General features: G+C 38.8%; 7 protein-coding genes, 1 long non-coding RNA gene and 1 pseudogene across 23 annotated transcripts in view; 4 read left to right on the forward strand and 5 right to left on the reverse strand.

Moving 5' to 3' along the window:
* Positions 1 to 19,558: 19,558 nt before the first annotated feature.
* LOC131784449 (sialin) lies at positions 19,559 to 53,264 on the forward strand. 3 transcript variants are annotated; one of them, XR_010717629.1, is made up of 11 exons: positions 19,559 to 19,818; positions 24,073 to 24,106; positions 25,512 to 25,711; positions 26,743 to 26,830; positions 27,601 to 27,696; positions 38,373 to 38,509; positions 39,080 to 39,229; positions 46,966 to 47,098; positions 47,602 to 47,846; positions 47,989 to 48,189; positions 52,693 to 52,826. XR_010717629.1 is itself a non-coding variant. In XM_066167585.1 (10 exons), exons 1-10 carry the CDS (start codon positions 19,573 to 19,575, stop codon positions 52,930 to 52,932), a joined length of 1,569 nt encoding a protein of 522 aa, XP_066023682.1. In that variant the 5' UTR covers positions 19,559 to 19,572; the 3' UTR covers positions 52,933 to 53,264. The 3 variants fall into 3 exon arrangements, 2 of the variants coding, with proteins under 2 accessions (XP_066023682.1, XP_058957235.2); XM_066167585.1 differs by lacking the exon at positions 47,989 to 48,189 and having other exon boundaries at positions 52,693 to 53,264; XM_059101252.2 differs by lacking the exon at positions 47,989 to 48,189 and having other exon boundaries at positions 47,617 to 47,846; positions 52,693 to 53,264.
* LOC136281253 (uncharacterized) lies at positions 20,317 to 22,554 on the reverse strand. The gene is made up of 2 exons (XR_010717630.1): positions 22,447 to 22,554; positions 20,317 to 21,645 (listed from the first exon to the last, which is right to left on the reverse strand). It is a non-coding gene; the product is annotated as an uncharacterized lncRNA (long non-coding RNA).
* On the reverse strand, positions 39,992 to 41,575 carry LOC136281252 (52 kDa repressor of the inhibitor of the protein kinase-like; annotated as a pseudogene).
* Positions 53,265 to 57,233: 3,969 nt separating the features above from the next.
* On the reverse strand, positions 57,234 to 69,169 carry LOC131784511 (uncharacterized). Its single transcript, XM_059101322.2, has 9 exons — positions 69,012 to 69,169; positions 68,007 to 68,053; positions 64,881 to 67,682; positions 64,381 to 64,614; positions 62,263 to 64,046; positions 61,853 to 62,035; positions 59,909 to 61,373; positions 58,881 to 59,216; positions 57,234 to 58,500 (listed from the first exon to the last, which is right to left on the reverse strand). Exons 1-9 carry the CDS (start codon positions 69,026 to 69,028, stop codon positions 58,223 to 58,225), a joined length of 7,146 nt encoding a protein of 2,381 aa, XP_058957305.2. The 5' UTR covers positions 69,029 to 69,169; the 3' UTR covers positions 57,234 to 58,222.
* A 226-nt stretch (positions 69,170 to 69,395) lies between these two features.
* Positions 69,396 to 84,301, forward strand: LOC131784478 (uncharacterized). 6 transcript variants are annotated; one of them, XM_066167853.1, is made up of 14 exons: positions 69,396 to 69,734; positions 70,082 to 70,348; positions 70,973 to 71,063; positions 73,005 to 73,072; positions 73,704 to 73,877; positions 74,160 to 74,276; positions 74,355 to 74,447; positions 75,403 to 75,618; positions 75,918 to 76,187; positions 76,485 to 78,172; positions 78,500 to 78,739; positions 79,095 to 80,562; positions 81,374 to 81,706; positions 83,321 to 84,301. In XM_066167853.1, the coding sequence occupies exons 4-14, from the start codon at positions 73,066 to 73,068 to the stop codon at positions 83,623 to 83,625; spliced, it is 4,911 nt and encodes a 1,636-aa protein (XP_066023950.1). In that variant the 5' UTR covers positions 69,396 to 69,734; positions 70,082 to 70,348; positions 70,973 to 71,063; positions 73,005 to 73,065; the 3' UTR covers positions 83,626 to 84,301. The 6 variants fall into 6 exon arrangements, with proteins under 6 accessions (XP_066023950.1, XP_066023951.1, XP_066023946.1 ...); XM_066167854.1 differs by lacking the exon at positions 70,973 to 71,063 and adding an exon at positions 71,099 to 71,181; XM_066167849.1 differs by lacking the exon at positions 70,973 to 71,063.
* A 2,219-nt stretch (positions 84,302 to 86,520) lies between these two features.
* On the forward strand, positions 86,521 to 102,221 carry LOC131784464 (protein Wnt-7b-like). Of its 5 annotated transcripts, none has more exons than XM_066167695.1 (5): positions 86,521 to 86,764; positions 87,777 to 87,819; positions 88,336 to 88,483; positions 88,726 to 88,985; positions 101,437 to 102,042. In XM_066167695.1, the coding sequence occupies exons 1-5, from the start codon at positions 86,634 to 86,636 to the stop codon at positions 101,908 to 101,910; spliced, it is 1,056 nt and encodes a 351-aa protein (XP_066023792.1). In that variant the 5' UTR covers positions 86,521 to 86,633; the 3' UTR covers positions 101,911 to 102,042. The 5 variants fall into 5 exon arrangements, with proteins under 5 accessions (XP_066023792.1, XP_058957254.2, XP_066023794.1 ...); XM_059101271.2 differs by lacking the exon at positions 101,437 to 102,042 and adding an exon at positions 90,705 to 91,308 and having other exon boundaries at positions 86,542 to 86,764; XM_066167697.1 differs by lacking the exons at positions 86,521 to 86,764; positions 87,777 to 87,819; positions 88,336 to 88,483; positions 88,726 to 88,985 and adding exons at positions 97,647 to 97,824; positions 99,465 to 99,612; positions 99,844 to 100,103 and having other exon boundaries at positions 101,437 to 102,221.
* Positions 102,222 to 106,221: 4,000 nt separating this feature from the next.
* On the forward strand, positions 106,222 to 116,799 carry LOC131784516 (protein Wnt-2-like). 3 transcript variants are annotated; one of them, XM_059101327.2, is made up of 6 exons: positions 106,222 to 106,378; positions 110,073 to 110,233; positions 111,301 to 111,343; positions 112,977 to 113,133; positions 114,140 to 114,405; positions 115,038 to 116,799. In XM_059101327.2, exons 2-6 carry the CDS (start codon positions 110,154 to 110,156, stop codon positions 115,509 to 115,511), a joined length of 1,020 nt encoding a protein of 339 aa, XP_058957310.2. In that variant the 5' UTR covers positions 106,222 to 106,378; positions 110,073 to 110,153; the 3' UTR covers positions 115,512 to 116,799. The 3 variants fall into 3 exon arrangements, with proteins under 3 accessions (XP_058957310.2, XP_066023928.1, XP_058957311.2); XM_066167831.1 differs by lacking the exon at positions 106,222 to 106,378 and adding an exon at positions 109,248 to 109,383; XM_059101328.2 differs by lacking the exon at positions 106,222 to 106,378 and adding an exon at positions 109,893 to 109,955.
* Positions 116,800 to 118,703: 1,904 nt separating this feature from the next.
* On the reverse strand, positions 118,704 to 140,574 carry LOC131784453 (probable E3 ubiquitin-protein ligase HERC4). Of its 2 annotated transcripts, XM_059101256.2 has the most exons (31): positions 140,221 to 140,574; positions 138,757 to 138,919; positions 137,661 to 137,743; positions 136,866 to 137,055; positions 136,752 to 136,783; positions 136,182 to 136,273; positions 134,964 to 135,047; positions 134,578 to 134,624; positions 134,222 to 134,432; positions 133,853 to 133,986; positions 132,910 to 132,966; positions 132,173 to 132,281; positions 131,354 to 131,543; positions 130,931 to 130,980; positions 130,658 to 130,720; positions 130,015 to 130,074; positions 129,486 to 129,593; positions 128,687 to 128,731; positions 127,727 to 127,816; positions 126,553 to 126,723; positions 125,321 to 125,368; positions 125,000 to 125,095; positions 124,527 to 124,645; positions 123,794 to 123,841; positions 123,088 to 123,160; positions 122,528 to 122,610; positions 121,825 to 121,933; positions 121,147 to 121,221; positions 120,750 to 120,852; positions 120,158 to 120,210; positions 118,704 to 119,882 (listed from the first exon to the last, which is right to left on the reverse strand). In XM_059101256.2, exons 1-31 carry the CDS (start codon positions 140,450 to 140,452, stop codon positions 119,721 to 119,723), a joined length of 3,180 nt encoding a protein of 1,059 aa, XP_058957239.1. In that variant the 5' UTR covers positions 140,453 to 140,574; the 3' UTR covers positions 118,704 to 119,720. The 2 variants fall into 2 exon arrangements, with proteins under 2 accessions (XP_058957239.1, XP_058957240.1); XM_059101257.2 differs by lacking the exon at positions 128,687 to 128,731.
* An 842-nt stretch (positions 140,575 to 141,416) lies between these two features.
* LOC131784452 (protein scribble homolog) overlaps positions 141,417 to 143,631 on the reverse strand; it is a 38,035-nt gene continuing 35,820 nt past the window's right edge. For both annotated transcript variants that reach the window (XM_059101255.2, XM_059101254.2), the window contains exon 37: positions 141,417 to 143,498. In XM_059101255.2, coding sequence (XP_058957238.2) covers positions 143,128 to 143,498 — 371 coding nt within the window. In that variant the 3' untranslated portion in view covers positions 141,417 to 143,127. The remainder of the gene's footprint in view (positions 143,499 to 143,631) is intronic.

Raw genomic sequence — 143,631 nt, forward strand, 5'->3', positions numbered from 1 at the left:
GAAATGAAAGCGAAATATTATGTCGCAACAGTTCAATAAAATTTAGCCATCAAGTGGCCAGGATTTTAATTTCGGTAATTATCCGAAGGCATCTACAGTATCTGTTCCACACGTGCGTTGACAGACTATTGCACAACTTCCACCGGTGAGAAAATGAGTACGAAGAAATGCTAAATCATCGTCATAAAAGTCAACAATCATTCACGGTTGTCAAGATTTCGCGACTATTTAATAAAGCGTTTTTCTTAGTCTAAAAATGATCACATTTTTTTCTTTAACCTCGGCCCGAAAGGTTTTTAACAGTTTACATGGGTTTGGAAGAAAAGACAAGGCGCTGTGAAAAACATGCGCGTGTGGACCGGATCTGTTTCGTTTGCACTCTTTTTCCTTTTTTTTTTGAAAAACAAAGAAAGCAGCCCAAAATTATGAAAGCTTGAGTCTCCAGAAATCTTTAATTTACCAAAATCAAGTTCCAAGAATGACACGAAGGTAGAAACATAAAACAGTTGATGTCTGGGGAGTAAATTATTATACGAAGGTAAATAAAGATCTATAGAGTAAAAAATACATTTGAAATAATGAAAAAGATAGCGAGTTTTCAGGATTCATTACACATAAAATAAAACACAAGGGAGAATTTCCGAACATACTTGGAAAACACCGGGCTCTGGGGTCTGTGGTTAACATAAAAAGAAAACTTAATAAATGTCGTTTTGACAGCCTCTTTATAAAATACTCCAGTCGCAAGTGCCGGAAATCTCATTTGGAAAAAAAAAATCATCTTTTTTGTTTTGCGGAAAGTTTTTCAATATTTCAATAATCGCGCTATGTAATAGCTTTGTAAAATCTCTCTTTATGATGTCGGTAGTTTCGTCTTTTTTTAGTACAACCCATGTTTGAGCAAAAGTCTGGCAACCTTCCTATTGCCTGTCTGGCCCACCCATTCTCAGTGGTAACCGTGGAAACAAGACATTGCCTGCATGGACCAAAGGCGGTAAGGATACTATTGACACGGTTTGCTACGACATTTTCAAAAACGTGGCATAGAGTGCTTAGAACCTTATCATTACTTTCTATTTCTCTATGAAAATATAGGATTCTCGAGGTGGAAAGAAACAGAAACCTCAAAATACCTCCGGACACGATTACTTAGCCAGCTCCGGAGGTTACATCAAAGTTCAAGGATCAAGAAAACTCGACTGCCCAGCAAGTCTGCAAGTGCGAGCTATACGGCTGTACACTGATTATACTTTAGAACCTGAAGAGTGCTCGTCAAAGAAAGGTCTACGGAAGGCAAAAGCCGGGATTCTCAAGAGTTTAAAGGATGACAAGCAGACGGGAAAGCGCCCAAGAACGACGACAAGATTCTATTTCAGGCTTCCCCTTAGTACAGCACACAAGGTACATCCTGTCGGTGAGGCCGCCACAATAGGTCACTCCATCCATCCGAAAATCGCAAGCAAGATCCGCGAGCTGGTTAGTGAAAATATAACTAGTCCAGATGTGGTACGGAAATGCTTGGAGCAGTACGTCGACAAAGAAATGTTTGGAAGTCATGAAGGTCATCAGAAACCCCGAAAGTCGAACCGACGATATTACCCCAGTCGCCAGGATTTGCGAAGTCATATCGCTCGAGCAATCAGCCCCAGCAAATACTGCGGTGATGATCAAGAGTCACTAAAGCGCAAAATTGAGCAATGGAGGCGTGACTCCCCATCATCCAAGTTCTACTTCAGGACAAGGGACGAGGTCAAGGATGGCGACGAGACAAAGTTTTTGTTCGTACACCAAGAAGAATGGCAGCGGAGGCTTCGCCTCAGGTATGGCAGTGACCTTGTACTTATGGATGCCACCTACAAAACGACTAAGTATGCGATCCCTTTGTTTTTCGTGTGTGTCCACACCAATGTGAGTTATAAGGTTGTAGCCGAATTTCTCTGCCAGAACGAGGACAATGAATGCATCGCGGAAGCCCTTAATATCATCAAAAGCTGGAATCCTACGTGGAAACCAAAGTATTTTATGGTAGATTATTCGATGGCGGAAATAAATGCTATCGAAAGCGAATTCCCAGATGTTGCGGTATACATATGCGATTTTCACCGCGAGCAGGCGTGGCAGAGATGGGTCAAAGCCGGCAAAAATGGACTGACCGTAGGGGAACAAAAGATGTTTCTAGAACTGATGCAAGCAATTGCTCGTGCTCGTTCGGAGACGTCCTACAAGAAGGCCGTGGAAAGCCTGAGAAAGTCGACGTTGTACTTAGGAAATCCCAAAGTACAAGAATACTGCGGGAAGGTGTGGTTGGACTGTTCCGATCGTTGGGCTCATGCATTTCGTGTTCAACAGGCCGTCAACATCGTGAATACCAACAATGGAATTGAAGCGCAGAATAAGTTGTTCAAATACAGGTATTTGCCTGGATCACTCGACAAATCAGTTTTTGGAATAGTGGTGATGATCGTAGAGTCGTTTATCCCTGATTCCTACCAACACTACCTGGACACCAACCTTCAGCTGAGTGGTTCTTATCGTGAATTCAAGCGCGATATACCTGACTATCTTCACAACCGTCCTCCTCATTTCGTCAAACACTGCCTCAGGAGTAACTTTGGGGCTGCTGAGTTTGCCGAACATGACGTGAAATGTGTCAATTTAGAAAAGGGTGAATTTCTCGTCAAAAGCAGTTCGAACAGTACGAAGCTGTTTGCTGTCAAGCTGTTGGAGCCAAGCTGCAAATGTGAAAGCTGGCGTAAAACGCATTTCCCTTGTAAACACCTTTTTGCTGTTTTCAACTTCTTTGACGAGTGGAGCTTTAACAGCTTACCGCATTCTTACAAAAATAGCGTCTTCATAACTCTGGACACCGTGCATTTTGATCAAGCCGATCCTGACGAACAACCAACCTCGGAACCGAGTTCAACGGACGAGGGAAATGACTATTACAGTCAACTAAGTATGCGGTGCAGAAACAACAGTCCCCACCTCATCTTCCGATGAATATGATGCACCTGCTCAATCCAGTGGCACTTCTTCCCGGCAAAAAATCAACGACAACGAGCAACCTTTAATAACTGAAAAGCTCAGAAAGCGCCTTCAGGAAAGAGTCGATGAATTAAGATCAGCAACATTCGTGGTCGATGATTCAGGTATCCTTGAGAATACTATCACGACTGTGGAATCTCTGCTAAAGGATCTCCGTCAAAGTTCCTCTCTTGAAAATGGCCTTCCTCTTCGACAGAGTCCTGCAAAAAAGAAGCTCAAAGTTACAAAGGTAGACTACCACAAGGTTAAACATAAGACACTTCCCAAACGCAGACGACACAGCAAGAGAAGGAAGGACAGGGGCGTGGTTGTAGACTTGACAAGGGATGAGGGCAATTCCAAAGACAGTGCTGTGGAATTAGAAGAGGTTGGTATAATTCGTTGTTTTCTCACAACGATTGAAAGAACTGTTTATGTCAACGTGTAAAATGTTTATCTTGTATGTGCCAATGTTTTATTTGCAGGTTGACTCGATATGTGATGTGTCTCTTGATGACGATAATGAACTTGAACTGTGTAATGATGCGGATAACGACATGGATAATGATGAGCTAACCGGCACAATTCACGAGAGTTCTGCTCGTATCTCACCAAGGTATAATTCTATCGAATGTAGTAATACAGAACAGTGATCATAACTCTTCGAATATTCTATCAGTTAAGTAGGGAACGATTTATCAACCTTTTAGACTATTCTTTTGATCTACTGTTGTGGTGTATATACAGGCCTTCTCAGCTAGGAGAGTCAGAAGTACAGTTGTGTGACGCAGAGACGAGAGTTAAGACCTTGCAAGTCAACACTGGTATACGCGATTCCGTACTGGAAGTAGGGCCATTCAAAGTAACCCTTTCTGACTTGCTAGCCACTCTTCCTCCTGGCACTTTATCTGCAAAAGAAACACAGAAAATTAAAGAGGAAATCCCTAGTTTTGTAGATGGATGGTTAACGGATACGGTGAGCAGTAATGTTTTCCAGTAACTATTTGAAAGATTAATTTTGTATATCTTCAGTTGTTAAAGTCGTTGTGCTTCTCTTTGTAGATCGTTGATGCTACACTGTGGAAACTAACAAAACTCGACCAAAAAATCTTTGCTGCTGACAGTACCCTTTGTCAGTTGGTGAAACATGGGGCAAGTACCCGTAGATTGTGGATGGGCGAGAGGTTCCATGGAATTGAAAAAATTGTTATTCCAATGAATATCACTGGACATCACTGGACATTACTGGTAAGTTGAGGATGCTATTCATACTGTACATTTTTTTTTATAAAATAGTCATCTCTAAAATTTGTATTATATTCTTTAGATAAATTGAACATTGTACACATGACTCAGGACTTCGTTTTGACGACATAAAATAAATGCGTTCAAAGATTTTAGATAACAAGGAATCTATCCGTGTCTACATTGATCCTATTCATGGAAACAAACATCCAAATGAAATAACAGCAGCTTCCAATCCCAGCCTGTACAGACTAATAAATATCATAAGGTGAGTTTCTGTATTCCCAGCAAGACCCTGTGTTTCATTGTTGTGAGAGTTATGAATGGCCATTGTACTAGCCACATTGTTTTTATGATTTTTCAGCTATATATATATATATATATGAGTAATTAAGTGACTTCATGTAACATAAACTTAACTAAACCTAACTTAATTGATTCCATCAATCACCAGGAATTAGTATTGAGACAATGTTCATAACTCATTTTTGTAGCTATATCCAGTAGCATTTATGAAAATGGTTGCAATCTTTCTGTAGTGAGGCTGCTGACATTAAAACAGGCTGGAAAAGTAAAGAGTGGGCATGCCTCGAGCCACCCCATTTTCAGCAAACTGATGGATTCAACTGTGGAGTACTTATTTGTAAGGTAATCTTTAGAGTAGTATAAAGCATTAGATAAGTGAGCTCATAGGTACCAATTCCATCAATATCTTTGACATTAAACAGTCAAAACATTATGATGTCATTCCATAGCAGTTTTTAAAGAAACATTATCAGAATATTTACATTTTTACATCAACCAATCTTACATCATATATAATATAACTGCAAGATCTATTGTTAGTTTGCCAGGAACTTGTGTGATAACAGACCGATCACAAAGGTCAATGTTTCTATCGAGAGAATGAAGCTTCTATCCAACCTGTTTGGCAGCTGTTACAATGACATTTTGAGGTACAATAATTATGCCTTTCTTATCATTACAATCACCACTGTGTATTGTGTTTAATCCCAAAAAACAAATTGAGAATTAAGTAATCATTTTGAACTTTTACTTCTCTTTTTGGCAGAGGAAGGGATGTTCTTGTTTGCAAGGTGTGTCAGATGGATGACAATGAAGACTGGCTTGGCTGCGATAGATGTGGACAGTTCTTCCATGCTAGTTGTTTAGGAGTGAACTTTGCCACAGCATTGCAAAATCCTTTCTTTTATTGTCCATGATCATACACTTAAAATACACACAAATAACAACCTATCTGGGAGTCTTCTTTTCATTTTTAAAGTATGTGATGGAGTTGTGGCTCAGCTTGTTGAAATTTACATTCAAGGGGAAAAAATTGTGAGAAAGTGTATTTTCTAAAGCAAGCTATATAATTTAAATCATTTTTTTCCAAAGAATATGCAGTAAAAGGGCCCAAGATGTGTACTGTTAAGAGACCAATCATTTAAGTCAGTTAAAATTTGACCGACTGAATGTGATCAGTAATACTTCTTTGTTACAGTCACAGCAAATGTTCCTTGATTTAGGCACTCATTTGCTGAGAAACTGATGAAATAGATATGTCATGTTCATTACACCGTGATTAAGACAAGATTAGGACAAGAACCATGGAACCAATATTTTCAGAAACTGTAATTGTAAAGAAAACAAGAAAGAACCAAAAGGCACACAAACAAGCAAAAGATAAAATACTAAACAAGAACTTACTGAAGAGAAAATTGAAGACATTCTTCCAGAAGCTGGTGATAAAATGCCCTTTTTTACCCTGTATGTTCCAATCTGATTGATAAACCATTTACCAACCATTTACAAGACTAATGGCTGAAGCATTAACCTGTGAAAAATATTATCAAATTGGAGTTGATGATAAAATTAAGAAGGTCCGGTTCTAAATAATTCATATCCTTGTACTGTTAACAACAAAAACAACAAAAAAAACCACTGCATTTCGGGTACAACACGTTTGTCACTGGTTTGTGTATAAACACTTTCTTTCCTAATTCCAAAAGCAATTCCCAGTATCTAAGAGTTATTTGGTGGGGGACAGGGGGATGGGAACCCATGAGAATAGGGAATGGAGGTGTACTGGAGGCAAGAGGGGCAGGAACTGGGTAAAATTTTTAGCAAAATTGCATAAACTTTTGAAATGAAAATAAAACAGAGGCAAGAGCCATTTAATAAGGTTATGGGAATCAGGATGTTCAGACCCCTCTGTCCAACTCCCCCCTCCCTGCAGTAATTTGAAATCCAAGTTTTCCCAGCTCATGCGAACACACTTGAGTCCCCCCTTCACCCACTCAAACTGTTATTGTGAAGGACCTGCTCTTCACCATGACTAATTATTAATATGAAACCATTACATTTCCTTCTGCAATAAGCCAAGAATACCTTACTGGCCAGCTTCTAAAAGCTGCATATTTTTTACGATAATAATGCTTACTTGTTCTTAATTTTAACTGATGTCAACTACTAAGTTTTCAATGGGCCAGTAGACTATCAAACACACGAACCTATTCCTGATCTTAACGGCAAAGTATATATGGCCACCTTGGAAGCTCAGCTTTTTTACTGTATTAAAAATTATACACGGAAAAGTTCTGCAGTTTTCTAATAAAGCATTCCTTTTTACCCATGTACTTACCTCCTCTTTGAATCTGTCATTCAATTCGCCTTTTCTTAACGTAAATTCTAACAAAATCCTGCAAGGTTTCAACTTCGGAACCCAACTGATCAGAGTAGAGTAATCAATTGTGATACCGCTGGTTGACTGCAGGCAGATCCTTGTTTAGTATTACTAAAGTGAGACGACCGCTGACACGATAAAATCATACTGCAGAAGGGGGTCACAGAGTCTACGTGGGAATTCGCGACCCGTTTATTATTACTAAAGTGAGACGACCGCTGACACGATAAAATCATACTGCGGAAGGGGGTCACAGAGTCTACGTGGGAATTCGCGACCCGCCTGGGTAAGGCCTACACATCTGTTAGTTATACACTTTATTATAGTTTTGTTCTGGTTCGTTTTTGTCAATAAGTCTTTCTTTAATTAATGATTATTACAGTAAGTTTGTTATCTCCGATCAATGTGCACGTGTAAATATTCTATTTCAATCGTCGCTACTAGTTATCTCTGCTAAATCGTCGCTGCTAGATAATCGCTACAAGCTATTTGCTACCGTTCGCTCCAAGCTATTTACTATCGTTAGGAGCTAGAACAAAGTGAGTTTTTATTTCTTTTACATTTACGTTGTTTACCTTTTGTATGTATTATTGGTATAGTTTTCGTATTCTGTTTTCCGTGCAATCGCTTCATTTTTAGTTAGGTTTATGTGACATTTCGCAACGCATTTTTCTTAGATTAGTTTCTGTTGTATTTTGTTTTAGTTCGAACCACACGCACGCAACCTCAACCGCTACTCTCATCAAGCAAATATCGTCTTAGCGCTATCATCTAAAAATAATAAAGATCACTGTGTGCGTTGGAATTTTCCGCTCATTCTCTCAGGTACAACATCATCTACAACCACCACAGGAGTATGTCACAGTTGACTTAAGGCCAGTTTACATGGCCGTGGTTGAAAAATAAAACGCGTTTACATAAAATCTTACAACCGCGGGTAGTAGGTGAGGTTTCTTGAGGTTGTTGTTGCGCTTGCAATTAAGGAATCTGAGCAGAAGAGTTCCAAGCTCACATTTCGAGAAAGACGAAAGATTAATTCTCGGGAGTTACTACATCACGGGCGACGAGCTGGGAAAGAAGAAAAGAGCGAAATACGAGTGGTCAGCGGGGAAACAAATTTAATACCTCATGTAGAGACATATCAGTTGTAGTTGCATAAAACAATAGTGTTGAAAAGCCGAAATGTTAACAGTATACTTCGCTAAATAAAATTTTAAGCAATTTTTCAAAAGTGTTGATGGCACATATGTCTTTTACTGCCGTAATAAACAATGGAGGCATCAGAAAAGGCATCGGTGGCATCCAGAAAGGCACCAAGAAGAATTATATTTACGTTGCTGCGTGACGTGCGAGACGAAAAAGAGATAACCAAAACCGTGGTCCCCAAATGAATTCTCCCACCTTACCCCAAAAAATTTTCAAATATTTCGCAACTTTACCTGTTCCTATTGGTAGGTCCGGCCGAGCCTTTATGGTCATTGGCCCTCGTATAACCGCTAACTATGGCTTATTAATACAGGTGTTTAGTGTTAAATTGTAAAACTCCCCGAAGAAGTCTACGACAATTAGACGAAACGCGTCGGAGAGTAAAGAAATTTTACAACTGCTGTTCGTAGAGTGCTGCTCACCAGTCTAGTTTTAAGGATTTTTTTTAAAATTTGGTGCGGGGACAGAAACACCAACATAACATTTCACCTGCCGTTCGGTTCGAAAGTTAAGTTTTCATACCGAGTTCATTTGTTAAATTAAATAGGAAAAAAAAACACTCCGAACGGAAAACAGAATTATTTTAACGTCTGGATCTTTTGAAAAAAGGTCTCCTGAACGAGTGGCCCTGATTATAAATATTTAAGCAAGGTAAACACATTAGCCTTAACTTGGCTGTTTCTCGAAGATTAGTGTTTTCCTACCTGCCTTTTAGAGTCAATATTTACATGGGGGACAGAGACACCAACACAACATTTCACCGACTGTTCGGTTCGAAAGTTAAGTTTTCATACCGGGTTCATTTGTTAAATTAAATAGGAAAAAAAAAAAACACTTCGAACGGAAAACAGAATTATTTTAACGTCTGGATCTTTTGAAAAAAGGTCTCCTGAACGAATGGCCCTGATTATAAATATTTAAGCAAGGTAAACACATTAGCCTTATGAAGGCTATGAAGTATTAAATTTATTTCCCCGCTGACCACTCGTATATCTATCTTTTCTTCTTTCCCCGCTCGTCGCCCTTGATGTTAATTCTCGGAAATATGTATTTATTCATGAAAGCGTCACGCGTTGTGTTACGCGATGTTAGGTTACGCGAGGAACCGTTGACTTAATACATTATACGGAATAATTTGGGAAACGAAACATGGTCGATTTACAACGCTAAATATTCCGAAATGTGAACATTTTACACACCTTGTGTGTCCGTTGCGGTTTCTGGTGATTTCTGCCATGAGACGGCTAGGAAATGTACAAAGTTTTTAACATATATACATGTTTCGCTTTTGAGCTTTTTGCCATGAACGCGACCCCGACTGGGCGGGTTTCTCCACCTTGAGACGTTTACATGGCAAATTGTCACCCTGGCTAACAGGGTTACCCTACTTGGCAGACCGGTCAACCCGCCTAGGCGGATCACCCCATCTTTCATGTAAACATGATCAAGATGTAATAAGAAATTACCTGGGCGGGTTACCTCACCTACCAGGATCCCTCACCTACCAGGGATCCCCCACCTTCATGTAAACAGGCCCTTAGGCTACTAACTAATTATTTCATAATGAGAACGGTGGCCAATTTACATTATCAACTCGCTTCTAACAGAGTTTTTTATAAGAAATTTGCTCTAAGTATGGCGCTTACAATCTAAATGAACAAAATCACGATTTAGCTAAGAGTTGTGTTCCTGTCAACAAACATTTTTGAAACGCCAGGCCTTACACAGCTCGTGGCTTGTTTTGAATTTTCTTGATAGGTGATCGCGATTGTGTTTTCGATGAACCTCACTCTGATGTTATCTGTTCTAAAAATCAGCACGGAAGTGATTTTGCCAGTTCCTGGAAGGAGAGAGAGAGATCGATCGAGAGAAATTTCACAACAAAGAAGGTGATCACTAGACTATGTGATTACCTACCATCATCATCACTCTATTTTTATGACGATATTTTTAAGTGCATAATTTTTGTATTCATGCAATAATATTGGATAAACTGGAAGTTTAATTAAAGCGCTTCGAATTCGAGTTAAGCCCTCGTTTTCTTTTGTCGCTGAAGAAGTTTCGAATATTTTTGTTGCTTTATCGTGGTCGGGAGCCGCTTTAGTAGTCGGTAAATTGTGAAAATGGTCAGATGAAGAAATTATGCTCACTAAAGCAAGCACATTGTATGACGTAGTCTATGGATTCGAAAGTGAGAGAAAAAGTCTTGGGTAAAACCCCAAAACAATATTTGATGCTTTAGCTGAGCGAACTTATGTACTCTTAACTTTCCATAAATCTTTTAACAAAGATATTACTTCAATACGATTACGAAAAGGTGGCTTAAATATTGGTAAGCGCCTGGTTGGAATAGCATCGTCAAAAATATTGATGCCAACTGTATTATTAGCGAGGCTTCTAACCTCATTACAATCAACCTACTGGAACTATTCTCGAGAATTTACTTTTTAGAAATAACATTTCCTTCGTTATTGTAATCAGGCTATTGTGTATCAGTGCGCAGCGCTCGTTCGATTTTGAAATCACGCGTGTGACTTCAACCCAAATTGTACTTCACTCAGTTCAAATACCAGTATTAATAAGATTCCTGCCGACAAACCTCTTGCATACTACAAGCATAGGATTGTTAATATGTGATGCTTATGCGCAATGATAAAGCAATTAAAGAAAGTAACTGATCATTTATTAAAAAAAAAATGTTGTCGAGAGGATTTAGCAAGCATGATCGACGGCAAAAATAACTCCCAAAGTTGGGAAGGAAAAGGTTATGCGGTGATTTGACACAGGCACACTCGGATTAAACAAACAAATCCAATTGCTACCAATAGGATTCGAACCCAAGACAATCCAATCAGTGTTTCGAATGCTCCATGTATCACTGAGTTAAAAGAGACTGTTTGAAAAGGTGCATCAAGGCAATTATCTTCCTGTATATTGCAACTTTAATATGATGATTATGTGTAATGTTGATGAAAATAATGTACAGCTTTTAATAGGATTCGAATCGTCGACCATCCGATCATTATTTCAGACACTCAGTAACTGAGCTATAGGACACTTAACCCTTCATCCCCTGAGAGTGACTGGTATCTAATTTCTCCTTACCGTATTACCCCTGAATCAGACATTAAGGTTGGGAGAATAAAGGAACTGATCACCAGCTAAAGAAGCTCTTGATCGTTAGAAAAATTCTCGTTGTCAGCACCTTAGGAAGTGTTTAGAGAACAGTGTAGAGAATATATAATCCAAATCGTCAGACAAATTCCATTGTGACAAACCTCTTGCATCCTACCAATAGGATTCGGACAAAGTAATTCAGACGCTCTACCTCTGAGCTGTAGGACACTCGTAACAATCTACACCAATTAACACAGTCCATGTCGAAAAACCCCCTGAATACTGCGAGCAAAGCAATGTCCACAGGTGATGCTTGTCCGCAATGACGATGTAAATGAAAATGGCAAATATTAAGACTTGTCATTTAAGCGAAGGAAGATGTTACCAGTAATCAGAGAATGACATAGGTATACTCTAACTAACTACGTCTCGTGTTTCTCCCTACACTTCTTTCGTGCTCTAGCCGCTTCCTAAGTGCTTTATAACAGAACAGAGCACAGTCAAGGCTTCTCTATTTGTTTTATAATAAAGAATCCGTTAAATTACCCAAGCATTACTTTCAATTTTCAAAACAAACTTTATTTCCAAAGCGAACAACAATGTCGTCAGCATGCTCTATACTCTCATAAAGCATGCTAAAATAAGCCAATCAGAATCCCTTTTAGAATGGTTCAAATAATCTGATTGGCTGTACAAGACTAAAGCTGTCAAAAGTGTCAAACCATCAAAGTTCAAAAACCATCAAAGTTCACATTCTACGATAGTTTACAAACTAAAATAGTACGGCAAGTCGAATTTAACACTTTTTCCTGAAGTTTTTAAGTCTCTTATACAGAATCTTGAAGTGAAATGTTCAGTGAAGTTCAGCCGAATTATGGCTCATAAAAACACGCGAGTTTTTTTCACATGACAAGGTAGAAAACAAACTGTTCAAGGCGAGTGTTTTTTGAATGAACGACAGCCGAATTCACCGGAACATGAAGATCGCTCGTGATGACAGCGCCGCAAAACTCGGCTGCAGTGACTGTGTGACTTTCCACTCAACGTATCGGAAAGGATATCAGAGCAAGCTCTTATTTTTTCACTCGAAGGGTGGCCGATGTAGTTTCTGAGGCTTGCTTTACTGTGATGACCGGAGATCGCCATGATGAGCGAGCGGCGATGAACTTCAGCATGATCATATTCGCTCAGACACCGTCATGATTAGTATGAATTTTAACAATTATGCCAGTTTGGTTAAATTTTTCATCATTTTTGTTTTGTTCTGTTTTGTTTTGAACATAGAACTGTACATACTACACGAGTGTTAGCTGTGTTTGATTTTTATTACCGTACGTAAGCTTGCAATCTAACTGAGCGTGAAAATCTTTAAAACTCGGAATGTTTATTTTGTTTTTCCTTTGAGAATTTTCGTATCTGCTCACGTTTTAATAACGTAAATTACGGCGCCTGGTATGTTTACAAACCTTTGTTTGATTCTTCTGTTGCTACTTGCCGGCTCGCTTCAGTTCCAAAATTTCACTTTCAATTATCGAAAAAGAGCTAAAAAGAAGTCCCGGAAAAGCTCGAACATAGTACAACTGGCAGGTGGCGTGACAGCTGTAGCTTAGCTCTATGCTCTATACTCTCATAGAGCACGCTCTTCCAACCAATGACAGCGCGCGTTATATCCGAACTTTATTATAAACAGATATAGAGAAATACATGTACATATATATATATATATATATAGATATTATGAGATTAAACCCCTGAAGAGTGAAGCGATTCACAAAACAGGCTTGTCGGGAAATGTAGTTGCGTCCTTTTTTCCTCTCATAATATTTATTCTGCTCTGCCTCAACGTATTGAGCACTGTTCCACGCGAAAATCGACTTGCAGACTTCCTATTTATTTAACAAATAGAGAAGCCTTGACTGTGCTCTGTTCTGTTATAAAGCACGCAGGAAGCGGCTAGAGCACGAAAGAAGTGTAGGGAGTATTGAGTATTGCATGGAAATTTCCATAAACCCGTTTTGGAGAAGAATAAAAGAGTATTACATGGATAATTCCATGTACCCATTTTGGTCTGAAATGTTCCAATTCTGTTTTTTATACGTGAATGAGTATTTCGTGGAAATTTCCATGGATCAGTTTGGCGAGGCGCCGTCATATTGAAATCGTAAAAGCATTACATGGAAATTTCCGTGTACTCGTTTAAGTTGTTCAAGAGTGATTGATACTGTTTTGTATACGTGAATGAGTATTACATGGAAATTTCCATGGATCAGTTTGGCGAGGCGCTTGAAGTATTACATGGATATTTCCATGAACCCGTTTTGATTAAGAATGTTTGATACTGTTTTGTCTACGTGAATGAGCATTACACGTACATGGAAAATTTCATGGACTGTTTTGAACTATTTTTTACCTGTAAATTAGTATTACATGGAAATTTCCATCTACCAGTTTAATTTGTCCAATAATGATTGATATTGTTTTGTATGCGTGAAAGAGAATTACGTGGAAATTCCCATGGATCTTTTTGGTGTGGCACTATCATATTGAGATCGTAAATACTGCTTCTTCTCTCAACTCATCGACATTTTAATAGCTTAGTTGACCATTAGTGAGATATATGTGCAGCTGTTTGTACAAGCTATCATGATATTAGAGTGTCGTTCACCACCCATAACTGGAAAAGTAGACGCTACCTTACTCATTTTTTTACTGTTAGGCAACAGGTTGGGCTAGTGGTATTTTGCTGTTGGTAGTATTGTTGGTATTGTTGGTATAGTGGTGTTGGTAGTATTGATGGTGTGTTGGTGTTAGTAGTATAGGTGGTATAGTGGTGTTGATAGAGTATTGGTCCGGTGGTTTTGGTAGTATAGCTGGTATATTGGTGTTGGTAGATTATCGGCACATTGGTTGTGGTAGTATTGGTGGTGTATTAGTGTTGGTAGTAAAGGTGGTATATTGGTGTTAAAAGTGCTGGTAGTTTAGTGGTGTTGGGCCGGTGATATTTTGCTGTTGGTAGTATTGTTGGTATGGTGGTGTTGGTATTATTGGTGGTATAGTGATGTTGTTAGTGTTGGTGGTATAGTGGTGTTGGTAGTATTGATGGTATATGGGTGTTGGTAATATTGGTGGCAAAGTGGTATTGGTAGATTATTGGTACAGTGGTTTTGGTAGTATTGGTGGCATATTGGTGTTGGGAGTAAAGGTGGTATATCGGTGGTGATAGTATCGTTGGTATAGTGGTGTTGGTGGTATTGGTGGTAGTGCTGGTTCTGTTGGTGTTGTTGATAATATTTGAATTGGTAGTGGTAATGTTGTTTGCGGTAAGTGTTTTAATGGCGGTGGTGGCTGGTAGTGCTGGTAGCGGTAGCAGTTGTGTTGATGGAAGTGATCCTAGTGATGGAAGTGATGTTAGTGGTGGTAGAGGTGATGGTGTTGTTGATAGTAGAGGAAGTGGTTGATTTGGTGATAACATTAGTGTTAGTGGTAGTAATAATTATGACAGTGGAAGTTATAGCAGTGGTTGAAGTAATGACAGTGGAAGTAATATGAGATGTGATCATTTATGATCGAGATATTTTATAAGATATCTGCAGTCTACAGCATGCTACTGAAGCAAAATTTTGATGCCGCTCACTTTCTAAAGTAATGCACAAATGAATCTGAAAAAACATCATGTGCTATTTCTTCATTACATGAATCGCTATGGTTCCTAGGTAACCACATGTCAGCTTTGAGGTTCTTAATCCACGGATTTAAGTATTTATATTGAGAGAAATCTTTTTCAAATGGGAAGCAAAATCCATACCACATTTAATCATAACCATTATAATTTCCGCAAATGCGATTGGTGCATTAGCTGCTTTGTTTTTCACTTATTATTCTGTAGAGTTCTAATCGGACAGTTGGCTCCAATCGGACACTTTTAATCGGACAGTTAAAGTAGCCATTCATACTAAGGCTCACAGAATTGATTACGATAACAACAGCGACAACCATTTACCCCTCAAACCTTGGGATTTCCAAATTTGAGGAATTTCTTACCTTAAACAATGCCTTTACGGAAGATATATTTTCTGAAGTAAATGCATTTTTTTCCGAAAATGGTAATGGTTATGGTTAATTAGTATAACAGGACTTCATATTGTCCAATTCTGTCTGTAATTATCCTCGTAATTAACAAATCACTCGGATGATTCCAGACCGAATTGGACTCCGTTTGGTCCTACTACCATTTTGAATTGAAATCTATTAAAAGTCGATACCTGATTGTTTGTTATGATCCCAACCAAATACGGTGCAACTATCCCAGGAATTGTGGCTGCCAAGCTGAAGATTGCCATAACATGTTCTGAATAGCTATTAGTTATGTCCAAGATATTGGCAAAAATAGAAATCGAGGAAAGAGCTGATATTCCCATAGCCAGAGAACATAAGACAACAGCAAGAGTCGGTTGGTCGCAGGTAACATAACTTGTTGACACAATAAGACTTGCAGGAATGAGGAAACCTAAAATGAATGGATGAACTTAGAAGTCAAAAACGATTTAATAAAATCCTTTAATACTTATTATTAAATTTCACGCTCGAATTTTGCACTTTTAGTGTTTTGATTGCAATCAACAGACATTTGGTCAACCCTAGGAAAAGTTATTGAATTACCAGTAGTCAGAGACTCTTTCTCGTTTGTTCTGCAGTTAATATTCCTCTGTTACGAAGGCAGTCTGCCAATTTCCCACCTCCAACGCCAACTATGGTATGCAAATCTTATGCAGTAAACATGGGAGACCGGACACGAAACCAGTCCAGAGAATAAAAATTTGAAATTCATTACTTAACGTATAAACTTGACAAAGAACTGGGCCTTTAATGAGTGCCCCATTTCAATTGAAAAGGATGCTTGTCAGGATTTTTAGGATATGGTGACTGTTTCCCGGTACCTGTATATACCACTTGGTGAAGATGTGAGAGTGAGATATCTTGCTTAGGTACACAACACACTCTCAGGATTGAACTCGAATCTTTTGGTAAAATAGGCCATCGCGTCTTCCAGTCAACTACACTGCAAGTTTTCTTTAAACTGACACACAACCACAGGATCTTTTACTTGACTCCGCACTCGATAAGTCACATTTTCTTTCATTCATAAGTCACATTTTCTTTCATTCGAAACACTTCATACACTTTAATTTTAAAACGGTTTTAAAGCGGTTTTAAAATGGTTTTCCTCTCAGAAAGCAACAGCCTGGAAGAAATTTTCTTGTAGTTATCAACAGTACCTGAGTAGGCCAAGGCGCAAAGCTTGCTTCTCTCTAGAGGGGGAGCCCAGCTACTCCACATGGCACGCATGGCTGGGAAGGTCATACCCTGTAATTAAAAAATTGATTATTTCACCAGACATGCGTACATAAATCACTAATTTGAATAGTTTAGCAAGAAAAAGGGTAGGGCTGGGTGAATGTGGACCTGTGTCTAATGATTTAGAAAAATCTTGAATGACAAACTTGCATTTCTCGTAGCCTTTTGTATGGAGATAAAAATAACATTTTGATATGAAATCATTCAGCCACTTTAACCTTGAGTAACAATTATTTTCCACACTATTGAATTTGCGAGACGGTAAACTTTTAACGCTAAAACTTCGTATTGATTATTCCTTGAGTTATCCCAGATTACCAAATGCTGTAAAGTAAAAATAAAAATCTTCTTATTCTCCAATCCTACCGAGCTGAACCAGAGATACGGAGTACTCAGAGCAGAAGATAGGGAATTGACTTTACACCAAGTCTTAATAAGACACCAGGTGAGGGAGTCGAACCTGGGTTACAGCAGCAGGAGAGAAAAGTCTTAAAGACAATCCATGAACCCGACTCTGAAAATCCTTAACCAGATTTCTGTGCTGAATTAAAACATTCTTGACATAAACTAAGAGGGAAAAAATACAAATGTTGATGAGAAAACTGACCATGACAAGTCCTTGTAGAATTCTGACCAGAATGAGCATTTCAACACTGTGATGTGCCGCAGCAGGTGTAAGTATCGTGAACACTGACGTAATGAACAGAGGGGCACCAAACAATGGCAGTTGTGTGAAAATGTAACCATAATAAGTTGAGCTCAAGATGAGTCCTGTCAAAACAAAATGTGCTTGTTTCTAAGTCAGTATTACTTAAGGATTAGTCCTTATTTATCGTCTAAGGGTGAAGGGGATCGGTGGAAAATTTTGGGGGGATCACATGGTTTTCACCCCCCTCTTATCCAGAAAAATGAAAAAATCATTTAAAATATATTTATATTTATTCCTCGAAGTCCGTTCTTGTGACTCAAAAGTATCAGAAGTAGAAGCAATACACCTAAACGATTGATAAAGTAGCATGGAGCTGAAAACATGTCTGCATGTTGAATACTCAGCCAAGTGAAATTTTGGCTCATGCAGGGTAACGTCAAAAGCCCTTAACCTGATTAAGCTTGAAATTTTTGTGTTTACTTCACGCTTCATAATGAATTAACGAGGGGTGCGGTTTGTAAACCTCTTGCTCCATGCATCTCACTTTGTTACGACTCTTCACGGATCTTTTTTTACCGCTTCTTGAAGTTCCAGATAGACCCGTGCATTTCCCTTTCATGACCTTTCGTATCTTTTTTAATTATACCCTAAGATTAATGTATTTGCATCATAACAAGACGTCTAAATTGATCACAGTATGAACTAACTCCTACCTTGCATTTCCTTATCTCAGTTAAACATTCCGCTCTACAAAAAAACATTCAATACTAATATTACTTGGGTGATGTGAAAAGATTACAAGAACCGCCAAACGTCTCGTTTCTTCTTTATTTCTTTTGTGTGTTTCGTGCCTTTCATGAGTCACCAATCGTAAGTGACAAACCATGAAGCCTCACAAATGAGTGAATAGAAAAAAAGGGATTTGGGCTAACCCAAGTTGTGCAGAGGAAAATAACCTCTTGAAAATTGTCCTCATACGAACCTTAATTCCATCCGGGATACCGCTATTTTGATTCTTCCAAAAGAAATTAACTGTATTGTTTTCAAAATGACTGCGCCCAAATCTGGGAGGGTCAACGGGGGGTCAACAGGCGGAAAAACAGGGGGGTCAACAGGAGGTCAACAGGGGTATGTAAATTCGGCTACCACCATTACTATCGTTGGAAGTGTTAGATCTGCCGATCCAGCCTCATTTTCATTCAAATCTTTGTTGCATTAAAAGACCCTTAAAACTTTCCGTGATATAAATTGACTGCAAAATGAGAGTCTACATGTATTTTCATATCTGTTTCGCCTTCTACGACATTTCGATTTTACCCTTTTTATAATCATCTCCGGTTTTTCCGGTGCTGAAAATTTACTGAAATTAACTCTAAAGAACACCAACATACCGAGTGAGCCCGACCAAATAGCGATGTGATCCACATTCCCAACTTTTAAACAAACAGAATGCGGAATTCTTCCTGAAATTAAAAATCCGCAATCCGTGAGTATTTTGTTTCCAAATCCTCCTGCATACATAAGCCTACTTCGTTACTTCTGGTTGAAAAGATATTGACAAAAACTGATCATAGTTTACGCACTTTTAATTCTTATCAAAAAAATTAACAGCGGGGCACTTAAACCTTGACAGCCTTGCAGGCTTTAGATCATAGGATGGCGGAAAAACCAAGCGAGCGAAAAGACAACACAGCGGTCAAACGCACAGCACGCGTAAATACGTCGAGCTCGGTTTTTCCGCGCAAACTTTTAAAGGAAAACATAACAAAAAACCAAAGTAATGCACAAATTGCGAAAAGAAAATGAATCATCTGTAAGAATATATAAAAATTAACAAATGTAAAGAAAAGGAAGGAACACAGTCATAAGGAACACTAAAATTTGAGGTATTGTTGACTGCTTGTTTTAAATTTCAAGCCAAATCAAAAGTCATTCTCTTTGAAGTCGCCTTGAATTACGGACTCGTGTGGGTTTTTTAAAAAATTCATCAACTTGGTAAGCAAGATGATTGAACTTGTCGGCCAAGCGCCGTTCGTCTGCAATTTCACTCGTCACCTGAAAGAAGCTAGACTGGATTAATTCATTGACAGATTTGGCATATTTACAGTTTATCCGCGTGGAGAGTTGGAGGAACATAGACAGACAGTTGCCCAACAGGGGGTTGTCTAGAGCGTTTCGTCCCAATTATTTCCCATAATCCAGGATAGGCCGCGGATTTCGAAAAAATATGTTATCATTCTGTCATTCTCATGATCAACACGAGGTAGTTTGATAATAACACATTTTTCCAATGGACGAAAGTTCACCCATTCTTGATCAAACCTCTAGCAAATCTCGCCGAAATTCAGGATGTTATTTACCCTGTCGATACGTGCTAGCAATGTTGGCTTGCGCAGGTTTTTCTGTGGTTTACCTGTTACGAGTGAACTTGAGTGTGGCTTTGGTTGCAATGGTTAATTCGACTTATGCTAATTCGAAGGCTTCTGCGAATAATCCTGAATGTCAAAGAAACACATCAAAAACATCTACAGAAAAGGTAGGTGTGCGTACCTTATGCAATCGTTAAAGGACTTAATTGATTTGGCCCAACCAGTGTTTGATTGTGTGGGATTTTTTGTGTGAAAAATACATATGTATGTGAAGGTATCAACGATAAAAAGAATTATTTTCTTCTTTGTGTCGCGATGATGATGTCTTAAAGAGCGTGTCCACGAGAGCACTGGGCAGCCGTGCTACATACCATCTCACCGATTTCAGTGAAACTTTGCCAGTTTAAAGGGTCTACCCCAAAACTCAAAAAGACAAAATGGTTTCTGTTTTGGTTTTTTCCAGGGGGAGATAGACCCCCCTCCCCGGTTTTTCTGGGTTTTCACAAAGGAAATCGACTCAAAATAGGTAAAATGTTTGAAGCTCTCACTGCGATGGTATTTAACCAATTACTCTGAGAGTTTGCGCACCTATTATTGCACCTTTAGTAAATGTCTGACGCAAATATGAGTCAATTTTTACTTCTCATGAAAGGTCACGCAGTTAATCAATCAATCAATCAATAAACTTTATTTACCCTCGAATTTACAGTGTAACTGTAGGCCATTTTACAGTTGTGTACTTAGTTGCCAAGCCTTTGATTTGGAGTGAGGCTGAAGGTGACCTTGTTGTGATAGAGACCAGTATCTAGTTTGCATGATAACAAAGTAATTTGCATTTGAAAAGCAGCAAGGTTTGTATCATAACAGGGTCACCCTTAGCCTCATTCCTGTACAAAGGCTTGGCAACCAAGCACACAACTGTAAAATGGACTATTCCAAGATATTGCTGCCAAGTAACTTAAGGAATCGATACCATTAGAAGTGGTCTGTGGTTTAGGAAAACAGAGTATATTATGTCCTCTTAAAAAATAGGTGCTAGAGCGCAAGTGAAACATATTTTTTAAATATCTTGGATAATCAGAAAAATGTAGACATTTAAAAATAGTAAGAATCATGTTTTGTAAACGCTTGTCTTTAAGGTTTACAGTTCCTGCCCTTTTAAGTAAATTATTGTATTCAGAGTAAAAATCCTTGAAAATAAATCGAAGAATACGTTTGTTTAAAAGATCCAATTTATCAGAATCTTGTTTACTAGAGAAATGCCACACCATAGAACAATAATAAAAGTGAGGAAGTATAAATGCCTTATAAAGACATAGCATGGTTTCAGTAGACATCAGTTTGCCGAACCTTGTCATAACGCTAAACTGATTGTTTACATATAGAGGACACAAGTTGCTTAAACGTAAGATCTTTATCAATTGTAACGCCAAAAAGTTCCACTGAGTCATTTAGTGAGAAATTAAACTGATGATTAGTTTTTCCTTGTATCAGCCCTTGGTGTTTGCTGGGATTTGCTATCATTCCATTGATCTCATACCAGGCATTTGCTGAGCTTACCTCACGCGAGATACGCCTTTCCAAAGATACCGGCTACGTATCGGCAGTGTAGAGTTGACCATCATCTGCATACATATTTAATTGTAAAGTTTTAATTTGTAGGAATAAATCATTTATAAAAATATTAAAAAACATTGGTCCAAGAACACTGCCTTGAGGTACTCCTCGCCTGACTTCTTGCCAACCAGAGCTTGTATCACCTACTTTCACCCGCTGCATCCTACCGCGTAAATAATCTTTAAGAAGCATACAACTTCTACTGCTGACACCATAAGCCTTCAGCTTAGGCAGCAAAAGTCCATGCGGTATGGTGTCAAAAGCCTCAGATAAATCCATTGATATCACTGCAACAATTTGTTTGTTATCCAGACTACGCTTCCAATCTTCTGTTAACTTCATTAACGAGGTTTCACAGCCATAGTGTCTCCTATACGCTGAGATGTAGTCAGACAATAGTTCAGTGTAGAACTGGTCTAGTTGAAAAGCAAGGAGTTTCTCAAAAACATTATTTAGGGCCGGTTAAACAGTAACTGGTCGATAATTTTCTCTACTCAGTTCATCATTTTTCTTAAAAAGAGGTGTTACCTGCCCCATTTTCCATCGAGAAGGATATTTACATTGTCTGATCGATTCATTCATTAACTCTGCTAGTGGACCAGATATCACAGAAGCGGATTCCCTAAAAAGCCGCAGTGTACCTCGTATAACACCTATTTACAAGATGGCGGCGATTTGCCGCAATGGATGATACCAGAAACATACACACTGGTCTCATTTGCTCGGTTTCTGAAACCGATAATACATTAAGGTCATTATATTCCCTTCCAAGAAGGCCAGGACCAAGTAGATGACAGCACAGCAATTGTGAGAGGAGAAATAAGACCGTTTCAACGGAGCCGTGACATGCACGTGTTTGCGCAATGCTAATGACATGATATTATCACGTTACAAATACTATTTCTGCGTGGAATTTCTTGATGGTGGAAAGTGGAAAAAACATTTTGTTTCGCACCACGGGGTCGGGTACTACTGGTTTTGAAGATTCACCAGGAAAATAAAGTCCTCGGGGTTTACAAATTTTTTGAACGAGTTTATTCAGCCAGTTTTCTCTTACACACGCGCTAGCTAGTCAACTGAAAGCAAAAAATACACGTGAGGATCGCCTATATCGGATATAACAAAAACAGAAGCGACAAAAAGGCTTTCTGGAATACGTACAATAGTTATATACTCACAATTCTGTAAGGCGTTATCCCGCTTAAGACGCGATATTTTCCAGTCCTTGCACAAAGGCAGAAAACACACTTTTCGAATAAAGCACAGTCCTTTCAACCTGATATCGGTTCCCAACTGCCGATTTCTTAATCTAACTCACGTATATGAACTAATCTTGACAGCCCATGATATCTTAGGTAAACAAAAAAAATGCTTTATCTTAAATAAACAAAACATGCTTGATTAAAAAACATCTGTCGGTGAAGTACAAAACACATTTTCAGTCTTATTTTCTGGAAACATGGCGCAGTTAATTAATTTTATGGGGCTATTGATATTTCCTTTCTTTTTTGAGGGGGGACAGAGTTTCCCGTCATCCGCGATCTGGAAAAGCTGAAGTTATTACTCACGGGAACTTGAACGTCGACAAGCATGCGACGTGTGACTTAAAAATCTCCTCTCCTGTTACAGTTTTCTTATTGTGAACTGTGCGATTATGATAATAAACAATCAAGTTACAGACTGATGAATATTTTGTTCTGTACAGGAGCCCTATTTACTGATTTTAGGAAATCTCCAAAGTAATAAACGACATAAGAAAGAAACGCTACGATTTTTCGCCTACATGCATCTCTCTAAACGTGAAATTTTCTATTCCTACGAAATATCTCGAAAGTTTTTCACATTTTTTTTGGCTTTCTTGATCAATCATCTTGTATAAAGAGCTAAAAAATGTAGGTTTATTGAATTAGCTGACCGGCTGGAGCCAGAATTGCGTGACAGGTGTAGTTGAGAGAAACTTGTCACAGACGCAGATTTTAAAAGGCATCCAAGACAAAAATACGGTAGTGCCCAAAGATATTTTGGATGGTTTTCAGAGATGAAATGATTGGTTATAAAGGGGAATCACGATTAGAGTTGTAGCTTTCTGGCAAGGGGAGATATTTGACCTCAAAGTTGTCAAATATTTGGAAAATATTCGAAAAATAGTAAAAATACTATATAAATATAAATACTATATAAATATAAATAGTCGAAAAGTCTAAAAACAGAGTCGTTTATTTGCCTCTGTTGATTGATAAGCCGTAGATCAAATTAACTGATACTTGCGGCTGACATTATTTAAGGATGTAAAAATATGTGTGCCAACCCTCAGAGTAATACCATCGCAGTGAGAGCTTCATACATTTTACCTTTTTTGAGGCGATTTCCTTGGTGAAAATCAAGAAAAACCAGGGGGGGTGGTCTATCTCCCCTCGGAAAAAACCAAAACAGAAACCACTTTGTCTTTTTGAGTTTTGGGGGAGACCCTTTAAACTAGCAAAGTTCATTGAAATCAGTGAGATGGTATGTAGCACAACTGCCCAGTACTCTCGCGGACACACTCTTAAATCTCGGCAATGTTCAACTTCCGTCGTAGTTATAGTTTGGTTTTGTCACGCAACGTGCGTCAGCAACATCTCGTTGCGTGACAAGACCTGCTAACAGTTGCTTTATTCTCATGAATGACAACAAATTTTAACTTCCCAGGTTATTTATTTATTTATTTAATAATTAAACGACGATTTCTTCCGGCGGTGAAGGTTTCCTTCAACATAATATTTACTGTTCTGATGGCAAATGAACTGCATGCTGTTATATTGCAGGAGGGAGAGTTTGAGTGGGATCAGGAGACACAAGGTGGGATTATGACTTGATCAGTAAATTGATTAACTCTCAAAAGTGATCAACATGAAACTTCTCCCTATAATACCCTTACATTATCCAGCAAACAGGTAATGAGAATCTTCAAACTTATCAGGTAGAAGCTGCTATCTTGATCTAACACCAAATTCTCATAGCTAATTTACAAGGAAATATGTAGCAGCCAGAGGGGAGAATTAATAATCAGATCTTGGGAGTTAAAGGGTTGATAAATCAAATCTTCCCAGTTAAAAGTTGATCCTTGAATTCCCTGGAATATTTAACATGTAACTTCTCCCGATAATATCCATGTCCTATCCAGCAAACATGTTGAGAGAATATGCAAACTTATCAGGTAGAGGTTGTTATCTTGATCTAACATCAAATTCTAATTTACAATGAAATGTATAGCAGCTACACAGAAGAATTAATAATCAGATCTTGAGAGTTTAAGGGTTAAGTAAATTAGTACATGACAACTGAAATTAACAGCATTGAAGGAAGAAAGTCATTTGTCAATGTTTGAGTGGTTGAGATGTGTTTTGTCCTCTGGAAGTGACTCATGAATCACACTTTCAAAATCATGAAAAATCCTAATTTCTGTTTGTTAGTTCAACTGAATTCTATCCTTTTTTTATTTTGTTGAATATATAGAATGGAAAAGGGATTCTTAAGAATTCCCATTGTATGATCTGATAAAAGGTGTAGCCCATATCTTAACAACTATTTGTGTACCAGCCCTGACAATTTGTGCAGTGATGTACATGCAGTTTTGTGTGATTATGTCAACATACCCTATGTATACTAATCATTCCCTCACATGTTTTGTCCCACGGCAACATAAATGTTGCTGAATTGGATTGTGAGATATTCCATAACACTCTACATCCATGTTGTTTTGGATACTCAATATTTATAGAAAACTGAATTATTCACATATTTTGATTGTTTTTTTTTTTTGGGGGGGGGGGATAATCTATTTAAGAACAGGAGTATAGATATTAACCACAATTTGCTTTTTTATTAAACAAACAGACGCCTTGTTGTGGTGGTTCTGTACAGTAATAAATCATGGAAGACTCCAAAATGTGATAAGAACATCTGTTCAATGACACACTCAGCTGTATCCTATATGCTACAACGTCATCTGTGATCTGTTACTGAACAGGCACACAGCAAAATTGAATCTCTTAATATGCACATAATATGGTACATATTACATGTAACTTGTGTTTTTTTATTTAACTTTGTGTGCACTTATAAAGCAATACCTTAGTTCCTTTTGGCACCAAGTAAATGGAGATTTTTCTCCTTAGGTGATTCATGTACGTGTAGGTCATTTTGTTATTTGCAATGCTCAAGCAGATAAGGTAAATACAACTCATTTAATTTTTGTTGGCAGGACTCATCTTGGGGTCTTTTTTTTATGGTTATGTTATCACTCAAGTGCCTGGTGGCTGGTTAGCTGCACGAGTTGGGGCCAAGTACCTATTTGGTTTTGGAGTACTTTTTACATCAATATTGACATTGTTTACCCCTGCTGCTGCAAATCACAGTGTTGGGATGTTTATTCTAGTCAGAATATTGGAGGGGTTTGGAGAGGTCAGTTTTTTGAATTTGTAAAATTGCAACTACTTTAATTAGGGTGTTAATTTCACCAAAATCAGATTCACTGATGTAAACATTTTTTATCAGCTGATTTAGAGGGTAAGGTGTATAGTGACAATTGAAGGGTTAACACATTTATTATGTGTAATTATTTGCTTCTACTTTGAGTTATTTACTATACTTCACATGTGGAACTGCTTACATTGAGCTATCAGGTCAAAGAAACTGATTTACTTTGCTTTTGAAGGAAGAACAAAAGAGACAAACAATTTAAGTGGAACTTTTGGATAAGGAAATGTTTAATGCACCCAGGAAAAAGAAATGGTAGAGACACTTTAATAGTTGTCTTTTCAGTTCTTTCTATGAATAACAAATTTTATGAAATAAATGAGATAAATATACTTAGTGCCCTGATTGCTCAAAGAAATGATTGTTCATTCCTCCACTTAACACATTATTAATTTTACTTTTTTAAGGCAAAAGGCTGCACTTCCTATCAGTTTACCTAGGTAATAACCAACAGAGGATAATTCGGGAGATCACTGAAAAAGTTTGTAAACCTTGTGATTTGCAAACTTTTCTCATGTTCTCCCAACATCCCTGTGGGTTATTACACCAGTAAACTGAGAGAAAGTGCAATCAATTGCTTAAATAATCTTTGTCAGAGGTCACTATCACAAATTGGTCATTTCTGCTGGTTTGTCACATTTTAGTTAAAATGATTCTGGAATTTCGTTCTGCAGATGAACTGCAGCCATCAGGTGATAAATTAGAAGTGATTAGTTCATCAATAGTTCATTATATTTTTAACTTTGATTTCGATTGTGAGGGAAAAACTTCAAATGGTCTGATTATAAACTTTGTTGCTAATTTTCAGTTTAGGAAAAGATGTATTGCTGTACAGTAAACTAAAATAGGAGTTTACACTGGTTTCTAAATGATCATTATGATGATAATTATAATAATTAAATCATGATTATAAATAAATATAATAATTTATTGGCCAACCATATTGATCACTACAGGGTGTGACCTTCCCAGCCATGCATACCATGTGGAGTAACTGGGCTCCACCTTTAGAGAGAAGCAAGCTTGGCACCTTGTCTTATTCAGGTAATAATTTTTTAGACAACTATTACCCTGAAAATTAAAGTTTTATATCCTAGGGTATTGATAAAGAAAAGTCGGCCTTGGACATGTAAAATTAAAATTGATAGGTTAATTTAACCTTTCTCTACAAATACACTGCTGTACTCGTATGAAAATAGCAGTATGTTAATCCCTGGATCATTGATACAACTAATAAAATTCTGTTATACTCCTATTGGGTACAGCATACTTTGTTCCCCAAGATTATAGTCCCCTTTCAACAATGTAGACATTTTTTATTGCCTTATGCATACCCTAATGTTACAATGAAGCAGTCCTGTAGACCTGTAGACAGAATAATGATTACTGTAATTCTAAAAGTGTAACACCCAGAGGTGTTTTAAACATATGGCCATAGCTGTATTGGGGTAAAGTAAATTAATGTTCCGTTCAAAATTTTTTTTTTTTACTCTCACTCTGATGTTGTGAGGGATTGAATGCAAATGTTCCAGGCTGTATATGTATATAAAGTTTTAATTGAATGTGTTCTGAATTTATACTATGCCTTAATTTTTAGCCTCATTAACACCGTGTCTAATTGCCTTTTCCCTTTTTCCCTGGGGATAATTTATAATAGAAAATGCATCATACAAGTTTCTAAGAGTTTATACATGTATTTACTGGAAAGCAGATACACCTTTTACAAATATTTAATGGAGTGAGCTTCTGTTCAAACCTTTTTGTGAATTTTAAGCACTTCATACATTTACTTTCCTGTTTTTCCACAATAACAGGCACTCGCATTGGGACAGTTATTGGTTTGCCATTGGCTGGTGTGCTCTGTGCATCTGATCTTTGGGGAGGATGGCCATCTGTATTTTACATTTATGGTATGTACATTTACACCCCTGTATGCATTTGAAACTGATAAATAATGGTAATAAGACCGAGTGGAGTCCTCTTTGGTCTTTAATCATAGGAGTGATAAACAAAATTGAACAACTGCAAAGTAGGCGTCAGATTTGTTCATCACAGGTATGATTACAGACGGGATTGGATGACACAAAGTCCTGTTATCAATTAATCATAACTATAATGACAAAATTTGAGAAAGAAAATAAACATAGATGATAGGTTTTCAGGAAAAAGGCAAAAATTTATTGTAACTCGGCAAAATGTGGGACAACAGCGTGCGCACATGACACATTCTGACCATGTTATAATTACCTGTAAACTACAAACTCAGTAAACCACAACAACTGCATTTTATGACCAAATAAGGAAACAAGTAACGTCACATGTGACGCAGGACTAACTTATCGTAACATCTCCCTTCTTTTGGAGTAAGCTAACTTCCCAAAGAAACATATAAACATAAATTTAATGTCTTCAAATTGAAAAGGAGATTACTAAAATATAATTTAAAAAAGGAACAAAACAAATGGAACTTAGTGCAAGACTAAAGGTTGAAAGTCCTTATTCAAGTTAATGTCCGATAGTCAATTTTTCTAATATGAACACTGCAAGTTCTCTTGAGCTGAAGTCAATTTTCATATGATAAACTACACAACAAAGTCACTGAACCTCGAGGATGGCTTTACAACTCTGGTGCGAGTTTTCTTCACTGGAACAGTTTGTGATGTCAATATTGGCTTTGGTTCATGATTAGCTGAATTGACATCTTGCTTTAAAGGCTAGTTTACATGCAAGCATGCATGCAGTCTTTGAAAGCTGGCTGTCACTGCTTTCAACTGGTTTGGGTTGTTCAGCTGGTTGTGCAGCTGGCTTCAGAAATTCCCGATTTCAAAGGAATGCTTGATTGTCCTGAACCGGCTTTTACTACATAGGACCTGCCTGATAGCCTCTTAATACAGGTACCCGTTTTCCAGCTTTGATTCCTCTGCAGAGGTGCCACTCTTACCTCTTGCCCAACTTGTAATTCTGATGGGGTGCGCGATATGCGATCATGGTACCACTAAGCCTTTTGCCTTTTCAATTTCAGCTTTGCATTCACATTTTCTGGAATCTTGGGGTACAGTAGGTTAGCTGTAGTAAGGTTCTAGTGCATCTAGATATCAATCTCTGTGCAGGGCTACTTTCCAGGAACTCTGTTAGTGTGTTGTGTTGGTCCAATAGGGCTAACCACAGGTCTTTGTTGTCTTTGAGAGATTTTCTGAACAAAGACTTGACAATTTTCACAGCAGACTCTGCCTTTCCGTTGGATCTGTGATAATGCAGGGAAGAAGATACGTGAGTAAACTCCCAATCGACTGAAAACTGATGGAACTCATGGCTCGTAAACTGAAGAGCGTTGTCTGGAATGCCATGTCGGCTGAATTGTTCCTTAAAGAGTTCAATTTCAGAACTGAAAGTGTTTTCCTTCAATTTTGTACTTCCATGAAATCCAAGTAGAAGTCAACAAGCACGATGTATTCTTTGCCATGAAGTCTGAACTGGTCAGCAGCGACTCGACTCCATGGGCGGTCAGGAAGTTCATGGCTTTGCATTTGGAGCTTCTGATTCTTAGCTTGAAACTCGTTGCAAATTGAACATTGTTTGATTTGGTCACTCACTTCTGTATTCATGCCAGGCCAGAATACAGTGTCTCTAGCTTTACGTAGGCAAGCCTCTACTCCTAAATGGCTGGAATGAATTCTGGATATCACTTCAGGTCTCAGTAACTGAGGGATGACTACTCTGAAGCCTTTAAAAAGAACGTGCTAGATATTGATTGAATCTTTCACAAGCAAAAACTTTTCCCAGACATTCTTTCTCTATGGTTGCATATCTTTGTTCTGTTGGTGAGAGTTCTGGACGTGAAGGTGTAGAATTTAAGGACCGGGTATTGAATAACTAAGCGCTGAATAGTGGCAAAAGCTTCATCATGCTGTTTGGCCCAGGTGAAATGGTCAGTTGTAAGCTCTCTTAAAGATGCTGACACATCTGAAAGCTTTGGTAAAAATTTAGATAGATAGTTGACAAAAACAAGCAAGGTAAGAACTTCAGGCCTCGTTGTTAGCTTAAGCGTGTTCTTGATGGCAGTAACTTTATCGTCCTCCGGTTTCAGTCCATCCCTTGAAATCACATGGCCCATGGATTTAACTTCTGCTTGTCGAAGCTTTGTTCTTGTTGAGTTTCAGATGGACTTGTTTGGCTCATTCAAGTAGGCGGACCACATTCTGATCATGATTAAGAAGGGCTTCCGAGTCGGTTTCACCATAACCAACAACAAGACAACTCTGATGACTTTCACACCAAGCAGGTCGGCGAGACATTTTTGTAGTCTGCTTTCAAAGACTTCTGGGGCTAAACTTATACCAAAGGGCATTCTTAAGTGACAGTGTCTTCCTAAGGGTGTCCAGAAAGTGGTGAGTTTACTACACTCTTGGTCAACGCCAACTTGATAGAATCCATCTTTTGCATCGAAGGAACTGAAGATTCTAGCTTTGTTGGGCTCTAGTAACAGTTCTTCAAACGTCGGCATTCGAAATTTGGGGCGTTGTATGGCGCAGTTCAGGTCTTTTTGGGTCTAAACAGATTCGAATCTTCTGAGGTTTGGCAACTATTACCATATTACTGATCCACTCTGAGGGTTCCACCGCTTCCTTAATAATGCCTTCCTCTTTCAACTCTAGAATCTTGTTCTTAACTTCTTTTTGTAGTGCAACTGGCACGCGACGAGGGGAATGTTGTACTGGTTAAAACTTGGGTCTACCACAATCTCTGCGTCTCCAATATGTCCTAAAATATAATCCAGTGAAAACTTCATGATACTTGCTCAACAGTTCTTCCTTTGACAGACATTTTTGTGGTAGAGTCTCGCTTATCTAACGTACATTCTCGGGGATGCTGACATTTAGGAGGATGAGTTGCAACTTTTCACAGGTTTCAGCCGATAGCAAGGGCTTATATTTGTGTTTTATGACTTGAAACAGACTTTATGACTTTATGACTTGCACAAGGCTAGAGGACCTAATGAAACACCTCCCTTTCGACCAATAGTATCTTCAATAGGTACCTACAATTACAATTTATCTAAATTCCTTTGTAATCTTCTCGAGCCACATGTCCCACATGAATACAACGTCCGCGACACGTTCTCTTTTGTACATGAAATCAACCAATTATCTACCTCAGGGAAATTCATGGTATCTTTCGATGTCGAGAGCTTATTCACTAGTATACCTCTCGATGAGTGCATAGATATTGCGATTAGGTATATTTATCAAGGTAACCCTGGTCTTAAGATAAACGCCGCTGACCTAAGAAGGCTTTTTGCCTTTGCGACAGCTGAAACCGGTTTTCTGTTTGCGGGAGTGTTTTACGATCAGATCGATGGAGTTGCCATGGGGTCCCCACTTGCTCCAGTACTTGCAAATCTCTTTATGGGACATCATGAAAAAACCTGGTTAGACAACTATTCATTATCTGAAGTTGTTTTCTACAGACGCTATGTCGATGACACCTTCTGTTTGTTCAATAATGAGAAGGACGCGGTATTGTTCTTTGATTATTTAAACACCAGACACCCTAGTATTCGCTTCACAATGGAAAAGGAAATTAATGAGAAATTATCGTTCTTAGACATACTGATTGACAACAGTAATCCATCCATAATTACTAGCGTCTACCGCAAGAAGACGTTTACTGGTCTTCTGACGAATTATTTTAGCTTCACTCCTATGATGTACAAATTAGGTTTAATAAGAACTTTGGTTGACAGAGTATATAAGATCAATAATTCCTGGGTTGGTTTCCACAAGGATGTACAAAAACTTATTTTCTTGCTACGGAAAAATTGTTTCCCTTCCAGCGTCATAGACAGGATTATCTCAAGACATCTGGCCAAGAGCTATAATCCTTCTCCCACGCATAACGCCACATTAAACTCCGGAAACCCTTCTTCGCATTATTTTAAACTTCCTTATGTTGGGCGGTTTTCTGACATCGCTCAAACCAAGTTAAGGCATCTACTGAAACGTTATTGTAGACCTGATTTAGATATTAAGTTAGTCTTCAATACGTTCAAGCTCAGAAACTTGTTCAGTGTGAAAGATTCAGTACCACCAGGTCTACGTTCGCGTGTCGTTTATAAATTTTCATGTGCTGGCTGTAATGCCAGTTATATTGGTGAGACCACTCGCCACATCTGTACACGGGTTCGTGAGCACCTCTTGTCTGACAAAACTTCACACATTTACAAGCACCTACAATCATCAAAGGCCTGTCTCGACTCTTGTGGTACAGAATGTTTCACCATTTTAGATTCTGCCGCTTCGAAATACAAAATTAAGATCAAAGAGGCATTGCATATTAAGTGGGACAAACCCATCCTTAATCAGCAATTGAAGCATCTAGAGTTGTCTCTTTCCTTTTGATTCTGTCATCATAATAATTTTTCTTATTATGATCATTATTTTTCTTTTCTCCTTCTTTCCCCATCTGGCGCGTGCTATGTCACGTTTTTTCGTATTTAATATTCAAATTGTAACGTAAACAATATGACGTAATTTGTAACGTAATCTCATATAAATTCAAATGTACAACCGTTAAAATCGCATTTACAACTGAAGATGACATAAGAATGTCGAAACATGTCTTGCAAACTAAAAGTTGTGGTTTCTTTATTAAGAATTATTGCCACTCTGCTGTCTTTACGTCCTTTTGGAAACTTCAGAATCTATTGTTTGCCATTGTGTCTGACATGTAAGTCGCACTCACCAACTGGCGTTAAAGTTGTACCACCACAGAGCTTCAGCTTAACTGAGGAGCTGTTCATGGGTGGGTCTCTTAACTGTGTGATAGCTGAGAGGTCGTCCAAGCCAATTACATAACATGTAGCGCCAGTGTCTATTTGACATGCTAAGGTTGTAGTGAAGTCTTCTTTAGCTGATTTGAAGAAACTGATCTCTGCAAGCCACTGTTTTGCTTTAGTTTGAACTAGAGACACAGTTTCCACTTGCAAACAGCTTTAATCAGGACTGTCATCCTCGTCTTCTTCGAATTGTTGAATATTCTTTGATGATTGGCATACAGACGCAAAATGGCCCTTTTTTTGACTGCACGTTTTCTTGAACGCGGAACACTCTGTTCTTCTTTCAGGATGTGGTTTACGACCGCAATACTTACAGGTCGGTTCCAAACAACCTTCCGATTTCTTTTTTCTGACTTCTTCTCTAAATTCGACGATCTTCCTCAATCTCTCTTCTTACTACGACTTCTATAGGGAAATTTCTTCTCGCTAAATTTCTTTACGTCTTCTGTCTTGTTGTCTCCTGCACCTACTATCGTCTTGATTTGCTGCGAGGCGATTTCACTCGTTTTGCACATCTGTATGGCTTTCTTCAAGTCCAGGGATTTTTCCCTCAAGAATCTCACCTTGTCACCTTGATTCTTTAAGCCAATGACGAGCCTGCCCCTGATAAGCTTATCTGTTAGTGCACCGTATTCGCAGGACGCGGCTAATTTTCTCAGACGTGTGATATAACTTTGGACAGATTCTTCGCTTTGCTGCACACACGTATTAAAAACATACCGTTCGTACACCAAATTTCTGCTGGGCTTGAAGTAGCTTTCCAAGGCTTCTAAACATTTGTCGAGTTTCCTCTTATCTTCCTCTGCAAGGTTTAGGTTGAGTAGAATCTGAAGACATTCTTTGCCCATCGATGAACGCAAAGTCGCTAAACGGACCGATTCTTCTCGCTTATCGAGGCCTATTGCTGTCTCATAGTCGCTCCATTGCTGCTTGAAAAAATCCTAGTTACCTGTAACGTCACCGTGACAGTTCATAGGACTTGGCAGCGGAAAATTAGGAGAAATAACTTGAGGATAATATGGGGTGGCAGGTTGAACTGAGTTAGGTGCTGCCGTTGATGGCGCGTCGATTTGCGTGCCCGACTCCAGAGTTTAACTTATGTGCGAGCCCGCGAGCCGGAGCCGTTTTTTGGGAGCCTCGAGCCTCTCCTTACGAGCCAGTGTTTTTTTTCCGTATCTTTCCATTTTCTCTCCTTTCTTTGTTCTAACAGTCTTTGGCTCCTCTCCAAAAAGCGTTTGAAGGTAAAAATCTAAAAATATTACATAAACAAACTATAGCATAGAAAGTGGTTTGTACCCTATTCACGCACTGATGCGCTCATTTACAACCTGGGAGGATTTATTGCTGCCGTGGCATCAGCGTAAGCAGTAGCAATTTTTTTCAGCATCTGAGAATCTTTGGTACATTGGATCGATGATTCGGGTGAAGAAACGGCCTACTAGAAATATTCCTATTACGACCCAGTCATCGGACAGCTCTTGGGAAAACCAAGATTTCAACCATTTAGCGACCTCCTTCTATCAATATCCAATCAGCATTTCTCTTAAAATTGATGAAACCCACATTCGGCCCGTTGTGTTGTTTCGAGGAAAAAGATCTTAACAGATAAGTTTGGCAGCTTTTTTGATTTCTTTGGTCGTTTTTACCGATCTGTTATGATGACCTGAAGTCGAGGAAGCAATTTGTGAAGGTCACGAGGCCTTCAGCGAGCATTCAGGAGCCCACAGTGCGCATTTCCGTCAATTTCTCCTTTGCTTTTCAGTCGACATGCATCCAAACAAATGCAAACAAATATCGATGACATCTTCACGGGGATCACACGCATTTACAAGTTCTAAACTATTACCGAGTCTAACGACGAGTTTCCGAAGGTGGTGTCTTTGCATTTTTGGTGATGCAATTTCGGGTAGTCCATGTAATGAAATCAGGACATTAACGGCTAATTATGTACGTGTAATTAGTGTTCATTATGTACGTCACTAATGAGATAAAAAAGTCTTGACTAACTGGAATAAACACAAGATCATACACAGTTCAGTCTGATTGATATCTCCGAAACTGGTGCCGAGACCCTTGTAAAAATGTCCAAGGAAGAACTGAAACACCACAAGGCAGTCAGAAGGGCATACAAAGGACGCTGTAACCAAGACATCAAACGCGCGGGGCGACTTCTGACTGATACCGATGCTACAAACATCACAGAACTGAAAGCAATTGCAGAGCGACTTTCAAGACGATTGGACGAAATAAAAGCCATGGATTCCGCGATCTTGAGCGCCCTAGCAAAGGACGAAGAGATTAGTGAAGAGGCAGATCACGCATTAACATTCCAAGACGGCATCCATTACTGGATCCTGAAAATTAAAGAATTTGTGACCGACGAGTACCAGCCGGTGAGTACGTTCCAAACTAAACCAGCAACTCGAGTCCACATCAACCTTCCAAAACTGCATATCCAACCATTTGACGGAAACCCACTCGAATGGCTGACGTTTTGGGATAGTTATAGTAACGCAGTACACAACAATCACGAACTGAACAACATTGACAAAATGAACTATTTGAAAGGACTGATAACTTGCAACGCAGCGCGCGCGATTTCAGGCTTGCCAATGACGTCACAAAACTACGAAAAAGCTATTGAAATGCTAAAAGAACGTTTTGGAAGGAAACAAGTTCTAATCAACGCGCATATGGAATCGCTTTCAAAAATCAGCGCGCCCTCAACTGATGTGCAGCAACTACGAAAATTTTACGATAGCTGCGAGAGCAACATTCGCGCGTTAGAAACGCTGGGAGTCCAGACAGATTCATATGGAAGTCTGTTAATTCCAATTCTGCTAAAGAAGTTACCAGAACAATTACGTTGTACAATATTCAGAACAAATTCTCAGGCAGATTGCTCCCTAAATGATTTACGAGCAGCGCTTTGTCATGAAATAGAAACAAGGGAAAAGAGTAAACTTACGCAAGAAAACGACACAAGCTCAGTCGTCGACGACGTGCTCGTACCCACAGTTGGCGCCTTACTCCCAAACACTCAACCGCGCCAAATACACAAGCCACCAAAAGGCTCCGATACGAATGGGAGGTTTGAGCTAAAACCATGCATATATTGCGACGGTAAACACCGTCACACCAATTGCTCAAAAGTAAAATCAACAAAAGAGAGAAAGACCATATTGGCGCAGAAAAATAAATGCCTTAACTGCCTCCGATCAGGCCACACAAGGTATCAATGTCGCTCAAAAGGAAGATGTCTAAATTGCGGGCTAAAACACCATACGTCGATCTGTGAACCAAGCGAGCCTAATCGAGATTCAAGCAAGAGAAACGAAAAACAAGAAGACCCACAAAACAGCAAAAACGTCACGTCCGCAATGACAACCTTAACAAGTACAACGACACATACAAATACACTAATGCAAACTGCACTGGTCACAGCAAGCGGACCAGCTACGAGTTGCCAAGCACGCATCCTTATCGATACCGGATCGCAAAAGACATTCATTACGCAATACCTCAAGAATAAGCTACATTTGAAAGCCGTTCAGAACGAGAAACTTTACCCTCTTGAAGTGTTAGCCGAGGAAGATAACCTACAAGGCTCTGAAGAGAAATTCAAGAACCATAAAGAAATTAGATCGACAGGCCAAAAACGAACACAACGAGCTGCTGCTCAACGAGCTGCAATAAAAATAAATGAGCTCTCTAAACTTAATGAACTTTAAATACTATTACTTTTTGACAGTGTAAATATCTATGATCGGCATTTTATGGCTGGCCCGGGAGGGTGTAATGAAATCAGTACATTAACGGCTAATTATGTACGTATAATTAGTGTTCATTATGTACGTCACTAATGAGATAAAAAAGTCTTGACTAACTGGAATAAACACAAGATCATACACAGTTCAGTCTGATTGATATCTCCGAAAGTCCAAACTATACTGTTAGAGTTAATATGTACTAAAAAGCGTTTGACAAAACCGTTAATTGCTGTTGTACATGTTCCAGAGAATAAATAAAGTTCCGTGACTGTTTTTCATTGTCATTTTAACAGTCATACATGTAAATAATGGTAGAACGTCGCCTCTCAATGAAAACTAGCAGTAACAGGGCCAAAAGTTCACTCATTGACTTAATAAAGTTTTCATGCGGGAACAAAACAAGCAATCCCAAGCGCGGAAGATAGCCCCATACTGCCGGCCAAGTAGTCAATCAGAAAACACGATTCCAGGTTTCGCTACCTCTTACCTGCTCGAGGAGTCAGCAATTAGTACTTAAACATCTGCGTAATTTTAATGAAAAACAAACCACTAAGTGGAACAAATTAAATGAAAACAAAACTTACCATCCAGGGGAGAAGATTCCACCATGTTTGCACTTTGCAGAACACATGTAGACCGCATGTAACTAAGACCATAAAAAGGCACTATGTCCATATTTGGATTTTTTGGCGGAAACTTTCGGGGCTCGCAAAAAAGGCTCTGGCTCGTTCAAAAAGGCTCAGGCTCGCAGGCTCGCACAAAAGCAACCTCCTCCCCCCGACTCCACGTGGTCGTTGTCTGACGGCATCTTGAGTTCTTCTCACATTTTGAGCCCAAGATTCTCTTTGAAATTACGAACGATAGAAGGGAACAGTATCGGCAAGGTACCTTCGGCGACTAATTTTCGAAAAAGGGTGCAGAATCCTCAAAAAATGTATCCCAATCCTGACACCATGTTATGACATGTAAACTACAAACTCAGTAAACCACAGCAACTGTATTTTATGAGCCAATAAGGAAACATTGATAACGTGACAAGTGACGCAGGACTAACTTATCGTAACTGTCCATTTATACAGTCATGATATATGTTAACTGTCCTATTACACTGTCCAATTACAAGCATGACACGTATCAGTGCTCAAATCAGACTGGTGACAACCAATCATGTTCGAGAATTCTGTTATAGTTTTGATTAATACGCTGATAAAAGTTACATCTTTTGATTTCTGAATTGAGCTCGTTAGTTTCAAGCACAAGTTTGTATTAATTGATATTAAACGCTTAATGACTAGAGTTGGGGAAACAAACTTGATTGTTTCCGGTGGAATCAGTTGTGATTTCTTAATATATATCACAACAAAGACATTTGAAGAAAAAATAAATTGCCATTGTATTGATGAATCATATGTAAGAGCACAAGAATTTACACCAAAATTCATAGGTAACACTGTACTGTTACCCTCTGATGTAGTAGACTTTGTCATTTGCTTGCTCAGAGACTTGGGATGGGAAACAGTTTTCTTGTTGGATATCATGGGACCCCTAAAGTAACCAACAAGAACCAGCACTGTTAGGTGAAAAATTCCAGCTTTATATAGCTGTAAAAAAACGATTTTTGTTCATGATTAATTCCGATCATACGATGGAAATACAATTGAAGTAATTTTCATTAGATAGCATGGATCAATTGCAAACAATTTAAATTGGGAACATGGAGAAGTTGTCACTGCAATGTCCAAGTTGGGGATCTCATGGGGTAAAAATTTGAATCAGCTTTAACCTTTTCTTCTTTAAATTTACTAGCAGGTCACTAGGAATAAAGGGAATGGTCACCATCTGAAAATCTAAGCTCTTGATTGTTAAACAAATTCTCTTTGTCAGCACCTCAGGAAATGCAAAGAGAACAATAAGGACAATATGCTTACTATGCTTACAGTACTTGTAAAAGGTTTAACAATTTCTTTTTCGTTGTTTATAGGAATGTTAGGTATTCTTTGGTTCATTATTTGGATGATCTTTGCTCATGAAAAACCAGCAAATCACCCCAGAATATCTAAGATCGAGAGAGATTACATTATATCAAGTATAGGTTCTGGACAGGACAACAAGAAAAGAGTATGGCAAATAAGTGTTGTTTTACTTTATTATCAAAGTGTATGCTTTGTATTCCAGACTTCAGACTTTGATTAATTTGTTTTTGTGTGTGTACCCTTAGCAGAAATGTATGTGAGTTTGAATTTTTCCATGGAACACATGGTGGCTTATAGTAGTTAGGGAGCAGGACTCCAGTTGAGAGGTCTGGGTCTGAGACTTGGCCTGGTCAATGTGTTGTGTTCTTTGGCAAAACGCTTTTCTCTCAGAGTAAATATTAACTCTCTCCACCCAGGAAAATAAATGGGTAAAGGCAAATTTTCAGGAAAGCCTAATGAATTGCAGGGGGCTAACCTTGCAATGGACTGACATCCCATCCAGGGGGGAGCAGTAAGACTCCTAGTCACCTCAGGAAATCAGGAAAAGCTAGGGCCATTTGATTTGAGCACAGACTTCAACTTTTTTTCTTTACCTGAATTGTTTCAGAGACCTTAAACTCACACGTTTCAGCTGACACAATTCAGCTGGCCACCTATTGTGGCATTTCAGTGTCCCTCACTGATTTTTAAATTATGTCCATTCTTTTCTTTACAGAATTATGGCATCCCTTGGTGTCATATATGGACATCACCAGCTGTTTGGGCCATCATTGTGGCACACTTTTGTACCAATTGGGGTTTTTATACTTTTCTTACCTGCTTGCCCTCTTACTTTAAAGAAATTCTTAATTTTTCAATTTCTAAGGTAAGTCTTTCATACCTCATAACATTTTTTATGTCAAAGCTTAAATATCAATAAGAAAATTAAACAAAATGGAAACTTTGCATTAGTCATAATTAAATGGACAAATGTAATATCATCCAGAGAGAAATCCATTTCACTTAATATGTACTTGAATATGCAGCTGCAATGATACACATTGAATACAGCAGGCACGTCAGATTTGCTTGTGTAAAGAAATAATTTTATTGCAGCAGGAAATAATTATCCATTTAACCCTGATGTAAATACCATCACTTTCGTTATTTCCTTCAACTTAAAAAATATTTACAGAAAATGTCTGGCTGATTGGCATGACATGCACATGCTAAAACTTCACAGCCCAGTTCACTTTTCTGACAATGTCAGGCCGCATTGAACCTCTTAGTCAGTATATGGGCTATGATTTGTCAAATTAGTGGGCAGTATCAGGGGCGAATCCAAGAATTTCTCAAAAGGGGGGGGGGGTTGTACACTATTGTCGTAACCTTTAACGCCAATGGTGTGGAACGCGAGTGACGGCCCCGTGCCTCTCCTTCCCCCCCCCCCTCCCCGCAAAAAAAAGCTTCCGATTTTTCCCTCTAAAGCACCATTTACAGAATTCCTGAGACTTGAGAAGCGTTGTGAAGGTATGATATAAAATCTGGAGTTTACCTTATTTCTCAGCAAGAAACCCAAAAATAAAAGTGCATGATTGAAAGGGAACAGTATCAAAAATAGTTATTTATCGTTGCTATACATACCTCGTTAATCAAACAACGTAGCCTGAAGGAGTCTCCTAGAATGAGCTTTTACAAAGGCCTCGCATATCTCGTCTGCCTCGAATCTCTCAGGGTAATGCACAGCAATAATAGCGAGATTGGAAAAGCACTCTTCACACATCGTTGATCTGGTGTACGTCTTGATCCGTTTCGTGAGCGAAAAGGACCGCTCAGCTTCCGCACTACTGATTGGTAGGGTGCACGTAATGAGAAGAAGATGTTTGGAAAAGCATCCCCGTCACACGTGCCAAGTGCTAATAGAAGATTGCTTGGAAGTTCCTTCTCTGCTGACTGCCGCATAATTTGCCATATTCGCAGCTCATTCCCAAGGGATTTGGGAAATGGAAGATCATTCTCCCAAAACATCATTCCTTCAATTGCTTTAGATAGCTCCAAGGTGTTATTAACTATGATAGAGGGTACTAAATGAAGCAAGTGACGGGCGTGGCGATCTTCGTTAGTATAAAATCGGTCTCACATTTGAATAATCAAAGAATCAAGAAGGGGAATAGCCACAGACTTTTTGTAATGATCAATTGGGCTACAACTGAGAATGTTTTAGCGATTCCTCTGTATACTTGTCTTTCTGTGACTAGCTTCAACAATTCCCAATTTCTCATTAAGGTCTAATATTTGTTTGTACCAAACTTGAAAGTCGCTGTCAATGTTTTTTCTAACGGACTTGATGTTTCCAATTACTTCGTCAACCATCATATTAGCTTCAAAAATATCTTGGTCCCGTTTCCGCAGCTTTGATGCAAGAGCTTTGACTCCATCAAGAATATTCTTGGTCGCAACAAAAACCACTACGGTCTGGAATGACAACAAAGAGGCTTTCAGTCCCTGGGCTTTTGTGATAGTATCTTTGTCCCAATTCCAGCTTCAGTAGACGATTTCGGGTTTGGGTACTCGTGGGGGGAAATAACAGCATCTAGAAAGGTGACAAGCAGCTCATACATTTCCAGGAAAAGATCTAGGCACGTGTGTCTTTTCACCCAGCGTGTTTTGCATAGACCTGGAAGCTTACCGTGGGAATTCTCAGGCAGGTATTCCTTCAGAGTCAAGTCAAACAGCTGCTGTCGCTTTGGGCTGTTAATTAAAAATAGATATGCCTCGTTAATCAGACCTATCAAATTTCGCACTTCTGACAGTTTGCATGAATTTTTGTTGCGATGGAGTGGTTCAGGCAGTGAGCATAGCAATGTATGAAAAGAGCTTACGGACTGATCTCTTTTATCTTGGCCCGCACTCCTTCCTTTCCACTTGACATAACGGAAGCTCCATCATATGCCTGACCACGGATGTTGCTAGGATCCAAAGAAATAGATGGATCAGAGAGAGATTTCAAAATCTTTCTTGAAATCATGGTGGCATTTGTTCGTTCCAAATGCATGAAATTAGTCAGGCATTCTTTGACATCGTTTGGCGAAGACTGGTCCACAAACCTCAAGCATAAAGATAAGATCTCCTGGTTTGAGTATGGATCAGTACTCTCATCAGCTATGATCGTGAAAGGAAGGTCCTTAATTTCCTTAATTTTTGACGCATACACGTTTCGCGAAATGTACATTACCTTTTCATAACTTGATAAGCAGTCGAATGGTGAAAGTTGAAAACTTTTTTAAAAAATTTTATTTATAATTGATTTAGGAAGAATAAAAACAAATAACAAGAGACAAATGCTCCTAAAAGGGGGGGTTGCAACCCCCTCAATCCCTCCCCTGGATCCGCCTCTGAGTATTCGCCTGTGTGGCCTGATGACTTCACAATTTTGTGAGAATTGAAATCTCCCCCTGTCACGATTCTGTGAACTCAAAAGGGTTGTTTATTGTGCGAACTCGACTGCCGCCACGTGTGTATTCGTTGTCTCCTAAGTCTTCTAAATATAAAGATGTTCATCGGCCCAGTGGCGTGACCGTGTAACGCAATATCACGACATCTTCCCCTTTTTACAAAGTTTATCTTCAAAAGTTAATTAATACCTAATGTTCGGTTTCGATCACTGTTCAAATCACATAAAATCGATAAAATATTGTTCTTCATTGAAATCATAAAAAGATAGAAACAGAACCCAACAACTATTTAGCGGCTCAATCATTCAATGTTCAGTTCATATGGTAATCCTGATGCCACAAAGGCGGTCGACGTCTGCGTTCTGATCGACGAGTTTCAATCCTTTGTGGCTCAAGCTCAGTTCCCATCTCATTTTCAGGTGGCATTCTCTCTGTTTTGGTCTCGCCATGGAACTCCGGTGGAGGAGGTCCTGGCTCTGTCAGATTTGGCGCCGGTTTGAGGGTAGACTCGGGCGGAGTTAGTTCTACCAGACTCATAGGTGGTGCTGTTTCCGGGGTCAGGCGCAGTTGCCGACGGTTGCGTCGGTATCGCCTGCCGCAAACTTCAACTTCATAAGACCTGTTCCCCAAGGCTTTCATGCAGGTCCCCAGACTCCATTCCTCCCTTCCGGGAAGCCGCATCCTGATGGCCTGTCCACACTTTAGTGCCTCTAAAGGGCGAAACTTTTTGTTGTATTGTTGAGCTTGTCTTTTCTTGCGCTCAGCTAATTTGGTGGCTGTTTCCTGGTGTGATGGCTGCCGCAGGAGCGTTTCATGGGTTGGTAAGAAAGTGCGTGTGCGTCGTCCCATCAGTCTCTGTACGGGTGATGTTCCTAGACCCTCTGTTGGGGTGTTGCGCCAATCAAGAAGGGCTAACAGCGGGTCTTGCCCATCCGCTTTCGCTTTCGTCATCAAGTTCTTGCAGGTCTTCACGGCATTCTCGGCGCGGCCATTTGACTGGGGGTAACGGGGGCTCGAAGTTCTATGTTCAAACTGCCATTCTCTCACGAATGCACTGAACACCGATGACGTAAACTGAGGTCCGTTGTCGGTAATAAGCACGTCTGGTATCCCATGGCGGGCGAATTGTACTTTACACGCAGCTATCACGCTAGCAGATGTGGCCACCTTAACCTCCTGGACTTCAAAGAACCCACTCCAGTAGTCGACTAGGACAAAGAAATGTTGTTGCCCAAGGTCAAAAAAATCGGCACCTAGCATCGACCAGGGACGCGACGGGATCGGATACGGTTGCAATTCCTCGCGGCACTGATCTGGCTGGTACGACTGGCAGATTGAGCATTTGGAAACAAAGTCCTTTACTTCCGAATTCATGAGGGGCCAATAGAGGACCTCCCTAGCGCGACGTAAACACCCTTCGATTCCAATATGTGATCGGTGAATTTGCTTCAACATTTCTTTTCTCAGGGAAGGGGGTACCAGCAATCGCTCCCCCAGGAATACTAGTCCCTTGTCTTCTATAAGCTCACTTCGTTTGTCATAGTAAGGCGTCAGCTCAGGGGTACAGGACTTCCTTGACACTGGCCATTCACCCTTGATTGCTCCGATTAGCTTTTGCATCACTGGGTCCCTGGCAATCTCGTTTCTGAATTCAGCGAGCCTGTATGGTGCAATCGAGAGGTTTTCTGAATGATCTATCTCGGCAAGTGTACAGATCAGACTTGTATCGTGCTTGGAGGCTTCGGTGGTGTTGCGGTATGCTCGACTCAGTGCATCTGATACCCACATAAGTTCCCCTTTTTTATACTGCACATCCAGGGAGTAATTCTGAAGGGCCATCAGCATTCTCTGGAGTCTCTTTGGTGAGTTGTGTATTGGCTTGGTAAAAACTGCCCTTAGTGGTTCGTGGTCAGACTCGATGTGTACAACTTCGCGTCCCAGTATGTATTGATTGAACTTGTCGGTTGACCACACTATGGCGAGGAGCTCTTTCTCGATTTGAGCGTAACGCGTTTCGGTGTCGGTCAGAGCTCGCGAGGCAAAGGCAACGGGCTGACCCTTTTGCATCAGTACTGCACCTAGACCCGTTATGCTGGCATCGCATTGGATTGTCACTTCTTCAGTAACATCATAGTATTTCAGTACCGGGGCCTTGGCCAAGTATTCTTTGACTGTGGTAAATGCTTTCTCATGCTGTGCAAGCCAACACCACTCGACGTCCTTGTCCTCAAGCCTTCGCAAAGGTTCTGTCATGTCGGACAGGAGTGGCAAGAATTTGGCCAGATAATTGACCATCCCCAAAAACCTCTTCAGGCCTTTCACATCAGTCGGCGGTGGCATATCCAAAATAGCTTCAACTTTGGCTGGGTCTGCCTTTAGACCATCAGGAGTCAAGAGGTGGCCCATGAAACGCACTTCGGTTTGAGATCTTTTCAGCTTGAGTTTGTTGAGCTTGAGGTTCCACTTCCGGCATTTCTTGAAGAACGCACGTTCGTTCTTTTCAAGGCTCGAGTTGACCTCTGCGTCAGTTTCGCCAAATCCAGCGATGAGGAGTCGTCAGCGATAACTTCAACTCCTTCTAAATTTTCTACGAATTCATGCATGCGTCGCTGCCAAACTTCAGGCGCACTTGAGATACCAAAAGGCATGCGGGCCCATCTATAACGCCCAAAAGGCGTATTGAACGTTGTCAGGAAACTAGAAGCATCGTCTAAGAGGATTTGGTGGAAACCATCCTTGGCGTCACAAAGAGTAAATTTCTTGGCACCTGTTAAGCGGGAGGCCACTTCATCGATAGTCGGCAACTGGTAATGCTCTCGCCGAATGGCACGATTTAAATCTCTCGGGTCAATACAGATGCGTACTTTGTTTGGCTTCACTATGGCCAACATGCTGGATACCCACTGCGTCGGTTCTGTTACTGGAATAATAACTTTACGATCAACAAGTTCGTCCAGCTTGTTTTTGATGCATGGACGCAAGGCTACTGGCACTCGCCTCGGTGCGTGGACAACTGGTTGCGCCTGTTCGTCTATGGCTATTTTGTATGTTCCCGGTAGGGCCCCTAATCCGTCGAATACGTCCTCATACTCTTCGAGCAAGGAGGCTTTGGGACACTTGACGTGTAATGCTAGGACGTCACAATTATGCAAACTCACAAAGCCAAGATTGAGGCTGGTGTTCAATGATAAAATCGGTTGATAGTCTCCGTCTAAGATGTTAAACTCCATTGACCTCCGCTGTCCACGGGACCACACAGGCAGGGTAGCTTTACCAGCAATTTTGCGGCGATCCCCTGTGTACGAGACTATTTCCTTTTGGCATGGTTTGAGGCGATGAAGGAGGGTGTCCCCAGTGATTTGCTTGTATAATTGGGCCGGGAGAATGTCGCACTGCGACCCAGTATCTATTTGAAACTGGACTTCTGTCTTGGGATCTGGCCCATAAATGTGGAGTTTGACCACTGCCAATTTTTCCTGGCCTTTGCTCTTACTAGTAGTAGCACCAATGTAGTAGGGGTCGTTTCCCATGTCGACGGCTTCGTGGACCGCCGAAACTCTACTTTTCACTCCTCGGGGATTAGCGCGACATTTACTCGCAAAATGATTCATACTCCCACAGTTAAAACATGTTCTTCCATACGCGGGACAATGACGTCCATGCACCATTCCGCAATTTCCACATTCTTTAGACGGTCTTCTAAATGCTTGTGACTTAAGTTGTCGTTCTTCTTCAGGTTTTTCTGCCGATCCCGCCTTCCGTAACGCATGAACTGCAGTGTCTCCTCCAGCCATTAGCTTTACTTGCTGTTGGGTCTGTTCTGACGACTTAATAATGTCAACTGCTTGTAGGAGAGATAAATCATTCAAACGGAGAAGTCTCTCGCGGACGCGATCATCCCGTATGCCTAGCACGAGGCGGTCACGCAAAATTTCATCTGGTGTGATTGTATCGTGAGCACAGTTTTTTGCGATCGTTCGAAGCTCCGTAAGATACGTCGAGATGTTTTCGCCTGGTTCCTGGTTTCGGTTGTTGAACCTATAGCGTTCATATATGACCTGTGTCCTAGGAATGCAGAATTCGTCGAACTTCTTCAGGACTTGTGAAATGTCGTCTGCGTTTTCGTCTTCGTTCCAAATAAAGGTATCGTGGGCTCTGACGCCATCCTCGCCTATAATGCTTAGTAATGTCGACACACGAACTATGCCCTCTTGTTTATATACACCAGTAGCGATTTCGTAGCGCTGCCACGCTGCTTTCCACGATTTCCATGCGGTGGCTAAATTGTCGTCAAAATTAAGCGCTTTCGGCGGGGGCAAATTTGACGGGGGAATAAAAACTTGAGTCGGCGCTGGTGGCACAACTATGGATGCTTCAGCTGCTTCTGTCATCTTTAGGGGTGAACAGATCCCACTCCTGACACCATGTCACGATTCTGTGAACTCAAAAGGGTTGTTTATTGTGCGAACTCGACTGCCGCCACGTGTGTATTCGTTGTCTCCTAAGTCTTCTAAATATAAAGATGTTCATCGGCCCAGTGGCGTGACCGTGTAACGCAATATCACGACACCCCCTTTTATCTGTTCAACCCAGAGCTTTAATAAATATCCATTACTGACCTTGTCTTTTCAGTCAATACTGAATACTGAAAGTTATGGAACCTTGTAACTGAATTTGGTTTATAACTTACAGCATGGACCTCAAACTGGGTTAAATGGAAGTTTTCTTTTTTTACAGTACTAGAGTTTTGAATTGTTGTATCTCTTCATTTATGTCATCATGGCTGAGAAGTACCACATGTTGAAATTCCTATGCTAGCAGTATGCACGAAGTTTGTCACCAGTGACCTAGTTAAACAGCCTAGTCTGCCACAAGTCTTGTAGCTTAGTGGTAGAGCATCTGAAGTACTAATCAGAACTTCATAGTTCAAGTCATATTGGTAGTATGCTCAGGGGTCTTATTTCCAAGCATGTCTCTATCAGAGGATACCATTGTCTGTCACTCACTTTATCTTACTAATACAGACGCACCTTATGCAATGATATTTAATCATCAAAGGTTCTTTTCACCAGCTATGACTTCTTTGTTTGTGAGAGGACTAAAAATTCTTCTTTCAAACATTTTTAATGCATCAAGCATTTAAAACTTCTTTTTATTTCTGTTACAGAATGGTTTTGTTTCTGCCATTCCCTTTTTATTATCTTATTTTGTTTTGGTTGGCGGGGGACAAGTGGCAGATTGGTTGCGTTACAACAAAATATTAACAACTGGAGAGGTTCGCAAAATATTTGGTACTGGAGGTGCGTACCTGTCATCCCACATGATGCATTCTTCATGAAAAGTTTATTATTGTGAAGTTATGATCTAATTTGTTCCATTTTTCCATTGGCATCTGGTGTCATTTACTACATTAGTGATACTTTAGCTGAAATTGTTTATGTTGTGGAACCAATGGAACTTATTCTCATAAAGACAAAGGGTGAAATCCATAAAAAAACCATTTGGAATTGCTATGCACAGCATCTTCCTCTTCCCTCTTCCATGCATCTGCATGTACATGAACTCAAAGTTTTACTTTCTTTTCAAAAAATTACAGGCTTATGTAAATGTTCAGTGCCTTGGATCTTTGTTTGTGATCAGTGTGAGCAGTATTTGCCTTGTGTTTGTACATAATGATTTTTTCATACAATTGTTTTTTCTATTCAACACACAGCATAGGTACATTAAGCCACAAGTACTGAGCTCCATGACATGAATGACCCTTTTAATTATAAATACTAATCATTATTGTATTATTGTTAAGGTTTTCTCATTTCAGCATGTCTTCTGGTATCAACAAGTTATGTTGGTTGTGATGGCACAACTCTAGCTGTTGTTTTGTTTTCACTTGCTCTTGGAGTGTTAGCACTTAACACATCTAGCTTTGAAATCAATCACTTGGATATTGCCCCAAGATATGCTGGGGTCCTCATGGGAATCACCAACACAGCAGCAACAATTCCTGGGATGGTTGGACCCTACGTGGTTGGTTATTTAACCAACAATGAGGTATCATACTTTGATTTCAATTTTTTGGTTCGTTTTTCGCAAATGAATGCATATTTCTATTCATTAACCCTTGAAACTCTAAGAGTGACATTTAATTTTCTTTTTTAATATCATTTCACTTATTTCTTACAACTGTATCTAGTAATACTGCTGAATCACTCAGGTTAAGATCATGAGAGTAAAGGAAATGATCACCAATCTAAGAAGCTTTGATTGTTAAGAGAATTCTCCTCGTCAGTACCAGAGGAATGTACGGAGAAGAGTATGAGGAATATAGATACTGATATTAGGGCCTAAAGGGTTAAGACCTGCCTTTGGAGGGGTGGATGGAGTTCAGTTCCAAGTAAGTTATGATGCAACATCAACTTCCCCTCCTGTTTAGCACAAATAAATACTAGACATTTGATAAGAGAACCTAGCAATCTATCACAATTTTGTTAAGGCTTTTTTTCCAATGCATTTTTTATTTTTCAATTCTGGTAATCCATAGTGTTTGCATGGAGGGGCTATTCTCTCCCTGCAAAGGTTTCTGTAGGCCCATATTTCTCCCATACCCTGCAGGTTTACGTAGGACTCCAGTCCTTTGATTGACTCCTTCACAGTCAAATGAAGTCCTGGTTGGTTCCCCATGTAGTTTACTCCCATTTCTCAATAGTTACTTAGATATTTCCTGCTATACATGTATTTTAGCTTCACCTACAACTGTAAATGATTGTGTGATGAAAACAATTCTGAGTATCTCATCATTGAAGCCAATGGTGTAGATGCAAGCCATGATTTATAGCAAAAATTCGAGTTTGCTTTTCAGGAGTTCATTTTTTAAATTTTAAGAGAGGATGTTATGACATGTATACTACAAACTCAGTAGACCACAAAAACTTTATTTTATGACCAAATAAGGAAATAAGTCACGTGACAAGTGACGTATGACTAACCTATCGTAACAGAGAATGTTAGCATCCATCGCACAAATTTGAAATATTGTGGCAAGTCGCCCAATGTTCGACTTCACTCCTACTTTCATAGTTTGTAGCCCAATATATCCCAATAATTTTGGTGTAGTTTTTTTGTGAAAATATATTTTAGTTTTCGAGAAATTATTTTTTTCGTTCGACCGCTCAAATATGCAAATTTTCACCGTGAGTATTACCCGAGTTGTGTGACCTCGTGTCACGAATATACTTGACCTCGGTATTTCTGTCAACATAATCCCTTGTTTTATCATCTAAACTTAATCCTCCGTAATTATTGAAACTGGCAAAGAAATATTTATTTTTTGGTGAATATTTTTGTCCGACATACTTTCTCTATGTCGAATAGTAGCATCAAAACAAAGACAATTTTAACAATGACCGATATGACACAATCTACTGAGCTTCGAGCGTTAGAAGACAAAAGGATGGTTAAAAAGTTGCTATAAAAATGTTCTTCTGTATTTGTGTTGTTCTATCTTGAGACGGCAAAATTACTTTCTAGCTATCATGAAATATGCATGGTATGCCTACTTGTCGGCACCGTTTACTGGCATAAATCACTACAATTTGTAAAAAAATCTAACATAAAACTCTTATTTTGTTTACTTATGATTTTATTAGCTGTTTCGATTATTATATAGCGCCTGGGTATTACTTTTTGACTGGAGCCCAGGTTTTGCATTGTGTTTTCCCCACCCATATTTACATCATGAGCTAGTCACGCAATAATTTATACTGACACAAATGAATCTTTACCCTGTATAGAGATTTTTGTAATATTGAATTGAAAATATTAGAATATATGCCTTTTGTGGTCACTAATCGTTGTTTCAGGGGCAGCGAAGCAGTTAAAAGCGGGTTGTTGCTTCAACGCTATTGAAATTTATAGTATTTAGACAGGAGAGCAAAGAGTGATGCTCTGGGAATATAAACTTTTAGGGGCCTTTTACATGATATCGGAATGAGTTTTGTTCAAGAACGAGTTCATACCGGTTGCCACATGATACCAGAGTAAAGTTTATTCGAAACGAGTCATTTCTGAATGAGTTTATTGGGGGTTTTCATTCCAGAACGAAACACTCATTCTTGTATCTGTATAATATAAACGCGGTACGACTCTTATATCTGTATGAATCCTCTTTAGGAGCGAGGGAAGCATAGAAAAAGACAGAAAAGGACATAAATAACTGTTTTTACAGGCTAAATTATCTTGCATCTAAACGTGGTATGAAATTCATTTCGTTCCGGAACGAAACTCATTTTGGAATTATGTAAAAGGTATCTTAGGGACAGAACATTAGATTTTTGAGGTGGGGGGCGACTGGGGCAAATCACTTTTTCTCCCCACTGGTTTTAGGTGCTGACCGGGGGAAGAAGGCGATCGGAAATGGGTAAGGATGCTTGTCGTACCTTCTAGGGGTCAAAAAACCAGAGACCTAGCTGGTACGTTTTCAGGGGTGTTTTTCGCTCAATAAAACACCTGAAATAAGCATTACTAGGACGGTTTTAATGATCTGACTTGAGCCCCTAGAGCACATCGATAAAGGAATTTTTATTTTGGGGATTTTTCGATTTTTTGTTTTTGAGTTGGTAGTTTTTAGGGGTAGACATCAATTGTTGCCACTCTCACACAAATAAGACTCAGGTACCTCTTATAATTTTATAGGGGTCGCTTTTGGAAATTCCCGGCGCGCACCCCCGCCTTCTTATGTAATTGTTCCCCTGGGGTGATGATACGTGCAGCACACTTGAAATTTAGCAAGGACAAATTTTTATGTGATTTTGGGTGAAGAGAAACAAGTTTTGTTTTTTGTTCGGAAGGGCCCTTTATCACCGTATGCATAATTATGCGTCCCGCCAAAAAAAGTGATCAGACATTAGTATAGAAAACTCCGTCTCTGTCTGGATTTTTGGTAGCCTATTGACCAGTTCCCAATCGAGACTTAAGTCTGACGGGACGCGTAATTTTGCTCATGGTGGTAAGTAGCCTGCTAACCGGAGCCAGGCTGTATGAATTTTCCAGACATCTTGAGTACTACCTGTGATAGACGCTTGCCAATTCCCCTATCGGCTTTTGGAATCGACTTAACCTTACTATTGCAATGGGCGAACACCTCTTTAGGCACTCTACATCTACTATTGGAACCAAAACTCTACCCAACATCTATGTGTGAGGTAAATTGTAAGATCATCGATATCTGTCAGCGTCTCGAAGATGCCGGCAAGCGACAAAATACGATCAACTTCATTTTCTGGATCTGAAAACTTGCAACTCCGCGAGTGACTTGAAATTTCTTTTTTACAACTATGCAAGGGAACGACTAGAGATATGCAACTTCGGTCTTCTCGATTACTAAACCCACATGTTCCACCAGCGAACGATTTTTAAATTTTTAAAAATAAAGAGCAAATCTCCGTGTTAGCATGTAAGATGAGACGCTTTCAAAACAGATAATTGCCTAAATCAGTAAGTAGCTGGTCAATCAAATTGACTTTTGTAACCATTCTTTGACTTCGGCCAGCAAAGGAATCATTGATGGATCTTTAGTTTTCTAAATGCAGTATTTCCGGAAAGGTTTTTCTAGATATCATGCAAAGAGGAAAAAAAGCCATCTCTTGGTATTTCGGAGATTGATGCATCTTTGAATTTATGTGTCACGCTCGTCATGCAACTGATATAATAAGATTGAGAGGATTTTAAAACTGGCTAGAATGTGGTAGAGCATAACGTGATCATTGAAACAGCTTATAAAATCATAAATAAACAAGGTAAGAGTGCTATGTTAGATTTTTTTACAAATTGTAGTGATTTATGCCAGTAAAAGGTGGCAACAAGTAGGCACACTTTGTATGTTTCATAGTCGTTAGAAAGTAAATTTTGCGGGACTTTGAGTTCGTCTCAAGAGAGAACAACACAAATACACATGGAAATTTTTACAGCAGCTTTTTAACCATCCTTTTGTCTTTTAAAAGCTCGAAGCTCAGTAGATTCTGTCATATCGGTCATTGTTAAAACTGTCTTTGTTTTGATGCTACTATTCGACATCGGAAAAGTATGTCGGACAAAAATATTCACCAAAAAAATTAATATTTCTTTACCAGCTTCAACATTGACAGAGGATCAAGTTTAGATGATAAAACAAGGGATTATGTTGACAGAAATACCGAGGTCAAGTATATTCGTTACATCAGGTCACACAACTCCGGTAATATTCACGGTGAAAATTTGCATATTTGAGCGGTCAAACGAAAAAAATAATTTCTCGAAAACTAAAATATATTTTCACAAAAAAACTGCACCACAATTATAAGGAAATATTGGGCTACAAAATATGAAAGTAGGAGTTAAAGCAAATTTTGGGAGACATGCTGCTGTTTGCAATTGTCTGATGCTTGCTGACATTAGCTCTTAATTTATTGCCGATACCTCTTTCCTTTTCACCTCCTAATTCCCTTCCTTTCTGTGCTCCTCTCATTCTTTCCTCCACCATTTCCTTTCTTCATGGGGCTCAAATGTCTCTAGCTCCATCTACATTTACCTGAGGTAAGAGCCTAGACTCTCCCCCAAATAAGCACCCACCCCCTAGGATAATATCATCAAACAAGCACTTCCCTGAATAAGCGTGCCCCCCTCCCCCCCCCCCCCCCCCCGCTCAGGGTACAACAAAAAGCCTGTTTCTGTTGCCACTTAAATTGCAACTTTTTAAGTTTCAACTACAATGGAATCAGCACAGGTTAACAATTCTTAAGAAGTACCTCCTTTAGCCAGAATTTTTAAATGAGCACCTCAGTGCTTATTCTAGGAATGCGGTATTCCAACTTCTGATTATGTTATGTTTTTTTGACTAAAAAATTTATTTTTATCATTTCAGCCAACAAGGGCGCAGTGGCAGAAAGTATTCTATATATCTGCTGGTATTTATGTTGTTGGCTGGATCGTTTATCTGCTTTTGGGAAGTGGCAAGCAGCAGCCATGGAACACTCCATTTGAGGATCTTTTGGTGCCCATTGATATTCCCAGGGAGCCAAGAAAACCTGTTTTGACTGATCTCCTTCCACTGAACAATCCAGAATATCAGTTTACAGATGCATCTCATTCTGGAGTGGAATAGTGATTTTTTCCGGCCTGTTCTTCACACGCTTATTAGAGGAGAATGGCTATGAACACCATCTGTGTTTTATTTGAGTTTAGGTTGGGTGCTGAGTGACTATGTACAATCTTTCCTTTGTCTTCGGGGGAAAAAGGGCAGAAACAAAAACAAATTTTTAAGGAGTGCAATGACATTACCTCGGTAAACAAATGCCAGATTTTAATTTTTTGTTTCTACTTTTTTAACTTTTTTGTCATCATTACAAAAAAATTTTTGAATTTTAAATAATTTTAATGTGGAGAACAATAATGGTTTAATAATGACAGAAAATATGATTTTATGGACATCCCAAACCCAGATCTTTTGATGGAGTTCATTTTCCTTGACTGCAAATTTCAGAGCATGATGATGATTCTTAAAATTTTAATTTTTTTGTGGTTTTTAAGAGCAATTCATTTTGACCGATGCAGGATTTGCATTTCACGAAGTGTTTCTAGGTCAGAAAATGCAATAGGTAACCTTGAGCTGTATTTCCTTTCTGGGTGAAGAAAGGGGTGAAGGCATTTGTCACTGCACGAATTGATTAACGGATAGGGTCTGAATTGATCGCGCAATCATACTGTCATGAAGATAAGGCTTTAAAAGGCCAAAAGGTGACTCAACCCCCGACACTACTTCTTCGTAGCTTGAGTGCATAGCAAAGCGTGATGAGGCAGCAGAGCGTTTAAGAACATGAGAGGGAGGGTAGAATAAGAGGAAGTGCTCATCACACCCCATGCAAAGCAGATAGCTCCACTCAAACTTTTCTTTGAGTCACCGTGCCAGGTAGGAGCTCTCCTGTATCCTGAGACCTTTGTTTTGCCAGGGCTTTTCATTAACGTGCCACTTGCATACATGTTTCACAGGGGCGATCCTGATAATATTATTTGTATGAGAAGATCATGAAACCTTGATTTTCTTCTACGCTTGCGATATTCTCAAGACAAATACGGAAAAGGCTTCAGCCCCTTGCCCACTCCTCCCTTTGCGCCACCACTCACGGTGTAAAAAAACTTGAGTCAGTTTTTAATCTGTCCGGCATCAAAGTTCGTTCCAGAGTGGGCGGTGTCCGGTGTTGTGGGCTTGCTCTGACACGGCGGATGTCTATGTCTTCGCGAGTCAGCTCACTGACGATTCCAGTCCCGCCGAAGCAAAGTTTACCTCACTCATAGAGAATCCTAAAAATCTTGTAAAGCTAGATCAAAAGCATCTTTTGGCCGTATTTCATGGATACAATCATGAAACACAACAACATGAAGACCGTGGGACAGCAGAGACTTGTAGCAATGCAGACCGATTGACCCTTTTGCCCTAAAAGTGACTAGCATCTAGTTTTTATCCTTGCATTATCACCTCTGAATGCCATGTGAACGTCATGAGTACAAAAGAAATGATCACCAACTAAAGAAGCTCTTGGTTGTTCAACAGATTCTCCTTGTTAGGTCCTGAGGAAATGTATAGAGAACAGTATGGAGAATATTTATATTGTTAGGGTGTAAAGGGTCAGCAAGGTCCATGTTGAAAATTTTCATGCATACTACGAGGATAGGTATTTCGACAGGTGATTTTTATGCGCAATGATGATGTGAATTAAGATGTTAAATTCCAAGCCTTGTGACTTCAGTGAGGAAGGATGTTCTTCAGTAACGAAGACAGGCATACCCAGAGAAAACAAAGAAAACCTTGGAGCTATCCCATTTGGATTCGCAGATTCATGCCCACAAACCTCTTGCACACTACAATTATAGGATTGTGGATATGTGATGCTTATATACGCAATGATAAAGTAATTGAAGGAAGTTACTAGTTATTTATGTAAAAAAAAACATGTTATAGAGTGGATTTGGCAAGCATGATCAAAGTCAAATAACTCCCAATGCTGCCAATACGAGTCTAATCAACGACTTTCCGATTCGTACTTCGGACGACCGACCTATAGAGGACACGTAACAGGTAGGCCGTTTAAATAGGTCATGGTGACCAACTTCCTGCGAAGATAGGAATGTCGATATGTGATGTTTATGCGCAATTATAGTGTAAATGGAGATGATAAATTTTAAGCCTAGTTATCAAAGTTGAGAAGGAAAAGGTTATGCGGTGATTGACACAGACACACTCGGATTAAACAAATAAATCCAATTGCTACCAATAAGATTCGATCCCACGACAACCCAATCAGTGCTTCGAATGCCCCATGCACCACTGAGTTAAAAGAAACTGTTTGGAAAGGTGCATCCAGGCAATTATGTGAAGGAAGATTTCTTACGTTCTTTCAATATTTTACAAAATAAACTTTACTTTCAAAAACTACTATTTGCAATAGTAGCAATACTTACAGCACTAATTTTACTTACACTACCAACACTACATGACGTACTTAAAGTAACATTATTTACAATACTAAACATCGCTTACAATGCTACCATTGCAATAACACTACAGCGCGTAGTACAACGGAGAGCAGGGGAGTAGAACGTTTAATCAAACCAGCTTATTACAAAAAGTGCAGCTCACGAATTTTCCTGGCATGATATATTATAATTTTAACCATGCTAATGGTAGAATGGTGGAAAGGGGAGTTACTTATACGGGAAAAAAAGATCTCACTTCTCGTAATGTTTTGCCAGTGCACCATTTCTTTTGGCAAGCAAAAATTATACGTAAAGAGTGGCTTTCAATTTAGCTTTAAAAACTTCTGAAGATTCTTACACCTACAGAACTGATATGGAACTTTGCAAGCAAAATGTCAAATTTATCAAGCAAAACATCAAAGAGTGAAAAACTATAACATTTTTATTGATGGCCGGCCATGATAATGTCTCTTTCCAGAAGACGTCAGTTGTCTTACAGAAAAACAATAAAATGCTCGAGGGACTATTTATTAATCTTTCAGAAGTTACAAAATGGCGAATCAGGAATCTTGAATTTAAAAAGATTATTATTTTTAAAATAATACGGTTCAGCAATTTATACTCAAATACTCTAAATTTTGTGTCCAAAGTAACATTAAGGCTAATAAATAGACTTCTTTCTAGTCAACAGAGGTTACTAATCTTTTAATTTAGCGTGAACGGTCGGAGGAGTCTATTCACGGGAACAGAACTCTCTATGCAGTATTTTGGAGGAGATTCTAGAAAGATCAAACATCTCGCCCCTTATTGGCCCTTGAAAAGAATATCAATGAAAGGATACTGTTCAACATGAACATTTTTTTTCTCTTGATGGTGGAGAATCATTCATTCGGTGTGGCGCTGACCACTCCCAGTAAGAGGAAATATTGACCTGCAGTTAGTTTTGTATTGAAGATTTTTTCACTTCCTAGAAAAATAGTATCTTTAGACACTAAATCTCCAACTTTACCTATTCCACATGTGTCGTGAAAGAAGACACGATACAAAGACTTACATAACTCAGAATGTATTTATTATTCCACACAAGTTGGTTCATCATATCTTCATGAGAACACGCTTCCTTTCCTGTGAGAGTGGGCCTTGCATCCAAGCGTCTTTGTGAAACCACAGCATAGATATGGGCAAATTATGACAATTAAAATGGCACCGCAAAATGAACTTTCCTCCTACTTTTTCCAAATAATTACTCAAGAAAATTATCCAAGGACTAGCATAATCTTTAATGTGCCTCTTCAAACACATGGTTTTTTGTGCCAGAATCATAGATTCAAAGTCATTAATCAAAACCGTTTAATCTTATCCTTTCCTCTCCAAATGAAATTAAAAAATTTTTTATTGGCTACCTGTATGAGATTATTCGAAATATGACTGAGGGAGGCTTTGGACATAACTTAAGGAATAGCACATGATTTGATAATTTGTATTCTTCCAATTAGAGTGAGCCCTCTCCATTTCCACATACTTAATGTTTTTAAATAGATTTGAGGATTGTTTCAAAATTCGCTTTTTTCTTCGACAACCAATTATAGTCAAAATGCACCCCAAAATTTGAATTAATAGCTTAACTTAGTGAGGGAACGTTTCAGACAAATCATAAATCCTTAAATGAAAGAGCTCTGCTTTTCCTTCGTTCAATTTTAAACCTGAGAAATTTTGAAAAACATTTCAAACTTGACTTAAAAAGCAGGACATGTCATCAGCAAAAAGAGAACTATTCACTTCTTTGTTCTTAACTTTGATACCTTGAATTTATCACTTTGACGAACACTACATGCCGTAACTTCTAGACTTAGAATGAACAAAAGAGGGAATAAGGGAAGGGATCCATTTGTCTCACCCCCCCCCCCTCCCTCCCCAATCCTCAGTCAACACTGAAATAGTCGCAATCAATTATCAAATCTAGTGACACACGTGACTCCCTGATAGGTTCTAATAATTCAGGAATTTACATTAAACATATATAGAAAAGCAAACTAGTTCATAAACAAACTTTTTGAAAACTCTTCGCTTTCAAGTAATGTTGTTTGTTGACGAAACGAGCGCTGTTTCGCCTGTAACTTAATATTCTAAGTGTTCACAACCAATTTAAGTTCTAAAAAAAGCGTGCGCGGGTCTCGTTAATTATCGTGAATTTTGTTCTAGACTTATCTCCTACTTAAAAAAAACGTCCTAATCACAAGGGGTCTTATTCTGAGCTGGAACGCTAACTATATTGTTCTATCTAAAAGCACTAATCACGGAAGCGTCGATCAAACTAGAAAACACTTCGCAGCTTCTTTCGGTAGATTCAGCTTACACACATGAAACCTTGACAACCATCTTTTATATATTAGCAATTCAGCAATTATGTATTAACAAATAGATCGTCGGAAATTATCAACAACCCGATATCGAATGAAATTGATCGATCTACTATAAAACAGTAAACCCCCAGTTAGTCCTAATCGACTGCTATCGTTTAGTTAACTTTTCATACGAAAAAACTTGCGCAACTATCTAACACTCTAAGGTAGGTGACGATGAATTTTGCCTCAATTTGCTTTTCGTCATATTCACCACAACCTGCAGGGGAGAAATTTACTCATGAAAGAGCGGTTTTCCTGTTAGGAGTAGACTGAGAATTGAAGTGCAGCAGAAACCAGTCGATTTCACTCACTGAACCATTTATTTACTATTAATAATTTAAACTCATCCTGTATATTTTATCGATTGTTTACATCGCGTGTCATTGGATTGTCACGTAAAGCTTAACCAGACCTGCAAAGCTGAGCCTGAAAACTGGGTCTTCTTCTCAAGATAGCAAGTGAAAACGTGTTCGGTGTTGTCCAATACTTGTATTTACAGTAACTAGTAAGTCTGAATCAGAACTTAATGAGGTATTCGGGGTAACACTGGCTGTCAGCGAAGACAACGAAAGATCCTGGATTTCGTGTGTTGTCTACAACAGAATCGTACAAAATTTCGGGCCGTAACGGATCCCTTGAGGGAGGCACAACTAACTGTGGATTTCCTTGACAATACCTTCCAACCAGGACACGCGCAAGGTACATGTATCGACTGTGATCAGTTCTCGGGGGGGTGAACCGCAGGGAGAAAGAAGCATCTCTGGCAAAATAAACACCCTTACCTAAGCGAGTTCCTGCAAGCAAAAATAGATGTACTGATCGTAACGAGAGAGCACGATTCTGTTTCCCCTGGAAAAGATAGAAGGGGCGTGGGAGCGGTTCGAGTACATTAAGAATAATGCAGCAAGTATCCCGGATAATTTTACGAATATGATTTCGACGGAATTTTTCTCCAATTTCCAAACCCTAAGAGTGAGACCTCGTTAATATTTGCAAAGTGAAAGGTACGCTTAGCAAAGGGGTAAAAGACTATATACTGGGGTAGCCTAACTGTTACATCTTGAACGTTTGGCGTTTGTCTGGAACTGTTTTCTTCAGGCTACCTAAACAAAAAGGGGGAGGTATATAAATCTGCATCCCGCGTCAGGCCGTTAAACTACGTATATTCTCTTACCATGCGCCAGCCCTGAGAAGTTCCTGTTAAACCCTTGAGAATTGATTTTCTTCACGTTATTATAGGCCGTTCCATGAAACAGTTGAAGCTCATTGTTGCCTCCATTGTCTTTGTCCATTTTCTGTTTCCTCAGCTGATACGCCTGGTAAAGCAGGGGATTTTGAATGCGCTCCACTCTCTTAACGGTTACTGAGTTCATAGTCTTTGTAAACATCTGCACAACACTCTGAAACTCGGAAGACTGAGATTGAAGTTTTACTGTATGAACGGTGATCGCATTCCCGTTTGCCTCCTTTGGCATAGCCTCCCAGTGATTTGGCAGTGATATTCCTCCAGCTTAAATAGACAAATATAAATATAATATAAAATAAATATAATATAAGAGGATAAAATTTCATAATTAAATTTTGAATTTAGGGTACATCTATGTATACCTAAATAATTTGGACTCACTTGCCATTGAATTATATACAATACTCGCATACCGTGTTTCATGAAAATTTTTGCCTCTCTAATTTTTGCGAATTTTGCGAATTGTCGTCAATCCTCAAGGAATCAATTCCCGTAAAAGAGAAAGATCTTTCAAATTAAATTAAGGGTCCAAAATTTGAAACCTCCAATCTGACAAACTGAAGTATGCAAACAAGTCGTCGGTCTATTTTTCTTCATATTCGGGTCTATCCACAATCGAATCATTTGACGTATGACTTTCCTTTGTAAAACTAACAAGGTTAGAAAATTTAGACGATAACTTTTTTTTCTGTGTGGGAATATATATTTTTTTAATATTCTGTTTCTTGCACAAACAAGTTTCAAAAATTACATGTAGTTTCCAGAAGAATTTGTTTCAACCAGAGCTGCAAAAACTGGTTTTTAGAAGACAGAAATAATCAGTTATAATCTACAAAATGAAACTTTCGAAAAGGAAGTGGCAAAAATGGCTATAACCTTTTTTGCTCATCTGCATATAAATAGTTCAAATATTTTGCAAAAGACGTCATCGGCTGAGGAAATGCTCCAACACTTACCTTCGCTTGTCCCCACAACCTTGCGGCTGATTTTTATCTTCTCTCCTGATAAGCTGCCTTTTCCTGTGCTGTCCCTAAAATGCAGTTGAAACTGATCTCCACGAAGTCCAACAGTCACATTTGGAGACTTTTTTCTAAATGCTTCCTCGATCTTTGCGTTTTTAGTCGAACTAAAACGTCTCGTCTTACCATGTAAGACGTATCTCCATTCCACGTGACCAGCCAACAATTTTGCGTACTCGTGGGTTCTCATTTTTTTGCATCTTTCATTTAGCTCGACCCAGATTTCACCGACAATTGCAGCAACATTATTGGCTTCTCCACGAACTTCAACTCGATTTCCAGCAGGTTCTATTTTCAGCTCAATGTCTCGTTTTCTGCAGCTTTGTAGCAGACGATGAACCTGCCTATCGGACAGCTGACTTACAGATTCATAGTGAATGACTTGTGTTGTGCAACCTTCAGAGAAACCTTCCTTTAAAGCTGCTAAAGCTGTTTTCACAGTCTCATAATCTGCAGCAGTCACTGAGATATGAAAGGTTGAAGTACTGGTACACGACACTGGTTGAGGTGATTTCTTCTTCGCTAAAACACTTCTCAGTGGGTTTGATTTTTTTGTTGCTGTTGTCGTTGCTGGCAAGCTAGACTGCTCAGCTGAATCAACAACCCGTTTGTGCTCTTTAACAAAGGTCTTCAACATGTCTTTTACAAAAATCACAATTTTAATTCGGGAAAAACTTGAGCAAACTACACCTACGTTTCCCAAAGCTTGAAAGGTCAGAAGTGCTGAATCTGAAGCAGTCATGTGATATGCTCCTGTTCCAATGGCAGGAATGGCTATGGAATGAAGACCTTTCGAATGAGCAAGGTGGAGACACTTTTCAAGGCAGGCTTGGAGATGCTGTTTATCTGAAGACCGTGGTACCAAGTGGATAATATTACTTACTGGCAAGTTCCCGCCACTAGTCATCACAACCGATCCACCTGGTTGGGGTCCAAGATCCATGCACTCTCGTACCACGCGCCCTCCAGCAGCTCTTGCTACTGCTTTACTAAGTGCCCCAGCTCTGGACAAGTCCATGTCTTTTCCAATGATGTTAACAATGGCATCCACTCTCTGTTCTGTAAGATTACCCTCAACGACCTCAATCTTCTTCCACCATGTTTGAGCCTCAACAGTATTTCCTGACTTAGCAACACTTCCACGGCGTAATTGCAAACTGCTCATCTCCTGTTGGAAGGCGGTAATGAGATTTTGATCCTGGTCAAAGATAACGAAGCGAACGTCCTTTACAGAAGAATGTGGGTTGTTGTCACAGAAACTGACCACTTCGTCCAACATAATCCTGGAAGCTTTGCGTTTGGGGAATAGTAAATTTCCAGTTCCAATCACAGGGAAAGCAATGGAGTTTGCACTGAGCTCATCGGATTTTCGTAGTGATTTTCGAACAATGGATCCTAATGCCTAGATGGGAAAAAATAAGACAGCCAAAATTAGCATGATAGAAGTGGTTTCCTTAATAAGAAAGACTGGGAGACGTAAAAGTTCATGAGTTACCGGGCTATAATCAGAAATGGTTCGTGTGGTTTCGGCAAACATATGTACCCCAGCAATGAATTTAAGTAGAATGAATCTAAGGGAAACTTTCCAAAGATCCTGAGGTGCTACGTCCCTGGAAGAGGAGGGGGGTGAACAAATATATACAAGACTAGCGTTCGAAACGTCTGCTTCAGAAACTTTTTACGGTGGCCAATTTACATCATCAACTTTGCTGATAAAACCAAATTATAAATGAATTGTTCGTACTCCAACTTATGCTGAATAGTCCTCGTCAGCCTAAGTAATTTGCCTTGTGCCTTTCATAGCAGGAATTCGTAATCATTTAAATCAGTCCTTAAACATCTCAAGCTGCCATTAATTTTTTCTCTGAAAATTGTACCAACCGTTTCTCCGTTTCCTCCATTCCACTCAGCACAGTACGTGTGAATCACGTGAGTACAAGGCAATTGAAATCCCGGTGAAACTTCAATCTCTCCAGGATTTGGTGTCACTAATCGCATTCTTGGACCGGCAGCACGCCTGATCGACCTAGCGCATGCTCCTTGGGAGGCCACCACTATATCGGCCTGAAAAATGAGTGCGAAAGTAAAAGTGTAAGATAATCACTGTTGTAGTGTATGATGTCCCTTGTTGGTTTTACTCTCTTAAGAGGCGGGAATTAAGTGGAAGCTATTTCATCAAGGCGGAATCTATCAGGACGTAGAGTATTCCCTGAGCAACAAAATAGAAGATCACACAAAGTGTCCATGGTGATCTTGCGTATGACTGCATGGTCACGTTAGACTCAAATTACCTTCTCTTTGACAATATCCCCAGCCCTCCATGAGATGCTGTGTCCCTGGGTCGTAACATAGAATGAAGCACTGCTCTGTTTAACCAAGCTCGAAGCAGAGTTGTCTTCTGTCACTTCGTCATCTTCGCTCTCTGTAGAATCTGATTCAAAAAGTGCTGTCTTGCTTGCAAGACTCTCTGTTCTAATTTTGGCCATCGTTTTTTCGATACAAATTACACATTTCAGGTCCTTTTCGATCTTTTCCACAAGATTGTCCGCCTTGCCATCGGAAAAGAACTTTCCAAGGCCTGCTTGGCTTAGTTCAAGTTTTTTAGTCACGAATCCTTCAATAAGGCGATCCAGCATATGGCTTGCGGGATTCAAACCGTCATCTCGCCCCGAAATGATAAACTTATCACCATCTTGTCCGTCAAGGATCGTGATGTCATATTTCGTTTGTATGGCAATGAAATTGCTTTTGCAATGCTCTCTTAAATATCTCTTGATTTGCTTTGAGGGGCATAAGAAGTTCTTTCTTGATATTTTCACGGCTCTCTTTTTGATGAACAACTGCAACTTTTTGACGGAAAACTCAACATCTCTTGAGAGACCCCCGAGCCACGTTCTGCCAGTTTCATCTCTACGAATTGCAACTGTACCATCTTTTTCGATCTCGTCGCAGGCCTGGTTCCATTCAGGCGTAGTTGTTAATACAAGATCTTGATCTTCGATTTTAAGAACGGCTTCTGCTGTAAATCTCTTAATAAGATTGTACGCCTTCTCCGCTTGTTCCGATGAAATTCCAGTTACCTTTGCGGCGACGACGCGCGAAGTTGACTCGTCCTCCTCGAGGACAAACACAGCGTCTGCCTCATTTTCTGCCATTTCGTCTTTGATTGCCTGCAATGCTGTATCAGTGTTAAGCACTTGCAAGATATAAGGAGGAAACTGTAATTTCTTGTCAGTTACCTCTGCGTCAAGCATACAATATCTTGTTATGGCATCTGTTACCTCGTCCGTCGGCCCTTTAAATAGTATTTCGTCGCTTTCGTCGTCAATCCTCACTATCAACTCTTCGAATTCTTCTTCGAGCTTGTCTTCGAAGTTAGTTTTTTTCAGCAGCTGAATTCTTTCTTTCGGGACATTTGGTATATTTTCCGTCCGATAGTTTTGTTTTTTCTCTAGCTGGTAGATGTGGGATAGTGCTTCTTGAAATATTTCTTCATGGGACTCTTTATCTGATCTGAGAGAAACCATCCTCAGATAGAAACCAGAGTCTCCCTCAGAAATTTTAACAAGTGGAGGATCATCCCCTATAAAATCGCAAACATTTGCCAAGGAACCCGAGTCTAGACTGTTCCATATTTCTTCTTCTATTGGAACATGCCACTGTACAAACTTTTCGAAAAACGCCTGCACTTCGTCAACGCATAGGGAAGGATAACAATTGCCCTCAGGGTCTCCATTGCTCTGAATAAGAGCATGCTTGCCACCAGCTTTCCAATCTAGATCACATCGTCTCTTTTCAAGTAAATCTTGTAAATCGTTAAAGTGTAATGAGTTATGGATAAACTCCATTACATCAGGGTCAACAGCCAAACATAACGTTTGCTTGGCTGTCTGAATTGGTTGTTTGGTTGCTATATATTGTTCAGATCTGTCACGAGGAGGCGAAGAATCCACGTGTCCCACTATATCTTCCTGGTCAAGATTTGGAAATAGCCCATGGAATACTGTTACTATGAGATCCTGTCCATCCAAAACATGTGGTCGTTTTATCTGTCTCGCTAACACCCGTTCCATGTCTGTAAGTTAAAGGTTCAGCTTATAAGTACTAAGCAGTATTCTAGCCTGCCCCGGGCAACCCTGATTAAGTATCATCTCATGTCAACGCTATTTTCATTTTTAAATGTTTCAAGCGACGAAGTGAATTGAAGAGTTCAAAAATTCCTAGGTAAACCTATTTCATCGTTGCGTGTCGTTTCTCTGAAAGTGATCATGACAAATGGCCTGACAAATCATGAAAGCCGATATCTCTCTTTTAAACGTTGGCACAGCAACTTAGCGTGGCTGATGAGGAGCTGATTTTAGAAAAGTGTTATCGTTATAATCATTAATATTTTTTTTAATATTAATTACCTTTTGCGTTGTTGAAAACAACAACAGCTTGACCTCTTTTTTCTGTAAAATGAACTGTATCCACTGGACCGCCTCCACTGCGAGGACTCTCGAAATACAACTTCACGAAATCGTGAGAAGCATCGAGGGATAAACCACTCACTATTACACTGGTGCAAGGAGAGGCTGGCGTTATTGTGATTTTGCTGCCATCTAACGTTCGTCCCCCACACTTCTCTTTCATCTTTGCAATGTCTGAAAATACATTCAATTATTAAAAATCTTTCTCCCTTTACAAGTTACATAGTATCAAGACAGGAGATACTCAAAATCTTAGTAAATCTTGAAATATCTGAGACAAAACATATCTAGATGACTGAGGGATGACAAAGTGTCTCGTTACCATGAGGGGGAGTAAGTCCGGTACGGATTCTATAAAATGCAAATATACCACGCGCAAAATCTAACCATTCAATAATAAATGATTCAATCGATATTTACAATATACTAACGAAACAAACCTTTAATTGGGAATTCCATGGTAACCAAAGTGGTCCCTTCATTCAATGACGTGATTTCTTTGACTTGTCCACCACTTATCACCTCAAAAAAGTTTAACAATGCATCCTTTGTTGTTCTCGTGTTTAATCCTTTGACCAAAAACGCGTCTGTATGATACGCTTCAGAGTCAGATGACAACATATGTGGTAATGACGCGTCATCAGGGTCTCCTGGGATAAATTGACTTTCTGAAAAACTTTCCTCATGCCTGGCCCTTGCGTCGATGAACAGTTCTCTCTTCAGATTCTCACTTCGTTCATCATAAACTTGCCAAGAGGGCTTGGTTAATGAAACTGATGAATGCGCATTGCTCTCAACATGATGGCTCGAATAGATGATGGAATTTCTTAAATGCGACGTGTTAGATTCGTACCCTTTGATATCCTGGCCACAAACTAATTCAGATTCATAGTCATATAAATCGTCGTACACCTCATCCCCATCATACCACCAATTTGTGAAGTCATCTTCCTCCACATACTTTTTCTCTTCTCCTTTTTCTTCCAATTCTTTTTGCACCTCTTCATAATCATCGCTATCGTCATCGTCATATTCTTCTTCTTCATCGGTTTCTTTCACTTCCTCGTCCTCTTCCTCGTCTTCTTCCTCCTCCTCGTCTTCTTCTTCCTCTTCTTGTTCTTCCTCTTCTTCTTCTTCTTCCTCCTCTTCCTCTTCTTCCTCTTCTTCCTCTCCTTCTTCCTCCTCGTACTCTGCCTCTTCTCCTTCATTATCTTCCTCATCCTCCATATCATCTTCCACAACATAGTTTACGCTAATATAATCATGATCATCAATGCCATAGTCTTTCCCTCTTATCTTTTCCTGCTCGTGCTCCATTTCATCTCCATTATCTTTGCCACCATCATCACCATCATTATCATCCTGCTGATCTTCTTTATCCTTCTTCTCCCCCTTTTCATCCGCCCTTCCCTCTCCTCGAAGCTCTTCATCGGCAAAGTTGTCTCGTTTTCGTGTGCAGCTGTTAAACCAAGACCATTCCTCCTCGTCTTCATCTCCTTCCTCTTCTTCTATGTCTTCTTCTTTTTCCTCCTGAATTTTAGCCGCCTTCGAGTTCTGTTTTGCGTAGTCTTCAAAGTAGAGGTCAGCACACCCGTCGTTATCGTCTCCTCCCTCCTGTGTTTCATCAGTCTTCGAGTTACATTTTGAATAGTCTTTATAACAGAAGTCAGCATACGTATCGTCATCGTCTGTGTCCTCCGGTATTTCATCAGTCCTTGACGTATGTTTTCCATAATCTTCAAAGCAGAAGTCTGCATACGAATCGTCAATTCCATATTCATCCTTAACTCCTTCTTCTAAAGAATAGCAGACATCACCACTCCCATAACAATCACACTTCTCTAGAGCTGGGTGAACGTTTCGCACATTTTCGTGATCAACCTCAACGTTTAGTGCTCTGCTGCTCTGGACGTCATTAAATTTGGCACAAATAGTTCCTTCATGAACAATTTCACGGCCACCGGAGCCATCATATTCAAAAGTGTTAGAACTATATTTGCCAGAGCGTAATTTTCCATCAGTAGGTACAATGCTTTCTATTCCAGTCTCAGCACTTGAGTGAAATTCTCCCCCACGGTGGCTATTGCTATTACCGCTGCTTTTTGGACTGCTGTTAGCATCCTTACCAGAGACCTGTCCAATGACACGAGCACTTAAGCCAGTGACGATAAATTCATCCTCAAAATCATTATCTCCAATGGTATTCCTGTCAATAACTGGGGTAATTTCATTGTCAGCACTGACACAAATGGCATTACGAACATTTTCAGTGCCGCTCTCGTCTTTCTCGAGGCCGCGAGTATGTGCAAACGAGCCGATGCTAACACTTTCTACCAAAGCAAATGGAACAGCATCACCATCATTTCTATCGTCATTAGTTTCGAGGCTGGCATGAGTGTTATTCTTAACAGCAGTAATATTTCCAGTGTTATCAAGACAACTGTCAACGCACTTTTGTACTTCTCTGAAATCAATATTTCCAATGTTCTTTCTATCACAAGTATCAGACGCGAAGGCATGATGGCTACCAGCGAGTTTCAAGTTCATAGTTACACTTTCATCCATAGCAGGAGAATTTGTTTCATTTAATTCAATGCCGCTCTTGCAATTTTCACCATTCTTGCATGCTTCCGTACTGCCAACGTTCTTATTGCCCCCTGTGGAACTCACGACTTGCCCACTCCTGTCGATATTGTCAGTACATGTCATGCTAACACCCCCGATGTCAACAGAATTTCTTGTATCGCTGTGTCCATTATTTCCAGCTTTGGTAACACTTTGATGTCCAATACTTGGACTGTCGCCTTTAACAGAGCCTCCATCAATTTTGTAAGCATCTATCGAGCGGACTGAGTCAAAATTTGAAACATCTACGCTCTCTTCTGTTTTGACGGGAAGGGTTACGATAACATCGTCGTTGCTGACGATTTGTTCAGCATAATTATATAATATCTTCGTAGCAGCATCAGAGACATCTCTTTTAGGGGGGGAAGGCAAAAGAACGGGTGATTTCTCGAGTGCCAACTGTACTTGTTCAGGAACAACGTCAAAAGAAAGGCTGATTTCCTGAGTGCCAGAAATTCTGTCACACGATGTAGTCCTCAAGACCTTCACGGAATTCGCCTGAACTTCCTTTCCAGGCTCAAAAACATCAGTAAAGCTTTTTCTACGAACACAGGACTCTAGCTCAGTGTTCTTTTGTGGTGAGAAAGGGTTTCTCTGTTTCTCCTGGATACTGTTATCTACAAACATATGAATTAGATAAAACAGATAGTGTGTATCAATAGGCAAGAGTATACCAAGGCTAAAACGTTAAAAACAAATCGTGTCCAATAATTTTTCGCAATTTCACTTCTCTTTCTTTATTCTGTGCTAAGGTAAATCTTGCCACCAACCTTCTGACTTATTTGAATAAGTGTGCTTCAGCCTACACCTCTACAACTATCTACTGTTACAGTTATCCTTCCTAATTTTTGTTTAATATGTGAAGAGATATTGTAGATAAATACCTTTTCACTCACTCTCTTCCCTCCCCTCCCTGCTCTACTAAAGAAAAGAACACTTACCGTCTTCAAAAGACAACTGTGCGTACTCGTTATCTTGACTTTTCTTGCTGAAAGGCATTATAACGAAGAACACAATCAGTGGTGAGCAGGCAAAGGCAGCCAGAAGCGAAAGGCAAGCTATCGTATATGTTCCATGATCGTTGGTCAAACAGCTTCAGTTGATCTTTCATTGTTAGTAAACAGCTTTAGTTGATCTTTCATTGTTAGTAAACGGCTTTATGTGATGATCGACAGAAACAGACTTCGCAACAAAGTCAGAGCAGATATTGACGAAATCAAATGAGTAGTGGATTCTTTTATGTTGTTCCCCGTGTTTATTCCATGGAGGCCGGAAATAAAGTCGTGACAGAAACAATTTCTACCTCCTAATACTTTAAAATGATGGATAAGAAAGCATTAATGTCTTTTCGCCTGTCTTCCGTCTCATAGACCCGCTTGTGGCACAACTTCTTGTCTGGTGTTCTCAAACGCTTTTGATTTGACCAAAAACTATTTGGATATTTAGCAATTTTGAGTCCTCCGTTTCGAGTTGTCTCGACGACGCTTAATGTTTTTAATGTTAAGCTGGGTTAAGAATTTTTCCTTCTGCAAGGGCTTAGGTAAAATCAAATTTATTCGCATTCAACTTTCATGTCGTAATTTTTTATGACCGTCCCATGACTAATGTGAACTGACTCGCGCTATGTAACTTAGATGACATGAAATTTTCGACTCGATGTTTACTAATGGGGTTCAACTTCAGAGCGTTTGTGTTTTTTAATACACTCGCAACTCAACTGATTATCAGAGCCAGGTATTATTACCCATCTCTCTTACTTCTAGCTTATGTAAAAGCCGGATTTGAACATTTTTATTTTACTGCAGCAAAATATTTGGTTCAAATTGTAATGTTGACGAAGCGCTTTAAAAACTGGGTCTTCGACCTAGTTTGCTTCCTGTAGGTCATGAATATTCTGATCTAGCTCGCATCTCTAGTTATGTTGAATATGAATGTTGTATAATTACCTGCTCTTGCCTCCCATGATGTTTAAGCTTGAAAGAACCGCGAGAAATAAACGAATTATTCGTCTGTGTGTACTTGACGGTAGCTATCCTCCATTAGGTATTTTCCCTTGGTTAAGCTTTCGCGACGTTACATTCGGGAAAGTTCCATGTTCATCTTCGCTCCAATGCACATGCTTATGCACATAGCATAAGTTATTGAGAAACGCTTCCGGTTTTTCCGAGAAACTTTCCCTAAATAGTAACCTGGTAGTGATTGGTTACCATCAACGTTATACCGCGCTAAATTTAGGTAAAGCCTACACGTCATCCACAACACATGAGCATGTCACAGTTGACTTAAGCTACTAACTAATGATTTCATAATGAGACTAACCTTATTCAATTTGTTTTCTTCATGTGTACTGAGCGACAAAGTGCAGTTGAAAGCCTGATAAGCCAAATAATGTTGTGAGACACTCTTTGGATAACATAATTAGGGACAATGTCACGGTTGGGTATGGGCATTGAGACACATTAATTCTAGGAATTCTGCCCATGGTCTGCCACCTTGGATTTCAAAATTCATGTAGATATATGGCTTTGAAGGCATCAAAAACCTGATTTAAATACCCTTGTTAACTGATCGAACAAATTCCCTCTCGCTGTATTTGGACATACGGGCCTCTATTTACGGATAATTTTAAGCTATAGACGCCGACTTTGAACAGACTCTATGCATAAACGGTAATAGTTCTCTCGTAACGATAATTTACCTCGTTTCGCAGCTGTTTTAAGGTAAAATGGGTAAATTTCTGTGGTGCTGCATCGGTGGGGGATAGCCCTTCGTCATCGCTCTGACGAAGCGCCTCGAAAGGGCTAACGCTCGAAACGTCAGCTTCTTACTGTGGCCAATTTACATTACCAACTCGCTTCTAACAGAGTTGTTTATAAGAACTTTGCTCTAAGCATGGCGCTTACAATCTAAATGAACAAGATCACGATTTAGCTAAAAGTTGTGTTCATGTCAACAAACATTTTTAAAACGCCAGTGCCTAACACAGCGCGTGACTTGTTTTGAATTTTTTTGATAGGTGATCGCGATTGTTTTTTCGATGAACCTCACTCTGATGTTAGCTGTTCTGAGAATCAGCACGGAAGTGATTTTGCCGATTCCTGGAAGGAGAGAGAGAGATTGATCAAGCGAAATTTCACAACTAAGAATGTGATCACTAGACTATGTGTTTACCGTCCATCGTTATCACTCGATTTTTTGGCGATATTTTCAAGTGGATAATTTTTGTATTCGTGCAATAATATTGGATATGCTGGAAGTTTAATTAAAGCGCTTCGAATTCAAGGTAAGCCCTCGTTTCTTTTTGTTGCTGGAGAAGTTTCGAATATTTTTGTTGCTTTATCGTGGTCGGGAGCCGCTTTAGTAGTCGATAAATTGTGAAAATAATCAGGTGAAGAAATTATGCTCACTAAAGCAAGCACATTGTGTGACGTAGTCCGTGGATTCGAAAGTGAAAGAAAATGTCTTGGGTAAAACCCCAAAACAATATTTGATGCTTTTGCTGGGCGAACTTATGTGCTCTTAACTTTCCATAAATCTTTTACCAAAGATATTACTTCAATACGATTACGAAAAGGTGGCTTAAATATTGGTAAGTGCCTGGTTAGAATAGCTAGCGCAGTCAAGTCTAATTACGAATTCTGTCTGAAACATACTCAAAAATATTGATGCGTACGACAATGTCAGTGGCAAACTGTATCATTAGTGAGGCTTCTAACCTCATCACAATCAGCCTACTGGACATATTCACGAGAATTGAGTTTAAAGAAATAACAATTCATTCTTTATTGTAATCAATCTATTGGACAAGTTCTCGTGAATTTACTTTAAAGAAATGACAACTTGTGATTATTATGAAGGAAGATGTGATTAGAGACTAACACGACATAAAATATTACTAAAACTGCAGTCGTGTCATGAAACAAGATACAATTCAAGATTTGGGGCTAAAAATGCTTAGCAAAAGGAAACGTAGTGGTATTTTCGAAATCGTAGTCAAGGTATGTAATGTTTTAACGTTATTTTACTATGCTAGCAAAGCATGACGACGGAAAACTATGCTCGATGTTCTCCGCGAGTTCAAATCTCAGGTTTCGTGCCACACAACCAAACCTGGAGGTATTTTCCACTAAGACCTTGTTTCTCTTTGAAATTAAAGATTGTCAGTCGCATTTAAAATACCAAAAAGTAGTATTTGAGGGAACTTGCACCTATTTCTTTCGTGAATTACTAACCGAATATCAAAGACTACTTCCGGTTCAATTTTTTCCTTCTATTTCGAAAATCGTTTAGTCTCACAATCTGGTTACGTAAGTCTGTGCTTCAGCAAGTAGAACTGAAAGGATATCTACTATGATTCGGTTTTGTGGCACTAGCACTTCACCTTCTTTAACAAACTGATAAAGAAGGAATATGTTCCTATTCACAGAATTAAATCTGATAACATTTCAATAACCCATTATGGCTACCAGGATTTAGTGAAAGACCCTCTAATTTTTCCTTTAAAGATCAACTATGTCAGGAAATACTGCAAATCTTTGGCTTTTGCATTATTTTTTGGAGTTGATACAAACTTTTTTTACCAGAATTGTATCTCTTACAAACCTCAGACTATTATTGATGATAACATTACATTTTTTCAAGCTGGGTTTCAGTAAATAAGCTTTTCTTGAATATTTTGAAGACAAATTTTGTTTGTTTTACTATCCACGAAAGTAGCAAAATTACGCTGTAATACAATGCATTTTTAACAGGCATGTTAAGCTGGAAAAACTTCTCTGAGTACCTGGATGTACATCTTTACTCACAGTGCGATTAGTAGTAACACATTTAAGAGGAAAAAATGACTAAGCTTTTTTTTTTTTGGTATCAATTATCTAACATGAGACACTATGTGAGCCAAAAGCATTTTGTTCTGTAGTTTTACTCTGAACCAGGTTTTTCAAAGCAGGGTCAAGAGAACCCAGGATTATTGTGAAGTCTGATTTTAGATCTGAAAGCTTTAAAAGAAAATTCAGGATTTTTTTTTTTTTTTGGTTAAAAATTTAGTGATTGGATGCTCTAAAAAGAATAGAGAAAATTAAGCGAAAGGCTCATGTACAAAGGAATAAGGAAACTGAGATTAAAAATTTAACCCTGGGTTAGCGCTGATCGGCCTTTGAACAACTGGATCTTTCTCCCCTCTTGACTTATAGGCTAGTCATTTGGGGGGAAACACCTAATACTCTTTTACCATCTTACATAAGAGAACAGTCAGGTTTATAACGTCCTCTGGCTACGATTCCCACTACAGTACCATTTCCCATAAACTACAAGTTTTTTCAAGTTTCCTTGGTTATTTCATATATTTGCATATTGCTTTATTTATGGACGATTATTATTCTAGTAGACTTTGAATGATTTATTACCACTTTTTAAAGATCTGTCAACATAAAATCAGGCTGGTCTGCACAAATTAATGTTTCTTACCCAACTTCTGACAATCTGCAAAACCCTAGGAGAAGGTTTTAAAACAAAGAGTTCTTCCAGTTTCAAGAATCTCCTGAGAGAACGTGTCATTTTTACCATTTGACGAGTACATTGATTTACTTGAAATTTCATTTTTTTTTAGTGGCTTTGTACGTTTAAATAGCCGTGTGTTCTGTATCCCTTTATTTTCATTTTAGCATTTTCATCATTTTGGAATCACTTTAGCTGGACTGGTATTCGCTATTTCTAAGTAGCTTCTGCTCTCTCTAAGTGAAAATGTTGGATCTATGATCAATTCGTCATAGCTTCTTTTGAATTTGCCTCTGTAATTTTGATTCTCTAAGTTACTTGCCCTGAGGAGCTAAGATAAAGATCGATTGTTATCATTAGTTACTGATCTACCGTTTTAAACCTGTCTTTTGAATTTTGATGTTTTCTTTCGCTGACTTTATCAAATTTCTCTGGTTTACCAGTTTAAGGTGAGCTGATTATTTCAACACAAGATATACCATTATACTTGAAACAAAGTTGAACATGGCAGGTGAGATTAGATTATGACCACAACTCGGGTTTATGAAGGTGAATTTGATTAAGAGCATTTATCCTCGATCACAATTTCGGGATTGAAGCACACCAGTTTAGCGCATTAGTCTGCTCTTTGGGCGACATTACCTTTATAGATCGGTTTTAATCAAATCTCAAGATTTTCTTGTCCCTGGCTCCCACATGCATTCTAAACATTGCTATATTAAAGTTTAAAGTTTAGGGGTAGCCATGAATGCATAACCTCATGAACCATATTTGAAGGTCGTATGTTATTGAGAAAGAATCGTTAATTTTCCAATTACCTAAAACTACAAAACGGTTCCAACGTCAGTTTCCCCTACGTTCATTTATTCGACATAATTTGCCGCAGAAACACTCGCATTCCTATTTCTGCTCATACAGACTGCTTTTACTTCCTAAAACCGTGAAATTTCTAACTTTTTTAAATTGAAATTTTCCCATCGGCGTGTCGGGAACGACATAACGAGTGCAGTCTTTATAGAGTCACTTAAAGTTCCTTTAAAAGACGAGTATCAAGATGAAGAGGAAAGGATGCGAATTTTAATATAATGGATCACGTATCGTACAGTAGGGCTTATTTTACTTTTTTTTTTGTATCATAAAAGCCAAGTTTCCTGAGGAAGATATTGCCGATGAGTCCTCTATAAAAGGTGAGGAAAGCGATTCCAAAAATGACGATGCACCAAGTGAAGCTAAAATTCATGATAACTTGCTGCAGCTGAGAACTGAAACTCCTTGGAAGAAGGTGGAAAAACGGCAAAAGGGGACAAGGACATACGGTAAGGAATTTAATACTTCTTAGTTTATGGCATTGTAAATTATTGCCTACTTTATTTCTGCTACACACTTGCCGGTTGTATACCGAAAGAGAAAGCGGGTTTGGGTGTTGGAAGGGTAACAAGCCATTATCGAGAAGTGGCTCATAGTGTCGGAATAATTGCTAGCATTAAACTTAAAATAAAGCTCTCTTTTTATAAGTTTAAGCGGAGTACTTTTGTCCAAGCTCGATAAACATGACTATGTGGATCAACTCCACTGCTTCCATTCTTCCACTCTTTCAGAGCCCAGCAGTGCCCCACAGACCCGGGGAGGAAGAGGTCAGCACAGCACTTCAAGAGGTGGTAGAGTACAAAGGGGACGAGGACATGATCGAGGCCCTAAGCCGACGCGAGGAAGAGGTGGAGTACTTTTGTCTAAGCTCGATAAACATGATTGTGTGGATCAACTCTACTGCTTCCATTCTTCTAATTTTTCAGAGCCCAGCAATGCCCAGCAGACCGGGGGAGGAAGAGGTGGTAGAGCCCAAAGGGGACGAGGACATGATCGGAGACCTACACGAGGAAGAGGAAGTATGAAAACTCTTTCTTTTTTTTATGGGAGGTGTCCATTTCCGATTTAGGAACAACATTTTTCAGTCTCCAAGACATGTTTTCACGTATCTCTCTCCTTCAGTTGTATTTGTCGGCATAACTTTAAATTTGATACAAAGTCTGAAGTAGCGCTATACAAAAACTTTGAAAAACAAATTGATTGCCCGTACGTTTGCAATTCTTGAAGATAAGTTTAAGATTCAAATTTAACAGGAACAAATAAATTGACAAGACAACAACCAAGAATCGACTGCAGATCCCAAAATGCAAAAATAACAACAAGTGTACGCCTGTATATTAAGATAATATTAATATAATATATATATTATATATGTTGATCAATGTATTCGCCTCGCGATCAGATACTTTTATGAACGTAATTTCGGCCTGGAAATAAGTCCATCTGACTGGGAAATCCTTTTACCCTTTGAAAGATAGGTAGACTCAATTCCGTCTTGAAAGGTGCATGTGCGCGTGTTAGTTCAGCTTCTCTTTACGGACATTACGAAGGCATTTGGTTGACTGATTACTAAAAAAGAACTTGGTGCTTGAGGTTTATGCTCTATGCTGAATTTTTCTCCTAAAAATTTCTTTTTTTTCGACGCACAGTAAACCTTATCCAATCGCGCATTCATCACCGAGATGTTCCTGTGCTTGAGGCAGGCTACGTATAATAATGTTCCATTCCTATTTACCTTCCGATTCTTCACGCGGATGACTCATGCTTTGGATCCTTACGTTTGGCTTTGATGTTGCTTTTCCCTATGGCCGTGTCAACCATTTTCATCATTTTATGATGATAACTTTATTTTTGTTTCACAACACTCAAAAGTTAAAAAAAATCCCAGCGAAGGTGGGCTTACTGTTTCTGTATATAGCGTTTAAAGGCCTATGTTTAAAGATTCACAACTAACGAAAGCTTATTTTCAATTAGATGGCGTCTTCTCCCGATCGAGTGACCGAAATGGGTACATATTGAAGGACGTTAGGTACGAGAGAAACAAACTCTACGTGTTGGGCTTACACCATAGAGTGACTAAGGAATGCTTACTACACTATATTGAAAAGATCAGCAACTATGATGTGAAGCATATCCTATGGTTTAAACCTAACGGTAGAGCCATTGTGACCCTGGATGCAGAAACTATAGGTAAATTTACATTTTGTTTTTCTAGTTTTAGCAGCAAAATTGGTCGTTACACGAGATTTTTGTCTTAATCGAAGCACACAAATCATACTTTGCATTCACAATAGGATATGAAATCGTTGAAACCGTAAAAAAAATGGATTTAATAGTATAAACCTAGAAAACTGTAGTCTTTCTTGAGGCACATCAGGGGAGGAAAGATGATCCCTTTTGATTGTCTGCACATCGCTCATTCTTATACTTCAATGAAACGATATTATAAGTGAAGCAAAATTATTGCAATATTTGCTTCTATCTTCCAGATTTTCAGAGTATTTGCCGAGAGGCCGAGAAAAGGCCACTAACCCCCAATAAGGAAAGGAAGAATGATGTCAGTGATGTACTCATTGAAAGAGCACCAGTTTGCAAGAGTATATTTGTTCGTGGAATTCCCTTGAATACGCCAGAGGAGGAAATCGAAAATCACTTTGAAAAACTTGGAATAGTGGAGAAGTTTTGCTTCAACACTAAAGAAGTGAAAGAAAGAAGAGCCAAGGAAATGAGAGCAATTGTATACTTTAAAAGTGAAAAAAGTATGTCGACCAGACATTTGAAGAATTAACAATAACAATACAGAGCGCTGTGTAGGAGTAAGATCTTGTGTTAGTCTTCATAAAATCTAACGATAAGTAGCTCTAATGATATCCAGCAATATCTCACGGCTTGCTTCAATCAACACCAGAGAGAGTTGTCTTCTTTTTTTTCTGTCAGTTAGCTTCATTCTATGCATTTTACATTTTATGTTAATAAATTTATTAGTTTAGTCACTTATATTTCTATCTTAGTTACCAACATGTTTGATCCGTGTACTTTGGCCCTATATCGTCTAGGTGTAAAGAAGATTGTCGATAATGATAACTTTCTTGATGGCACCTTACTGGCTGTGGAGAGGTACTATCCTTTCATGGGCACCGTAGAACCTGTTGACTCCAAAATTCCACAATATACCGAGAGCAAGATTCCATTATGCGAGGGTCCTTATTTCCGGATGGTTGTAGATCAGGATACCATTGAATTTGTCATGAGTAAGAGCAACCGCGGGCTTGAATTACAAGAAAAGCTCAGTGCAGAGCGAGCAAACATAAATTGGACCAATAAAGATGGATATGTGCTGGTCAAATACAATTCCAAGGGTCACAAAAGAGACAATGAATTTGACGATCAGGATTGGGAAGAACGTTGTCGCCACATCCTCAGTGATCTTCTGGATCGATTCACTTTGAAAGACATTCCAGTCGAGAAAGAAATCTGGAAACAAGTTATCAATGAGTTACCCCAGATTGAGAGTTTGTTTCCCAACTATTCAGCTCAAATAAAAAAACTTGATGATCTCGAGGAGCTAAGATTGATCTGTCTCAAAACAGATATGCCAGAGTTTGAAAAGAAACTTTTAAATCGAATTGAAGAAGTAAAACAAGCGGAGCTGGAGAAGACTCTTGAACACAAAACGTTGACAAACTTTCCTATTGTGATTCTCAAGCTTATGGAAATGGTTGGCATTCAGAGTATTTTAAAGGAAAATGTTCATCAAGATATTCAAACCAGAATAGAGCTAGCACAAAAAAGTATTTTCATCAAGACACCTCAAGGCCAGATGTCAGCTGCAGTCACGTATCTTCGAGAACGCGAAAAAGAAGTAAAGCAGAATTCAACGCAAAGCCCTCCAGAAATTATTGGTATCTTAAAGACAAAAGTTGGAAAACGTAAGTTGAATACTGAATTCAAAGAATCCAACCTCCATTGTACCTTCAATATCGATGAGAGCAACAACAAGATTCTGTTCTTGGGAAGAGCTCCTGAAGACACAGTTAGAGGCCGTAAAGTGGCTGAGGCGACGCTGATCACTGGCAGACTTCACATCAAAGATAGAGACAACGACATCCTGCAATCAGACGAATGGAAACAAATTTGCCGCAACTTTGAAAAACGTTCTAAAGTTCGTTGTCAAAGAGGGTCAGTGACAGAATTTCATGTTTTTGGATTCAAGAAAGGCGTCGATGAAGTTGTAAAAGCATTGACTAAATTTTTAAACGAGAAGAAAGCGAAGGAAGGAGAATTCAGATTCAATTCGCCGGTCCATCAAAGACTGTTCCGTGAATTTTACAAAGATGAGATAACGAAACTTGAAGAGAGCCTTTCGTTGTATTCAGTAAAGATTTCTTGGGAGGAAAATGGAGATATGCATTTCACTGGGGCTGTTGAGGGCGTGAAGGAAGTTACGAACAAATTGAATGCTATGCAGGACGATATAACAGAGGAAACTTTTAAGGTTATCTTGCCAGGGATGCGAAGTTTCCTGGCGAAAAACAAAGGGGAAGTCGTCGGAGTTGTAGAAAAAGAAAATGAGTGCGTCATCGAAATACAAGAGTGTATGGGAGAATGTCAAGGCCCGGATGACGTTGATGAAACTTCGAGCATAAGTTCTGAAGAGGAAGCCTTTGATGAAGATGATGACACCATAGTCACCCAGGAAGGCAAGAAGATTATCTGGAAAATTGGAAAAATTGAGGAAGAAGAGGTATGCAAAGAACCCTTGATTGTCTCTGGGTCATACTCAAAACGAACCTTTTCACTTATTTAGCCTTCTGAGGACAAAATATTACGTATACTTGTTATTTGGTAAAACACTTGAAAAAAGGGAAGTTATACGTGGAAACCAAAGATAATACCCCATTACAAGTGTATTCACTACAACGAATAAACCACAACCGCTATAAATCTATAAATATTTAGGAAGAAAAAGGGCGAACAAGCAATTTTTGCATAAACCAGTGACTATGAGCTACCTGAATTAAGCTTAAATTTCCCTCGAATTTTTCTCACAACGATGAAATTTTTTTAATAGGCGGAAGTATTAGTGTGTTCAGTTGGCTCAAATTTGAAGTTGTCCATCGGCGCAGTGGCGCGAGCTTTCAACGAAACTGGTGGACCAGCACTGCAACGTGCCCTGAACGAGACTGGAAAACATTATCTAGATCCTGGAGGAGTTCTTCGCGTACCCCTTAAGGCGGGAAAACTACCCTGTGATCATGTCGTTTTCTGTGTGTGTTGCCCGTGGAGTGATGGGAAGACTGCCGCTAAGCAGGTAAGAAAATCTTTACTAGCTGAAAACAGGAGGATACATTTCTCTAACCCCTTACAAATCCTTTTTTTTTTAACGTAATTTAATCTTGCATTCAGTACAATCCATTCTAAACATCAAATAAACGCATTGCAACCACTCTTCTTAGCCGAAGAATGACCACTGGCCGATGAAAAAACGCAAAATTGAGTCTACAACGCCTTTCACCTCAATAATGTTTTCAAAAAGTTACTTTTACTCAGCTGAAATAACTGTTTGCAACTAAAGAAAGGGATTCAGAACTATTTCTTAACTAGAGTAAATTTGATCCTTCAATTGTTTTTATTTAATGTTATCGTTCTTTTTGTTTGGCTAACAGACTCTCCAGGGTTTAATGAGGAACTGCTTTGATGCTACTTCCAAAGTTGGGTGTGGCTCTATTGCCCTACCTCTCATTGGTACAGGAAATCTTGGCTTTCCACTCGATGTAGCAGTCCAGGTCATGGTCGACGAAGCTCTGAGTTACAGCAAAACGTTTCCCAACTCCCCTATTGAAGAATTCAGATTTATTGTGCATCATAAGGATCAAGAAGGGATCTCAAGCTTTGAAGATAAATTCAAGCATTTCAAGGAAGACCCTCAGCGTACGTTTCCTCTTCAGAAAAAACCATTAATTGGCCAACTGAGTGGGAAGAGAAAGAAGACACCTCCTTCGTCAGAGTCAGAGTGTGCCAAAGTTCATATCGGTGATGTTTTACTGGAGGTCGTGAAAGGAGACATCACTGAACAAAGCACTGATGGAATCATCAATGTAGTTCGCCAGGATATGCAAATGACCACTGGAAAGCTTAGTGCAGCCATCCTTGAAGTATGTGGCGAGGAAGTACAAGAAGAGCTGTCAAAATATTATCCTCAGCCTCCTGGGTCCGTTGTTACAACCTCTGCAGGTAAATTGAAAGTCCATTGGATAATTCATATGGTTGTTGGATCCGGAAAAATGCAGCATCTCCTCAAATGTATCCAAGAAGCTCTGAAGGAAGCTCGCAACAAAGGTCTGAAGACGATTTCTATTCCAGCAATTGGTAGCGGTGGCTTAGGTTTAAGTCCACAGGATTCCGCCGAGGTAGTTATAGGGTCACTTCAAGAGGTAAACCTTGGCACAGTACGTTCCATAAGAATTGTTGTCGTAGAAGATTCTGTGATAAATGTCTACGAAAGGAAATTGAAACTAATGACAGCTGAACTCTGTTGCACTCCTGGTTACACTAAATTAGATGACGACGAGGAGGGGGGAGCTGATGCCACATCGATGTCCTGGTGCTATCACCATAACGTGACTGTGTACGGGCGAAGCAAGCACCTTGCGGAGGCAATACCAAGTTTGAAAGACAAAGTCATCAGAGAATGCCCGCCCACTGATATAATAGAGGACGTCATCGAACGTCTGTCAAGTCGCTGTCGAAGGCATTTGAGACGGAAGGCTCGTGAAGAGGACGTGGGTCTTGACTTCTCCAAACAAGGAACCATAACACTGACAGGCTTTTCCACAGATGTGATTAAAATGCATACCGAAGTAACGAAAGTTCTTCAGGAACAATTGAAGAACGAACACATAATGGAACGGGCAGAGATGATGTCGCGTAATGTTCAATGGTGTTTCTTAACTGCAGATGGTAAATATGAGCCATTTGAGAAGATGGCTAATTACGAAATCGAAACAGCACAACAGTCAAATGAGCCATCTGTTTACTTCACTCATAGGAAATGGCAAGCCAAAATAGTTTTCGCTCAGGAAACCGTCACCTTTAATATAACTGGGGCAGTGAGGAAGGTCTTTCGTAGGGATGGTAAGCGATTACTTTAGATGGCCATTTCGCGGGCTTTGAGCCCCACCCTTGAACCTTTGCAGAAAGCCTTACTTAAAAAGTTGAATAAGGTTGATGATAATTCTTACCAACTGAAATTGAAATAGTAGGTTTTGCAAAGTTACGGCTCTGCTATTGTTACTTGTTAAGTCGAGACGATTACAAGGACAAGTTCAGCAATGACCTGTGAGATGCAGTTTGTTCACGTTATAAGCACTGATTGATAATGATACTAAGACCGAGTGGAGTCTAATTCGGTCTGTAATCACATGAGTGATTGACGAAATCGGACGACCGCGAAGCGAGTCCGATTTGTCAATCACGAATATGATTACTGACCGAATTGGACGAGACAAAGTCCTGTTACAATTTAATCATAACCGTTACAATTTCTGAAAATAAAATTCATTTAGGACAATTATCTCTGGTAAAGACAATTTCTGAAGTAGAAATACCTCCATTTTGGAAATTCCCAGTTTTTTTTTTAGGATATGTTGTGGTTGCTATGATTATTGTGATCAATTTTGTGATTGGTGAATCAAGTTGAGCGGACTTAGTATGATTGGCTGCTTCAATTGTCCGATTACAGGTGTCCGTTTACAGCTAACTTTCCGGGTACTCTGTCCGATTACAACTACACAGAATAATCAGTGAATAATAAAGTAGCTGATGCACCAAACGCAATTAAGGAAATTTTAACGTTTACGGTTAATGCTATTTAATGATATAGGTGTATTGAAATGTATATGTTTTATGGTTCCTTACCAATATTTTCTACATCCATGTCAAATAGTGTTGCCGCTCCCAAAGAACTGGGACTGCCACCCCTTAGATGCCAAGAAGAGAGAAGTGAAGGTCCATTCAGTGCGTCTTGATGCTGATTCACCGGAGTACAAATACGTTAATGAGAAATTCATGGAATCAATTTCCGAGAATGTCTGTGTAACAAGTATTCAGAGGATCCAGAACCCATCAATGTATCGTTCCTATGCCACGAAAAAACAAAGTATGGACGAGAAAAATGGAAACCACAGAAACGAGTGGTACCTATTCCACGGTACAGCATATCGTAACGTCAAGGACATAAACGCACATGGGTTAAATCGAAGCTTCTGTGGTAGGAATGGTAAGTGTTTCACCTACGAGTTCAAATCTTGGTGAAAATCTATCGTAAGTTACCTTTATTCGTGTGAAAAAACGTGAAAGGACTCTTTAATTGCCTATTTGACCAGCAAACATTCTATGTGTCCTGATTAACAGGAAGAGTCCACCATTTTGTTGAGAAAATGCCATTAACATGAACTCACACTAATAAAAAAGCTATGATCGTGTTTTCTCGATTAGCAGGCAGGACCCTGATCAACGCAGTTCTTAGAAACAAACCTAATTCAATCCTCCGCCTTTCATTAATTGTTTATCCTTCTTCTTTTCTAATGCAGTTCATTCAAATAAACACCAGGAATGTTTTCATTGTATGTATGTATGTATGTCAATGTTCCTCCCTTTCTGTAAAATATTCATATGTCAACAAAATTTTTATAACATATCGTGGGCGCAGGTCCTACCTAATTCCTAATGGCTACTATGGTAAAAATCCTTATATACACACGGCCGTGTATCCATCACATGCATGACGTGCACAGTTTCAATTCGGCTGCGTGTTCCCGTTGAGTTTAGCCGTGAGGTTTTCAAAACTTTCAAGATTGTTTTTTTCGCTCCACCCCGATTGAGATAGACCTTTTGGAGTTCAAAGTCAAAAGTAAGTATGCTAAATAATTCTCTTTTCGAAAAAAGTTGAGCATGTAGCTCTTTCAAGCGACGAAATTAGTTTGGGAGTTAACGATACTACAATCCCAAACGTGATGCGAATTATGGCTGAAAACAAAACTAACTTTTACTTCAACTGGGGCTTTGGGGAGTCGAGGACTCTTCTTTAAACCGGTAAAGATTGTTTTAAAGCGTTAATATGTCCCAGAAGTGTTATTCTCTAGAAAATTTTGTTTTAAAATCGTACAAAATTCAAAATTTTCAACACAAAGCTACGCAATTTTCTGGTTGTAGGTTCTAGTAAACAACAAATCTGCCACACGAGTCTCGTAAATGCAAGTAATTTGTAAGTTTTTTGCTTCGTTTTTCGAACTGCAGACACTTTTTTTAAGTGTTGATATGTCCTTGGGTTTAACAGAAGATTTTGTTTCTAAAATCGAACAATTTCAGAATTTTCTAAATTTCCAATATCAAACATACGCAATTTTCTGGTTTTGAATTTCAGTAAAAAACGATTTAAGTGTGCTGAATCTACTACGCGGTCTCGTACATGCAATAACCCAGTTCACTTTTCGCTTCCGAGCAGAAAATCTTCAATTCTTTGAATAAAGATTTGACCTCGAAGTATTTCTTGGTCGTTTTGGCTTTGTCATAGTTTTTAGGTATAAAACGATTACCTGTAAACCTGACACCGTTGTAGTAAACTCTTTGTTCGTGCGTGACTTGTGTTTGCATGCTTTGTTCTAAAAGAATTGCTAATGCTTTAAGCTGTGCGTATATCGAGTTATGAACGTGCTTGAGAAGCTTGGAGAGAAGCAAGAGCTGCTCTCGGCTACGCCTCGAGTAAGTCTAACGCTTCTCACGTGCTCTCCAAACCTCCCGCGTGTATCCATAAATCTACATACGCATGAACCAATCATTCAATAAACTGAGATAGCTTTTTTAACTGGCTAACAACTAATTTTACCCGCAGGTGCGACTTATGGAGATGGTGTTTATTTCGCGACTGAGTCTTGCTACTCTTTATCTTTCTCGAAGCCACCCAACAGCAAGGGAGAGTACTGCATGTATCTTGCAAAAGTGCTAGCGGGTAAATACGCAGATGGCGAGAAAGGGATGAGGCAACCACCACCCATTGACCAAGAGAGACTTGACCTTCGATTTGATTCGGTGGTAGACAACTCAGACGATCCTTCTATATTCGTCATATTCCATGACGATCAGTGTTATCCTGAATATCTTATTACCTTTACGCGGTCAGCCGACGCTGCAACGTAAATTAAGTTTTACGTACCTCGGGAGTAACTGGCGTAAACAAACCAAAAAAAGCTTTGGATAACTTGCGTAAAAGTGACACATACAGTGTGTAAACAAAATTATTTTATTATCCAAGATGGTATTTTGTTTCATCACACTTTTAAGAACAGATTCATGCAATAGCGCTTTCCCTAGGGTGCAGGAAACTAATTCGTTAAGGTTATTGAAAGAAATTAGAGTACTGCGGTGACTCGTCACAAATTAAATGGTGGCGCTTTGTGACTTTTGTAGGCCAGATCAAGCGTTCCGTTAGAGACTTAATCTTTGTGAATATTTTTCGAAATGTAAAATGACACGATTAAAAGATACATTTTTGACGTTTGAAATGGACAGTTCGGTAAGAAGTTATGGAAAATGTTGTGGTTCATGGAGGTTTCGTAGACAAATGAACCGTTTAATCGTTTCATATATTTTTCGTAATTCTTTATAGTTTTCACCTTCTAATGTCTTTAGATTAGTGTGTTAATGACTTCTTACAACCCAAGAATGAGGTCGTTACGGGAAAACCTCAAACTGAGCACTTGCTATGTTGACTAAGCGATAACGATCCATAATCGGCCCAGGTCATTACGGGAGGAAAATGTCTACCTTTCATATAGATCAGAGTCCTTCAAAACATGCGATATATCAGACAAAAACCCAGAAAGGATTTTTAGCTTTACTGTACAGTTTCTGTCACTTTCACTGTCTATTAAAGTGTTGTTCCAACTTCATTGTCACTGTCCCTGTCACTGTTAGTGTTAATGCCACTGTCTTTGTCAGAGTCACAATCTCAGACACCGTCACTGTCGATGTCTGTCACAGTCTCTAAATCATTTACCGTTACAATCTCTGTCTCTGTCTTTGTCAATTTCAATGTCAATGTCATTGCCACTGCCACTACAACTGTCACCACCACTCTCACTGTCAATGTCTTTTTTAAGTCACTGTTACGGCCACCATCTGTTTTAGCCATTGTTACTGCAATGTGACTGTCTCTGTGACTCACACAGTTACTGTCACTGTCAGTGTCACTCTCTCTGTCATTTCAACTTCCACTGTCATTGTCCCTGTTTTTGTCACTATCAATGTGGCTGTCTTTGTTCTTGTCACTATCACCCCCACTACTATACTTGTGCAAATCTGCTAATTACATTGTTGTGCAACACACTGTAACATCATTTTGATTTTCGCTCTCATTGTCGCTGTCTCTGTAATTGGCAATAATACATGTGTGTGCGTAGATATGGAATATGGAATTTCTCTTCGAATGTTTAACTCGATAACCAACGATTGAACGCAGCGAACGGGAAAGATGTCGAGCTGAACACGAGAAGAGAAATTTCATATCTACAAGCAACCATGTATAATTTTGTCCATCACATAAACACAATAGCCTTTTTCTGACTAGAAGAGTCGACTTTATTAATGAATGAAAATAAGAGGATCGACAACCCCCAAATAAAAATTGGAAAGTGCCTTGGCGCACTCAAGAATAAAACAAGCGTTGAATCACCACAAAATAAACAATGGGCGTAATTGTCAATATTACAAATTCTTAGTTATTGACTTAGGCCTTACCGACAGAAATCTTTCAGGTACACGGCCAAAATCGGCCTGTGGCAAATCTTCCAGATGTCGATTTTTGTTCTCAGTCGCGAGAAATGCCATCACCAAAGTCACTGAATACTTTACTTTCGGTTTTTCTTTTCTTATTTTGGTTTGTAAGCGATAGGAATCTTTCAGTGTTATAGCAGAAGTTTTTCTTTCACACCCAAGTAAACAGATAAGTTTTTTTTCCGTCTACAGTATAATAATCACCAGTGGCAGAAACGGCTGCACCATTCAGCTGTTCGGCATGCGCGTATTTAGGTAGTTTCTCCCAATAAAGGTCGATGAGGTCGGAATTCGAGCCCTTGGAGGGTCATTGTGCCATGCTTTAGGCAAAATACTTTAATCTTACACTTCCTCTGTCCACCCAGGAGTATAAATGGGAATCCTTTGAGTTATCAGAGAATACTGACGAAATGCTGAAGGGATAGACTTTATCTGGACTAGATTCCAGGGGGAGTAAAATTACTCCTAGTTGTTTCAGGCCATGGAAAATAGAATAAGATACGACTATGTAGGCCACTTAGCTCGACTACAGAATTTAGCTTTTTTTTACCCCAGATAAAAACTGAGAACATCTGAGTAAACGTTTTCTTAAAGCTCCCTCTTTTTTTGTCTTCAAAAATCCGGCTTTGTGTGGACTTTAAAGAGCAGCGAAATGCAAATTTTGGACTGATTAATGTTGCAGATGTTGGACTGATTACTGTTGCAAATGTTGGACTGATTAATGTTGCAAATGTTGGACTGATTACTGTTGCAAAAGTTGGACTGATTAATGTTGCAGATGTTGGACTGATTAATGTTGCAGATGTTGGACTGATTACTGTTGCAAATGTTGGACTGATTAATGTTGCAAATGTTGGACTGATTAATACAGATTAGTGTGGGGCAGGGGGAGGGGGTAGGGGGTAGGCCTAAACGAAAGCAGTTGTGTTTTTTGTATTCATCCTTTTAGCTTCTTTAGATGTATTAAATCAGAAGCAGTGTGAACATAAAAAAGGACCCTGCACTTCTCTTTGATTGTGACTTTAATCCAAGTGCTATCTTGACGGGGTAAAAAAAGTTGATAGCAACCATTAGTAAGCTGATAAATTCTGACTTTAGACAAACATGAATTGAAACATCTGCTTCCAATTTCGCCACATACACAAAGCAAAGATGGTAGACGTGTCTTAAAAACTCTAATCATAAAATAAGAGGTCAAATAACCCAGATGGTCATCAACGTATTGTTCAATTCATGGAAGATGATACCATGATACCACAAAAGCACGTATTGTTTTACCGAGCATAATTTTGCCACTCATCAGCAGGATTAGTTAGTATATTGCCATCTTCATTTTGCTGCGATCGTCAGACTGTGATCGTTTCGTTAGGACGATGAAGCTTTTCACGTTGTTTCAAATGATTATTTTCGGTTTGTCGGTAGTGCATCTTGGAGAGTCATGTGGAAGTCGGCTGACATTACATACCAGTTCATTTCATGCAAAGCCATCCCAAACGACAACAGAGTAAGTCCACAATTTAAGATGCTTGTTTACAGTTGAGGGCGATGTAAGACAAGGAAAATTGAATATCTAGCCTTAGTAGAATACAAACGTCGATCAAATCATATTTATACCTGACATATTTACACAAGATGTAGCGTGATCATTCTGCGTGAAAAACAACAGTATTATCATCATCAATTGCTATCCTTCACCTCTTACAGGAAACAAGGTGTCCTTATATTTTTTCTTAGTCATGGAGATGCTGTTTCTAGTGCGGCATTCGTTGTAGAAAAATTTTCAGACCCATGTATCGGAGATAATCCTCCCTCGTTCTCTTGCATGTTTTTTTTTTTTTCCCAAAACTATTCTTGTGTTCATCACTGAGCGCTTATAAGCTACTTAGCGGACCAACGCCTTACTTTCTTCATCCACTTCAAAATAGCATGATGATCTATTACAAAGGAAGAAAATTATCAATAACTAGATTAGTGTTTACGCCTCTTCCAGCTGTTTTCGTTCAGAGAAACCCTCAACTGCAACTTCGTTCATCTCCTTGGATTTTCTTAAAGCATTCCTATCAAATTTGTACTAATTAAGCGTTTTTGCGCTCGAAAGTACACTTATCAGATGGAAATGAGCCTCATCGTTATCTCTCTATCTAACCCGATAAGCTCAAAATGAAATTTACATTACTTCATTCCTCATTGCAATTTTTTGTCTGAGATTTAATGGCAAATATAAACTGAATAAGAACTGTTTACAATCTCTTGCATGCTATCAATTCTACCCACTTAAAACATTTGAGCGACCCAAACCCCCTTTCCATCTCCTACTGTGCCCCCCCCCCCCCTGCCCCACAGTGGACTCAAAGGTATTATGATATAAAGTTGTCCGGAGGAGGCTCAGGATAGGGTGTTACGTGCGGTATCTGCACATTGCTCCAGGATGTGGACAAGCTGGTTTTTTTCTGATAAAGCAACTGAGGATAAACCGTCGAAATTATAAGACGAATAACTCCAGTTTTTATCTTCAGGACCGGCATAACTGAAAGTGATTTGAAGATTGTTCAACAAAAGGTGAGTTACTTTTTCGTATGTTCATTTTGTATTCACAAAACAAAACAATACCTCAAAAGAATGCAGCTCAAGTAGTGCAAAGTTATATAATAGACATCCTAAGATCGCCAAATTGATCGCCTGTAATAAAACCTTTTAGAATCCACCTGTATTTCATGTTCCTAAGTTATTAGGGCCTCGATATACCAGGCCATTCGATGTTGATTACATTCATTTTGGCTCCAACGCAAATAATGTTAACAAGCTTTTTAAATTATAAATTACATGGGAATGAAGTGGGCAAATTAAGCAATAGAAAACAAAGTGAAATAATGACTCGAAGGGGACGAGTGGGAGGACTTTGTAGACGCTTGGCTACGATTGTGTCGTTTTGGCCTCGAAACTGCTTTTCCAGTGGAGAAAAAACCTTCTCAACTTTATACTTTTCATGATCGTACCGATTCAAGACATTGACCACACTGAGATGGGGTACGCCGTGTTATTGTATTTATACTCCAACCTGATGATCTCTTCCAGGATGATCCCTTGATGTCGAATATCTCGAGAGAAGGAATTCTTCGTGGATTAAAAGAATGCCAAAGGCTATTTAGAAACGATATCTGGAACTGTCCATCGGAGATGTTTAAAATGCTATCCTTCTCTAACGAGTCGACTCATCGCTATGGTAAGACCTACTAGACTTAAGGCCGGATATCTCATTAGTTCGTTGAAAATCCAATTTTCCTCCTTAGTTGCCATTGTATAAGTGTGACGCAGCAGAAAAACACCCTTTCAGTTCTATTTCCCGCAGCACCATTGCAGTAGTGAACCGTGAACCGTCCATGCACCCGGTTTACACAGACTTTTGTTTAATCGCGGAATGAGCAGTGTTAACTAAATACTTTCCTTTATTGCTCTTTCTTACAGCCACTCGGGAGACTGCTTTTATGTATGCTATAACCGCAGCCGCTATAACCCATGAATTCACTCACCAGTGCACATTGGGAAGAATCCCCAGATGTGGATGCGGAACTTATTACGGTGATGGTGTCATAAGTGGATGTGGCGAGAATATCGCGTTCGGACAAAGGGAGGCTATGCGTCTTTTCCGAGTACCGCGGAAAAGAAGATTACGATTGGATGCTTTGACGGCTGTAAATATGCATAACTACAATCTAGGAACGAAAGTAAGTTATCATGCATAAATAAACTATTTTAAAACATCGTAAGTAACCAAGTTTTAGTTCACGCTCAGTCAGCGAAAGTTTGACGTTGGACAGCACGATCCTTTTTTTCGGTATCCCAACCCTCTACGCTTGCTACAAAACAGCAACGAAATCTGGGGAAAACTTTAGAAAATAAATAACTTTCCAAATTGTACATACCAAACAAAAGCTTTCGGCTTTAGGAGAAGTTACATCGATTTGAGACGAAAAGCTCTTAAAAGTAAAATAACAAATGCTTCCCATGACAAGCTTCCCAGGAGAAGATAACAATGAAAAAGGACGAACACATCCTCTCAGGTTAAAATGGCGAATATTCATGAAGTTTCAATATCGTTTTCTCCGTAACAGTTTCGGTTATTTCATAACTATTTTTTGTCTGTCAGTCTCCTACAGTAAACACACAGCGATTCTTTGTTAGCATACTTTTGAGGCTATTGCCTCCCGTAGGGGGTGAAGCCACACATGTTATCGAAATGAGTGAGTGAGTTCGTGAGTGAGTGATAGTAGGTACCAATAGAATGTCGAACTTAACCGATTTTGAACAAATTTCGCTTATTATTTATTTCGGAGGATCTTCGTGATCGACATTCGCGCTAGCAATTACTGGGCGTAGCATACACTTAAGAAAGAAGAATGTCTTTGAAACAAACTATTTTGTGCCCTAAGAAAACCAAGGTGTCATTTTTTTCAGTTTTTGCCGTGACATTACAGACAAAAGCGCCTCACAATCATTTCAGGATGGCGCGTAGTTAAAAACAAAATTTTCTAGCAGGAATGTCTTAATAGGTGTGATCGGGGCATCATGAAAACTAAGAGAAAAAATATCTTAAAAGAGAGAGCCTTTCATCGTTTGAATCAGCGAATTATGCCCAGTAGATGCGAAGATATAATTTTTTAAGTTCCAAAAGATGTTAAACATCTCAAATAATTTCACAAATAATTTCGGCGCGCTATTGGTAACAAAAGTTTTATTCGTGGAAATACCTAAATGGAAGGTGTGATCTTTCCAAGAGAGAGCATTTAGCGACTAACGCCCAGAGGAGGCGCGAAATTTGCAGAGCGAGCAAGTTCCAAAGTCTCACAGAGTGAACCTTTTAGACGGAATGATGGAACGGTGGAAAGGTGAAATATCCTAACACGGAATGACGGAACTTCCTAAAACGCGAAATGCCTTGTCATATGAAGCAAAAGTCTCACAAAAAAGGAATTGCAATGAGATAACAGAACAATTTATAATTAACAAGCAAAACTAAAGGAAGCATAGCTTAAGCATTATTGGAGCCAAGAGGATAGAGGAATAGTTGGATTCTGGAACTAGTTTCAATGAATTATCATCACTATTGCTATTGTTATTATTTTCATTATTATTATTATTATTATTATTATTATTATAAAATTACTATGAATATATGAAAATCATGTATGTGAACTGCGGATTGTTATTATTATTATAATTGTTATTGTTATTATTTCGAGGGGGTGGCACTTAATAGCCCATAGATAATAAACTTGTGGCCCACTATGAAATATCATCATTTTAAAAAAGCTGATGACAGAAGTTAAAAACTAAAGATCGATCCATCTACAATTCGATTATCAGGATGTTAGATCCCATATATCGTGAACTTTCCAAACATTATTTGAACTTTTTTAAAGATACCGAACTTTTCCTGTCTACAGATTGTCCGAGAAAGCTTGCAGCTGAGAGGAAGATGTGAAGGGGGCTTTTTTAACTCCGATCCTTGCCGAGTGAAAACAATGTGGACGGTATTGGCACCATTTGAAGTTGTTTCCTCAAAGCTTAAAGAAAAATACCACAGGGCCTTGCAGGTGTCCTTCATAAACAACAGACTTCAACAGTTGCGCCCACATTACCCAATCGATCAAAATCTTGTGTACCTCGACGACTCGCCAAGCTACATCATGCGAAATGACAGCTTAGGCATTAATGGAATTCTGGGACGATCATGCAGGAGGGATATGAGCGATGATAAGTGTGAACTATTCACTGCTATCTGTGATTCTATTGGACTGAACCCAACAATAGTGGAGCATTTCAAGCAGGTTAAATGTAGATGTAAATTTATTTGGTGCTGCAGAGTTGAATGTGAGACATGCACTGAGAAGTATAATGAAACAAGGTGTTCACTGTAAGCGGATACTATACTGTATGTCATGAAGAAAGAGATTTCATGGTTAACTTCCTGTAATGTCAAGTATATTAAGTGTGTGCGTGTGTTTATTGACCTAAAAGTACAAAACATCATATTTTGAAATAATCCTACCAAGTGTGTCGTTAGTGCTACAGGTTTGTTTGGAGCCCCATCCAATGCACGCCAGATACACTTGAAGACAGCGTTTCATTCAAACCACGCGACGATAGTTTTTCATTCTCGCTGAAGATAACAGATAAGATGGTTTTCCGTCTGCAGTACAATCATGACCAACGAAACAAAATATTGAATGAATAGACCCTTCAGCTGTTGAGCATGCGTAATGAAAGTGTAACTCCCCATCTTCCCCATGAATAAAGGAATAACCGAGTCAGTGTTTTCCCAAAGTTCCTTTCCAAACTTCTCTCCGTCCACACAATTCCGCTGTTTTAATTCAATCAACTTGGAGGAGCAATTTCAAAAAATTTAATGCGATCGGTGAACTAATTTATCCGTGAAGGGTAGCCCCACACGTAAAAACAAAGCTGGTAAGCTTATGTCTTATCTTCCTTACACAATACAAAAACGTTTAACTTGTTAAGAAAAGCTGGATCTTGCTCTAAGAGATAAAATAACCCAGATGGTTCATAAACGTAATGAAGGTTTAACCACAAGAGCACTTATCGCTTAACCGAGCATAGTTTTGTCCGCATTCATCAATAGGACTAAGTATGTTATCACGTTACTTCTGTTGCGATCGTAGGACTGATCGTAGGATCGATTCGTTAGGACGAGAAAACTCTTCACATTATTTCGTGTGATTAGTTTGTCCGTTGTGCATCTTGGAGAGTCGTTTGGAAGTCGACTGATGATACGTACCAGTTCGTTTCATGCGAAGTCATCCCAGAAGATGACAGAGTAAATGCGCAATTAAAAATACTTGCTAAGGGAAATTTAGGTTACTATCATATTTAGAACGAAGCGACTGAACCAATAGCCGTAGTAGACTACATTTATCGATCACATCGTATTTGCATTTCAACATTTCACATATTTACGCAAGATGTACACGTGAATTATCTAAGCCAAGCGTAAACATTTCGTGTCATTAAGAAACAACATCAATAACATCAACCAACTGCTGCAGGCAAAGCACAGCGAAGGGCCATTCATGGTGAGCAAAAAGGGTTTCAGAGCCATTCATCGGAGGTATCCCTCTCCAGGCGAAGGAACACCACCCTTCTCGTGCATTTGTTTCTTTCCTTGAAACCATTTGTCTGATTACTGGGAGCTTATTGATTACCTAAACAACTGTAGTCTTATTTACTTTATCCACCTCAAGATAATATGATATCTATTACAAAGGAGGAAAACCATCAATAATTAGATTGATGTTTACGCTCCTGACACGTGCTATTTTCCTAAAGAGATACCTTTAGTTGCATCTTCGTTAATTTCCATAGATTACCTTTAAGCTACCCTATAGAATTTGCTCTAAGTAAGCTTTTTAATCAATTTTCATCTAAGACTTTGTTGAAAACGATGTTTTATCACATGGAGATGAGCTTCATCGTTATCTCTCCTTTAATCCCGATGAGCACGGAATGAATTTCCCTCCTACGTGTTAACATAACTTCATTCTAATTGTAATTTGTTGTCGGAGATTTGACGTCCTGCCTGAGAAGGTAGTTTTTGCAGCATTGAGGAATGGAAACAAATAATTTCGTAATGAATGAAATTATATTAAATGGCATAAATTTTCCATCATCATACTACAAGAGAATGTAAACAGTTTATAATCTTTCGCATACTATCCAAGACTTCCCTCCCTTGAAATTTGGGGGTCCCTTTCCCCCCCTCCCCCCATTTCCTATTGTGCCCCCTATCCCACAATGCACTCAAAGGTCTTATGATATAAATTTCTTCCGGAGGGGCAACAGAGAATACACAATCGAAATTATGAGACGAATAATTCCAATTTTTGTCTTCAGAACCGGTATAACTGAAATTTAAAGATTGGAAAGAAGTGTGTTCCGTTTCCGTAGTTTCTTATTCACAAAACAAAACTTTAACACAACAGAATACAGGTAAATAAGTCCAAACTCGTAAAATAAGCATACTAAGATCGCCAAATTGACTGCAGTCACCGGTGCATTAAATGTGTCCAAAAGCTGCATGTAATAAACCACCGCCTAACGTCTCTTTGAACCCATATGTATTTCACTTCCCTAAGTTAGTATGGCCTTGACAAACCAAGCCATCTGATGTTTACTGCATTCATTTTGGCTCCAACACACGTAATGAGTAAGGCTTTTTCAATTACATATTAAATCGGAATGAAGTGGTCAAATTAAGCAAATATAAAACAAAGTCAGGGACGGATCAAGGGTGGGCTGTGAGTTGCAAGTACCTAGACGGGAGGGGGGAAACTTTGTAGAAGCTAGGCTACGATTGTGTTTTTTTTCGGCCTCGAAAATGCCTTTCCAATGAAAAAAACCTACTCAACATTATACTTTTCATAATCATACCGAGTGATACTGGTGCAGTGCCCTATCAACTGAACTTATCAACTGAGTGATTGAAGCGTAGGTTGCAATAAACCCGTGAAGTGGTAAATAAATGACTGTGAATATCTGAAAATCATATATATGAACTGCAGATTAATAAATGAATTTGAGAATGATAATCGCAGCGATGAACACTATTTAAACATTAATACTTATTGGAAATATTAAGGACGGCAGGCTTGCGACAACCCCCTGTAAGGAAACTATCTGTCTATCTTCGCCTATTAGCTGATCATGGCAAAGGCCACCTTAATTCCCAACTTTCAGGCGGTCATGGCAAAAGTTCCAAGCGGGACTTAAAAAATACGTGAACTTTGATCGGTTTTTGTCAAAATCTTTTCAACCAGAGGTGGCAGAGAAGGCATTCGTGTCCAAGGGAATTGGTAAACAAAAGACCAAGGAATTGCACATTTTTGCTTAAATGTTAGCGGATTCATGGATCACAAGTCGGCAGAAAATTTCAGCGAAGATCCCGGCTTTTCGTCGGGCTGGTTCGGTACGCTGATATTCTTTAGACTTCAGAAACTTTTCAGTCTCTTGGCTTAAAACCCTCGTCAGCTCAGCAATGCAGTATATCATGATTACACACCACTCTTTGAAAAAGCCAGCAAGGAGAACATATCAGTGGAGAATCTAAATATTGTAGAAGAAAAGCAAAATATACATCTCTCTGTTATTCTCATTTGCAATCGTCAACTAATACCATGGAAAGTTTTAAAAGAACACTTAAACGAAAATAAGACTAGATCCGTAGATATAACAGTTCCAACGATAGTGATGACAGGCGAACTTACATAACCTTATTCACACGCTTTCAACCGAATTAGGAACTAGTGGCGTTCTGTTCATGCATGCTGGTCACTAGGGAAGATGATCGTGGTCTCTCCTGATTGGCCATGAACACTGGAAACAACAACTTGGCATGACACCAAGCCTTCCACTGAGTCCGAAGAAATAGTCCAGGTGATTTGGGCTTAGTACTGACAATAAGAAACTCAGTAACCAAGAAAATGGTATTTCTGACGAATGAGTCTGCGAATAAGGCAGAAATAAATATTTTGTCGGCACGAGATACGACAAGGCCTGGGCCTTAGGCCCGAGCATCATGGGGAAAGTATAAGGGAAAGTATAGCACGTGGTGTCCATCTAGGCCTCAGAACCAACCGTTCACCTCTGGCTGATGACCAATTTATTTTAGTTTGAAAACATATTTTCTTTAACTGTGAAGCCTCGTAGGATGGGCTGCCAACTGCTCTGAGTTTGGGCCATGGTTCCTACCCAGATTTCCTGTCGTGTTTTTTCCCCAAAGGGGTTTTTTCTGGCAGGTTTTTTCTGGCCTCTGTATAGCCGTAGTTATGTCCTTGTAAGCGGTTTCCCATCTCTGTTAATCCAGACTTGGTGAAGTTTGCATGTTAGTAATGTATACCTTTTTTTTTTTTTAATGTGTAAGGAATTGACTGTATATCAGTTGCAAATATATGTATGTATGCATTCCCCGGACTATATATGCCTCAGGTTGGTTCTCGGAAGACTTCCCTAAATAAACTTATTTGGTGTACACTACTGTGTTATTTGTTGTGTAGTGGAGACAAAATATTGCTTTTGTGAAGGAGAGGAGCTATGACCTGTAGTGATCTTAAGAACAAGTCTCTGTAAGAATCAAACATCTTGGGAAATGAAAATTTTCAACCCCCCTTCAATTTTGCATGCAGTTAGGCACTCAGGAGGGATGCACAAAAATGCCCTTTTTAAAGGTCGCAGCACTCTTGTTGCCATGATAACAACGGCTGCTTGTTCGAGGCTCGGAGCCTCATTTTCATACAAGAAAAATCCTTCATGGAGAAATACAGCGTCATGCCATCGTGATAACGTACATGTTTATGACAATTGATCGGTGTGAGGATACTTTAGTGTAGATCAGCCGACTTCAACGTGTTTCAAATGACATAAAAGTATATCAGTGTATCTTCAGAGGACTTCGGGTTGCTCAAATTCCATGAAAGAAGGTGCAGCGCTCGGAATCTGGATGATATGCACACGGTTTGAGGTATATGTTTAAAGTTACGTCGAGTAGTCCTCCATTAAGTTTGATCAATTTTTTTTTAAAAGATGACAACCAGAGGCAAGATTTCTCTTCGGGATATTGCTCATAAGATAACATTCTTCCAAAGCCGTGTATGTTTCATTTGTTTGAAACATTTGTCGTTGAGAACATTAGATGTAAACATCGCCAAATTGTGCAATATCTGATTTTGAGCTTTTTACGCGAATTGCCCCTATAAAAAGTAGAGACAGACCCGCAGAGATTTTTACATATTTAAAAACTAGAATATTATAACCAGCTAGGTGGGTAGTTTCAGTTCCAGAATCGGTGTACTTTTGGAGAAATTCAGATAAACGTTTTCCCTGTTTTACCCGACAACAAAAATGACCGAAACTGTACCGAGATGAATAATCTATTGGTGTGTTCACATTCACTCTCACGGAAAATTGAATAAATCAAAATGAAGACGAATGATGTCACTATGTATGGTAGAAGTGCCAATTTGTAATGTTGTATTTAGCTTGAGATAGAGAAATAAACATTTCACTCTTTTTTGCGACGTTTTTGTATGAAAATGAGGCCCCAGGCCTCGAACAAGCAGTCGTTGTTACCATAGCAACAAGAGTGCTGCGACCTTTAAAAAGGGCTTTTTTTTTTGTATCCCCCCTGAGTGCCTAACTGCATGCAAAATTTGAAGGGGGTTGAAAATTTTCATTTCCCAAGATGTTTGATTCTTACAGAGACTTGTTCTTAAAAAGCATTTATAGTGAAACGATTCTAGCAAGTGTGTTATAAGATGCTACAGCTTTGTTTGACGCCCCGTCCAAAGCACGCCAAATAAATGTGAAGAAGTAGTTTCATTCAGAACACGCAACATAAGTGTTTCATTCACACCCAAGTAAACAGATAAATGTTTTCCGTCCGCACATAATCATGACCAGCGGCAGAAGCGGTTGAATGCACTCTTCAGTTTTTCAGCGTACGCGTAATTAGGTAGTTTCTCCCCAATAAATGTCCAAGAGGTCGGAATTCGAGACCTTACTAGGTCATTGTGCTGTTTTTTTAGGCAAAAGAATTTGATATTACACTTCCTCTGTCCACCCAGGAGTACGAATGGAAATCATTCTAATTATCAGAGAATACTGATGAAATTTTTGATGGACTGGATTCCCATCCAGGGGGAGTAAAATCGCTCCTAGTTGTTTCATGCCATGGAAAATGGAATAAGATACGACTACATGGGCAACTTAGCTCGACTACAGAATTTATCTTTTTTTTTTACCCCAGTAAACGTTTTCTTAAAGCTCCTTCCTTTACGTCCTCAAAAGGCCATCTTTTGAAGAGCACTTTCAAAGATAAAATGCAAATGTTGTACTGATTTATACAGATTGTGTGTGTGTGTGTGTGTGGGGGGGGGGGGGGGGCTGTTTTTGTATTCATTCTTTTTAGCCTTTTTAGATGTATGAAATCAGAAGAAGTTTGATCGTAAAAAACGACTCTACACTTCTCTTTGATTGAAACTTTAATCCAAGTGCTATCTTGACGAGGTAAAGAGTTGATAGCAATCATTAGTAAGCTTATAAATTCTGGCTGTAGAGAAAAATGAATTGAAACATCTGCTTCCAATTTACTCGCTACATACACAAAGCAAAGATGGTAGACGTTTCTTGAAAACTCGAATCTTAAAATAAGAGGTCAAATAACCCAGATGGTCATCGACGTATTGTTCAATTCATGGAAGATAATACCATGATACCACAAAAGTACGTATTGTTTTACCGAGCATAATTTTGCCACTCATCAGCAGGATTAATTAGTATATTGTCATCTTTATTTGCTGCGATCGTCAGACTGTGATCGTTTTGTCAGGAAGATGAAGCTTTTTACGTTATTTCACATAATTATTTTCGGTTTCGCGGAAGTGCATCTTGGAGAGTCGTGTGGAAGTCGGCTGACATAACATACCAGTTCATTTCATGCAAAGCCATCCCAAACGACAACTGAGTAAGTCCACAATTTAAGATGCTTGTTTACAGGTGAGAGCAATGTAGGTTACAGTCACATTCAGGACAAGGCAAATTAAATGTCTAGCCTTAGTAAACTACAAACGTCGATCAAATCATATTTATACTTAACATATTTACACAATATGTAGCGTAGTCGTTCTGTGTGAGAAACAAAAGTATTACCATCATCAATTGCAATCATTCACCTCTTAGAGGAAACAAGGTGTCCTTATATTTTTCTTTTTCTTACTGTTTCTAATGCGGCATTCGTTGTAGAAAAAATTTTCAGACTCATGTATCGGAGATAATCCTCCCTCGTTCTCGTGTATGGGTTTTTGCCCCCGAATTACTCTTGTGACCATCACTGAGCGCTTATAAGCTACTTAGCGGACCAAAGCCTTACTTTCTTCATCCATTTCAGAATAGTATGATATCTATTACAAAGGAAGAAAATTATCAATAACTAGATTAGTGTTTACGCCTCTTCCATGAGCTGTTTTCGTTCAGAAAAACCCACAACTGCAACTTCGTTCATCTTCTTGGATTTTCTTTAAGCATTCCAATCAAATTTGTACTAAGTAAGCGATTTTCCAAAAGTGCACTTATCAGATGGAAATGAGCCTCATCGTTATCTCTCTATTAAACCCGATAATCTTAAAATTAAATTTACATAACTTCATTCCTCATTGCAATTTTTTGTCTGATATTTGATGTTAAGTATAAACTGAATATGCACTGTTTATAATCTCTTGCATACTATCAAAAGTCTACCCCTTTGAAGCATTTGAGTGACACAAGCCCTCCCCCCTCCCTTCATCTCCTGCTGTGCCCCCTATCCCACAGTGGACTCAAAGGTATTATGATATAAAGGTATTATGATATAAAGTTGTCCGGTGGAGGCTTAGGAGAGGGTGCTACGGTATCTACACATTGCACCAGTATATAGAAATACTGGTTTCTTTTTGAGAAAGCAACAGAGGATAAACCGTCGAAATTATGAGACGAGTAATTCCAATTTTTATCTTCAGGACTGGTATAACTGAAAGTGATTTGAAGATTGTACAACGACAAGTGTGTTACGTTTTTTTATGTTCGCCTTTTATTCACAAAACAAAACTTTACCACATAAGAATACAACTCAAGTTGTCCAAAGTCATATAATTAACATACTAAGATCGCCAAATTGATTGCAGTTACAGTGCGGCAAATCTGTCCCAATGCTGCTTGTAAGAAACCTCCGCCTCAAAACCTTTTAGAACCCATCTGTATTTCATGTCCCTAAGTTATGAGGGCCTCGATATACCAGGCCATTCGATGTTGGTTACATTCATTTTGGCTCCGACGCAAATAATGTTAACAGGCTTTTTAAATTATAAATTACATCGGAATGAAGTGGGCAAATTAAGTAGTAGAAAAAAAGTGAAATGATGACCTTTGAGGGATGTTTGAGCGCGCACTGTGAGTTGCGGTCACTCGTAAAGGACGGCAGGGAAGGCCTTTGTAGAAGCTGAGTAACGACTGTGATTTTGTGGCCTCGAAACTGCCTTTCCAGTGAAAAAAACCTACTCAAGATTACACTTTTCATGGTCATACCGATACAAGACAGAACACACTGAGATGATATACACCGTGTTATTGTATTTATACTCCAACTTGATGATCTCTTCCAGGATGATCCCTTGATGTCGAATATTTCGAGTGACGGAGTTCTTCGTGGATTAAGAGAATGCCAAAGACTTTTTAGATACGATATCTGGAACTGTCCATCGGAGATGTTTAAAATGCTATCCTTCTCTAACGAGTCGACTTATCGCCATGGTAAGACCTACTAGACTTAAGGCCGGATATCTCATTAGTTCGTTGAAAATCCAATTTTCCCCCTTAGCTGCCATTGTATAAGTATGACGCAACAGAAAGACACCCTTTCAGTTCTATTTCCCGTAGCACCGTTGCAGTAGTGAACCGTGAACCGTCCATGCACCCGGTTTACACAGACTTTTGTTTGATCGCGGAAAGAGCAGTGGTAACAAATACTTTCCATTATTACAGCCACTCGGGAGACTGCTTTTATGTATGCTATAACCGCAGCCGCTATAACCCATGAATTCCCTCATCAATGCACATTGGGAAGAATTCCCGGATGTGGATGCGGAACTTATTACAGCGATGGTGTCAGAAGTGGGTGTGGCGAGAACATTGCGTTCGGACAAAGGGAGGCTGTGCGTCTTTTCCGAGTACCGCGGAAAAGAAGATTACGATTGAATGCTTTGACGGCTGTAAATATGCATAACTACAATCTTGGAACGAAAGTAAGTTATCATGCATAAATAAACTATTTTAAAACATCGTAAGTAACCAAGTTTTAGTTCACGCTCAGTCAGTGAAAGTTTGACGTTAGACAGCATGATCCTTTCTTTCGGTATCCTAACCCTCTACGCTTGCTGCCAAACAGCAGCGAGATCTGGGGAGAACATTAGAAAATAAATGACTTTACAAATTGTACATACCAAACAAAAGATTTTGGGCTTTAGGAGAATTTACATCGATTTGAGACGAAAAGCTCTTAAAGGTAAAATAACAAATGCTTCTTATGACAAGTTTCCCAGAAGAAGATAACAATGAAAAAGGACGAACACATCCTCTCAGGTTAAAATGGCGAATATTCATGGAGTTTCAATATCGTTTTCTTAATAACAGTTTTGGTTATTTCATAACTATTTTTTGTCTGTCAGTCTCCTATTCAACAATTCTTTGCCAGCATACTTTTGAGGCTACTGCCTCCCGTAGGAGGTGAAGCTACACATGTTATCGAAATGAGTGAGTGAATTCGTGAGTGAGTGATGGTAGGTACCAATAGAATGCCGAACTTAACCGATTTTGAACAAATTTCACTTGGCTATTGTTTTTGGAGTATCTTCGTGATCGAAATTCGCGCTAGCAATTACTGGGCGTAGCATACACTTAAGAAAGAAGAATGTCTTTGAAACAAATTATTTTGAAACAAAAGCGCCTCACAATCATTTCAGGAGGGTAGTCAAAAAAAAAATTTTCTTGCAGAAATATCTTAATAGGTGTGATCGGGGCATCATAAAAACTTAGAGAAAAACTCTCTTAAATGAGGGAGCCTTTCACCGTTTGAATCAGTGAATCATGCCCAGTAGATGCGAAGATATAGTTTTTTTAAGTTCCAAAAGATGTTAAACATCTCAAATAGTTTCACAAATAATTTCGGCGCGCTATTGGCAACAAAACTTTTCCACGTAGAAATACCTAAATGGTAGGTGTGATCTTTTGAAGAGAGAGCATTTGGCGACGAACGCCCAGAAGAGGCGTGAAATTTGCAGAGCGAGCAAGTTCCGAAGCCTCACAGGGTGAACCTTTTGGATGGAATGATGGAACGGTGGAAAGGTGGAATATCCTAAAATGGAATGACGGAATTTCCTAAAACGTGGAATACCTTGTCATATTAAACAAAAGTCTCACAAAAAGGGAATTGCAATGCGATAACAAAACTAAAGGAAGCATAGCTTAAGCATTATTGGAGCCTTGGGGATAGAGAAATATGTTGGATCCCAGATATCGTGAACTTTCCAAACATTATTTGGACTTTTTTAAAAAATACCGAACTTTTCCTGTCTACAGATTGTCCGAGAAAGCTTGCAGCTGAAAGGAAGATGTGAAGGGGGCTTTTTTAACTCCGATCCTTGCCGAGTGAAAACAATGTGGACGGTATTGGCACCATTTGAAGTTGTTTCCTCAAAGCTTAAAAAAAAATACCACAGGGCCTTCCAGGTGTCCTTCATAAACAACAGACTTCAACAGTTGCGCCCACATTACCCAATCGATCAAAATCTTGTGTATCTCGACGACTCGCCAAGCTACATCATGCGAAATGACAGCTTAGGCATTGATGGAATTCTGGGACGATCATGCAGGAGGGATATGAGCGATGATAAGTGTGAACTATTCACTGCTATCTGTGATTCTATTGGACTGAACCCAACAATAGTGGAGCATTACAAACAGGTTAAATGCAGGTGTAAGCTTACTTGGTGCTGCAGAGTTGAATGTGAAACATGCTCTGAGAAGTATAATGAAACAAGGTGTTCACTGTAAGCGGATGCTATACTGTATGTCATGAAGAAAGAGATTTCATGGTTAACTTCCTGTAATGTTAAGTGCATCTCAAGTGTATTATTGTATTGTATATCAAGTGTACTGAGTGTGTGCGTGTGTTTATTGACCTAAAAGTACAAAACATTATTTTGTGAAATAATTCTACCAAGTGTGTTGTGGGTGCTACAGGTTTGTTTGAAGCCCCATCCAGTGCACGTCAGATACACTTGAAGACAGCGTTTCATTCAAACCACGCGACGATAGTTTTTCATCCTCGCTGAAGATAACAGATGAGATGTTTTTCCTTCTGCAGTATAATCATCACCAGCGAAACAAAATATTGAATGAATAGATCTTTCAGCTGTTGAGCATGCGTAATGAGAGTGTTTACTACCAACTGCTGCAGGCAAAGTGTTTTAACGCTGCATGTAATAAACCACCACCTCAACACCTTTTTGAACCCATCTGTATTTCACAGCGAAGGGGCATTCATGGTTAAAAAAAAAAGGGTTTCTGAGCCATTCATCGGAGGTATCCCTCTCCAGGCGAAAGAACACCACCCTTCTCGTGCATTTGTTTCTTTCCTTTAAACCATTTGTCTGATTACTGGGAGCTTATTGATTACCTAAACAACTGTAGTCTTATTTACTTTATCCACCTCGAAATAACATGATATCTATTACAAATGAGGGAAACCATCAATAATTAGATTTGATGTTTACGCCCTTCACATCTGCTATTTTCCTGAAGAAATATCTTCAATTGCATCTTCGTTAATCTCCTTGGTTTCCCTTTAAGCAATCCCAGCAAATTTGTAAATAAGCGTTCTAACCAATTTTCGTTGAAGACTTTGTTGAAAATTATGTTTTATCACATGGAGATGAGCCTCATCGTTATCTCTCCTTTAATCCCGATAAGCACGGAATGTAGGTGGATCGATTTTTAAAATAACTTCATTCCTTATTGCAATGTTTTGTTGTTTTGATGTCCTGCCTAAGAAGGTAGTTTTTGCAGCATTGAGGAATAGAAATAAATAATTTCGTAAGGAATGAAATTACATGAAATGGCACAAATTTTGCTATCACCACACTATAAGAGAATGTAAAAAAAACTTATTATCTCTCGCACACAAGGGACTTGCCACCTTTGATATTTGAGGGTCCCTATTTCACCCCCATTTCCTATTGTGCCCCCTACCCCACAGTGCTCTCAAAGGTCTTATGATATAAAAGTTTCCTGAGGAGGCTAAAGAGAGAGTGTTACAGTATCCGCAAAAAATACTAGTATGAAGACATGTTGGTTTCTTTCTGAAACAAAGAATATATAATCAAAATTATGAGATGAATAAATCCAATTTTTGTCTTCAGGACTAATAGAGCTCAAAGAGATTTGGAGATTTAAAAGAAGTGTGTTACGTTTTCCTATGTTTGTCTTTTATTCACAAAACAAAACAAAACACAACAGAATACAGGCAAATTAGTCCAAAGTCGTATAATAAACATGCTAAGATCGCCAAATCGATTGCAGTCACCGATGCATTAAATGTCCTAACGCTGCATGTAATAAAAATCTTTTTCAACCCATCTGTAATTTAACTTCCCTAAGTTAGTATGGCTTTCAATATTGACTGCATTCATTTTGGCCTCGACACAAGTAATATTAACAGGCTTTATCAATTATATATTATATCGGAATGAAGTGGGCAAGTTTAGCAAATATAAAACAAAGTCAGGAATGATTAAGCGCGGGTTGTGAGTTGCAGTCACTCGGACGTGGGGGGGGAGGGAAACTTTTTAGAAGCTAGGCTACGATTGTGTTTTTTCGGCATCGAAACTGCCTTTCTAGTGAAAAAAAACCTACTCAACATTATGCTTTTCATAGTCATACCGATTCAAGACACTGAACACAGAAACGATATCTAGAACTGTCCATTGGAGATGTTTAAAATGCTAACCTTCTCTGACGAGTCGACTTATCGCTATTGTAAGACCTACTTGACTTAAGCCCGGATATCTCATTATTTCGTTGAAAATCCAATTTTCCCCACTAGCTGCTACTGTAGAGGTATGATGCAGGAGAAAAACACCCTTTCAGTTCTATTTCCCGCAGCACCGTCGTAGTGGCGAACACCGTGAACTCAGCACAGGGATTTCACAGATTCAATTAATGTTATGCAAAGAGCAGTGGTAACCAAATATTTCCCCATTATTCTTCCTTACAGCCATTCGAGGGTCTGCTTTCATGTATACTATAACTACTTCCGCTAATACCCATGAATTCACTCTTCAGTGCACATTGCGAAGAATCCCCGGATGTGGATGTGGATGTGGATGTGGAACTTACACCAGCAAAGTTAGCTTAAGTGGGTGTGGCGAAAACATCGCGTTCGGTCAAAGAGCGGCTATGCGTATGAAAAAAAATTACGATTGGATGCTTCGACGGTGGTTAATTTTCAAAACTACAATGTAGGAAGGAACAAAGGTAAGTCCCATGCATTAAAAAACTATTTTAAAACATCGTAGAGCATCTTTGAGTTAACGCTGAGTCTTACGAATATTTGAAGATGGGTGATACTTTGCTCATCTGTTCTGCTGACCAACGACCGCAAAACCCTTTTTTCTCTACCCGCAGTTGCATTACAGCAACAAGATCTAGGTAATATATGAGAGATGTACCTGTTGAAACAAGTTCTTTGCATTTTGTGCTAAATCTGGTTATCACGATGTGGGATCCCAGAGAGCGTGACCTTTCTAAATATCATTTGGACTTGAACATTCCTGTTAACAGATTGTCCAAGAAAGCTTAGAGCTGAAAGGAAGATTTGGCGGAGGATTTTCTTTTAACTCCAATACCTGCCAAGTAGAAAACATTGTGGACAATACTCAGGGCGCCATTTGAAGTTGTTTTCCTCAAGGCTAAAATAACAGGCTTTAGCAGTTGGACCCAGTTTTCCTACTCAAACAAAATCTTGTGTATGTCGACTACTCCCCCAGCTGCTTGATACGAAAAGACAGCGAAGGCTTCACTGGAATGCTGGGACGGTCATGCAGGAGGGATATGAGCGATGATAAATGTGAACTATTCACTGCCAAGTGGATGATTTCAAGCAGGTTAAATGCAGGTGTAAGTTTACTTGGTGCTGCAGATTCTAATCAGAGATATGCTCCGAGGAGTATAATTAAACAAGGTTTTCCCTGTAAGCGGCAGATTTACTGGATCTTATCACAGGGGGGTGGTGTGTTCGGAGGATTTTCGCGGGGGGGGGGGGGGTCACCGTGTTTTCAGGGGAACGGAGGGGGGTCATTCGTCATCAGCAGAGTATAAAGAGAGCTCTGAAGACAATCGACCGGTAATTAAATGCTAAAGAGGCGGGGACCGTAAGAATATTATAGAGCCTTATGGGGGGATCAGGTTGATTTGATCGTAACACAACCCCCCTTCCCCCAGGTGATGAATAATAAGTAGTCTCCTAAATCTTATAATGTCAAGTCTATGGAGTGTTTTCGGAATTTATTGGCGTAACAGTATACAAAACAAAATTGTAGACATATTTCACTAAGTCTGTGGCTTACAAGAAAGATTTCCCTCGATGATTCTCACATTCATGGCAAAAGCAAACGAGTGACATGCTTTTATAAGCTCATAAGCTCAAGATACACCAAGATATGATCCCGAAATACCCGAGAATCCCTCTGAAGAATGACGCCTCGCTACAAGAATGGTTATATTTGGAGATAGCAGCCCAAGGTTGGACCACAAGATAGAATGTTGTGAATTGACATTGAGATCATACTCCTGTTTTGAAATTTAAAAAAAGGCATCTGGGAATTCTTCTTTGTTGATGGCATGGCCCAAATGACAATTTGGGCGGAAAATGACCTCGTCATCCACTGATATAATCAAGTATAATCTTTCCGGCTTCTTCCGATAGATCAGCAAGCGATGGCTGCGTGCCCAACTTTTAAGCTGCTCCGCTTGAGCGCACTTGAGAAGTTAGGAAAGAGTTAATCGTTTCTAATTTTTGGGTGTGTCTAAACGCTACCTGTAAATGACCTTGGTGAAAACATAAGCCCGACCGAAATGAGAAATCTAACAACAGAACAGAACTTGAAGAATAAGTTGGAAAAGCCCCTCATTAATTGATTTATACAGATTGTTTATTTAAGTCCGGTTGAAAAGTACAAACAAACAAACAAACAAACAATCAACGACGAAAGTCTTCGAGACATAAAAAATCAAGTAAACTTGTTTGACGTCGGAGTAACAAGAGCTGCTTGGCAGGTGAACCCAATCCTGTTAAACCCTTTAAACCAATAACCGTCAAGAGTAGTGTTACAGATTTTAATGAATGATAACGATATAGTGTCAAGATCAGTCCCGTGTTTGCCATTTTTTAAAAACCCCGAGTACCGGTACGTTCGCTTTAATCAAGCTGAGGGTGATTCTGGTTCGTTTCCGTATGCGCAAGGTAAGAGAAATTGTCCAAAATCACTCTACTGACCTAAGCTGTACTTAAGTTGTTCATTAAAAAAGCAGTGGGAGAAATATCTCGAGAGATTCCGTTGCAAACAATCTACTGTGAAGAATACTTTAACTCATGAAAGATATTCAGAAGTGTTTTTACACGGAGGAGGTGAGTAATACTGCTAGTTCAAAGAAAACAACAGCTGATTTGCGGTGGGAAATTTCGTTTTGCAAAAGGTTTGTACATGTTATTCTGCACGTACGTCACGCAGTGTCACCTCTTGGTGTTCTTGGTGTCTATTCAAAGTTTTTCCTTTCGTCTTCCCCTTAAAACGTGGCAAAATTCACTTGAGGATTTTGTAGGACTTTAACAAGACCACCCCTGTGTTTAAATGTTTTGTCAAGCGTTTCACTGTGTGAAAGAGGGAGAACAAGAGAGAGAGAGAGAGAGTGAGAAAGAAGGTAAAGCAAAGCCAGAGTGAAATCCCGTCCGCCTTTCATCGCGGACCCGACTAGTATGTTAGAGATACGTGAATACATGTTATGCAGAAAGGTTTTGACCTGTGGTTTTGATAATAAGAAGTAATACCTTTTTCGATAGTTGTGAAATTTCTGGCTCCACAAAATGCAGTAAAAAAAACTCATGACTCGTGCAAAAGGCAAGTAAGCTCACACTTAATTACTGCTACGTAAATTGTAACGTTGAATGACTGCTTGGTGTCATAAGCGATCTTTAATTTCTGGACTGTTTTTTTAGGCTATAATGATCTTTATAGCGTAATTTATTTATCTCTGCATGTGCTTAGCCGCAAATCCGGAAACTATAGCGAGGGGAGATGTTTCATACTTTTTCTTTTCTTTCTCTGTTCATCAACCAGTCCCCACTAAGAGCACCCACGTATAATTGATTATAAGAAGTACCCTCCTCTCCCTAGGGGGCGAAAAAGTGCCAAAACAAAACGCGCCGTCTGTGAAGGAACTAATTCTCTCAACAAAATGCTATGTAACAATGATTTAACCCTTGGCTGGCTCTCTCAGACGAGTTCAAACGCGTGCGGATAAAGTTGGCTTCGACCTTTAGACGTGACGCAAGTGAGCTAAAAAAATTTGACACGCGAATAGACTACTCTCTACTTCGTGAAAATGCCCACGTACCGATGGGTTGCTCCTTCACGGGCCCGGAGTAGGGAGCTGATTTGGCAAGTGGAAGGTCGAATGCTCGTAGATAGAATCTATTTTTGCAATTGCAACGATCATTTCATTCACTGATTCCTTTTCAATAGTTTTCAAGGAAATATGCCACATTCAGATTGCGAAGTTGAACTTGAAATCATGTTAGATTTTTCACTGGCGCTATGCATGTAAAAAGACACCTTTCTTTCGCCCAATTCCAGATTAAAACAGACCCTCCGCGGTGATCAATTCTGTTTCGTGACAATTAGCAGCACTGAAATATTAATCCTTCATCTTTACAAAAGTCTATAGTCAACATGTAAGTCATAAGGGGACCAAGCTGAATTAAGAGAGACTGAAAATATACAGAACTTTTTCTTGTCATGAGGTAATCGGACAAAATCTCAAAAAAATTATTTTCTCTCACCAGGCACACTGACAAAAACATGTTTACTAGGACTGTAATGTATCTCTTCTTGCTTACTTCAATCATGACTTATAGACGTTAAGTTTCAGCCACGGTAATCCGTTCGCAGTAAAGTTCGTGAATGCCAATCTGCGTTGATCCTGCCGCCGTGCAGAGGAGAACATCACTCTCTAGATCACCGCAGCTTAGTTAAAAAAATAGTGGACAATTTCAAATTTATTCCATTTTAAAGTAAATGGCATTTTCTAACAATATGTGAAATCACTCACGAATCACGTGCATACAACAAGATTAAAATAATTTGAGTATTTTTTATTTATTTCAGTTTAAGCCGGTTATTATTTGTCTAAAAATGTTAATGACTGACAGAAAGAAAACAGAAGTTGTACTAATTATCACACAAGTGAGGTCATCAGTTGCAGTGAAAATTTAAGCCGTGTACTGAAGTATAAGACTCTTTTCCATTGTTGAATTACAAGATTTTTGGGTATAAAAAACTGTAACAAAAAAAATTAATTAATAAACACGTTGCGTAACGATGAACAGTTCACTACTTATCTACCAAACTTACGGTACATATCTTGACTTAACACAGGAACGATACTTACGCTACTCAACATGTGTACAATAATTTCATTCCTAAAGTTACAACACTCAAACGAATTTTAATACCCTTAAAGTAAAGGACACTGTTCGATTAAGTATAGTGACCGTTTTTTTAGGTACGCACGGATTATTGCCACCACAGAATATTCATTTCATCCCTTGCAAATTCCAACAATCCAAAGGCGCCAGACATGTTTACTACACCACAAGATATTAAAGTAAAAATGTTTCGTTCACACAGAGAAGAAAATAGACAAAGATATGTTAAAAAAAAAGGAACTATGTTAAGTTGTCAATGAGTCATACTTAATCAGAAAAGTTACATTTCCAAGGCCATCTCAGAAATCTTCGTTGCGGATTACTTGGAATCCTGATTGTTGACCATTTGCCATAAAGCAAGGAGATTTTTCTCCGAGTGTTTAATAGTGTTATTTGCCAAATTTAATCATATACCGGAAATCTTTCTAGTTTTAGACAACAGAAACTTTTTTCCACAAATCTGAAAGCACTCTTCAGATCAGGATATTCTCTATCTGTAGTGTTCACGTGCACAGAGCAACTGAAATCGGTCACGTTTTTTACTAATGCGGAAAGAAAATAGAATATCGCGCCGAGATTGGTTGAAATATGGATCCGGATTAGAGAAATCTTCCAACGCGGTAAACCAGATACACACGTAATTACTGATGAATAGTGACCTTGCAAGCTACTGAAAGATTTGCTGAAACTCTACCTAACACTTGGCGATTATTTAAATGCACTGGGATGCCCATTGCTAATGAGGCTCTCAAAAGAAATGCGGAGTAAGTCTAAAGTGAATTTCCCATCGAGGCTCAATTTTCAGAGCTGTGTCATCCAAATTTGGTCATTTCCGACATTCATACACAAAAGGGTCGAACGCGTTTAGCATATGTTCTATTCCATCTCGATCTTACACCACTAATAGCTTTCAAATTAATCCTTTACCACTTTACGTTCGTTTGAGTAAAATCACTGCGATTTATTACGATGAAAAAGAAACCAAATTAATCTGGCTTGTTATGCATCTATTTTAAGCAGGAAAATACGAGACGATCCTTAATGAAAGGTAGCACGTAAGTCTTTTCCAGAAGACAGATTCTAATGAGCATGCGTAACATGATCTCTTGCCCACCACGTCCATTGAAGAAATTCTCTCCTCTCAAGTGAGTGGGTATTTTCAAATTAATTGGTTTTGTGTGGACCTAAGGTTAAGTAATCTTCACAGTCCTTTCATACAGTCGATAATCCAAATACTTTGAACAATAGGTCTAACAGAAATATAAACCTCTCAATTATATTTCAGAGAGGCATATATTAAGCGTTAATGTTAGTGAGCCCTGATCGACCTGATCAGGTGAGAAAACTCTCTTGTTTTACAAATACGAGGCCAATATATCATTGACTATTCTGGTAGTCTCCGGAAACTACGTTGTGATTCAATAATGGATTAATTCTGTTTATCTCTTTAAAGCTTTGGTACGGGGAAACAACGAAGGCATTTATCCATGACCCCAAATCTTCAAGTGCTGCGCGAGTCTTATAAACAGGGATAATGGCTTCGAAACTGCTAGGTCTGTGTTCGGTGATTCTGGCTGCGATAGTGGTCAGCGCGGAGACTGAATACGGCTCACGGTAAGTTGACTTTAAAACGCACTTGTTCTTTTTTGTATGCTCTGTTGACTTAGTCTCTTTTAAGAAAGCTAGTAGCTTCTAATGGTTGCTGCAAGAGAGAACATTGTAAGCTGCGTATTACGCGCTAAACAAGTACGTGACCTTCGCCTCAGAACTCTTTTCTTGCAATTAGGTTTCCCTAAGCTAAGAACCATGGCACAAGTTTGTTAGCCTATCCAGGGCTTGCTGTGGATGAGATAAATTTGCTAACAGGCCTGCAATTTCTTCTGTTTTCTGAACTAAATCGACGATTTCATATGATGGGTAAATTCCTACTGGGAGTGATAGCTTGTCTACTAAATCAAAGACGTTCAAGGGAAATTCCCTGCCTCTCATTTTTATTGGACAAAGAAACGTTTGGTTGGAAAACACAGGACCAATGAGCTATCTGTTTCGATAAATTTGCACGAGAGAAGACTCTTTTTTCTTAACTTTTTTCCCTCAGTGTTTTTGCCTAACACATATTTGTTAAGCTCTATATCCTACATTATCCAGTCCTATAGAGTTACGGCTCAGCTAGTTTTGACGATAATTGTTGTCTTCTGTGTCAAGCTCACAGTTTGTTTTGTTATCTTTACTAAAAAAAATTGCATTCATAACAAGAAACACCCGTCCACAAACAGGATTTAAAGTTGTAAATTAGATTTTAAAATCTGTTGACACGTACGTGTTTTTGGAAGCTGAATTGCTGAAATTTGTCCCATTCCACTTAATTTGGGCGCTCACTACCCGGTGCATCATTTCCGAAAGAAAATAACTTGTCATCTACGTGAGTACAAAAATAATCCTGGCGTTAATGACACACAGGGGGCGTGTAAATCATCATAAATACACTAAAACCATCGAGCACTGACTCAGGATCCCAACACTTAAAAGCTAAACCAAATCCAATTACAAAGTTAAATTTTTGAACTGAAAAATTATTTTTATGCCTTCACTTGTTAGTCAGCCTCTTGAATCTAATGATGGTTATGTTGCAGCCTTTGATTAAACTCTGATTTATTTCTCTTTGTCTTTTTTATTCACAGATACAAAAACAGCATAGTAGAGTTGAATTTTCTTCAAGAAAAGGTGTGTGTTTTGCTTCAGGATTTTTTTACATTTTGGTAAATTTTTTCCCTCAAAATCTCAGATATTTTTTCTTTGGATATACTTCGTTCCCAAAATATGGGATATCTTTTTAGTTATATCAAATGGCCGGGTGTTATTGTAGATGTTTCTAGATTAGATTCAAGTTAATCCGATATTCTTTTTCATTAAGTTTTACTTATAGAGATAATTATCTTTCTTCATCATTACTTTTCTCCGACCTCTTCCATGGTCTTCATAGTGACTGCGCGATTTTCCCGACAGCGCAAGCAACCGTGATTTGATGAGGAGGCTGAATATATCCTAACTGACTGCTGGTCTAATCATGTGCTTTTCTAGTATAATCTTTCATAAAACTGATTAAACTTCAAACCCCCCAAAATGTATTCAAGCGGCTAAGTAAGCAACCGCCATATCATTTCTGTTTGTTACGCAACGAAAAACGTTTATATCATGTTGTTTCTCACGATCGGGATGTTTTTCTCCTTGTTATGTAAAACTGTCAAAATTCCCGTCGAATTATTCGATAAGGTCTTCAAATTAATATTCCCCGCCTTCGGAAATGAGGGTCAAGTACCTAGAAAAAAATTCTGAGTGTTGTGCCAGTGTATTCCATTGAAATGGTTTCAGCTGGTGTTACCTTTCACTATATGGTGCTCGTCTACCAGCTAAATTGACGAAACAAATCAAACGTGTTGCTTAGTCAATGAAAATCATTTGTTCGGGCAACTTTCCCTTCCGAGTTCAGCGCATCTTCAAGCCACATTAATGGGAGGTTAAAACATTAAGATCATCCGGGATTTCTTAAAGAGTTTTTTAATTCGGTTACTTTTATCTACGTCACATTTTATTGTTGGCCAGATTTAAGATATCACAGTGATAAAGTTCAGCCAACTTGTGAAGTCTAAGTTTTGACAACTTTTTAAAGGTTTCTTGACACCTTGCTTGTTTTCATAGCCCCACAGGGAACCTAGGTCCATTTTCTTTACTTTTTTCTATTTATCAGTATCATTTGAACACGCATATGGTGCGCTTAAACGTACAGGGGTCCATAAGTATCTTAAGCTGCTAATCGAGATTAAACCCACCTCGGTTAAACCGTTAATGTTTCTTAACCGCTGATTTCAGTAAAGTGATAAAGGGTAACTGTACGGAAAAGATAATAGCTGTTTCAAAACCACATCAAAGTTAAAAGGGCCGACTAATTCAGCTTTGTATCAGTTAATACTATTTTACTAAATCGACCAAAATTAGATTTTAAGAGGCGTTAACAATGCAACCAAGACTTTTATCGTAACCAGAGTTGATGTTTTCGAGTTTACTAAGCTATTTTTAGAAAAGGATCTTGTTAAAAAAAGGCGAGAGAGAATGAATTTAGAGGTTAGAAGATGCAATCGCAACTATTTCACAATAGAACTTAACCATAAAGAAAAGAGAAGATAATTAAAAATTGGTTCATGCTTGGTGTGTAACATGGACTGATCTAGTAACAGATGCACGCGGAAAATTAATGCACGAGAAAAGCGTGCTCGAGCTTGCATGCTGTTAGAACGATTCACCAGTCATTTTCGAAAGGTATCACTAATTCACTTAAAATTTTTTAATTCTTTTTTAGACCTATCCAAATCTTACAAGCATCATTAAAGCAGGAGGATATCGTGCCATGGGAGAATGTCGAAAGTTATTCAAGAACGAGATTTGGAATTGTACCATTGATAACAGACACATGATTAAGGAGTTACCCAGTTTTGTTAAACCAACCGTTCCTTATGGTAAGTGTATTCCGTGACTTAAACCTTATCTTTTGAAGCCCTTTGAAAAATTACGTCAGAAAAGTCAGTTTTACCCCAAGCCACGCTATGAAGATGCTAAGTGGTGAATTTCGAGAAGGAAGTATCCATTCCAAAAAGTTTCATTTAACTCTCTAACTCCCAAGATCTGATAAGTAATACTCCTTACTATCTGCCATACAATTCTTGTGATGTTAGCAGGGAGAATTTTATATTGGATCAACTTTTAATCCCGTAATTGATATTTTTCTTTATTCCCATCACTTGCCTGCTTGATATTGTATTGATATTGTAAGGAGAAACTCTGTCTTGGTCACTCATGGGAGTTATAAGGGTTAAAAAACATATATATGTGCCCACGTGAAAACATCACTAGCCTACGGACAGGCCCTTATATTAGCACTGCGGGTCGCGTGTTTCTTCGCCGGCGGGAAGATTAAGGACAACCCCGCAAACCTCTCACCGGCCCGCACTGCTCAAGGCTTCATGCCTTCCCGCAGGCGAAGAAATGCTCCTGTCGAAGCGCTAGTAATGAGGGTGTGAGAATGGTGTAGTGTAGTGTAAAAGAATAAATTAACTTGCAAATACCTCGTGGCTTTTTATCTCTAGGCACTGGGACATTTATTTCATGCCTCACCATTTGATAATACAGATTTACTTTCTGGAAAAACACAAGATTCATTCCCCGATATTCTCTCCTTCAATAAGCACGTGCGCTATGATTGGTCCATTTAAGGGTTATATTTCACTGTACGGCAAGCTTAGTTCAAAATTTTGTTTAAATTGTAATCTTCTTCCTCCATCTTAACCCAGAAATATAATAAATATCTTACTAACCTCGTTTACTCGGTCCCTACAGTAAGTTACAGGATGTGTTTTTTTTCCGCTGGGATGTAAGGCCTAAGCGCGAATCTTGCGGGTCAAGTATTCGTGCGGAAAAATCGAGGTTAGCAAGGGGTATCAGTTCATTTTTGCCATTTTATTGTAGCTACACGGGAGATTGCATTCATCATCTCCATCAGTACAGCCGCTGTTATAAATGAGGTCGCCCAACAGTGCCAACGTAGCAGAATACCCGGATGTAGCTGCGATCTGAAGAAAGAAGATAATGGGAACGAAGACTTTCAATGGGGCGGTTGTGGTGACAACGTCAAGTTCGGAGAGAAGGAGGCAAGGCGTTTCATTAACGTCTTCATGAATGGAAACAATGCTCGGAAAGCTTTTCACTTCCACAACTCTGAAGTCGGAAGAAAGGTAACGTTACCTGCTTTGCTTATGTCAGGTTCATTAACCCTTTAACCCCTAAGAGTGACCAGCTTCAAATTTCTCCTTACCATATCACCACTGATTCACTCATTAAGTTACGAGAATAGGGGAAATGATCACCAACTAAAGCAGTTCTTGATGGTAAACAAATTCTCCTTGTCAGCACCTAAGGAAATGCAGGAAGAACAGTATGGAAAATGCGAATACTAATGTTTGGGTGTTAAGGGTTAAACCCGCTACACAGTGTCTTTTCTCAGAGCCTTGGTTGAGTTTCCTGCACGACTCTCATAAGCTAGACTGGGGATTTTGAAACCCTGACCCCTGATCATAAAATTTTTTCGCCGAAAAGCTCGTTATTTTATTACGAAACAGCGGTCCTTGCTTGAATTTTAGAGACCGGTCATTATTCATCGCTTAGGGAGGGATGGGAGGATTTCTCGCGTAAAATTTAGTGTGGAATTTCCTTGTCAGGTGTTGAACTATTTCATAGCAGCGTTAGCCCTTCCGCAAATAATTGTGTTTTCCATAATAACAACCTGTAATTCATTTAATTATCTTAATGATTCAAGTGTTGAAATGTTACTTTCCTTTGCAACATGAACCGACTTTTCCTTTGTTAGGTTGTTCGATTGAGTCGAAAGAAAGTGTGTAAATGCAACGGACTTTCAGGAAGTTGTACCGCAAAGATTTGTTGGAGGCAAATGGAGCCATTTGAGGTCATTGGGAAGAAGTTGAAATTAAAATACAAAAGTGCTTTGCGAGTGTGGTACGCGAATAATAAGCTTCACGAGCGAGGCAAAAACAAATTGACAGCGGAAAAGAGAGAGAAAAAACTTGTTTACCTCGACCCTTCGCCGGATTACTGCGTATTTAACAAAACGCTGGGCTCCCCTGGAATGTTGGGAAGAATATGTCGGAGTGATGAAGGCACCACCGTGAAAAAGTGTCGCTCTCTTTGTAACGCTTGCAAATTGAAACACCATACAGTCCAGGTGGTTAAGGAAGATAAATGCCGCTGCAGGTTTGTGTGGTGTTGCAACGTGGAATGCGATACTTGCACAAGCAAATATCATGCAACCACCTGTGTTGCGTAAGACGGACATGTATTGTCTGTTAAGTTAAACATCATGAAACGTTTCTCGACGTGACGAGATGCAAGGACTGAACAATGGCTGGAATTAAGAGAGTCACTTTGGGAAAAGGAAAAATAAATAAACGAAACTGCATATATTATTAAAAATACCTTGGATCTCATGCGTTCAAGTAGCAACTGCAAGAAAAGTAAAGGCCAAACCCGTATACATTACTTTAAGACTGCTACTCATATAAATATATCACTAATTTCCTCTTATATTGCTTTTCTTAACAGTACTAGTATTTTTGGTTAAAACGAAAAAATTGGGAGTTGAAACATTTCGGGATAATATTTGCTATGCGAAAAGTCGTGTTATATCCTCGCTCCATTCATTAGGCCTAGTTAGTCTTTAGAACCCATTTCCAGATGTCCCTTTCTGGGAAAAGTGACGTTATTAGTGATCGAGCTCTTCTACGTATCATGTAACACTTATTTCTAGGCTTCATAGCCTGTGAGCAGGTCCTCATCATCAGCACCTGGGAACGAGCCTTGAAGTGTGAGGTCTTGAGAAATGTGAGCCGGTGAGAGGACTGCAAGGGGGTCTGGCGCTGATAATTGTTAGTGCCAGGCTCTAGAAAACCACTCCCCGACTCGTCTCAAATCTTCCCGCAGGCGGAGAGACGCGTGTTCTGTGGCGCCACTGATAATGATGGCCTATACGCAGACTAGAGGCTCCATATTGTTTCTAACAAGAAAAATAGACACATGTACAGTTAGGAAAGAGGTATTGGAAAGTGTGAAGCATTGTTGGGCGTGATTGAAAAGAGATGGGTTTTTGGTGTTGCCAAGAATGAATATTTCAGAAACATCGCTGGTGGTGGGCGGAAAGAACAGAAGCATTTCAAAAAACAATGAAATAGCCAGCGTTATTTGTATGAGAGCTCGCACCGAAGTGGGTGGGCTGAGGCTATTTCATTCCCAACATTTCTTTTTGAAGTTTGAATCAACTCATCTACTATTTTGGAGCGAACGCGAAATGTAGACGTTAATTTGAAAAAACAACAACCGTAACAACAAAAGGCGGATGATGAAATAAAAAAGGTTTGCGGTTCAGCACAGTATTATGGCTCATCTGACATCTCCTAAAAGCTTATATTGTACTTAGTATACGTAATCGCATATTTGCTCGAAAAAATAAGGTTGCGAGTTTCAGAAGATGTGAAAAATGACAGTCACACCTTTAAGAACCAATAAAATTCAAATGAATTTGCCAAAACTTCATTAAAGATACCTTCTCTCTGAGCCAATCTGTATTTAGTTATTTTGCCGACTAGTAAAACGTGAACCAATAAAAAGCAGACGGTTAAAGGGCGGACCCATAAAAAGCAGACCAGTAAAGCGTGGAAAGATAAAAGTAGACCAGTAAAACGTGGACAAACAAAGGACGAATTAGCAAAACGTAGACTAAAAGAAGTAGACTATTAGAATTTGCACCTTTTTAAAAGCAAACAAGTAAAACGTGGACCAATAAAAAGCAGACTAGTAAAACGTGGACTAATGAAAAGCACACTAGTAAAACGTATACCAAAAAAAGGGAGACTAGTAAAACGTGCACCAATAAAAACCAGCGTAGTTAAACGTGGACAAAAAATGAAGCTCATCAGTAAAACGTGGACTAATAAAAACCACACTGGTAAAACCTGGACCAATGAAATGCAGACTAGTAAAACGTGGACCAATGAAATGCAGATTAGTAAAAAATGGACTAATAAAAGGCAGATTAGTAAAAAATGGACCAATAAAAGGCAGACAAGTAAAACGTGGACTATTTGAAGGCAGACTAGTAAAAAATGGACTTATAAAATGTAGACTCGCACAACGTTGGCTAAAAAAAGCAGACTGGTAAAAAAATGGACTAATAATAAATGGAAGACTAATAAAACTTGGACTAATAAAAAGCAGAGTGGTAAAACATGCACTAAAAAAAAAAAGACTAGTAAAACATGACCTGCAGAGGGATAAGATAAATTCATACATATGAGAAGAATGACAGCTTCAAAGCTAAAACATAAGAGTTAAGAAACTCTAACGGAAGCATAGGTCTCAAAGGTAAAAGACGAAGGTACCTCTAAGGGCCTATTTACACGGTACGACTTTGTCGCATGCGACAAGCTTACGACAGGCTTACGACACGAATTGTTTCGTGTAAATCAAACCTACAACTCGCTTACGACTCTTAAGTCATGTCGTAGGCCTGTCGTAAGCTTGTCGCATGCGACAAAGTCGTGCCGTGTAAATAGGCCTTAAGTCATTCGTTCATGCCACTGCCCGACTTAAGAGAATAAAATAGAAATGGTCGCTTTTTTTATCTTTGATCCCCGAAAAGAGAACACCGGTTCGCGAAATCATAAAATAACTTTTTGTCAACAACCAGTTTCGGCCTTCTTTCTTATCAACACGATGGAAGATAATGGGATTGTCCAAAAGATTAGAGTCATCGTAACTTTCATTTTTCCTATTTGGGTAAATTAACATAGCTTTTTCCAGACAGGAATTCAGCAATTGTCAACAATAACATGTTTGAAAGGATTTTCCCATTTGACTATCAAACCCAAGAAAACTATAATAATAAATTATTAGTGCAAAGAAATCTTAGTTCTTGCCTTCAATATGCAATAGTTGCCGGAGTGAAAGAGGGTTTATGACTGAGTCGACGATTAAGAGGCCCAATTGAGCACAATGCGCTCCTAAGCAAAGTGCGAGAGAATTTTATAAAAGTATTAGGTTCTCTCCCACCAAACAATGTTGTGTACTCCAGCTACAAGGTTAGCTAGAAAAAAACGACTCCAAATTGTATCAAAGCTGTAAAGGGGGACGTAGACTCCGATAGCAAGGTGAGAAAAAGAACGAAGCATGTCCATATTTGTGCGTTTTATTCTACAATTTTTAAATGATTTTAAAGAAATATTTAAGGGTATGGATTACATTTAAAAATTTTCTGCGTGGAAACATTCCCAATCTTTCGGAGACATCGGATTACACTCTTAGCGGTTGCTTTTGTCTCTTCGGCTGCTTAGAGGCGAGATTTCCATTACCAGCTTCACTGCATCATCAATTTCGCGTAGATCGCGATTTGAGATAACGACACACAGACAGCCTTTCCGATGGTCTTAGATATGAACTACAAAAAGACAAAAAGGAGAATACCCGGTTCCCAGATTTTAAGAATCGTATTTATTTCAAAAGTTTTATACACCAAAACCTTTTAATTAACAAATCTAAAATTATTTCTAAAGGCTAGGATACGGTGGGCGGTAAAATTCACTGGTACATGACGCGCCGGGGACAAGTCGCTAAAACATTAGCTTCGAGTATAAAGAGAATCTCGAGAATTCTCGGTATCAGAGTGGTCCCGGAATAAATCGCAAACATCACACCTGGTTTAAATTTAAGCCACGTCTGTAGCAACAAAAATAATGAGTCACAGAAATTGTTTAGGAAGCATTAGAAGCGGTTTTGTCTCGTCCAAAAAACTATTCACCCTGTGTTTCCTTTCCTTCAAATGACCAACCCACATACCAGAGATCAAGTTGCCATCTGACATGTCAAAAATAATTTTAAGATCTTTTCTCGTTGCCTACAAATCCTATTGCACGGATAATTCAAATTATCAGAGCATTGAGCTGAATTTCTTTCTTAGCGCTCCCAAATCCTGGTGTATGGAAAAGCGAAACAAAAAAATCACCTCCACACTTCAGTAAAAAGAACACAGAGTCAACAGTTGCCTTCAAACAACTGACAAATTCAAGACGTTGAGAACCGCAGGCAAGTCTTACAAGTCCATGATACTCGTCACTTCGTATTTTGCCTCAGCGAGCTTTTAACCCTGCAGGTTCTTGACAAACACCTTTTGAGTGACCAGCGCGATTTTGCAACGCTGAAAACCATACAACCTGCGGTTTTCCATTTCTGCGTAACAAATCGCAAATCCTCAAGTGGCTTGGCGAGGAACTCTCGCGTTTTTTTGCTTGCCAACGAAGCACCATTGACATCAGAAAGAGCGTGCATGACTGCAACCTCGGTAAATTTGTTATTTCGCTGTCGTTTGGATCATCACAGACGCTTTTTATCTCACTCTTCTTTCAACACATATTAAGGTTTAAAGCTATACTCCCCTCTAGGAATAGCCAGGAATAAGTCTACTTGCAGGATAATGACTGATAATTTTTTACGCAAGCCCAAAGCCGGTTGAGTACTCCACTGCTTGGCTGAGTTTTGTTTTCATCATTTCTCTTGTTGAGTATCTCGGTAAGTCCAGCAAATTGAAGCACGTGTGTGCCACAGGAAGGTGATCTCCTTGTTCTCCTCCAGCTACGGGCTGAATTATGATCTGTTTTGAAAAAAGATATACAGAGAATACATCATTCAGGATGAGTGACTTTATTTGATTATAACTTCCAAACTCGTGAAATCTTATATATGGGTCAATTGATAACAATTATCTTAAGTGTTGTGATTGCTGAGCTAAATTCTAATAAATCAACAGATTTCGTTTAAGTATTTCAGCATATCACTCTATTACGTTATTTTGTAATGGCCTTGAAAGTAATCAACTTCAGGATCACCAGCAAAGAAATAATGAAAATATTACGAGATTAGTTATACCTTCATGGATTTCATTCCCAAAATTGGTACTCTGTCACTTCCTGTTAGGAAAGCTGAAGGATAGAATTCAGACAAATGTAACACATATTTCGTCTTATTATATCTCTAAGTTAGCACGTGCTCCATGCTGCTTCATTTAGCGGGCCGTATTTCACTGTGTGGCCCGCTAAATTCAAAAGTTTGCTTGCATAGGAATTGTCTCCCTCTATTTGAACCCAGAGTGAAATACAAAAATATGTTACGCGTTGTTCTTGCTCAGATTTATGGCCATACAAATCCGAGAGGAAAAACTCGGTCCGTTACCTACAGTACTGACCCGGAAAATGAGGTTAGTACGAGGTACATATTTCTTTACAATCTCAGCTTGGTGAAAAGTTGCTTTTGTGATGTGAAGAGATTGGAGCTCACAGGCAAATTCAAAACAATCCCCTGTATATGTGCTTCATTAATTCGGTCACCCTCTTCCTTACTTTCTTGTTACCATCTTTTTCAGAAAGGCTGCATTTATTGGTCAGTCTTGTAAAGGAATAAAAACCAATCTCATGACTCGTCCGCGATTTGATGGCTCAGTCTCGCTGATACAAAAACTCACCAAGGAACTTTTTCTTCATTTTGAACGGAAAGTCAAAGAAAACTCCCCAGAAGTTTCTGATAATAGGATGGCCCTTGAAGTACTCGCCTTTGTACATCGCTACCTGAAAAATGGAAATGAAATAAAGTTACATATTGTTTGATAGGGAATCCAGAAAAGGAGCTGAACACTGTGGGTAAGAACGCAACGACAGAAAATCCTATCCATTTAACTTAAACAACATTAGAGTAACGCGCGGAGCGAAGGGAACACGCCACTCGGCGAAACGCTATAACTGGAGTGGAGCGGTTGTTCGAATGCACAGCACCCAGGTGTTCTTTTAACTCTAAAAAAACTTCCCCGTGTCCTTTGAACTACTGTTCAGTCTCTTTTCCTTTTATCTTGTATGTTCTATTACCTTTTCGAGTTCCCTGAAGTCATAATCTTGACATCCTACCACCATCTGCATTAACTCCTCCGGATGAAAAAACTCCTAGAACGATCAGAAAGATGTCCAAATAAGTGACAAAAGGCAAGCCTGACTTTCATGCTAAATTAAGGCATTGTCCACAACGAGCCATTGTAAATAAATAAATGCTAACAAGCGATATGTTATAATACATAGCTGAGATATTACGAGAACCCTAATTGGTCTGAAAGCTATCGTTTATCGCACAGGTAAACCCTTTAGGCTGGTTATTTACACAAGGTCTAACTCAAACCACGGTTTCACGCAATCAGTAGGCCTCAGGTATTCTCTAAAAAAGGGTTAATTCAATTTAATAAACGACCTGCCACTGTTAGCTTCCGACCCTTTTGACACTGTTCACAAAAATAAATGTTCAGATGGAAGGTTGACCTTGATTGAGTATTGTTTAAGATGCGGTTTTGTTAAACAACGGCTAAACTTTGTTCATATAGTCAGACCTTTAAGTTTACTTCATAAAAGCAATAGAGCGCAATTTGTAATAACCCACCTGTGAGTCGGGAGAACACTCGCCTCCCACGCGTGATTTTTGATAACCGACAAAAAGTGCGGTCAATTACTTAATTATGCGAAAAAAAATGGTATTAACAGAGCAGCACTTGCACCCACCATGACTTTTCCACCACACACCCGATGAAATCCTTGAGCAAAAGCCTCAAACTGTTTCTCGACTGACTTGTTCAAATAATAATCGATATACACATCCACATACTGCACTCTAGACAAAGGAAAAAAAACCACCAAATGATGCGAAACGTGCTCAACAGAACAATACAAACGAAAAATTCCACACACAACACTATACAGCATATCTTACCATAACAAGACAAGACAATTTGATCGACCGCAATTCATAACATTAAAGCAAACCACTACCCCATTTCAATAAAACTACACGATACGAAACGATGGCAAAATAGATTGAGTATCGAAAGAGAGGGATGGTCTTTTTCTTATGTATATATACTTTGCAGTAACGCATAGTATATGTGACTTTACGCCTTTCATAATTTTTAGAAGTTTTCTATATTTTAAAGACGTTCTCGCGCTGAAATTTGCATTCAAATATTTCTCCATATCTCTTCTTACACTTTCACATCAGTAAGCTTATTCTCCAAACAGTTCTCTACATTTCCTAAGGTGCTGACAACAAGAATTTGTTTAACAACCAGGAGTATCTTTCATTGGTGATCATTTCCCCTACTTTCGTGACCTTAGTGTTTGCTTTAGGGGTCATACTGTAAAGAGAACTTAAATGCTATTTACTTTTAGGGATCAAAGGCTTAAAAATAAGGGGTTTTGGTCATCGCACCTGTTCTCGAGATTGACTGGAGTTTTTCCTCCATCTGGAATCAAATCTATATATTCTAATGCTCCGTACTTCTCACGTACAACCTGAGCAAAAATTAGAAAACAGCTCATTATAATTTACTTTCTGTTGTGCAGGTGACTGGTCGAAAAACATAGTTTTAAGACAGATCTTTGAGTTATCATTACCCAATAAGAACTTACAGTGAAAAAAGCAATCTCCATGAAGCGCGGCAAAACGCCAATTAACAAGCTACGATCGTCTTTAGTTTGCAACTGATTGGTTGAAAGGATGGCGCGAGTTTTCTTGACCAATCACAGAGCAAAGCCAAAAAGTAAGCCAAAGTAATGGCGGATCACTTTCGCCGACACAACTGAAAATTGTTTTAACTTTCAGGGTGAACCTTATTAATAAGTTAGGAGAATCAACACACAGGTGAGAGAGTATTCAGCACATAATAACTGTAAAGACATTTAGGGAAATGGTACCAGTCACAAAAACTTGTAAAGAATGTGGTAGGAAACATAACATATCCACATGCAACCCAAACTATATTAACTTGCCTGAAAATTGAGTCCAAACGTTTCCGCCAGGTCTCCTTCTGCTTGGTCATACTCCAACAAATACTCAAGGTTCCTGTCAATCAATCGTGAAAGTTCTTATCGTTACTGGAACACACTGTTGGCAAATTCAAATTCAAGTTTCCTTGCTTGAGGAGTGAAAGGGACAGGAGCTACACTGCAAATGATCCGTAGGTGATCAGGTGAGTTGTAGTACAAAACATAAAGGGGTAAGTTTCTAAAGAAACTGTGGTGCTGCGTCGGTGGGAGAGTATAGCAGGTAATTTAGTGGTAACAACTGGGTTGAAAACGTAAATTAGCCACCGTAAAGGGTAAAAAAGCTGACGTTTCGAGCGTTAGCCCTTCGTCAGAGCGAAGGGCTAACGCTCGAAACGTCAGCTTTTTTACCCTTTACGATGGCTAATTTACGTTTTCAACCCAGTTGTTAACACTAAATTACCTGTAGTACAAAACAGATGGGTTTAAACTGAACAATCGAAGACTATCCACAAAATCCCCAAATAACTGACTCCCGCCTTATTTTGAGGCTACATGAAAAATTAAATTATGCGTATATTTCTGTTCACTGGCTATGGCTGTGAACGGTGGCTGAGTGTATACCTTTTAGCGATACCTTTACCCGTCGGCGTAAATCTCCTTAGTGCATTATTACAGAAAACTCCTTTAGTCTACAAGGAAATTTAATTACTTGGCAACTGCTGGTTTAAAACCTCTGAAGTCATCAAGATTAGGTTTCCTGATAGAAAAGAGGAAAAAAAAAGTGACCGTCATTTTTTTCTTGTAATATCAACACACAATATAAGTATACAAAACTAAACTGTTTTGGAAAGGTTGTCGAGACAATAAATGCACCACAACTCAGAACGTAAACACAAAGACGTTTATGAAAGTCAAAAAAGACAACAAAACATATGTTTACCCTATAAAAATTTATGCAAAAGTTTTCATGAATACACTAGTAATTCTAAATAATATTCTTGGGGAGCTAAACTGAGCAGTGATAAAAGGCAGTGTTATTGAGGCATACCACATCCCCAATGGCCTTACACTCTGCTGTTAGAAGCATGTTTAGCAAGTCTTCGAAGTGTTTCTTCACGAAAGGATTAATAGCGATTTAAAAGGCGTTCAGGTTTAAGAAAAGTGAAAAGGAGTCTATCCGATGTAACGGTTGCATCAGGTAGACACAATTAGAATTTGAAATTTTCACCTTGATAGTTATCAGATAGTAATACTCTTGTGCAAAAAGTTTGAACAAAAGTCTGCAATAATTTTGCTGAAACTTTCTTAAGAGTATGGTAAAGAAATCACAGCCGAAAAAGATTAGATTTCACAAGTTAATCACTTTTGAGAGTAAGGGAGGGTTTAAATGACATTGACAAAACATAGTGCCTTCCATGAACCGAGCACAGCGTTATTCTAACCTGCCTAAAAGTTTCTTATACAAAACAGGAGGAAATCTGAGGTCAATGATAGTAGAGTTGTATATGGCCAATCCACAGATGACACCAATCAACAGGAACATTGGACTTTCTTCAAATGACTACAACAACAGAGGGAAGCAATCAGTAAACAATATCATTTGGAGAATCAGCAGTGTACCTTCTAGCAATGCCTTGATTTAAAGTCTTAGCAGCAATGCCACTGGAACAATACTTTGCCGTTAACACGAGTGACACAGAACGATATGCTAGTCACAAACTCTCTACTCTATCACTCTCCTCTGACTGTAAAAGAATAATTAATTAAGAATAATTAAGCGCCCCCCACCCACCACCCCCCCCCCCCTTACCCCCTTAAAAGAAGAGTGACGTTATACGGGTCCGAAATCTGAATTCAAAGAAACATTGGGTCACCAACATTCCTTAATAGTAGAGATCTTAAGTAAGACACATACCAGATCATTAAACCAAATGGTCTGAGACTCTTCAATGTAGGTAAACATTCCATATTTGGGGTCCAAGATCTCCGTCAAAAGCAGCAAGAAAAATTCCTAAAGAAATCAGAATTTGACTGTGAGACACAGAAACTACAAGAAACCGCTTTTTTCGCCTTTCAGTTATACCTCTGACCAAGAGTCCACTTATGAGGACCATTTTTGTACTAAACACTGGAAAATATCTTTGAATTCCGAGCACATCCACTTGCGAGAGCGTCCACCGTCCAAATCATGCGTTTGAGAACAATGTCTGTTCATAAAAGTGTTAGGACACCTTACCTTCCTTACACCACCAGCATCAACACCTTCTTCACCATGAAACACGACCTGCCAAAAAAAGGAGGAAATAGTGAGGCAGTCTCATCAGGCTTTTCCAAGTGTTCAGTTAGTAGAACGGAGCGAAAGTGTGAACAGGCGCGATATCAGTAGCTTTAGAGCGAAAATGAAGGTTTGGATCGAGTCACGTTCATTACGCGAACCGACCCAAATCTCTCTCGTTTTTCAAATCTCTGCTATCATCACGCCGTTTACAATAACGCTTCGTTTTACTAACTGAACGCTGGGAACAGGCTAAGGTATTCTTTATCGTGTTTTCATGACTTCCTTACGAGACCAGCCTTATCGGTTTTTATGATTCTCCCAGTTGTTTCAAAAGCCAGCTAAAGGCTTTAGTTTTACAGGTGGATACGAGGATCAAACGACATACTCATTAACTCACTTAATCAATCTATGCACACGAATGTAACTATAATTTTCAATTTTGAAATAAATTTTTTTGGACATATCAAGGAAAAATGACAAAACGCCATAGCCAAACGAAAACTCCCACAACCTACTAGGCGGGACTGAAAAGCATTGGAAATTCTTTTGGGTTTAAAGGCTTCATTCTCTAAAGTAACGCGATTAGCGTATAGCAATTATTTTGAACTGTGCAGGAACACTAAGTCGAGATCTAACCATCCATATAAGTAACAAACCAAACTCGCAAAATTGAATTGTTATAAAAATTCTTTCTTTGTCAGAATTATCAAACATTGGAACGATCTTCCTATTAATGTATTTAATTTTCGTGACTGCCCTAACGTTAGTAAGTTTAAATTAAGATTGAAGAATCATATGAATGTTTATTGAATGGCCATTTTATATTTATTTATTTATGATACTTATCTGTTTTTCACTTGACTTTTTAATATTTTTAGTACTTGTTTTTGTATAGTGACCTTAAATAATTTTATATTTTTTTTCTTTAGGAGACCCTTGATATAGGGCTAACCTCTGGGTTTCCTTTTTCTTAATAACTACGTTTTTGTATGTTATTCTGAAATAAAATATTGTAAATTGTAACTACAAAGCTAAGCCCCAGGCTCCAGTTGTTCGAAAGGTGGATGAACGATAAGCAGCGGACACCGAAGGATGTTTGGCCAACCCTTCGAAATAGTGATAAATCTACTAAATAACTTTTTTTTCAGGCTTTAAACCAACAAAGTTAGTCGTAAAGTTCTGCAGCATACCTTAAGAGGTTTCTTCAAGTCATACGGACCACATTTCATGATCTGTGTCAGAGTGTCACTAACAATGCTGTCCCTTTTCACTACAATCACCAGTATTGGGTTAACTGGGTCAATAGGTAGTTGTGACATCATCATCCTCACATTCCGGCGATTTACTTCTTCCACAGCGCTCTACAATAATTGCAAAAAGGTGATAGCTGACTCTTTCACCAAAAAAAAAATTCTGGCTAATTTCACATGAGCAGTTTTCAAATGAGTATCGAAAAACCAAAACCAAAGTAATCACAACGAGAACTCAAAGAAAAAACAAGCAATCCGCCTGAAGCGCGGAAAAACGCGAGTGACTAAGTTGGGATGAGCCTTGGTCTTACAATTGATTGGCAGAGGAGATGGCACCAGTTTTCTCGACTAACTTTCGATCTTGTCCTACCCAGCCTTAAATCATCTTTACAGCGACACGAGTTGCGTTTAAAAAGTTCCTTGATACACATTTGTCTGTTCTTCCAAGAAACAGTTAATTTCGTTTGCCCAAGAGTCTCAATGCTTCACGAAATGGAGTCTACCTTCGGCCATAGCCACGTTTTGATGAAGTGCTTTTCCTGTACACTCGTCATGTCCGGATAAAAAATACCTTCCTCCAAAATATATCCGTGGCGGATGCAACTAAATTTATCAGTTATAGCCAAAGGGATGCTCTTGGGAAAGGATGTAAGGGACACAATCCTATTGGAGGCCATGTGGTCGAGTGGTTAGAGCACTGGGCTTTAAATCTGCAGGTTCCGGGTCCCAGCCCCAAGCCTTGCTACCCTCTGGGTTTGTTCTCGGTTGCCCCAGGTTCAACTCCTTGGGTGCGCTTTGTATATGGCCAACTGATCTGCCTCCTCTCATTTGGGATTTTTAAATACTATGTTTATTCATTCATTCGTTCGTTTATTCATTTGATCATTCATTTATATTGGACCTTAAAAGCCCCATTGGGGGAGTAACAAATAAGTATCCATACAAATACACAATCACCCTGGAATGGAATTGGACAGGATGGGATGAAATGGAAATAAAACGTTCCTGATCCCTTGAAAATATCCTGAATTCACGTGAGAGACCAAGTCTGGATGAAAGGCACGTTTATTGTATTATAAAGTCTAAACTTCTTATAGTTAGTTTTTTGACATACCTGCATCTGCATAACAGCATCTGTTTGAAGCAGCGTGGTCTTAGCTTCCGCATCAAAAACAAATGGATACCGACAGAAGGAAAAGGTTTGCTTAAAAAGAAACAGTGATAGAGAATCAGTCATTCCTACCTACATACTATTAATTCAAACTTTCAAATGACACTCGTTCTCTTATAGCAAGATCGTTATCTTGATTGAGAGAGGAAAATTTACAATTAAAATAGGCGTACTGAACCTAAAGCTACCAGGTGGAACGACGTTAAAAGAGAATTAGCTTCAGGAAAACATTTAATTGTTAACTGCACCATCAAAAAAAATATTTGAAGTCATGTCGCTGATTAAGTTTTTAACATTCCAGAGGGTAACGTACCCTGTGAAATATCATCTATAAATGTGTTAAAACTTTAGCTACAGACGCCGCCATCTTAGCTACGTTCGTCCTTACTTGTGGAGTACAGTCTCACTGCTCATAGTCAAATGGTCACCAGCCTCACGAAAATCATCTTCGAATGCGTTAAACGTCCGCCGTAGATATCGCTATTTTGAACACAACGCCGTTACTTGGCCGCACGCCCAAAGACACAAAGCGAGGCCTACAACCCGCTATTGCTCAGATCAACATTGAGTTAAGAGTCTCTTTTGCGTAGTTCCTAATAATTAAAAGGGGGCATCTCTTTGAATAATTAGGAACCACACAAAAGGGACTCTTAACTCAAATGTTTATTTGAGCTGCTGCGGTTTGTTAGCCTCGCTTTGTGTTTTTGGCCGTCCGGCCAAGTTAAGGCGTTGTGTTCAAAATAGCGACGTCCACGACGAACTTTCATCGAACGCGGTAAATAGCAGATTTTAATACAACCTTTTAAGGAAAGAGACAGAAATCATATGGTTTCTGGGGCACACTTCTCCCCTTTAAAGCGTTAAGCAAACTTGGATTTTAAGCTTTGGAAAATCAAGGCCTACCCCATGATTAAGGTGGCGCCAAAATTCTTGACGGTTAGTCACAATCTAAACAAAAGTAAAAGGAGGTGAAGCATGTTGTTTCATTTTTAGTGTGTGTGTGTGTGTGTGTGTTGAGCAATGAGAGCTGCATGTGCTGGTTTATCCAGTAAAGATGGGATCAAATATTTCTCTTGCACTTTGCCCAAAACAATTGAAAAAAGTGAAGATTATGAAAGATACTACACAGATGTTTTAGCGTTATGTAGAGTGAGTGGACTTTTATGGAATAATTCTTGGAATATGAAGGGCCTCCGGTTGTTAGCGATATCGCCAGAGTGTTTATAGTGACTGCCATTAAAACTAATTAATCACAGCGAAGCATTGAGCAATTTTCAATTAATTATCGAAAATAATCCGCGATTGCTACAGTTTTGCTATACTTGTTCTATTATTGGTCTAGAAAGCTTGTGCCACCCAGTCAACCAATCAGATGATTAATTACCACCAATCACGACTTAGTCGCCCGCGTTTTCCCGCACTTTAGGTGGTTTGCTTGTTTTGCTGTGTGTTCTAATTAGCTCTTCAGGGTATTTGCTTCCTTTCTGTTTGCCCATGGCGATCACTTTTTTTATTTTTACGACACTCAATCGAAAAACACTCTAACGCTTCATAACCAGTCGATCTTATCGTCTGAAGAAGTCAAGAATAATGCAGTCAAAACGTCACAATCAAAATCAGAGGCATTTGCACGATTTTATCACAATAGATTATCATCTGATAAACCCTTTTTTCACAAAAAAGGTATATTTTCAAGTCTTACCTGATTTTGAATCCAGTTGAAGAAGTCAGCTCTAATGTCAATCGTTGCCTGTATCTCAGGAATATAAAACTGTTTAAATGGTACAATGTCACCAGATTCTGTATTAACCTAGAGATCAAGTAGCAAAAAAAGCAATCAGAAATATCATTTCCTTCACTCACTCCATTATAAGCTTTTGAGATAGACTTTATTTCCAAAATTAAATCTGAATGCCTTAACTACTGGACCAGTGATACTATGCAGCCGAAATTTTCAGCGTTATGCGAAAAAAAAACCATGAAATTCAGCTGCCTCCAGAGCCTTAACCCTTGTCGTGATGAAACAAACCTCCCCTTCTCTAGATTGAGCTCTCTACTACCAAAGTTTTACGTTGTCGTTCCTGAGAACAGGAAAATGATTCAATCACTGTGATGAGGGAATTAGCATAAAGAGCCCCTGAAATAAAAATCATCTCTAAGCTATGGCACATGAGGGACAATATTCAATTTTTCCTACAATGTAAAGACAAAAAAGTATATAGTTAACTCACCGTGTTAAGTTGTTCTAAAACATTTAAACATGTAGCCAAAGCTGCTTGACGTCTAACGGCCTGAAAACAATTCACCGTCAAGATGATGACACTTTTGTTTGTGTTATGAATTCTGATAGTCGCAGCTTCTTCATACACATATATATGACTTTCTATACACTTGAAACTCACCAACGATGTCTAAATATTGCTGGTGCTCAATACTCAGAGCTCTCAGCTCTTTAAATCGAAAGGGATTTAAATGCATTTTCGTTCGCATAATTTTTCAACAAAAATATTTCGCTTTCCACGCCAAAAGTGACATCACGACACTGCTGCCTCGATTCAACAGAGGTGAAGAGAGTTCTAAAATTGATGAAATTTGACTGGTTGTTTTATTGCTTGTAATACTAAACGGTTTTTCACTCCAGCAGCACTAAGCTTTTTTTCTCTCCCCCTCTTACACCCAACAGAATTTCAGATTTCTCAGGGAGACTCGGAATTTTTTCTTTGTCCCACGCTCGTGACAAGACGAAAAACATCTTTCCCAGCAAGTTACTTATAAGAACAAGTCTACATATAGTTTGTAGCCGTGTAGTATTTCAGTGCTGTCACTCTATGCTTAAGAACAATTACCCGTCAAAAGGCAAATAGTTTAACTTACCTCTTCAGTTATAAACTTTGGAGGAGGAAAGTGTAATAAGTACTTTACACAATCTTGAAACATCTACACAACAGCAAAATGTGACTGTTAGCATCACAAAACAAAAAAATGCATTGACAAGGAGAGAAGTTTTCAAAATTAAATGACCAATACCAGCTGGTCTTTACAAGCATTCAGAAACAAAGGAAAAAAAACATTAATAAAGGAGTGAGTTTAATGACTAAAGTGATACTGTGCAAACTAATCATCCAAAATGAAGTTAAAAAGACAGACCTTCATTGTACGAGAGAAAAAGGTGGATGGTAAAGAGGACCACCATCTCACTGAAAAAATCAACAAAACAAATTAATGGCAAAACATGTTAAGCATATTTCAGAGTAGAGGTAAGACTGTAACTTGACATAGTCCTTCATAATAAACAGACTAAATCAACAGATTCCATTCATATGTAGAACAAGCACCTAAGGTCAGTAAACCAGATAGAGACAATAACCTGTATCAATTCCGGCAACAATTGTTCTCACTAGGTTAATTCTGAATTTTCTTTGTTTCCAATCTACCTCTTTAATCACAGACAAAAAAACAATCAAATTTAAATTGGCTCCAAAAAAGACTGAAGTTAGAACCATGACATACAGTTACATAGGTTTACCCACTGACATGATTTTCAAACATTTTCATGTCTGGCAAACTTACTTAACACTTTTCTGGCATCTGTTGATAATCGTAAGATGGCTTCACTGAATGGAATGACAATATTTTCAAACTGTTCACCATTTTGATAAACAGAACATTCTGGAAGAAGTAAATAGACCCTGAGGGCTTCAATGTCTGGAGGTGGTTGAAGGAGGGAGTGAATGACACCATGTGTAAAGGCAGCAAACAACTGTGGAACAACAAAACAACAATGTTATAGAAAATGTTGCTGTTCATCAGGGTTTTGTGGAGACATCTAATCTACCATGAACATTTAACCCTTAAACCCCAGAAGTGATCAAAATGAAACTTCTCCCAATAATATCCTTACATTATCCCGTAAACAGCTAAAGAGAATATTCAAACTTATCAAGTGGAGGTTGTTGTCTTGATCTAACACCAAATTCTCATTCCTAATTCACAAAGATATGTGTAGCAGCTAGAGGGGAGAATTATCAATTAGATCTTGGGAGTTTAGGAGTTAATTATATGTCTCACAATGCAGTCAGGCCATCAATTGCATTGATCGTGACCTTTTGTCTGCTATACTGCCAGTCTTCATTAGGCAATGAGGTTGAAAGTTTACATGTTGATATTAAGAGCGCCTTGGTCTGCTGCTATTTGTGTGTTTTGGGAACAACATTTAGTACTCAGATTAATAATGAGGATCAAAATACACCAATGACAGCACACTCAATTTATCAGAAATACTGTTTAAGCTACTTTAAGTTGGTCATTCTCTGAGGCTTCCCTCTAAAACCAAGACTACTCCAAGCATGGAAAAATGATAATGGTATCCTTAAAGTTACACGAATTTACCTTTGTAACAATTGCCTTGTGCTTCATTCCATTGAGCAGATCAAAGGAGCGTCTTGCAGATTGTAGATGAATGCCATGGATTTTAGAGCTTGTTTGTTCATGGTTTCGTCTGAAAATACAGAAAGAAAAATACAAAGTTCTATGTATTATGCATTTTGCACTCTGATTAAGGTCAGCAAAGTTTCTATAAATTTTTAAGTTACTTTAAGAAGTAGTCTTCATAAACTGTATAAATTTTGTTTCATCATAGAAAAGTAGATACATCATGATATTACGACACTGATTCTGGACAAAAGGACTAACCAACAAGTGTGTGCCACAGACCAGTGTGCGTATTTCTCACACATTTGGGATGAAAATTATTGGTGAACATGAAAGACATTTAGGAATTATATTACATTGTAAAAATTAATCTCTCATTAAAGCTACTTCATGAACAGGATTGATTCATTCACTTGTTGACTAAAGTGGATAAAAGGCATAATTATAACATACAAATAATTGCACAAGAGTGCACTGTACATGTATTTCTGGAAGAGACAATGAATGAAATTTTCACCATCATGTTTCACGTTCACCAACTGCCAAACTGATGAATGATTAAAAACATTGTGATGCCTTCATAAGCTACTTTCAGCCCTACAAGCTTGGGCACCGACATAAATACTGATTGTGTCATATAAACTACAAAAAAACTCACAAATTAAAGAAAATTTAAACAGATTTAGGTGCCTTACCTATCCAAAAATGATCCATTCAAACATGAATAGGATGAGAAAGTTGTCTCTAATTTACTGTTATGAAAAGAAGAAACAGTTCATAGTTATTACTAAGCAATATCTCAAGTAAGGAAACAACCCCACACAGTATTTCATGGGTACTACTTCCTTCCTTTCTTTCCCAATTTAGCAAAAAGGGATTTTTATTCCATAAAATCAAATTCCTAAATCATTTCATTTAGTCACCAAACTCAAACTTTCAAAGCAAATTGAAAAAGGACTCAGTTATCCAGAGTTGAAAATAAATGACTGGAAATAAGGAAGAATTGAGATAACTGTTTTGCACTCCAGACATACAATCTACTTTATACTGTATGTCTTGGGTAGAAAACAGTAAGTCAAGGATCTATTCCAATGTTATAAGTCGGAGAGTAAAGAGAAGTCAATTGATATATTTAGGTGTGGAACATCAGGTTTCTAAATTACTGTAGTTATAAATCACAACACAGCACAACATGAAACAAAACAAAGCAAAACAGCAAGGAAGGTCCAAGTAATGTAACCTTTGCAGGTTTCAAAGAAAATAAATCTTTCAACAGAGTTCAAGCAATTCACATTTTTTAAAGTAATAATGGCCATGGCTTCAGACTACAATAAACTGTTTCTTTGAGGAAAAAATTCTGAGGAGAAAATGGTCTGAAGTGGAAGGGAAATTATAATTTCTTTGAAGCTCAAGAGAGGTTCAAGTTATCAAGGATTTCAGTTGTTAAGGAAGAATTTATAATAATTGTAAATGTACAGTTTACAACATAAATCTAAGGGAAATCAAATTTGACTGAAGTAATCAAAAGGTTGGAAGGAGTGAGGGATCTAGTTATTACTACCCTATCCACCAGATAGCATTTTTTTCCAGTGGATAGTGTTATTGAACAACCAGGGCCTATAGTTCATAATGACTCACTGAAAAATCTCGGTTGAAGGATTGGGAAGTGACAACTGTTGAACCAACTCCAGTACACTAGACTCTGTAAATGTCCACAGGTGTTTAGATCGGTCTTGAACCCGGAAATCACAAGGACTGCGGTCGTCCTGATTCTGAACAAAAAATGTTAATTAAAAGTAAAATATACATGACAGTATGAATTGAATAATAATTCAAGCTCTGCACCCAATAAGCTCACTTCACTTTGCCTCTAGAAACTCTTACACTTCTCTTGTTCTCTTGCTAACCATGAACCAATTGCAAAGTACACTGTGACTGACCTTTGTTGAACCACACCCAAAGTACCACTTGCAGAAAGTTACCTGTATTATGCATGTAGCCACTTACCTTTTTTGATACAAGAATATAGCAGTGGTCACCACCTGCAGCTATTCTATGGACAACATAGTGATTCTCAGGTTTAACTTTCACCCAACTGTTGTGAACAGCAACAGGGCTATTGATATTCGTGACTTTGTTATTGCCCAGTTGGCCATTCTCTCCAGAACCAAATGAGAACAGCTTTCCTGATGATGCAACATAAGCCAGTGTGTGAAACCTGCATCAAAGTAAATTTTATGTCACTCTAAGAAACAAGAAAATGATTCAAAACTTCCTTCCAAGAATGAAATCATTTTCTGAGCATAAACTATCAATCGAAAATAAATTATCAAAAGTTACTCCAATGTAACAAATAATCATACCTTCCACAGGCAACTTGTGTCACCACTTGTCCCATTAGTTCAAACACCTAATAAAAGTATATGTTTAGTAACTCATTTTTTCAAATAAATTATTCAGAATGGAATTAATTTGCTAAGAAAAGAAAACCCATGATTTAGATGTTTTGTTTTACATCACAATTGAATGCCAATAATGAAGTTCAAGAGTAGCTCTAACATAATCAGTTACATGTGTGTATGATCATGCAGAAGGCTCTTTCAGAGATGAAGTTCAAATGCCTGCCTCATCTTCCATCACCTCTCTATCTCAGGAAGTGAAAACCATTTTTAGTGACCATCTGCTTTCAGGCTTGCAGAGACTACACCTATCTTTTAAGAAATATTTTTTCAGTAAAAAGTTCAAGTACCTTTTTAGGATTACATTCATCACTATTAGAGTTATGTCCAAGTTGACCAAAATTGCCCCAACCAAATGTAAACACCCCTCCATCCTGCAATGTATAAGAAAACATATTACACAGAGCTATAAAATATCAACTGTTTAAAAAATCATGTCAAACACATAATCATAAGACTACAGTGCAATTCTACTGCAACAAATAATTTTAAAAAATTTAGTATTTAAGTTCTACTATGGCTCCCCTCTGATAAGGTCTACATGTATTTTGCTGGTTCCTAGTTAAGTTCTTGGGCTTCACTAAGTGAGAAGAATTTCTTCTCCTGTCGGATAGTAACCCAATCCAATATTTGATGAGGGTAGCCAATGAGCTTTACTTCAGGTTTCCCTGACAGTCTGCCAGCACTTACTTTTCACTAAATAGTTTAAAAACTCCTCTCTCTCCTGGGTGGAGATGGGCACTGTGAAATACCCACTCAAAGTTATACTCTAGGAACCACCAGATGCCTGGAGATATCAGTCTTACAAATCTTAATTGCTTAATTGCTTCTTAAAGGTCCTTGTAACTTAAATGGGTCCACAAAGCTGTTCTGTTTTCATTCAAAATGGGGGTTTCAAAAGTTTTGAAAATTATGTGATAACAGTATTAGCTAAAGGAACAAATTAAGATGCCAGAACCTGTTTCTCTATTCTTTACATTTTGATTTTAAAAACTGGCTTCAGTCTGTTAAGTTACCAAGCCTTTCAAGAAACGGATACACAACTCTCAAAGTTACATTAAAGTTATAAAAAAAGGGTTAAAATTAGTCACCAGTGGCACCCAGGAACTACTTGAGCACAGCCCTTAGAATGCAGTAGGATATTCCATAGCTTAAACCTTTAACCCCTAAGGGTAACTATCATCTAATTCCTCCATACAATCCATACAATATCACCCTTGAATAACACATAAAGGTTACAAGAATAAAAGAAATGATCACTATCTGAGGAAATTCTTAATTGTTGGACAAATTCTCCTTCTCAGCATCTTAATAAATGTACTGAGAACAATATGGAGAATATGCATACTGACCTTAGGGTGTAAAGGGTTAAATCTGGACCATAAGATCCACAAAGGGTTCCATACAGTTAACAGAGGGTCACAGGGATCCCCTGTGATAGCACTACATGAGCACATGTTGCCTTAGCTTCAAAGCAGCCAACCAAAGAATTAGCTTATACACTCTACCTCTGTCAAGGCAGCTGTATGATACTCTCCTGCTGTGACATAGCGCACCCTTTGTGATCTTAAGGACTTCACAAGTACAGGCATAGAATGATCTAAAAGAAGTTTGCCAAGTTTCAAAATAAATTGCAAGCCTAAATTGCTTGATTGTTTTACTTTTTTAAAATAGTTTTCTAATTTCCTAATAAATATTTGGCCTTAAAGTATCAAACAACTTTTACTTAATACTGTAATGTAGTATCTAAATCATTTTTAATTGCATTCAACTGTGAACATTTTTTAACCAACGAGCACATTGTATCAATTGTAAGATTTAACCCTTTTACTCCTAACACTGACTAGTATCAAATTTCTCACTACAATATCACCCCTGAATCAAACTTGAAGGGCACAAGAATAAAGGAGGTGATAACCAGCTAAAGGAGTCCTTCACTGTTAAACAAATTCTCTTTGTCAGCATGTTAGGAAATGTATAGAGAACAGTGTGGAGAATATGCATACTGATTTTAGGGCATAAATAGTTAACATCAAATGAATGAGAGATAGCAGGGCAAAATGGAGAACTACACACACCTTTGTTGTCATTTATTCCCAGTTGGCCAAAGCTAAAAAGAGAAAAAATGGGCATGTTATAAACAAGTTTCCCTTGATCATCAATAAAGGGAAAAATTGTGGAACTTTACTAACTTGTTTCTCCCCCAGCTAAAGAGTGCTCCAGAGAGTGACAAGGCAAAGCTGTGATATCCACCGGCACAGATCAAAGCAAAGGGAACCCCACACAAAGAAGACACATGTTCAGGTACATTGTGCACTGGACTTGAATTACCAATTCCTAGCTGTCCGTGTTTGTTATCACCCCAAGAAAACAAGAATCCACCTACATAACAAAAGAACAATTATTTAACCATTTCACGCCCAAGAGTCACTGACATGGATTTTTTTCCTTGCAATATTCATACATGTTCAAGCAGAAAGGTTGTGAGAGGAAAGAATAATAACAATGAGGGAATATTATAGTAACACTGTACTTGATTTAACATCGAATTCTTAGGACTAGAATCATACACAACATATCATATCACTAAGGAAAATACATTTTGCAACAATTGTGGAAGAACAGTGGTTCTGACCCACTAACAACATGACTTGCACTCAATGTGTACCCACACTTGTACTTGAACTCAAAATCTATGATCGAGTGACTCCACTGAAAAACTCAGTTTCTAAAATACACATTTTCATGTAAAAAAGCACTAATCAATATGAAGTTAAAAAAAAGTTGTTCCAAATTAATTAAAAAAAAGGATGTTTTAGGATTGGTATGTCTAAAACTTCTATCTTAAAACAAAAATGGAGAATTGTTGGCAAAAATTGAGCTTATGGTGCACTGTTATTTTCTTTTATGACTAATATCATTTTGTTAAATTACTGGACACTGACAAAAAGAAACCATGTGAGGACAGCTTTGAATTTAGTGTTTACCTGTACTGAGTGCTAAAGAATGCCTTGCTCCACAAGCAACTTGTGATACCATCACACCATCAGACTGGAGACTTCTAACAATTCTAAACAAGTAAAAGACCATGAACAAATTTAAATCAAGCAATGCTAAAGAATAAACTCTGCACAGGTGTGTTACAGTTGTCAAGAATATTGAGACTGACAACTGGACTCCAGGCACGGGGTCCATATTTGTCACATGGCCAGGTCAATGTGTTACATTCTTGAACAAAAAAACTATCCTCTCACAGTGCCACTCTCTACCAAGGAGCATAAATGGGTACCAGTGAAATTGTCAGGGAAGCCTGATCAAATGCTGGGTTGTAATCTTGTGATGGACCAGCCATCCATTCAGGAATAGGGGGAATAGTCATACTCCTAGTCACTTCATGTATATTAAGAAAACCAGCATAAGCTCTGGCTGGATGGACGACTTGGCTTCTGGTACAGACTTAATCACCCAAAATTTATAACGAGACTGAGAGGACATACAGCATGCTTCACACATCTTAAGAACTACACACCTACAATTGTTATGATATCATAATTTATCATGATTTTTAAGAAAATACAATGAAAAATCATAGAAAAAGTATATTGTATCTATATCACAAAAAATACTCAACACCCACAATGTTTTAATAGCAAGTTCCGACTAATAATTTAGGACGGGGGAGGGGGGTGTTAGCATATGACTAATAATTTAGGACGGGGGGGGGGGGTGTTAGCATATGACTAATAATTTAGGATGGGGGAGGGGGGGGGTGTTAGCATATGAACAGAATGCAGAATCAGGTCATCCTGTAGGAAAAATTAGGGAGGAGGGGGGGTACGTCTTGAGGCCACGTGGCCCACAATGCAACTAAGAGTTTGACTTGACGACTTGCCTCCACAAGGCACAGAGGACAAAACAAAATGGGTTGACTAGGGAATCCAGAGGGCTGACTTCTATTTCCTTTCATATCCCACTTTGTTCTGACTTACTCTGTCCATTGTTCCTCAATGAAATCAGTTGTGGATTATGTTCATGGTATACCCTGAAGCATTATAATGGGAATTAAAAATAATAATAACTAACTTTGGATGGCTTTGGACATTGTTCTCTGTGTTTCCTAGACCCAGTTGTCCCTTAGTGTTGTCACCCCATGCAAGCACAAGTCCACTATCTGTGACAGCCAGGGTGTGCATTTGTCCACAAACCACTTGCTTGACTGTGCGTGTTTCAAGTGCATCTACACGAGCTGCAAAATAGTCACCACATATATACCAGCATTAAAGGTAAGATACCAAAATCATAAAAAATATGTTTGAATTGTGGACTATAGATTTTAACAGAAGAAACATTGTTGCTATCACATCCAAATCAACCATGCCACTATAAAATAACAAGGCAGCAGCTATAAAAAATTAAAATAAGTATTTTTCCTTTGTCCCATACTCATGACAAGAAGAAAAACATCTTTCTCTATTTCTTTATCAAAATCAAAACTTACCATCTTTCTTATTCTATTTACAGACATGACACTACTGACATCGCTAATCCTTGCAGCATGCAGAACACATGTCATATGAACTCCCCAGTAGACCTTACTTACCATAGAGTCTCTGTGGCTCAGTGGTGGTGTATCAAAGCACAGAACCCATAGGTCTGAGGTTTGATTCAGAATTTTATCTTTGTCCCACACTCATGACAAGACAAAAAACATCTTTCTCCAACTACATTAATTTTTTTATCCGTGTGTCACATAACATATTGTGCTTCTTGAGATGACAAGGAACTAGTTTTTAACATTTATTATGTTGATCTTTTTGTAGGACTGTATATTCAACAAATAGATTCCATGTTACTGTGTGTCTGTTCAATACTAGATCACAACTGACATCAGAATGTGTTAAGAACACAAAAGTGACACAGGAGCCTCACACATGTTCTTACCACATTTTGACCTCTTTTGTGGTGATTCAAGAAGCAAAACATTATTGATGGTGATGTTATCTACATCTCTGTCCCTCAATACATCAGAAGTAAGAACCAATCAAGCAAAAAGCATACATAATACAGCTTATCATATAGACATGACTGTGCTTTTGTAACTCATTGACACCCAAGATCTAACAGTAAGTTCTCCACACCACCTGTGATACATTTCCTACAATTTTGGCTCTAAGAATTTGGTGTTAAACCACAATATATTCTCTAGTTGATAGTTTACATTCTTGTCATCAACTGCTTTCTTGAAAATGCTTTGATACTGTAAAGGGGAAATCGCTTTTGTTAATCTTGGGAGTGAAAGGCTTAACTATTCCCATAATGTAATCTGTCTTAATTGTTAACATCCCTTTTAGCTCAATCAAAATTCAATCGAAACAAAAATTTTGCTACAAAAGATGAAAATAGCTATGATAGACATTTAACTAGAATATGCGATTTCACTCGGCATATCAATTAAAAATAATAAACTAGCTTTGGAGTAAACATGTAAACAGCAACACCAAAGCGATCGACGTCAACTAGTGATGATCAATAGACTGATTTACCCACCGAACTTTTTTCCATCTTTATTATGCCCAAGTTGTCCATTTTCATTACTTCCACACGTATAGACAACACCGTCCTTTTTCAAGACCGCTGTATGCTCCCAGCCACACACAATGTCTTTAATTTCGGACTCAGTTCCGAAAGTGCTTTCAAGATTCCTTGGAGACAGGATATTTTCGTCCTCAATCTCTCCCAACCCAAGCTGGCCTTCGGAGCATCTACCCCAACAAAACATGGCTATACCATTTTCACTGATACTTCGCTTTCTTTCCTGTACATTGTTGTCCGCATTTGTCTAAAAGTGGCATATTGAAAATGTTAGGGCTCAGACAAATGTTGATGTCATAGTTCCGCCATTATGCGCTAACAGGAATTGGTACCCAGCAATCGCGCGGTCAATGTTCACGATGGGTACAGTGGATAGAGGGAGGAGTGGGGGTGACGAACCCAAGCAAACAATTTGGTATCATCAACTGAGTAACAGTTGATAACGTGACTTGGCCACCGTTGGGAGTTTTAAAATTGAGGTTTCGAGCGTGAACACTACTTAAGCAGTCGTAAAAATAAGGCCTGAAAAAATTCTGTGGTGCGTTTCGACTTCATATGAAATGTCGTCGCCCAGTGACCTGTCAGTGGGTGAGGTTACAGGGTCCGCGAGGGCGTTTCTGATATACCCCTCCACTGACATGTATGTTCCTTATGGGCCCTTCAGTCGTATGAGTTGAACTAATTTCCTTTTAGTATTTTAGGAGTTGGTGAGTGCTTCGTTAAGTTAAGATTTCATTGTCATATACCCGAATTTGATTCAACATATTGGAATCGATTGATTCAGTTTCTGTCTTATGTGTTAACCCCTCAATCCCTAAAAGTGACCAACATCGAAAAAATTCTCCTTATAGTATCACTTGAGTCAAACATTAAGGATATAAGAATGAAGGAAATGATCCTCAACAGAAGAAGCTCGTGATTGACCACCAAATTCTCCCTGTTGGTACCATAAGGAAAGGGTAAGGTAATATTATGGAAAATTAGTATATCGATGCTAGGTCGTAAAGGGTTGTTGGAACAGGGGCTTCGGTTGCAGTAGATTCAAAGTAACTGTGACGTTCACAACTGGTAAAATAAAGCGTCCTGGGATTTCCCTTCCTTTGGATTTCCTCACAAACCGCAAGAAAGGAACAAAAACCAAACAGGATAGGCACTGTTAAATGGTCTGTATATTTATAAAACTCTTTAAGCGCCATATTACAGACAGCACAGAGATATTAACATTAAATGCAAGCCTTGTTCCCCGGCCCCAGTTTCATTTAACTCCAACAAAGACCGGGGAGCGAGGATGCTCCAACCATGGGGAGTAATCAGAAATATAACAAATTCTTAAGGAAATGATGAAAGTTACATCTCAAGACACTTGCCGACTCTTATATATGTGTTCTACAAACGTAACCCCTAAACCCAGAGTACGGTTCCAATTCTATTTTGTTCAAAATATCATTAAAACTTGAGTAATCAGGTAATTATGTATGTTAAATTTCTCCCAACTTTACCTTGAACAAATGCACAAGGGAAAGAAAGGAGAATTATAAATTGTATCCAGGCTTTAAGGTAGCTCTTTATACTGTACAAAGATCCAAAATACTTATCTACATTGATTTAAGACTTAATGATAAGTTGTTTTTATTTTCTACTCAAGAATAAGGCCACAGATCTCAATATCAAAATTTGAATCAGGTGAAGTATGCTTGCTACTTTAGCTACCTTGGAAGGTCTTGCCATGCCTCCTAAACGCACTGCGTTACCACACGAAGCAGGTTTGAGGAATGTTTGAGCACGATTTCCCGTCAACGGGATGCTTTTTCGTGACAGGAACAAGTACAAATAGATGACAAGTATTTATATCGATAACAACTTGAATGCGGAAACTTGAGGACAAACATCTCCAAAATCTAACACCGCTATCATTAATAAGCAAACGTGTCAAACAGAGTTGAGCAATGAAATATCGTAACCGTAAGACAGTTTGTAAATTGTAAGTTTTTTAAATTTTCTGTAGTCTGTAATATTTCAAGAGCTGTTTGAACACGATTCCTTTAAAAACAAGCACGAGTTTGAAGTGTTTGAGCTTTCAGATTCGCTCAAGAAAACAGATGATAGTGACCTTTTTCTGAGGAAATCACTTGAGTGCCAAACAGGACTTTCACTTCACATACTCACTCCATGTTTAAAATAAAAAATACATTCTATAAATCGATATCACATTTGGATTAGGAAATGAAAGTTCACGATAGAAATTTAGCAGGTAAAATGCGCAAAAACGGAGATTTAAAATAGAATTAAAATAACAAAATTCAGGCGGAGCGCTCGCTCGGCGACAAACTTCCTTCTTCATTTATCTAAAAAAATCTATCTTCTCTAACTAAAACATTTACAGGTAAAATAAAACAAAATTATCCGAATCCCGACTTTTAAAACCTTGATAGACGATAAGAACTCGCTAGGTCCGATAAAACTCCCAAACTCTTTGATAATTTTCTTTGTCTGATCCCTTGTAACTGAAAAAAGGATAACTTCTTGGTAATTCACTTTGGTTTCTTTTCAATTTGAAAAGAAATCTTAAGTTACTCCTTAAAAATTCCACGATTTAAAATAGAAGCTATATGTTACAAGTAAATTTCGTTGTAAACTAAACTTACTAACATAAAAGTAAGTACTTAAAAATAATTAAAATGTTCAGATTCGCGAGTCTTTTGGTTCTCCAACAATCATCTCACATGTCCTCGACGGAAACAGACCCGTCCCAGGGCTCCTTTTCATTCTGCATATCTCATTCCAGTCTCTAGGTCATTAAGAACCTGAATGAGAATTTCCAGTCACATGATTAATACTTCTCTGTGTAAATTGTACACTGCATTATGTTGATTTTGTTGATGAGCCGCTGGACCTCCGCCCCAGACCTCCAGAGCTACTGTCGTGAAATTCATTATCACTGGCTTTCCTTTCCGCATCCGGGGAATTGATCGCGAGGGTCTCGAGCGAAGAGGCGGACATTGCCTTCACCTGGGCAATAACGACTTGCGCTTTCATAGCGTCTTCTTCGAGTTCGCGCATGCGCTGTTGTCTCATGGCTGCGCGCTTCTCTGCCTCTAGCGCACGTCTTTCGGCCGCGGTCAAGGTGCGTTTTGGCGACTGCGGAGAGGACGCGTTTATGTCGCTGTTTTGAAGTTTGTGATCGATGTTCATCTTTTCAGCTACCTCAGCGTCTCTATTGGCATGTTCCAATCCTTAGGAAATCAAAAGACACAACGATTTGTCAAGGCGGGATTACTTGTCTTAAAACAAACGCGTGAAGATAAACTCACAAGTGATTGCAATGTTATGAAATCAACTGATATAGGCTCTAATTCAAGATGTAAC

This window comes from Pocillopora verrucosa, chromosome 5 (genome assembly GCF_036669915.1).
Source record: "Pocillopora verrucosa isolate sample1 chromosome 5, ASM3666991v2, whole genome shotgun sequence".
In the NCBI taxonomy this organism is placed as follows: Eukaryota; Metazoa; Cnidaria; class Anthozoa; order Scleractinia; family Pocilloporidae; genus Pocillopora; species Pocillopora verrucosa.

What these genes read in the sequence shown, in the direction of transcription:
- LOC131784449 (XM_066167585.1), top strand. Translation starts at nt 19,573, where the DNA reads ATGGACGAAAGTTCACCCATTCTTGATCAAACCTCTAGCAAATCTCGC. An exon ending in GTGGGATCAGGAGACACAAG is followed by an intron (nt 24,107 to 25,511) that starts GTGGGATTATGA and finishes TTTTGTTGGCAG; the next exon opens with GACTCATCTTGGGGTCTTTT. An exon ending in TATTGGAGGGGTTTGGAGAG is followed by an intron (nt 25,712 to 26,742) that starts GTCAGTTTTTTG and finishes TGATCACTACAG; the next exon opens with GGTGTGACCTTCCCAGCCAT.
- LOC131784516 (XM_059101327.2), top strand. Translation starts at nt 110,154, where the DNA reads ATGGCTTCGAAACTGCTAGGTCTGTGTTCGGTGATTCTGGCTGCGATA. An exon ending in GAGACTGAATACGGCTCACG is followed by an intron (nt 110,234 to 111,300) that starts GTAAGTTGACTT and finishes TTTTATTCACAG; the next exon opens with ATACAAAAACAGCATAGTAG. An exon ending in ACTCTGAAGTCGGAAGAAAG is followed by an intron (nt 114,406 to 115,037) that starts GTAACGTTACCT and finishes TTCCTTTGTTAG; the next exon opens with GTTGTTCGATTGAGTCGAAA.
- LOC131784453 (XM_059101256.2), bottom strand. Translation starts at nt 140,452, where the DNA reads ATGTTTTGTTGGGGTAGATGCTCCGAAGGCCAGCTTGGGTTGGGAGAG. An exon ending in TTTAGCTGGGGGAGAAACAA is followed by an intron (nt 136,784 to 136,865) that starts GTTAGTAAAGTT and finishes TTCTCTTTTTAG; the next exon opens with CTTTGGCCAACTGGGAATAA. An exon ending in ACAAGGCAATTGTTACAAAG is followed by an intron (nt 131,544 to 132,172) that starts GTAAATTCGTGT and finishes GTTGTTCCACAG; the next exon opens with TTGTTTGCTGCCTTTACACA.
- LOC131784511 (XM_059101322.2), bottom strand. An exon ending in TGTTTTCAACAACGCAAAAG is followed by an intron (nt 64,047 to 64,380) that starts GTAATTAATATT and finishes TTTAACTTACAG; the next exon opens with ACATGGAACGGGTGTTAGCG. An exon ending in GGGATATTGTCAAAGAGAAG is followed by an intron (nt 62,036 to 62,262) that starts GTAATTTGAGTC and finishes CTCATTTTTCAG; the next exon opens with GCCGATATAGTGGTGGCCTC.
- LOC131784478 (XM_066167853.1), top strand. An exon ending in GAAAAATTGAGGAAGAAGAG is followed by an intron (nt 78,173 to 78,499) that starts GTATGCAAAGAA and finishes TTTTTTTAATAG; the next exon opens with GCGGAAGTATTAGTGTGTTC. An exon ending in AAGCTTCTGTGGTAGGAATG is followed by an intron (nt 81,707 to 83,320) that starts GTAAGTGTTTCA and finishes TTTTACCCGCAG; the next exon opens with GTGCGACTTATGGAGATGGT.
- LOC131784464 (XM_066167695.1), top strand. Translation starts at nt 86,634, where the DNA reads ATGAAGCTTTTCACGTTGTTTCAAATGATTATTTTCGGTTTGTCGGTA. An exon ending in CGAGTCGACTCATCGCTATG is followed by an intron (nt 88,484 to 88,725) that starts GTAAGACCTACT and finishes TCTTTCTTACAG; the next exon opens with CCACTCGGGAGACTGCTTTT. An exon ending in ACTACAATCTAGGAACGAAA is followed by an intron (nt 88,986 to 101,436) that starts GTAAGTTATCAT and finishes TCCTGTCTACAG; the next exon opens with ATTGTCCGAGAAAGCTTGCA.